This window comes from Mobula birostris, chromosome 26 (assembly GCF_030028105.1).
Source record: "Mobula birostris isolate sMobBir1 chromosome 26, sMobBir1.hap1, whole genome shotgun sequence".
NCBI lineage: Eukaryota > Metazoa > Chordata > Chondrichthyes > Myliobatiformes > Myliobatidae > Mobula > Mobula birostris.
This window is the reverse complement of record NC_092395.1, coordinates 27,166,576-27,309,795: the sequence shown is the minus strand read 5'-3', so window position 1 is coordinate 27,309,795 and position 143,220 is coordinate 27,166,576. Positions and strand designations below refer to the sequence as shown.

The 143,220-nt window shown below is 44.5% G+C and overlaps 2 protein-coding genes across 2 annotated transcripts; one reads left to right on the top strand and one right to left on the bottom strand.

The window, feature by feature from the left end:
• The first annotated feature begins 28,693 nt into the window (after nucleotides 1–28,693).
• Nucleotides 28,694–100,128, top strand: LOC140187990 (uncharacterized). The gene is made up of 14 exons (XM_072243857.1): nucleotides 28,694–29,002; nucleotides 29,646–29,706; nucleotides 33,366–34,836; nucleotides 35,954–36,150; nucleotides 39,216–39,387; nucleotides 44,340–44,390; nucleotides 45,927–46,041; nucleotides 64,220–64,965; nucleotides 73,969–74,130; nucleotides 92,311–92,456; nucleotides 94,940–95,134; nucleotides 97,450–97,621; nucleotides 98,318–98,359; nucleotides 99,495–100,128. Exons 3-14 carry the CDS (start codon nucleotides 33,721–33,723, stop codon nucleotides 99,594–99,596), a joined length of 3,216 nt encoding a protein of 1,071 aa, XP_072099958.1. The 5' UTR covers nucleotides 28,694–29,002; nucleotides 29,646–29,706; nucleotides 33,366–33,720; the 3' UTR covers nucleotides 99,597–100,128.
• Nucleotides 100,129–106,729: 6,601 nt separating this feature from the next.
• tm6sf2b (transmembrane 6 superfamily member 2b) lies at nucleotides 106,730–126,935 on the bottom strand. Its single transcript, XM_072244039.1, has 10 exons — nucleotides 126,735–126,935; nucleotides 116,641–116,744; nucleotides 116,174–116,271; nucleotides 114,523–114,626; nucleotides 113,470–113,552; nucleotides 112,800–112,924; nucleotides 111,579–111,680; nucleotides 109,984–110,076; nucleotides 108,017–108,136; nucleotides 106,730–107,543 (listed from the first exon to the last, which is right to left on the bottom strand). The coding sequence occupies exons 1-10, from the start codon at nucleotides 126,824–126,826 to the stop codon at nucleotides 107,334–107,336; spliced, it is 1,131 nt and encodes a 376-aa protein (XP_072100140.1). The 5' UTR covers nucleotides 126,827–126,935; the 3' UTR covers nucleotides 106,730–107,333.
• Nucleotides 126,936–143,220: the final 16,285 nt, after the last annotated feature.

The window sequence follows — 143,220 nt, the reverse complement described above, 5'->3', positions numbered from 1 at the left end:
GAAATCATCAGACAAAGTCAGCATGGATTTGTGAAAGGAAAATCATGTCTGACGAATCTTACAGAATTTTTTGAGAATGTAACTAGTAGAGTGGATAGGGGAGAACCAGTGGATGTGGTATATTTGGATTTTCAAAAGGCTTTTGACAAGGTTCCACACAGGAGATTAGTGTGCAAACTTAAAGCAGACGGTATTGGGGGTATGGTATTGATGTGGATAGAGAATTGGTTGGCAGACAAGAAGCAAAGAGTGGGAATAAACGGGACCTTTTCAGAATGGCAGGCAGTGACTAGTGGGGTACCGCAAGGCTCAGTGCTGGGACCCCAGTTGTTTACAATATATATTAATGACTTAGACGAGGGAACTAAATGCAGCATCTCCAAGTTTGCGGATGACACGAAGCTGGGTGGCAGTGTTAGCTGTGAGGAGGATGCTAAGAGGATGCAGGGTGACTTGGATAGGTTTGGTGAGTGGGCAAATTCATAGCAGATGCAATTTAATGTGGATAAATGTGAGGTTATCCACTTTAGTGGCAAGAACTGGAAAACAGATTATTATCTGAATGGTGGCCGATTAGGAAAAGGGGAGGTGCAACGAGACCTGGGTGTTATTGTACACCAGTCATTGAAAGTGGGCATGCAGGTACAGCAGGCGGTGAAAAAGGCAAATGGTAGGTTGGCATACATAGCAAGAGGATTCGAGTACAGGAGCAGGGAGGTACTACTGAGGTTGTACAAGGCCTTGGTGAGACCACACCTGGAGTATTGTGTGCAGTTTTGGTCCCCTAATCTGAGGAAAGACATTCTTGCCGTACAGGGAGTACAAAGAAGGTTCACCAGATTGATTCCTGGGATGGCAGGACTTTCATATGAAGAAAGACCGGATCGACTAGGCTTATACTCTCTGGAATTTAGAAGATTGAGGGGGGATCTCATTGAACCATTTAAAATTCTAAAGCGATTGGACAGGCTACTTGCAAGAAGATTGTTCCCGATGTTGGGGAAGTCCAGAACAAGGGGTCACAGTTTAGGGATAAAGGGGAAGCCTTTCAGGACCGAGATGAGGAAAAACTTCTTCACCCAGAGAGTGGTGAATCTGTGGAATTCTCTGCCACAGGAAACAGTTGAGGCCAGTTCATTGGCTATATTTAAGAGGGAGTTAGATATGGCCCTTGTGACTAAAGGGATCAGGGGGTATGGAGAGAAAGCAGGTACAGGGTTCTGAGTTGGATGATCAGCCATGATCATACTGAATGGCGGTGCAGGCTCGAAGGGCCTAATGACCTACTCCTGCACCAATTTTCTATGTTTCTATGTCTGGTCCAGTTGCTAGCGACAGGCTTGGAATGGGTGGCTGGCTGGGGAACAGAAGGAAGAAGCTTTGGTCCTCCACCCTACCCGAGGAAATTTCAGTTCATCCAGCTGGAAGTGGGACAGACTGACAGTTCAAGGAGAGTGATAAGGAACTATAAACAGAAGCATTTGTACCATTTGATTTGGGATGGGAGCATGTCCTTGGAAGGCACTGTCCCACCAATGCTCTTGGGTCCTTAACACATGCGTCAGGCATTCATATCCACCTCTCAATGAGATGGTGTGACTCCACGGGAGCGTGAGTGCTGAGCCCACTGCAAATAGATATCCTTGTCATTTTTCAATGTCAAAGCAATTTAAAACACCTTTAAGATTGAATAATCTTCAAAGGGCAGTATCTCAGCATCATCAACAAAGATCCTCAGTATTCAGGACAGGGGCTCTTCTCAATACTACCATCAAGGAGGAAGTACAGGAGCCTGGGGACCCCTCTTCTCATTACTACTATCAGGCAGTAGGTACAGGAGCTTGAAGATACACACTCAAAGCTTTAGGAACAGCTTCTTCCCCTCCGATATCAGATTCCTGAACCGTCCACGATTCCTGGAACACCACCTCGCTGTTTGGTTCTGTTTTTGCGCTCTTTATTTACTTATTTTTACATTTCTTCCTGTAAGCTTTCATAATTTTTTTTAATGTATTGTATTGTTACTGCTGCAAGAAAACAAAAAGATTTCATGACATGTCAGTGGTAATAAACGTGGCTCTGATTCAACATCCTTCTGACTGCAAGAGCCTGGGGCGGGACGCGGAAATGAAGGGCAAGCTCACAGGAATGAATTCAGCATTTTTCACCGTCTCACAACATTTCCTCTTTCCCATACTGTTACCTTACAGGAAACACAGAGGCTAATTTTGACAAAGCAAGATCTCACAAACAGGACTCTTATCTTCAAGTATGAATATTAATAAATATTGGCCCAAGCCATCAGAGGCGTCTTCTCTACATTTCTTTGACCAGACAGTGATGCAGCCAGTCAGGATGCTCTCAATTGTGTCCCTGTAGAAAGTCCTTAGGATTTGAGGACTCGTGCCAAACTTCTTCAACCATCTGAGGTGAAAGAGGCACTGCTGTGCTTTTTTCACCACACAGCATGTACAGACCATGTGAGACCCTCAGTGATGTGGATGCCAAGAAACTTAGAGCTGTTCACCCTCTCAACCCCAGATTCATTGATGTCAGTAGGGGTTAACCTGTCTCCATTCCTCCTGTAGTCCACAACCAGCTCCTTTGTTTTTGCAACATTGAGGGAGAGGTTGTTTTCTTGACACCACAGTATCGGATAAATTGTTATCTAGCTGTAGAGGGCACCTCCTGTTCTGAGCAGAATCTCCCATGAAGCTTTTCACAGGATTCACGAGATATATGTCAACAAAATTGGGAGAGTACAGACAAGATTTACTAGAATGTTATCTGGGTTTCATCTCCTAAGTTACAGAGAAAGGTTGAACAAGTTGGGTCTTTATTCTTTGGAGCGTAGAGGGTTGAGGGGGGGACTTCATAGAGGTATTTGAAATTGTGAGGGGGATAGATAGAGTTGACATGGATAGGATTTTTCCATTGAGAGTGGGGGAGATTCAAACAAGAGGACATGAGTTGAGAGTTAAAGGACAAAAGTTTAGGGGTAATATGAGAGGGAACTTCTTTACTCAGAGAGTGATAGCTGTGTGGAACGAGCTTCCAGCAGAAGTGGTTGAGGCAGGTTCGATGTTGTCATTTAAAGTTAAATTGGATAGCTATATGGACAGGAAAGGAATGGAGGGTTATGGGCTGAGTGCAGGTCAGTGGGACTAGGTGAGAGTAAGAGTTCGGCACGGACTAGAAGGGCTGAGATGGCCTGTTTCCATGCTGTAATTGTTATATGGTTATATGGTTATATGGCATGGATATAGACAGCTTGGTCTGACCAAAGCCTCCTCCTCTCTTCCTTCATCTAAATCGGAGTTCCACACCCTCACCACTCTTTAGGCAGGGAACTTTCCTCAGAATTCCCTATCGGATTCTTTGTTGACTGTTGTTATCAATGGTTTCTAGTTATGCTCTTCCCCACAAGTGGAAACTTTCCCCCTGCATCTGCTCCATCAAACATGTCACCATTTTTATGACCCCCCCCAGCCCTCTTTTCTCAAGAGATAACAGAGGCCCAGTTCATTTAGCCTTTCCAATATACCCCAATACTGCTGCTAATGTTCTTGTAAATCTCCATGCAATCTCCAGTGGCTCAAGATGCTTTCCATAACAGTGTGATCAGACTTGTACACAGTATTCTCAGTAATTGAGCATAACTTCCCTGATATTCGTTTTCTCCCTGTGGAAATAAACCTCAGTAGTCACTGTCCTACTGTTCTGGTCTGGCTACCTATGGCACAATTTTGTCCTCCAAGATCACTTCTCCCCTTTCTCGGATCTTTTTCCCCAAGAGTTTTTCAAGATTACTGTTTGTTTAATGTTTAATGTCATTTCTGGTACACAAGCGTAAAGGACAATGAAATAATTGTTACCCTGGATCTGATACAGCACGTAAAAATGCACTAAGATAAAGAACCCAATAATAAAAATCCATAGTAAATATAAATATGTAAGTTAGATTATGTTCATTGTTTAATTGTATGTCCATAAAGTGACACAAAGCACAGGAGTGCCTGTACATAAGGTGACTCTGACAGGAAATATTGTAAAGTGAAGGTGATGGAGTGAGTTTGAGAGCTCAGGGTTTGTGTGGAGATGTGTTAATCAAACTTACTGCTTGGGGAAAGTAATTGTTTCTGAGTCTGGTGGACGCTATGCAGCCTCCTCCCTGACGGGAGTGGAACAAACAGTTTGTGAGCAGGGCTTGTTCATGATGTTACTGGCCCTTTTCCGGTATCTCTCTGTATATATGTCCTTGATAGTGGGTAGGCTGTGATTGCTCGGGTGTTTGGTCAACCAGCCATGTGTGAGCGGAGTGTACAACAGTGGGCTCAGCGCACAGCCCTAGGAGGCACCCATGTTGAGGATGATGGGGAGGGAGGAGGTGCCCGGGAAGAGCATCTAGACTACCTGAGGTCTGTTTGTTAGGAAGTCCAACACCCATTTGCACTGTAGTGTTTTCAGACTGACAAATAGGAGTTTGCTCACCAAGTTCTGTCGGACTATAGTGTTGAAATGCCGAACTGAAATCCAATTTCTCTTTCTTGTGTATTTTTCTTTCAAGCAACAAAGACTTTCAAAAGTTACATTGAAGCATTTACCTGAAACAAAAACAGAAACTGCAGGAAACACTCAAGCAGCATCTATGGGAAGGAATACAGTTAACATTTCCACCATAACTCAAGAGTCTTAAGGTTGAGATGAATGAAAAGCAGGCCATTTGGCCCATCACGGCCAGGCCAGCGGGGACCCATCTGTATTAATTCTATCTTCCATCGCTTGTCTTCTAATCCTAGGCAGCTTAAGTGTCTACCCAGGCACTTCCTAAATGCTGTCAGTGACCCTGTTTCCTCCACCCTCTCAGGCAAGTTTTTCAAGAACAGGTGAACCTCCTCTCTCAATCATTTCACCTCTTTGGGTACTGTCAATTTGACCTTATTAGAATTTCACTAATCATTATCAAATTAGTCTGTGATACAGGAAAAAATGCTGCTATGGAATTTATGTGCCAATTTTTATTTTAATTTCAATTTGCATTTCAGAATCAGGTTTCTTATCACCGGCGTGTGATGTGAGATTTGTTAATTTAGCAGCAGTGTACGTTCACTGCTTGGTGTATGTGCAGATTTTGTGACTTTGTGATATGACCCCCTTTGGACCCCTCGTAACCGATATCTCCGCCTGCACCTTCTCCATCGCTATCACATCTTTCCAACGGTATGGGAGCCAGAATTACAAACAGCACTCCGGCTGACGTTTGACCAATCTTTTCTAAAGTCGGAGCATAATCTCAGTGCTCAGTGTCTGGGGTTACGGGCTCCAGCTCCTGTGGTGACGACGAGCCGCAGATGCCCCCTGGCCTCTGAGTGTCCTCGTGTTCCGTAGTATTATCCATCCTCTCTATTCTCCTCACTAACATCCTCTCCTTCCCACTTGTCTGTGCTGAACTTCATTTGCCACTGTTAGGCCCCTTTGTCAAGTTATTGACACCTTACGCCATATTCATCGCTATCGACTATTGCCTCAATTTGATATCACCTGCAAATTTATCTATGACGCATCTTGCTTGCCATTTAGGAAATAGAGTGATTTATCTTTCATGGATCCTCTGTTGAACTGCTGACCCACTCATTGTACCTTTGCGACACTTTGCTCCTCTCTGTGTTACTTACAACACCACCTAATCTAGTGCAGTCCGCTAACTCAGTCGTACGGTTCATTATCCTTTTATCCAAGTCATTTGTAAAAATTATAAAGGGCTGAGACCTCAAGGCGTGCCCCATGCGGTCATTTATGTCACATCCCGGCAAATATCCCACCATCTGCCAACCAGTTCCCTACGTTATTTATTAGCTGAATCACTGAAGTTATTGAGGTTTCTTCCAAGGTGACATGGAGTTCTATATAGGACACTGGTTAATCTGTGTGATTTAATCAGGAGCGGAGAATGAGACTTAGCCATTAAAAACAAATGATCGAGGCTCGCATTCTGAAATGTGAAGCAGGTCAGAGACTAATTTTAACACGGAATTTTTTTTTTCCCAAATTCCCTTTGCCTCAGAGTTCCCTGATCTGTTGCTTCCAGGACCGGGCAGTCAGTACAGTCTGCACACTCCACACCCTGTCACAGTGAATTTCTGGGTCAGCCAAGCCACTGACTTTGACAAGCTTAATTTCTCGCTTCATTATTTCTGCAGAATTCCCATGGTAATAAGACAGTTCTTTTTTGCTGCACTTTGCGATCCTATGGGTGTTAAACTAAACTGTTCCATCTGCACGACTTTCCTTTCCTGGTGAAATGTATTAATTTTGCCCTTGAAACAAAGTCACAGAGAACTCAATGAGGCATCTCAAAATGTTTGGCCCTTACAATGCCTGAGATGCCTGTAACCCACACTGAACTCTACCGCGGTGTCAGTGACCGTGAAGACTGTACCCTGGTATGGGTGAATGTTCATGGGACCCCAGTCAGTGAAGAACACATATTCTAGTGAAAACTCTAGTTAGCATCCATGTATTTGGGACACATACAAGTGAGAGTCAATATTGCTGGGACTGATGCACCAAAGGGAGTGGGAGACTATGGGACCTGAACCCCAGTGGGGTTCTGAAACCATGTACTCCAGAGAGAACGAGCTGGTGAAATTAGATATGAGATTTATTTCAGGCAATCCTCTGTAAGGTATCTCCCGGCTGCAAGAGTTTGATTCTTTACACTTCTGTGGTTATGAGAACACCCCGCTGGACTTTACCTACACTACAGTCAGCCAGTACTGGGAATGTTGCTCCTCCCCCCTAGCCCTATCTCCTCATCCAGGATTGAACCTTCAGGAATTCTGTCAAACCTAACCTTTGGAGCATCACTAATTAGTGGATTTACTTTCACCGGCCTGGCAGTTCCTCGGGCTCCAGAGAATACGATATTTCTGGCACATGGTCCCTGCTACGGAGATTGCTGAGCGAAGCTCGGTGATGTCCTAATGTTGAACGGATATTCAGGCTAGCTGGGCATTAGTGAATTAGATGGTTATATGATCCCATGAAACAGATCACAGAGAGCTGGGACATTCTACCACCGTCCCCTAGCACTGTCCTCAGCCTGGCTGAATACATCAGCTATCACCTGAGCTTCTACTTTGGCCCCAAGGTTTTAACCATTCGGTGTGGTCTGTTTCAATGCCCCATGACGCCTCATGCTCATCTCTCTCTGGGTCACCTTGGCTCTATTTCCTTCTGATATTTATTCCTATTACGCTCAGACAGGCTCCACTTTTATTTCTTTTTCTTTTCTTGTTTCTCTCTCCCCCCCTCTCATTCTCTCTCTCACTATTCTCTACCCTTTCTGCCTGCCCTCTCTACCTTCTCAGCTCCCCTCCCCGTTCTCCTTTTCTTTATGGTGTTCTTTACCTTTGTCCTCTTCTTTCTCTTTCTACCTTTCTTTGTTTCTTTTTTCTTTTTCTCTATCTCTTTTTCTCTTTTTTGTTCCTCTCTCCACCTCCTCCTCTTTTTTCTCAGCTTCTTTGTCTCTGTCTCTTTACCTCCCTTTTTTCTCACCCTCTTTTTCTCTCTATTCCTCTCTCTCTCCTTTTTTTCTCTATCCTATTTCTCTCTCTCTCTCTCTCTCTATCTCTACCTTTCCCTCCCTCCCTCCCTCTCTTTTTCTTTCTATCTTATTATTTCAACTCTCTGACATTTTCTGGATTCAGTTCAGAAATGATTGCTTCAGTTTTATGGGCAATTTGCTAAAAGTGGATTGTGAAATAAGGCGTAACGTTGCTTAATTAGCAGATTAACATTGCAGTGTTGTGGTACAGAGTGGGCAGTGGAATACGAACTGGAGAAGCGTCAGAACATCACTACTGAGTGACATCATCTCCCTAACAGTTCAGCAAGATGTGGTAGCTCCAAAGGGTGAAAGGAATCAGCCTGCAGAGAACAAAACCAACGGAACAAACACACAATAAGACAATACAAGATTAACTGGAGAGCTAGGGTAACTCCTTACAGCAAGAGTGAAGGGCAGATTTGATGGGTATATGGGAATAATTAAAAAGAAATGGGGCTGATATGAATAGCTGTTTAATACTTGGAGTGGACTTAATAGACATGAGACCTGTTGCTGTACTGTATGACTCTGTGACTCTACAATTCTATGCCTTTTGTGTCAGAGCATCATAGTGTCATAGTATCAGTGTTGGTGTCATAGTGTCATAGTGCCATGGCATCATAGTGTCAGTGCCATGGCGTCATGGTGTCATAATGTCATCTTGTCATAGTGTCAGTGTCATAGTGTCATAGCATTATAGTGTCATGGCATCAGTGTCATGGTGTCATAGTGTCATGGCGTCATAACATCATAGTGTCATAGTGTTAGTGTCATGGTGTCATAATGTTAGTGTTATGGTATCATAGTCTCATGGTGTCATAATGTCATGGTGTCAATGTGTCAGTGTGATAATGTCTTAGTGTCATAGTGTGATAACGTCATAGTGTCATGGTGTCATGGTGTCATAGTGTCATCGTATCATCGTGACATTGGCATCATAGTGTGGTAGTGTGGTGGTGTCATGGTGTCAATGTGTCATGGTATCATAGTGTGATAATGTCATAGTGTCATAATGCCATGGTGTCAAAGTGTCATAGTGTCATGGTCATAGTGTCAGGGCATCATGGTATCATGGTATCAATGTGTCATGGTATCATAGTGTGATAATGTCATAGTTTCATAGTGTCACAGTGTCAATGTGTCATAGTGTGATAATGTCTTAGTGGCATAGTGTGATAATGTCATAGTGTTATAGTGCGATAATGTCATAGTGACATGGTGTCATAGCATCATGGTGTCACAGTGTCATGATGTCATAGCATCAAGGTGTTAAACTGACACAGTGTCAGCGTCATTGTGCCATGTCCTAGTGTCATAGTGCTAGTGTCATGGTGTTATAGTGTCATAGTGTAGTGGTGTAGTGGCATCATGGTGTTAATGTGTCATGGTATCATAGTGTGATGATGTCATAGTGTGATAATGTCATAGTGTGATAACATCATAGTGTCATAATGTCATAGTGTCATTATGTCAATGTGTCATAGTGTGATAACATCATAGTGTGATAATATAGTGTCGTGGTGTCATAGCTCATGGCATTATGGTTTCATGGTGTCATAGTGTCAATGTGTCATGGTGTCCTAGTGCACTGGTACCATAGTGTAATGGTGTCATAGCATTAGTGTCATAGTGGAATGGTGTCCTAGTGTCATGGTGTCATAGTGTCCTAGTTTCACGGTGTCATTGTGTCATAATGTCATAGTGTCATAGTGTCATAGCATCAGTGTCATAGTGTCATAGCATCAGTGTCATAGTGTCATGATGTCCTAGCATTATGGTGTCATAGTGTCCTAGTGTCATGGTGTCCTAGTGCATTGGTGTCGTAGTGTCATGGCATCCGTGTCATAATGTTATAGTGTCATTCAGAGTTCTAAAAACTTGGGGGGACTGTGACTCTATAACTCAGTGTAATACAGTTGGGTAGGTGGCAGGTAGGAGATACATCTCTATCAAAGGAGGTGTAAGGCGCTCCTTCCCTCCAATAGCCTGCAGGGAACCCTTGGGCAAGGTGTAGAACCTGCTTAGACCTCCAGATCAGGGTCACGTGAAGCCATGGGAGCAGGTGGTGGACAGTTGTATGATGTGCACCAGCTGCTCACAAGTTCTGGTTAGACAATCTCTGAAGGTTATTGATAATGGCTGGGGTCACCCATCTTGTAAAGACACTACTCAGAAAAAGTCAATGGTAAAACACTTCTGTGGAAAAAATTGCCCAGAACACTCATGGTCATGGGACCATGATCTTCTACATCATATGACATGGCACGTAATGATGATGATGAATAGAGTTGGGCATGAGCTGGTGAAGTTAGACAGGAAGAATAAGCTATCACATATAACACATTGTGGCAGAACGACAATATGGGGTAAAGGTGAATCTGGATGTACATAAACCTCTGAAGGCCGCAGAGGTGCTGTGAGATCAATTAGTATCTGGGATTCTGGTCTTTGTAAACAGAAAGATAAAGTACAAAAACGGGATGATATGTTGAACCTCTTTGTGGCTGCGTAGGGAGTATTGCACCCAATCCCAACATCCTCACTTTAAGAAGGTGTGAGGAGACAAGATTCAAAGTGATGGGCAGAAAACACAGGGAATGAGACGGAAAATCTTTTCACACAGTGTTGATGATCTGGAATTCAGTGTCTGTCAGGCTGTTAGAAACACATGCTGGTAAAAGCACACTTGGAATGGTGTGGTCAGTTCTCATAGAACCATGGAGACCTGCAATGTAGATGAGGGGCACCTGGCCCATCATATCCATTCCAATACTTGCTTTCACATTACAAGAAGGATATGGGGCTCCGGAAAAAGATAGAAAGATACAAAAGCACACAGCCCAGGCATGGGTCTTTTCCCGAGGGCTGTCCTGATAGATGATTTTAAGGATATGAAAGGGTTTAATAGTGGTGAAACGGAAATATTTCTACTTAGAAGAAAACAAAAGTAACTAGTCAAAAATCAATCAGAATGGGAACTAAGGCAAAATATTTTTTATTACGTATGGATCAGTCAGAACATGCAATTTATTCCCATGGGAGTGTTGAGAAGATTGGGGAAACTAGTTAACCACACAAGGGAGAAAGGAATAGAAGGATTAAAGTAAGACTAGGGCATTGATTGTGGACTTCAGGAAGGGGAAATCGGGAGAACACACACCAGCGCTCACTAAGAGGTCAGTGATGGGACAGGTGAGCAGCTTTAAGTTCCTGGATGCCAACATCTCAAAGGATCGATCCTGAGCTCTTCACATCGATGCAGTCACCAGTGGCTCTACTTCATTTGGAGCCTGAGAAGATACGGTGTGTCATCAAAGATCCTTGCAAATGTCTATAGCTGTACAGTGGAGAGCATTCTGACTGGTTGTATCACAGCCTGGTGTGAAGCCCGCAATCACAGGAATCTGCAGACTGTCATAGACTCAGCCACCTCCATCGTAGACACAACTCTCCCACTATCAAGGACATCTTCAAGAGCCAATGCCTCAAGAGGATGGCATCCATCACTGAGGACCCTCACTATCCTGCTCATACCCTCTTCTTATTGTTGTCATCGGGGAGAAGGCGTAGGAGCCTGAAAACCCACATGCAATGACTGAGAATAAAGCTCCTCTGTCTCCTCCGTCAGATTTCTGAATGGTTCATTAACCCATAAATTTACCTCATTATTCCTCTTTTTATGCACTATTTCTTTAGTAATTTATAGTAATTTTAAGGCCTTGCACTGTACTGCTGCCACAAAACAACATTTCATGTCATATAGGACAGTGATAACCAATCTGATTCTTATTCTGAGACACGTAGCACATAGCTACGGTCTGGACAGTGGGATGAATGGCCTGGTCCTGAGGTATAATTCTGTGTAATATACAAAATCAAAATGCATACAATAAGGCAACCCAATAAAGTAAGGCATGATAACAGACTGGAGCAAAATCTCCTCAAACATCCCCGTGGGAGTGATTTCCACATTCTCACAAGTTCACAGAGAGAATAATTTCACCTTTATTTCCAATCAGAGTTTTTTTTGTGACTAATTACATTTGTGGCTTATTACTGGGCGAATGAACCAGCGACCTGGACAAGCGTTTTGAAGGCAAGAGTTCAAATCTTACCATGGCTACAGAGGAATTTAAATTCACTTAACTAAATAAAAATATCTGATGAAAAAAATGGGTAATATCAACAATGAAGAACACAAAATCATAACTGCCATGAAAAGCCCATCTGATTCATCTAAGTTGTTCAGAAAAGGAAATCTGACATCCTTTCCCAGTCTGGTCTACAGTATATATGCAGCAGTGTGTACTATCTACAAGGTGCACTGCAACAACACACCAAAGTTCCTACGGCAGCACCTTCTAGACCCATGCCCACTACCATCTAGAAGGACGAGGACAGCAGATACCTGGGAACACCACCACTTGGAACTCCCTCTCCAAGTCACTCACCATCCTGACTCAGAAACTTATCGCCGTTCCTTCATTGTTGCTGGGTCAAAAATCATGGAATTTCCTCCCTAACAGCACTGTGGGTGTACCTACATCTCAGGGACTGCAGCAGTTCAAGAAGGCAGCTCATCTCCACCTTCTCAAGGGCAAGTAGGGATGGACAATAAATGCTGGCTTAGCTGGCGATGCCCACATCCTGTAAATGAATAAATAAAAAAAATATGTGACCCCAGGCCAATCAATGTAGTTGACTCAACATAAATGGCACACAGAGTTCAAGGTCAATTAGGCATCAGTAATAAATGGTGGCATCCTGTGTAGGTGGTGTCGCAGAGAGACATTCCTATAATCCTATTTAATTACATCTTTGACCTGATTAGCCATGCTTCAAGAGTAGAATTCACCTAAGATCTGTGCTGTAGTGACAGCAGCATTGACAAAGGGTAGTGGAGCCTGCAGAATGAACAGGAACTTTACTGAGTGACTGCACAGAGAGCAAGACAGAAAACCAGTGACAGGTGAGCACACTTACTGAGATAAGTGACACAGGGAGAATTAGTTGGCCACCCCTACCTCTGTTCATCTCCTGCTATAGCACTTGCTCATGTCCCAGAGCACCACAGCACAGAAACAGTCCCACAGGCCCATCTTGTCCATAGTAATCTGATCTTCCGCCTCATGCCATCTCACTGCACCTGGACCATATCCCTCCAAACCTCTCCCATCCATGTCCCTATCCAAACTTCTCTTAAATGTTACAATTGAACCCGCGTCTACCATGCTCATTCCACACACGCACCACAATCTGAGTGAAGCCGTTTTCCGTCACATTCCCCTTAAATATCTCACTTTTCACCCTAAACCAGCCGTCCATGGACCCTTTGCTTAATGGTATTGGTCCATGGCATAAAGGAGATTCGGAACTCCTGCCCTAAACCTATGACTTCTCGTTATCCTCTCTCTTTTTTCCAAGAAGCAGCTTACATGCATTCACTCTATCTATATCCCTCATAACATTGTATATTTCTATAAGATCTCCCCTCATTCTCCTGCACTCCAGGGGATAAAGCCCTAATCTACTTAATCTTTCCGTATAAGATGACTTCTGCATCAACACTTCCACCCCACTCTGAGTAACCTGCTAGAATCTCTGATTGGGAATATACATCAGTCTCTGCAATCTGTATCCTGACGCATGATCACATTTGCCTTTCATCTGAGCTCACTGCATCTGCTCCAACAATGCGTCAGTTTTATAGTTTTGACTTGTTTCCTTCTCCTTTCATGGAATCACCCCTTTCTATCTCTCTGCTCTTCCACTGCCCTTCAAGGTGTCTCCTACCACTCTAGAGTTCCAGACCATCATTAATCAAAACCTGACACTAAACAGCATTCAGGTCAGGCAGCATCTGCGGAGGGAGAAACAGAATTAAAATTTCAAGTCGATCAACTGTCATCAGAACTGAGAAGACACAGATAAACTGTTTTAAAATGCAGTGGATGGGTGGAGAGAAGACGTCAGATAAGGTGGAGTCTAAGAGAGCTAGCTGTGGAGGTGTGTGGTGAAGAGGTTCAGAAAATGTAAAATGAAAATTATAATCTGAAATTACCAGAGGCATGTGAAGAGAATGCCAGAAATCTGAAGCAAATGTGTCATACTACAGGTTATCTGAAATTATAGGAGACAATGTTGAGTTTGGAAGGCTGTAACAAACCCAGGGGAAAGGTGAGGTGCTGCTGCTCAGGCTTATGTTCAATTTAAATGGAACTGTGTTGAGAACAGAGTGCCAGAGAGGACATTGCAGGAATTCAGACAACTTCTTCATAACCATCATATTCAAGGTTAATTTCCCCTCAAATCCCCAAGCTTTCTTTGATCGCAACATTTATCGAGGTATGCCCCCAGAGCAGTGCCTTCACCAGTAACTGTTGTAACTTCAGCTGCCTGGGACTGAAGCTCTGAATCCTCACGCTAACCTCGAAGTTCAAAGTTCAAAGTAAATTTATTATCAAAGTACATATTTGCCACCATACACAACCCTGAGATTCATTTTTTGTGGACATCCTCAATAAATCCATAATTGAATAATAACCACAATATAATCGATGTAAGTCCACGCCAACTTGGGTGTTCAACCAGTGTGCAAGAGACAACAAGCGGTGCAAACACAAAAGGAAAAAAACAATAATAATAAATTAATAAGCAATGAGTATCAAGAAGATGAACTAAAGAGTCCTTGAAAATGAGTCCATAGCTTGTGGGAACATTTCAATGATAGGGCAAGTGAAGTTGAGTAAATTTATTCCCTTTGGTTCCAGAGCCTGATGGTTGAGGGATAATAACTGTTCCTGAATCTGGTGGTGTGAGCCCAGAGGCTCCTGCATCTTCTTCTTGATGGCAGCAGCGAGAATAGAGCATGTCCTGGGTGGTAGAGGCCTGTGATGATGGATGCTGCTTTCCTGCAAAAACGCTCCATGTAGATGTGCTCAATGGTGGAGAAGACTTTGCCTGTGATGGACTGGGCTGTATCCACTACTTTTTGTGGGATTTTCCATTCAAGGGCATTGGTGTTTCCATACCAGGCTGTGATGCAGCCAGTCAATATATTCTACATTACGTATCTATAGAAGTTTGTCAAAGTTTTAGAAGTTATGCTGAATCTACACAAACTCCTAAGGAAGCAGAGCTACTGCAGTGCTTTCTTCGTAACCGCACTCCATGATGGCTAGGACGGGTCCTCAGAAATAATATCACTGGCCAACTTAAAGTTGGTCACCCCTCCATCTCTGATCCTCTGATGAGGACTGGCTCATGCACTTCTGGTTTCCTCCTCCTGAAGTCAACGAGCAACTCCGTTACCTTGCTGACATTGAGTGAGAGTTTGTTGTTGTGGCACCACTCAGCCAGATTTTCAATCTCCCTCCTGTATGCTGATTCGTCGCCACCTTTGTTTCGGCCTATGGCAGCGCTGTCGTCTGCAAACTTCAAACGTTAGCCACACAGCCATAAGTGCAAAGCAAGTAGAGCAGGGGACCAAGCACACAGCCTTGTGGTGTACCCCTCTCTTTTTTTAAGATATTCCTTAAAACCTTTAAGCAAGTTTTTCAGCCATGCCCTCCTCATGTCTTATTTTCCAGCTTGGCATCAAATGTTTGTTTGGTTGCAGTGCCTTGGGATATTTCAATACATTAGAGGTGCTATATAAATGGAATTTCTTGCTATTGTTAATTGCTGGAGTTCACAGAGTGTCTGTGACAGCTGGTAATTAGTTACATGCCGAGCTCTGATTCATTCTTCTGCACAGTTACATTTTTATATATAATTAAAAGGGCTGAAGAGCAAAGGATAACTAATTGCCCAAACCCCAGGGCTAATTGTTGCTGTCGGATCGAGACATCTGGTCCTGTCATCACTTTGTACTTTGAGAGCACTAGTTCCTGCTCCTCTAATCAATGTTCTATCTTTGTCAGAGTCAGGTCAGTCACCACTGACATACGATCCAACTGGAGGCAAAGTTCTGCCCTTCATCAAAACTAGTCAACAAACAGCAAGAAAAGCATGACCAAGCGCGCTCTCCCCCTCCTAAAAGTCTAAAGTAAATCAGAAAGCCTGTCAGAAGGTGGGTAGCTGAGACAACTATGGTGAACATGTTGTAATGAAGGCCGGCAATGTTAGAGAGTGCTGTACTGAGAGCTTTACACTGAGGCTGGACTGTATGCTATAGTGAGCGCCTTCCACTGAGCGCACAAAGTATGAGAGCGAGGAAAATTATGAAGCATTATTCTGCACCATCATCCAATAAGGTCATGATTAACCTTTTACCGCAGTGCCAATTTTCTAACCATGTCACCTGATTCTCTGAAAATCTAACTATCTATTAATCTCTGACTTGAATACACTCAGCAACCAAGCCTTTACAATCCGCTTGTGTGGAGAAAGATTCACCACCACTGGGTGAAGAAATTTCTCTCCTGAATAGGCAACTCCTTACTTTGTGCTTGTGACCAATATGCCATTACCTATCTCATTTAATTTTATTGTATATATATTTCTTATTGTAATTTATATTTTAATGCATTGCACTGTGCTTCTGCTCTGAATCAGCTAATTCCACAACATACAGTATCTCACTGATATTGAAACCTGGTTCTGATCCAGAGACCCATTAATTCTGCAGCTGCCAGCCTGTACTCCCACCCCCCACTCCACCCAACTTCCTATTCTGGTTTCTGCCCCTTTCTTTTACAATCCTAACGAAGCATCTCAGCCTGGAATGTCAGACATTCATTCCCCTCCATAGCTGCTGTCTGACTTGCTGCGTTCCTCCAGCATTTTGTGCATGGATCTCTGTGCTTACCCTGTCAAACCTTGTAGGAACTTTGGTTAGTTCAGTGAGATTCCCCCTCATCTTCTAAACACAAAAGAATGTTGGTCCAGTCTGCTTTAGCACTCCTCCTAGGAATCCCTATCCCAGGAGTTAATTTTGTGAACCTCGGTTACACTCTCTCCATATATTTCCTTAGGTAGAGAGAATAAACATGTAAATGGCCAGCATTCCAGATGTGGCCTCAGCAGGACCTATAGAACTGGAACAACAGGTCTCCACTCTTGTACTCAAATCCTCTTGCAAAAGACAAAATCCCTTTTGCCTTCCTAATTACTTGTTGTACCTGCATTCTACCTTTCACCGTGCATAGGGACACACAGGTCCCACTGAACACCAGTGCATTTTAATCTCTCATTATATAAATATCAACTGTCCTGCTGTTTGTTCTACCATTGTGGATGACCTCACATTAGTCTGTATTATATTAATCTACCAAGTCCGTGATATCTATATCCATTTGCCTTATCTAAACACCCCTGAAGCCCCCGATAGCCCAAAAAGTCACATAGCTTTGTGTTATCCTTAAACATAGATACATAGCACTTGATTCCCTTATCCAACTCATTGCTGTTGCTTTATGGACACCAATACCAGAAAAACCTTGATAACATTGTCCTCCACCTTTGCCTCATGTTGCTGAAATGTTCATTCAAAACATGCCTTCATTAATCCCACAATTTGACACTCTTTACTCTGCACGTTAAGGAGGTTTGGCTCATCACTGAACACTCCAACAAACTCCTAAAGATTTTCTGTTCAAGGAATCCAAACTGGTTGCATCACGGTCTGCTACAACAATTTGAAGCCACAGGGATGTGAGAAGGTACAGAGAGTAGTGGACTCTCCCTAATAGATCACAATACATCATGGGCACGTCCCACGCGAGCAGCGGTAATATCTACAGAGGGCACTGCCTCAAAAAGGTAACATCTCTCAGCATCCTTACACAACCGGGAGTAACAGAAGTCTGAAATCCAACACCAGCTACTTCCCTTCACGCACTTGGTTCTTGAACCAATATTTATCATGTTTGGGGCTGGGCCGACTATTTTGATTGTTGAATCAAAAAGAGCAAAATATATTTCTCAAGGTTATCAGCAAATTAATCATCCTGATTACACTTTTGAAGGAATTGCAGGGTGAACATTTGCCTTCCTCAGAAGAAGAAACATGAAATGATTCAGAAAGAGTGGAGCAAATGCACGGAAGTACAAAATGGAAACACAGGGTTTTACTCCTGGAGGAAGACCATTCTGCCCTTCAAGCTTATACAAGTTACTAGTGGAAATCTCATATTTTGCATTGCTGCATACTCCTGAAAGTTATTTTCCTCCCCCAATTTCATCTTGAAAACCTAGATTGACAGATTCCACCATCAATGCAGATAGCTCCTGATCAAGACCACCTCTGCATGAAAATCTTTGATCGGGGATAAAAGAGGAAACATGTACCTGGAATCAGAGGAGATCAGGAAGGTCCTTAATGAATACTTTGCTCCAACAGTCACTGGTAAGAGGGACTTTGACGAACAGCATAGACCAGACTAATATGGACGTTAAGAAAGAGGACACGCTGGAACTTTTGTAAAAACATTGTGATAGTTAAGTCTCCGGGGCTGGATGGGCTATACTCAAGATTACTACAGGAAGTGAGGGAAGAGATGATAGCACCTCTGGCCACAGGAGTAGTACCGGAGGATTGAAGGGTGGCAAATATCATTCCTTTGTTCAAGAAAGCTAATAGAGATGACTCTGGGAATTGCAGGGCAGTGAGTCTTACATCAGTGGTAGCCAAAATATTGGGGAAAAATTCTTAGAGACAGGATTTGTGAGCATTTTGAGAAACATGGTCTGTTGAGGGATAGTCAGCCTAGCTTTGTGAGGGCAGGTCATGCCTCATGAGCCTGATCAAATTCTTCAGCAAGTGGCAAGGCAAATTGATTAAACTAGAGCTGTGGATGTGGTGTAAATGGATTGTAGTAAGGCATTTGATAAGGTTCCCCATGGTAGGCTCATTCAGAAAATCAGGTGGCATGGGATCCAGGGAAAATTAACTTTGTGGATTTGGAATTGGCTTGAGTATATGTTGCCTGGAGCTCCCTGACTGGTAATATTCCAGGGGGATCTGTCTGGGACGGGGACCCCTGCTCTTTATGATTTTTATAAATGTCTTGGATGAATATGTGGGAGGGTGGGTTAGTATGTTTGGAGATAACATGAAGGCTAGTAGTGTTGTGGATAACGTACAAGGTTATCATTGGCTACAATTGGGCAATGATAGAGCTAATTGGTAGAGCTGAGCTCCTCCCGTCCATGTATCTATCTAAATTTCTCTTAAGTGTTGAAATTAATCTTGCTTCCAGCACTTGCACTGCTAGCTCATTCAACACTCTCACCACTCTGAGTGAAGAAGTCCTCCCTCATGTTCTCCTTAAACATTTCATCTTTCACCCTTAATCCATAACCTCTAGTTGTAGTCTCACCCAACCTCAGTGGAAAAAGCCTGCTTGCATTTACTCTATCTATACCCCTCATAATTTTGTATACCTTCATCAAATTTCCCCTCAATCTTCTACATTAGACCATAAGACCATAAGATATAGAAGCAGAATTAGGCCACTTGGCCCATCGAGTCTGCTCTGCCATTTCATCATGACTGATCCATTTTCCTCTCAGTCCCAATCTCCTGCCTCTTCCCCATATCCCTTCATGCCCTGACCATTCAAGAATCTATCAAACTCTGACTTAAATATATATAAAGATTTGGCCTCCATAGCTGCCTGTGGCAAAGAATCCCACATTCACCACTCTCTGGTTAAAGAAATTCCTCTCATTTCCATGCTAAAAGGATTCCCCTCTATTCTGAGGCTGGATCCTCTGGTCTTAGACTCTCCCACCACAGGAAACATCCTTTCCACATCTACTCTATCAGGGCCTTTCACCATTCGATAGGTTTCAATGAAGTCACCCCTCATCCTTCTGAAGTCCAGCGAATACAGGCCCAGAGCCATCAAACACCCTTCATATGACAACTGATTCAATCTTGGAATCATTTTTGTGAACCTCCTTCGAACCCCTCTCCAGTTTCAGCACATTCTTTCAAAGAAGAGGGGCCCAAAACTGCTCACAATACCCCAAGAGAGGGCTCACCAGTACTTTATAAAGTCTCAAAATTACATCCTTGCTTTTATATTCTGCTCCTCTCAAAATGAATGCCAACATCACATTTACCTTCCTCACCTCAGACTCAACCTGCAGATTAACCTACAGGGAATCCTGCACAAGGACTCCCAAGTTCTCTTTGCAACTCGGTTATTTCTATTTTCTCTCCATTTAGAAAATAGTCAACCTTTCATTTCTTCTGCCAAAGTGCATGACCATACACTTCCCAACACTGACACTTCTTTGCCCATTCTCCTAATGTCTAAGTCCTTCTGTATCCTCTCTACCTCCTCAGAACTACCTGCCCCTCATCTATCTTCATGTTGACTGAAAATATTGCAACAAAGCCATCAATTCCATCATCCAAATCATTGATATATAACTTGAAACGAATCGGTCCCAACACAGATCCCTGTGGAACAGCACGCACTGGTGGCCAACCAGAATAGGCTCCCTTTATCCCCACTCTTTGCCTCCTGCCATCAGCCTCTGCTTTATCCATGCTAGAATCTTTCCTGTAATAGCATGGGCTTGTAGCTTGTTAAGCAGCCTCATGTGTGGCACCTTGTCAAAGGCCTTCTGAAAATCCAAGTACACAACATCAGCTGATTCCCCTTTGTCTATCCTTTTTTTAATCTTAATTTTTATCTAATTAAGGAAACTTTCTTGAACACATTTGACAAAACTCTCTCTCATCCAGCGCTTTTACAGTATGGGAGTCCCAGTCAATGCGTGAAAAGTTAAAATCATCAACTATAGTGGCCATACATTTTAATTCCACATCCCATTCCCATTCTGATATGTCTATCCACGGCCTCCTCTACTGTAAAGATGAAGCCACACTCAGGTTGGAGGAACAACACCTAATATTCCATCTGGGTAGCCTCCAACCTCATGGCATGAACATTGACTTCTCTAACTTCCACTAATGCCCCACCTGACCCTCGTACCCCATCCGTTATTTATTTTTATACACACATTCTTTCTCTCACTCTCCTTTTTCTCCCTCTGTCCCTCTGACTATACCCCTTGCCCATCCTCTGGGTTCCCCCCACCTTGTCTTTCTCCCTGGACCTCCTGTCCCATGATCCTCTCGTATTCCCTTTGCCAATCACCTGTCCAGCTCTTGGCTCCATCCCTCCCCCTCCTGTCTTCTCCTATCATTTTGGATCTCCCCCTCCCCCTCCCACTTTCAAATCCCTTACTAACTCTTCCTTCAGTTAGTCCTGATGAAGGGTCTCAGCCTGAAACGTTGACTGTACCTCTTCCTAGAGATGCTGCCTGGCCTGCTGCGTTCACCAGCAACTTTGATGTGTGTTGCTTGAACTATAACAACCTTATGTTTCTTGCAACAGTCTGCGAACTCTACAAATTTGCTCCACGAAATCCCACGGACTCTTTGGTGTTCTATAGTATAATCCCATTAACGTGGTCATACCTTTCTTATCTCTCAGTTCTACTCATAAAACCTCACTAGATGAGCCCTCCAATCTGTCCTGACTGATCACTGCTGGGACACTTTCCCTGGCTAGTAATGCCATCCCTCTCCCTTTAATCAATCCCACTCTGTCACATCTAAATCAAAAGAACCCCAGAATATTGAACTGCCAGTCCTACCTCTCCTGCAACCAAGTCTCACTAATGGCTACAATATTCCTTGCATTGAAATATATGGAGATCAGAACATTAGTCTCACCGTGCTTGATCTTTCAAAGTCTGACTTTGTATGTAGGCTTAACAACATTTTTCTCCACAACCTCTCCATTACCTGTTCTGGCACTCTGGCTCCCATCCCTCCCCCCACCCCGTCCCCCGACCTGGGGAGCACTAGCAAACCTTCCCACTAGGATATTAGTCCCCCTCCAGTTCAGCTGCAAACTATCCCTTCTGTACAGGACCCACTTTCCTTGGAAGAGAGCCTAATGATCCAAAAACCTGAAGCCCTCCCTTCTGGACTAACTTCTTGGTCACTTGTTAAACTGTATGGTCCTCCTCAGCAGCACGTAGGAATCCTGAGATCACAACCCTAGAGGTCCTGTCCTTTAACTTAGCTCCTAACTCCCTGAATTTACTTGACAGGACCTCATCACCCCTCCTACCCATGTCATTGGTACCAAAGTCAACCACGACCTCTGGCTGCTCACTCTCCCACTTAGGAATGCTATAGATTCGATCAAAGATGTCCCTGACTCTGGCACCCAGGAGGCAACAAACCATCCAGAAATCTCATTCACATCCACAGAACCTTTCTTCTGTTCCCCTTACCATTGAGTCCCCTATCACTACCTCTTCTCCCGACTTCCCTTCTAAGCCACAGAGCCAGACTCAGTCTTAGAGACCTGACAGCTGTGACTTTCTTCAGCTAGGTCTTACCCGCGCCGCCCCTCCCCAAACAATGTCCAAGGCTGTATTCATATTGCTAAGGGGAACAGCCACAGGGGTAACCTGCACAGGCTGCCTTTTCCTTTCCCGCTCCTCATTGTTACCCAGTTACCTATGTCCTGCACCTTGGGTGTAACTACGTCGCTAAGTGTCCAGCCTGTCAACCCCTCAGCCTCCCAAATGATCCAGAGTTCATCCAGTTCCAGCTTCAGCTCCTCAACACCATCTGTTAGAAGCTTCTACTGGATGCACTTCTTGCAGGTGTAGTCATCAGGGACACTGGAGGTTTCCCTGCCTTCCCACATTCCCCAAGAGGAGCATTCCAGTATTCTGTCTGGCATCCACACTGCTCTAGATCTGCAATAAGAAAGAAAGAAATAATAAATAATGAAAAAAATCTATCAACAGCCTGTGCCTCTCCTCAGTGAGCCAAAGACTCAACTCCCACTCTAGCACTGGCTCACTCACTCAATGGCCGCTCTGCTTAAACCTAAATTCTTTTTATTGGTCCTTACAAAGTGCCTAATCAAGTGCAATTCAATGTCACCTCGGGAACTGTGGCACACAAAATGTGCTGACTGCCCCCACTTGCTTCTTTTAAACTCTCTCTCCTCTGCGTAACCTGCTGTCTCTTCTTTGTCTTCTACTTCTCTGCCTCTTACTTCTTCCTCCCTCCCTTGCTAAATGATTGTTTCTTCTCCTTTCATTCTCTGTGCTTTCCAATCTATCTCCATATCTTATGAGCAATTTCCTTTCTCCATCACTCTGGCCTACTATCTCATCTCTCATCTCTCCAATTTCTCTTTCTCGTGATTAGCATTGCATCTCTGCATTCTCCTTCAGGCCAGCAAGCTGACACCCCGGCACATTCAATCATTCCGACATTTCTCAAGGTGACTCTTCGAGCTTGTACCAAAAGATAAAAATACCAAGAAAGCCAGCTCTTCCTCCTTTTCTATGATAGAGTAGTCACCAATCGTTGGTTCACACTGCCCCCTGCTGATCTTGGCTCCACAAGAATAAACCAACACTGAAAGAGCAGAACAGGTAGGAGGAGCAGTACAGAAGGATTGCCACACGGTGGGGAAGACTGCACTAATGGAGCACTGCATTGTTACCAGGGTCGTGTCGAGGGAGTGTTACACTGTGGGAGGTCCTGAGCTGCACTTAATGGGGGAGCACTGGATCAAATTTTCCATTGTGTAGGGAGTGCCCAAAAAAGGCACTGCAAGACCCCGCTTTCCATTTTTGTGATAATACTATTAAGGTAATTTTTCTTTTGGAAATGTTGAGTGAGGTATGTATATTAATCAGGGTACTATTTAATAAGTGTCCTGTTCTCCAAATTGTTGCATTGGGGTCTTAGATTGACCACAGGCACTACCAAGGGATCAATTTTTTTTTGTTAAAAGGCAGAACTGAGAGACAGCTTCACCAGTGGAGAGGCTGTACAGAGGGAGCTCTGCTCTTACCTGCTTTGTAAGGTAAAAGATTTCATGGTCACTGTTTTGGAGAAGAACAAGACAGTTCTCCCAACTGACCTGGAAGCAATATTAACCCCTTCAGCCAAACCTGAAATTACAGATAATGACCCGTATCCACTAATCTATTCATTTTATTTCTGTATTATCACAGACATTCCCTTCGAGGAAACTGGAGGAAGTGTTACCACATTAATAAGCAGCAGGCATTGCTTTAGCTGTAAAATGTATAGGGTATCTTAATGATGTAACTGTTAAAGACATTATACCCCCAAGCCTGTCAGAGTTAATGCTGGCCTGACCCTCCCAGATTTAAAATTAACAACTGGCCCATCATGGAATGTTATTTCTGGAAGAGAACTCCAAACTTCCTCTGAGCATCAACAACAAAGGATTGCATTTCTGTAGAGCCCTTCCTAGATTATTTCAGAATGTTTCACAGCCAGCAAAGTTGCTTTGAATTGCCGCAGTGTAGGAAAGGCCCCAAAAGGCACAGCAAGATCCCACCTTTCATATTTTGATAATACCGTTATGGGAATTTTTGTTTTGCAAATGTTGAGTGAGGGCACTCTTTAATAAGTGTTCTGTTCTCCAAATTACTGCTTTGGGATCTTAGATCTTCACCTATTACACCTAGAGTAAATGTCAAGTCCAAAATGTAACACCATCAATGGTGCAGCACTCCCTAAGTATCAGCATCAGCAAGCCCTGCACCCACTTAATACTGCCCCTCCAACAGGGCAACGCTATCTCAGAAATGGCCCTCCAACAATTCAGCATTCTTCAGTGTTGCCTAGTGACACAAAGCAGTTCCCCCTCAGTCCTGCCCCTCTCACAGAGCAGTTCCCTCTCAGTCCTGCCCCTCTCACAGAGCAGTTCCCTCTCAGTCCTGCCCCTCTCACAGAGCAGTTCCCTCTCAGTCCTGCCCCTCTCACAGAGCAGTTCCCTCTCAGTCCTGCCCCTCTCACAGAGCAGTTCCCTCTCAGTCCTGCCCCTCTCACAGAGCAGTTCTCCCTCAGTCCTGCCCCTCTCACAGAGCAGTTCTCTCTCAGTCCTGCTCCTCTCACAGAGCAGTTCCCTCTCAGTCCTGCCCCTCTCACAGAGCAGTTCCCTCTCAGTCCTGCCCCTCTCACAGAGCAGTTCTCCCTCAGTCCTGCTCCTCTCACAGAGCAGTTCCTCCTCAGTCCTGCCCCTCTCACAGAGCAGTTCCCTCTCAGTACTGCCCCTCTCACAGAGCAGTTCTCTCTCAGTACTGCCCCTCTCACAGAGCAGTTCCTCCTCAGTCCTGCCCCTCTCACAGAGCAGTTCTCCCTCAGTCCTGCCCCTCTCACAGAGCAGTTCCCTCTCAGTCCTGCCCCTCTCACAGAGCAGTTCCTCCTCAGTCCTGCCCCTCTCACAGAGCAGTTCCCTCTCAGTACTGCCCCTCTCACAGAGCAGTTCCCTCTCAGTACTGCCCCTCTCACAGAGCAGTTCCCTCTCAGTCCTGCCCCTCTCACAGAGCAGTTCCTCCTCAGTCCTGCCCCTCTCACAGAGCAGTTCTCCCTCAGTCCTGCCCCTCTCACAGAGCAGTTCCTCCTCAGTCCTGCCCCTCTCACAGAGCAGTTCCTCCTCAGTCCTGCCCCTCTCACAGAGCAGTTCCCCCTCAGTCCTGCCCCTCTCACAGAGCAGTTCCCTCTCAGTCCTGCCCCTCTCACAGAGCAGTTCCCTCTCAGTCCTGCCCCTCTCACAGAGCAGTTCCCTCTCAGTACTGCCCCTCTCACAGAGCAGTTCCTCCTCAGTCCTGCCCCTCTCACAGAGCAGTTCTCCCTCAGTCCTGCCCCTCTCACAGAGCAGTTCCCTCTCAGTCCTGCCCCTCTCACAGAGCAGTTCCTCCTCAGTCCTGCCCCTCTCACAGAGCAGTTCTCCCTCAGTACTGCCCCTCTCACAGAGCAGTTCCTCCTCAGTCCTGCCCCTCTCACAGAGCAGTTCCCTCTCAGTCCTGCCCCTCTCACAGAGCAGTTCCCTCTCAGTCCTGCCCCTCTCACAGAGCAGTTCCCTCTCAGTCCTGCCCCTCTCACAGAGCAGTTCCCTCTCAGTCCTGCCCCTCTCACAGAGCAGTTCCCTCTCAGTCCTGCCCCTCTCACAGAGCAGTTCCCTCTCAGTACTGCCCCTCTCACAGAGCAGTTCCTCCTCAGTCCTGCCCCTCTCACAGAGCAGTTCCCTCTCAGTCCTGCCCCTCTCACAGAGCAGTTCCCTCTCAGTACTGCCCCTCTCACAGAGCAGTTCCTCCTCAGTCCTGCCCCTCTCACAGAGCAGTTCTCCCTCAGTCCTGCCCCTCTCACAGAGCAGTTCCCTCTCAGTCCTGCCCCTCTCACAGAGCAGTTCCCCCTCAGTCCTGCCCCTCTCACAGAGCAGTTCCCCCTCAGTACTGCCCCTCTCACAGAGCAGTTCCTCCTCAGTCCTGCCCCTCTCACAGAGCAGTTCCCTCTCAGTCCTGCCCCTCTCACAGAGCAGTTCCCTCTCAGTACTGCCCCTCTCACAGAGCAGTTCCCTCTCAGTCCTGCCCCTCTCACAGAGCAGTTCCTCCTCAGTCCTGCCCCTCTCACAGAGCAGTTCCCTCTCAGTACTGCCCCTCTCACAGAGCAGTTCTCCCTCAGTCCTGCCCCTCTCACAGAGCAGTTCCTCCTCAGTCCTGCCCCTCTCACAGAGCAGTTCCCTCTCAGTCCTGCCCCTCTCACAGAGCAGTTCCCTCTCAGTCCTGCCCCTCTCACAGAGCAGTTCCCTCTCAGTCCTGCCCCTCTCACAGAGCAGTTCTCCCTCAGTCCTGCCCCTCTCACAGAGCAGTTCCCTCTCAGTCCTGCCCCTCTCACAGAGCAGTTCCCTCTCAGTCCTGCCCCTCTCACAGAGCAGTTCTCCCTCAGTCCTGCCCCTCTCACAGAGCAGTTCCCTCTCAGTCCTGCCCCTCTCACAGAGCAGTTCTCCCTCAGTCCTGTCCCTCTCACAGAGCAGTTCCCTCTCAGTCCTGCCCCTCTCACAGAGCAGTTCTCTCTCAGTCCTGCCCCTCTCACAGAGCAGTTCCTCCTCAGTCCTGCCCCTCTCACAGAGCAGTTCTCCCTCAGTCCTGCCCCTCTCACAGAGCAGTTCCCTCTCAGTCCTGCCCCTCTCACAGAGCAGTTCTCCCTCAGTCCTGCCCCTCTCACAGAGCAGTTCCTCCTCAGTCCTGCCCCTCTCACAGAGCAGTTCCCTCTCAGTACTGCCCCTCTCACAGAGCAGTTCTCCCTCAGTCCTGCCCCTCTCACAGAGCAGTTCCCTCTCAGTACTGCCCCTCTCACAGAGCAGTTCTCTCTCAGTATTGCCCCTCTCACAGAGCAGTTCTCTCTCAGTCCTGCCCCTCTCACAGAGCAGTTCTCTCTCAGTATTGCCCCTCTCACGGTGCGGTGTGTTACCCATTCACAATACCCTGCTGTCAGTACTGCCTCTCTGATAATACAGCTCTGGGAACATTAGGTTAGATAGAGTCAAATTGGCACTCGAACTCTTCACTCTTTGATTCAGAGGCAACAATTTTATTCCTGATGCACATATCGGCACCGGCGCCACACAACATATAGACAACTGACTTCATATAGCATCAAAGTCACTTAAAGGACAAGACAGCAGGTGAAATACGCACAAAATGCTGGGAGAACACTGCTGGTCTGGTAGCACCTATGCAGAGGGTTAAATAGTTGACGTTTTGGGCTGAGACCCTTCTTCAGGACTCTCAGCCTGAAACGTCAGCTCTTTATTCTTTTCCATAGATGCTGCCTCCGCTGTGGATTTCCAGTATCTAAAGAATCTCCTGTGTTTATGAGACAGCAAGTGAATTATTGCAACAAAAAATATGAAATGACAGGTTCTTCAGATCCATTTAAAAGTAATTCCCAGAGTGTGTTAACATGCAGTCTGTTCCTTCACAAGAATAAAATCAGAAAACTAATAAAGAAAGCCTATTTGTTACCAGTTTTAATTCTTTTTCACACATCTCACTGTAGGAAATCTGATTTATCAGCATATATGTGTGGGTGTGCAGCATTCTAAAGGTTTCTTCAAAACACTGGAATTGGAAAGGGGGGCAGGGGGGTCTGTTTAATGTCACACCTGAAAGGCAGAAGCGTCAGCGGTGATAAAGCTTCAGTACCATCCCTCCAATAATGCAGTCCTCCCTCAAGACCATCCCTCCAATAATGCAGTCCTCCCTCAACAGTTTCCTCCAATAATGCAGTCCTCCCTCAACAGTTTCCTCCAATAAATGTGGTCCTCTCTCAACACAATTCCCCCAATAAATGCAGTCCTCTCTCAACAGTTTCCTCCAAAAATGCAGTCCTCTGTCAACACTAGTTAAGTTAGCTAAAAAGTTAAAGTCTGTCACAAGCCTTGTGGTCCATCAGGCCAGTGCTTATGCTGGTTTCCGTGGCGTGAAGCGACTGAGAGAACGAGAACACCCCCCCCCCCCAGTTAGGACGCCAGTCTGTTGCAAGATTAACCCCCAGCATTTTTGCCGGTACCCATTCTCAGCTGGGTGGACTGGAGCATTGTGTGGTTAAGTGCCTTGCTCAAGGACACAACACGCTGCCTCGGCCGAGGCTCGAACCCACTGCTTTCAGATCACTAGTCCAACACCCTAACCACTTGGCCACGCACCTCACCTCTCAACACTATTCCCTCCAATAATGCATTTCTCTCTCAACAGTTTCCTCCAAGAATGCTGTCCTTACTTGACACCATCCATTTCACATTCTGACATTCCCTCAGTTCTGTCTAATAATACAGTCCTCTCTCTAAACCCTTCCTCTGACAAATGCCCCCTTTATGCTCTCCGAAAATGAATTTCACTCCCAGTGCCCTCAGTTTGGCTGTGCGGTGCACCCTCGGGACCATTCCTCCCCCAAAATACTCTTTATCCATACCAGCTATAGTAAATTGGAACATGCCATTTTCTTCATTTATTTTACTAATCCAATCAATGCAGTTCAAAGCTCTTGGACCGGAATTTGAAGTCACAATCTTTTGTGTGGGAGCCGTTGAAAATCACTCACTTTTCCCTGCTTTCATGATAAATATCCTGTATTCATAACAATCAAATACTGTGGTGGAACGAAACTCTGGAATTCCCTCCCTCCACCTGTCTCTCTGCCTCTCTCATAAAACTCGTGACCAAGCTTGGAGTCGCCACACTTAATGTTTCCTTACGGGATCAGATTTAGTTTGCTAATATTCCCATCTACATCCTTGGACGGCGAGGGGCCCATATAAATGCAATAAATTGAGGTTAATAACTATTTTTCCTCCAAATCTGATCAGAAATCAGTTCTCTCTTTGACACTCTGTCCTGGTTAATATCTAACCCAGTGTGCTGGTGTTTCAATAAGCGGGCGTCACACTTGTGTCAGAGTTTCGCTCAGCCATTGTCTGGTGTTCGAGTCCAATCCGAAAGAACACGATCTAATCCGAGACCAGCGGACGAAAGGCAGGTTCGTATCTAGAACGGGATCGGAAGTACATTAGGCAGGTGGGTAACCAGTCGCGGGGACACTACCGAGAAGAGTTATTAAACTGAGTTTATCTGGTCTACTTTATCTCTGCGTGCGTTAATGGTTCTCATTAGAAGTCGATTTGACGAGAAGTGGACTCGGATCCGCCCGTTCTGGGGAAACAGCCTGCCCGTGATGTTTGGTGAGGGGGGTGGGGCTCCAACACCAACGAGCCTCTGGCTGAGGGGAGGGGAGGAGGCTTCTGACCCTGAGGGAGAAGTTTCCGAATCCTACAAGGGGTTAAATCGTGGAACCTGCTTGCTGTTCCCTGTGCCCAGGAACTTTTATTATTGTACATATTGGTGTCAGATCCAACTGTCCAAGGTTAATCTGACCGCTTTGGGATAAAACCTCCTGGACGAGGCGTGGAAATTCTTTTTTAATGTATTTGCTTCATCCAGTATGTGTTGACAATACAGTAATGGGTAGCTGGAAGTGTAAGAGTGTGCTGGAAGCGCCAGGAAATTACCCAGCCCCAATTTAGAAAATGGTGGGCTTCCTTTGGGCACAGTGCTGCTGAGGTTGTGAGTTCAAGCCCAGGTCAGCATCCCTGATGGTATTGTGTGAATTGTTGACTTCCAGATGAAACAACACTGAGAATTGTTTTTACTTATTTTTCAGGATGTGGGTGTTGTTGGCGAGATTGTCACCTATTGCCCCATAGCTAATTGCCCTTGAGAAGGTGAGCCTTTTTGAACCACTATAATACACGTATGATGATTATGAGACAGAGCTCTGGATTGCTGATCTGGAGACAATCTCGGATCCCACCATGGCATTGGGGAGTTGAAATCCAAGTGATTCAATAAATATGGACTAAGCCTAACCACGAAACTATCAGAATGATGTAAGAAACTCACTTGTTTCAATAATATCCTCAATCTATTGGCTTTATCCCGTCTGCACTATGTGTGACTCCAGACCTATTAATGTGCTTGATTCTTGACTGCTTCTTCAAGGGCAATTGTGCATGATGGAATCTTCAGCATGTTCATTGCTCCTGTTGTAGGGCTGAGTGCTAGAATCTAGAGAATATTGATGGGAATCTGAGGAGAATTAGGGCATTAGGAATAACATGGCAGTAGAGCAAGTGATGGTCAGTGCAAGCTGGACAGGCTGAAAAGCCTGTTTCTGTACTATGGCTAAATGACAAAATCTTTTACAATGCTGTTGGCTAGAACATTCTAGGACTTGGACCCCAGTGCTGGTGAAAGAATGGTGATAAATTTCTACATCACTAAGTCTACTCTGTCAGGTAGATCTAAACAAGTTCTTGGTCTAAAGAGGAAACGAGGGAAGTTCCCTGGTCTTTGCCTCTCTGCTGCTATTACTAAAAGCAGATTTTAGTTCTTTGCTCGGTGTTGGGAATTGTCTGCCCTACTTCCTCCTCCATGACAAGGACAGCCCTCCAAAACCACTGCTGTTTGAGACATTGTGAGAAGATACTATTTATGAAATTCTGCTCACTTGTGCAGAAGAACATAAGGACATAAGAAATAGGAGGAAGATTAGGCTAGCTGGGCCATCAGATCTGCTTGGACATTCAATGAGATCATGGCTGATATGACCATGGATTCAGCTCCACCTACCTGCCTTTTTCCTATAACCCTTAACTCTCCTGCTATGCAAAAGTATGTCTTAAATATATTTAATGAGGTAGCCTTTTGTGCTTCCCTGGCAGAGAATTCCACAGATTCACTATTCTCTGGGGAACAACTATTTCTCCTCATCTCCATCCTAAATCTGTTCCCCCAAATCTTGAAGCTATGTCCCCTAGTTCTAATCTCACGACCAGTAAAAGCAACTTTCCTGCCTCTATTATATCATAATTCTATAAGATCCCCTCTCATTCTTCTGAATTCCAATAAGTATGGTCCCAGGCAACTCAATCTCTCATAGGCGAAACCCCTCAATTTCAGAATCAACTTGATGAACCCCTTCTGCACTGCCTCCAAAGCCAGTATACTGAATCTACCCTCAAGTAGACCAGAACGGCATGCAGTTCTCCAGGCGCAGCCTCACCAGTACACTGTACAGTTCAAAGTTCAAAGTATGTATACGTTATACAACCTGAAAATTCCTCTTCTTACTGGTAGCCACAAAACAACTAATCCATAAGAACCCATATAAAAAAGACCGTGAAACACCCAATGTGCAGTGAGAGAAAAACACAAGTCATGCAAACAATAAAAGTAAGCAATTAGTATTCAGAACAAAAGTGAGACCGTAGACACAAAGCATAACCTCCCTGCTTTTACTGTAAGTCCAGTCTTTCCGGCAGTAAAGGCTAATGTTCCATTTGCCTTCTTGATAATGTGGAAATACTGTAAAATAACAATGAAATCTCACATTTTAAATATTTTCCCTGAAGACCGACCTAGAAATACATTGTTTGGGGATCTCCCAGTGGAAAATAATCCCACAGTAAATCTATATACAGTAAATGCATAACTTTTAAATTAATTGTAGCTTCAAAACCGGCTGCTTGCATACCGTTTATCAATTAATGCATTCAATTCCAACTTCAACCTGGGCAAAACTAAGCAGGAAACAGCTATGTTCACTCCAAGTATTGACAGTCCATATCTAAATGTAATACGAACAATCTTTAGAAATGAATGTACAAATAAACAAAGTTCCAGGCTGCTAAGTTTTATAAGTAGACAATTATCCAATAATCCACAAGAAGCCTGCATTGGTCAATTTGAAGGTCACAGTAGAATAAAGAACTATTCCAACAGATATCTTCTCAAGGATTTATGTCTTATCCAGGATTTAGTCACAAGCATGTTCCATTCCCATCCTATGTCACTTACAGCAAACTCCAGAAACAAATACAACTTAAACATCCCCACCAGCTCTTGTTCCCCTCTGCTTGTGAATACATAACAGCGAGCTTCACTCAGTCTGGGCTGATTTCTGGCATGGTGGCAATCACCGACCAACAAACTGAGCATATGTTACTTTTCCAAACTTTTTCCCCTTTTCCAATGTGCCACCATTGCCAGCAACATCTGCTGCTGCCAGATCTGAGTTCTACCTTCAACATCATCTATACTAAAATCCATAATGTGTTGATTCTAATTGGCTGCATCACCATCTAAAATGGGTGGGTGGGTGGGTGGGTGGGTGGGTGGGTGGGGTGCTACTGCACAGGATCGAAATAAGCTGCAGAGAGTTGTAAACTTCTCTCCATTGGGGCACTAGCTTCCTTAGTATCCAGGACATCTTCAAGGAGTGATGCCTCAAAAAGGTGGCATCCATCATTAGGGATCCCCACCAGCCAGGGCATTCCCCCTTCTCGGAGCTACAGAAGCCTGAAGGCACACACACACTCAACGATTCAGGAACAGCTTCTTCCCCTCTGCCATCCGATTTCTGAATGGACATTGAACCCATGAACACTACCTCACTACGTTTTATTTCGACTTTTGCACTACTTATTTCATGTAACTATTGTGTGTATGTATATTGTACTGTAATTCACATTATCTCTGTTATTACGTATTGCATTGTACTGCTGCCACAAGGATAACAAATTTCATGACATGTGCCAATTCTGATTCTATGAAACTTCTCAGAATACTCTACTACTTTGAAAGTACTTAATAAGTTCAAATTGTTGTTAAATAGAACAAGTCCTTCTTAAGCAACAACCATGGTGTAAACTAGATGCAGTGAGGTTGACCTGAAGCCAGGATCAGTGTCTCTGTGCCAGCAATAAACTACACTCTTAATATTAAATTTCTGTGTGTGGGAGTCCTTCACTGTCATATTGACCCATATCCCTCAACTCCTTTTCTATCCAAGTACACTTCTAAATGCCTTTTAAGTATTATAACTTTATGTGTCTCCAACATCTTACAGATAGTCACCAACCATTGCGTGAATAACCTGCCCCTCGGATCATTAAATTTCTCCCTTTTCACCTTAAGCCTGCGCCCTCTGATTCAAGATTCCCCAGCCCTGGGAAAAGTATACCTGCCTTCAGAAAGTGCTTCAAAGTGTATATGCCGGCATGTATATCTAATTGTGTGTGTGAACGTTGTCCTGACTATCTGAGGTCTTTCTTTAAGGAAGTCCAGCACAGTGGGGTAGAAGTTTGTTCAGTAAAGTCTGTGGGACAACAGTGCTGAATGCCAAACTGAAACCTAGAAACAGCATTCTTACATACCTAAGTGCCCTTGTTTTCTAGGTGTGTGTGTATATATGTACCTGCCCGTGTGTGTGTGTGTGTGTGTGTGTGTGTGTGTGTGTGTGTGTCCAGTGAGAATAACAAGTAAGAGAACCACAGGAGAAAAAAGCCCGAAGAGATTTAAGTTTGGCTTGTATTCTGTTTAGGACTGGCTCTGCACTCACTGCTCTGTCCAAGGAAGTGAAGTCACTGAGGGCACCAGGCCAATCCATGGAATGTTAAAACTACCCTCGGCTTTGAAGTAGGAAGGAACAGAAGTTCAATTCACACACTGGTAAAGCTCAGGAGGAGGTCCTCAGGCTCACTGAGTCTGCTGCAGCTCTTTGGAAGATTCAGTCCACTACCCGGCTTTAGCCCTAAAATATCTTTCGCCTTCAAATATCTATTCCGTTAGTTTTTGAAACCTGAGATGGTGAATTAAAGCTGTAAAACGATCAGTACTTTTGCACTGTCCTTTTGCATCTTCTGGCAAAGCTCAGTGTTAAGGCAGATAGAAAGAGGATGTCGTCAGATCAGAGAACAGTATCGGCCGATTATGACTGGGGTTGGCCAGCAACCAGTGCTGAACGTGTCGAGCGTCCTGGCCTGCAGAGGCAGATGCTGCCCACGCACTTAATGTCAAACGCAGGTGCCAGCACCAGCGAGGAAGAAGACTCTTACAGCTCAGTGGCCGTACCACCACCACTCCCCCTGCAGCCACCGGTGGGCTTGCCGGATGAGGAGCATCCTGGCATGATGCCTGACATCAAACCGAAGAGAAGGTTCATCCCCGACTCTTGGAAAAACTTCTGGAGGGGCCGCAGAGGGCGGGACAAGTTGCTGCTTGACCTCAGTTCCTCGTGGGGAGTAGAAGAGTGCTCGCCGCCGGTGTCACCCTTCCTAAATCGCCGCAAGGACACTTCTGAGGGAAGGCCCAGGGGTGCGGCTGAAGATGATGATTGCGGGACGTCCAAAACTGAACCAGAGTCCATGCCGGCGTTTTCAGAGAAGGAGCCCGAGACGGCCCAGAGCTACATGGAGAGGATGCACATTTACCAGCTGAAACACGCCTACATGAAGTCATGGCCGGGGTTGCTGAGGGTACTGGGAGTAATGGAGCTACTGTTCGGAGCAATGGTATTTGCTTGTATATGTGCATACGTACAGAAAGACAGCCAGTGGTACAACTTCATTGGCGGGTCTTACCCAGCCTACGGACTTGGGAACAATTATTACTATACTGGACCCAAAACACCTTTTGTTCTGGTCATGGTCGCTTTGGCCTGGTTTGTGACAATAGGCCTCCTGGTCTTGGGACTGTCCCTGTATTATAGAACTATTCTTCTTGACTCGGGCTGGTGGCCCCTGACAGAGTTCACCATGAACACTTGCCTCTTCTTTCTGTTCATGGCAGCCGGCATTGTCTACGTCAATGGGTTAGGCCTGGGAGGCTTGTGCTACACCATGTTGGCCAACAACCCTCTGTACTACCAGCTGTGCCGAGTGGAGAGTGGACAGATTGCTGCCACGGCCTTCCTGTTTGTCGACATGCTCCTGTACCTGGTCAGCGCGGGCGTGTGTCTCAAGGTGTGGCGTCACGAGCTGAACAGAAAACAACGGGAGGCTTTGGCCAGTAAGGTAGGCTGTGCCCCATCAGTGACCAAGACAAATTAATCGCACAAACTCTTTCCTTCTGACCGTTCAGGAAAGGTATTTTACCTCAGTCTAAAACCATGACTCATCTCTTCACAATGTACAAGAAAGTTTCAACACAACCCTTCTCAAAGGCCCAAATAACATCCGCTGTGACTCTGACTCAATTATCCATTCTTTTCACCCGTTCTCCTTAATCTGAATAGTCCTCACTATGGTGACCATGACTTCATCTTCTATTGCTTCCCCACTCTTAGCCAGTTCTTTTCTTCTGGATTTAGTCATTATCAGAAGATCCACTGCCGTGGCTTCTCTTCCTGCTCCCTCATCATTCACTCAGGGATTCCTCCTTGGTCTCTCCTATTTCTCATCCCCCCCAAATACCCCCGTGTTCACCGACAATCCACAGCTCTATTTGACACCTTCCCTTGTTTTGGAGGTCACGTAGACATTCAGGAGCAGGAATTTCTTCCTATTCAGCATAGGTTCATTCAAACCATTGTCCTCTGTTCCCATCACAAACTGCACCCCCCTTTTCACTAATCAATAGAAGCCGTTTGAAACTAAATCTACCTGCTCACAAACTTGGTCTTATGTTTGATCCTGGGATAAGTTTCTGATACCATCCCCATCCTCAAAGTGCTGCCTCTCTCCACCACTGCTTTGTCTCACCTGCTGCAGTAATTCCCGTTAAAGTCCTGTCTTCCATCTACCCTAAGCTTAAACTCATGGGAGACCATGTCTAAACTTGTCTGAGTCCCACTCACCCACTGCTCCAGGCTCCCTAACTCAGACTGGTTCCTGGTCCGTCAGTGTCGTCATTTAAAAATTTTCAACCTTGTTTTCAAATTGTACATCTTGTGTAGATTTGTAGAGATTGACTCCTGATCACTATCCTTGTGTGGTTCCAGAAGAAGAATCTGTTTAAGTTGAGGTCCCTTGAACCCTGAGTATAGGGTGGAGGTGGGCAGAATGTGATGAGGTGGGGGCAGAACGTGATGCGGTGTGAGCAGTGCTCCGTCTCCCCGCTCAAGTGAAAAGATCAAATTTATTGGCTGTGCCCGAGTTTTCTGCTGACGTGTCATTGTGTTGCTTTCTGTAGCGTGGAACAGTCACGGTGACCACACAGAGGCGCCCGTTCTTATTCAAGCGCATGTCATTCCGGACAAAAGCATCACGCCCTCCAGATGAAGAGGTTACTAAGAACATCCCATCAAGGTCCGCTGGTGCACACACCCTCAACAAGTCTATTCCAGCTGGATATATTCCGAAGCCCCTCATCATTCCTGATTATGTAACGTAAGGAAGATAGCCCTGTTGGTAAACACAAAACGATTGTTAATATAAAAGAGTTAATGTTTCTGGCCAGTGCACAGGAGACACAGTGGCATGACTACAATCCCGTAGTTTCCATGATGCAGATTCAATCCTGACCTCCTTTGCTCTGTATGGAGATGGTATGGTCCTCATTAATTAAATGGATTTTCTCTGATTTCCTCCTATAGTCCAGGAAACATACAGGTGATAAGTTGCCCCTAGTGTAGATACAATCTGGGTGGAGTTAATGGGGAGAATATGTCACAGAGAAAGTTAGTATTAGTGGGGAAATGAACATCATTTTTAACATAATAGAAAATGGAAGAACTGACATTGGAACAGATCCGTTTGGTTTATGGTGTCTACACCGACCACTGTGCCAGTCTAAATTAATCCCATCTGTCCGTACAAGGTCCATGTCCCTCTGATCCCTTCCCGTTCGTGCCACTGTCTAAATGTTGCTACGTATCCACTTGCACCACTAAAAGTGATTAGTGTGTGACAGCGTAGACTCAACGAGCTGTTTGCCCTCCTTTTTCCAATTTTTTTTTAGATTATGAGGACACGCAGTCCTCTTTTATTGTCATTTAATAATGCATGCATTAAGAAATGATACAATTTGTTCCTCCAATATATCACAGAAACACAAGACAAACCAAGACTAAAAAAAACTGACAAAAACCACATAATTATAACATATATTTACAACAGTGCAAAACAAAGCTGTAATTTGATAAAGAACAGACCATGGGCACAGTAAAAAAAAATCTCAAAGTCTCTCGAAAGTCCCAACATCTCATGCAGACGGTAGAAGGGAGAAACTCTTCCTGCCATGAACCTCCAGCGCCGCAAACTTGCCGATGCAGCACCCTGGAAGCACCCGACCACAGTCCGACTCCGAGTCCGTCCGAAAACTTCGAGCCTCCAACCAGCCCTCCAACTCCGAGCACCGAGCACCATCTCTGCCGAGCACTTCGACCCCGGCCCCAGCAACAGGCAATAGGCAAAGCTGAGGATCTGGGGCCTTCCCCTCCGGAGATTCTCGTTCGCACAATAGCAACGGCAGCGAAGCAGGCATTTCAGAAGTTTCTCCAGATGTTCCTCCATGCTGCTCACGTCTGCCTCCATCAAATCAGGATTGTGCACGGTACCTACTTACAAATACCGATATCAATTCGGAGCAGCTGCGTTGCGCTGCCATCTTCTCCTCCCCTCCTATTTTAGGGATTCTTGGAAATATAGTCCCACTTGGTGGTCATTCCTGTGAAGCAGGTTGTGATAGTTTTAGAGGCTTAGGGGAGGTTGCAGTAGAGCTTCACCAGGATGTTGCCTGGTGCGGAGAGTATTAACTCTAAGGAAAGACTGAATACATTTTGATTGTTTTCTCCGGTGCATCGGAAGTTGAGGGGTATATAATTATCAGAGGCATTGGTAGGGTCGATGGTCAGTCTTTTTCCCAAAAATGGAAATGTCACGTGCTCAAAGACATAGCTTTAAGTTGAAAAGGGAAAAGTTTAAAGAGACAAGTTTATTTACGCCGATAATGGTAGATACCTGGTACGTGCTGCCTTGAGAAGGTGGCAGAAGCAGGTATGTGGCAACATATAAGAAGATTTAGACAGTGACACGAACAGGAAGGGATCAGGCACACACATGGACTTCGTACAGGCAAATGGGATTAATCTAGACTGGCACAGTGGTCGGTGTAGACACCATAAACCAAAAGGATCTGTTCCTGTGTCAGTTCTTCCATATTCTATATTTATGTTCTATTAGGTTAAAATGACGTATGGATATGGGTTGAGTTGACATGACTCATGTCTCTTCTAATCAGTCAGTGCACGGAACTCAATTGAACCTCTGGTATTCAAGATTATTTATTGCCATTCTTCAGCAGACGTGTATAAAGGGGAGCAAAATGATTGTTACTCCGGATCCAAAGCAGCATAAAAACACAGAATAAGCATAAAGAACACAATAAAAAAATCACAATAAGTATAAATATAGAAGCAATGCTCTAATCACAATGTACAAGTATCTATTATATAGACTGATTGTATGTACATAAAATGACACTAGTTGATGAGTAAGTGGTGTTGTGGGTGGTGCAGTGAGTTAATGGGTTGAGGTATCGATCAGTCTAATGGTTTGGGTGAAGTAACTGTCTTTGAGTTAGTGATCCTGGTGTGGATGTTAAGTTTCCTCTTCCCTGATGGGAGTGGGGCGAGCAGTCCATGAGCGGAGTGGGTGGGATCCTCCATGATATTGCTGGCACCTTTCTGTGGATAGATCATTGAAGGTATGTCTGCTGGTGCCACCCATCAAGGTCCGATGGTGCACACACCCTCAACAAGTCTAGTTCAGCTGGATTTATTCCGAAGCCTCTCTTCATTCCTGATTATGTAACGTAAGGAAGATAGCCTTGTTGGTAAACACAAAACGATTAGATTAGATTAGATTTAGATTTAGATTATTTATATAAAAGATATATGGCCAACGCATGGGAGACACAGTGGCATGAGTACAATCCCGTAGTTTCCATGATGCAGGTTCGATCCTGACCTTCTCTGCTCTGTATGGAGACTGTATGGTCCTCATTAACTAACTGAATTTTCTCTGATTTCCTCCTATAGTCCAGGAAAGATGCAGGTTGTAAGTTGCCCCTAGTGTAGATACAATTTGGGCAGAGTTAATGGGGAGAATATGTTACAGAGAAAATTAGTGGGGAAATGAACATCATTTTTAACATAATAGAACATGGAAGAACTGACACAGGAACAGATCCATTTGGTTTATGGTGTCAACACCGGCCATTGTGCCAGTCTAGATTAATCCCATCTGTCCGTACAAGGTCCATGACCCTGTGATCCCTTCCTGGTTGTCTAAATGCTACTACGTGTCTGCTTCCACCACTAAGAGTGATTAGTGTGTGACAGCATAGACTCAATACGCATGCACCCATAAAGGGCCAGAGAGGTTTTGCACAAAGTTCAGATTTGTCTCCATGCTAATTACAACGCATTGCAAACTTGTCTTCACTTTTGCAGGAAGTACCCGAAGATTGAGGCTGCGGAGGAGAGAGAGCGCTACAAGGGAGTGTTCAACGACCAGTATGCAGAGTATAGGGAGCTACACAGTGAGATCCACGCAGCCAACAGGAAGTTTGCAGAGCTGAGGACCCTGATAGAGAAACTGCCACGTTACACAGAGACATCAGAGGTCAGTGGAAATTAGATGTGTACTGCCTCCAGAATAGGTTTACAACCCACTAGGGCTGCCTGGGGTTTCTGAGAGTCAAACATTAATCGTTGGGACACTGCTGTGAGTAAAGACATAGAGAGTTGTAGCACTTATAAGCTACTCAGTCTTTCAGGACTATTCTACCAATGAACACGACCATCCACATTAGTACCTTGTTCCCACCTTCTCCCCAGATCCCTTGATCTGTTTAACATCAAGAAATATTGCTACCTCCTGGGATATATTTAATGGCTTGTCCTCCTTTGTTGTCTGGGTGGAGAATTCCACAGGTTCACCATCCCCTGAGTGAAGTAATTTCTCCTGATCTAGGTCCATTATCCTGAGGTTTGTTAGCCCTGGTTCTGGACACCTCGGCCTTTGGAAATATCGGCCTTGTTTCCAGTCGGTCTACTCCTGTTACAAAGACTAGAGGTTCCGACACTCAAATGTTCATTTATTATCAAAGTATACAACTCTGAGAGTCTTCTTCTCCAAATAGCCATGAAACTGAGAGAAAAAAAATATAACAGCTGCACGATCATCAACCACAAAGCACCCTCTTCCACCCCCCCAACGAAACGCAACAGATCCCCTTACCCCACACAAAATAAAATGAGAAAGAACTGGCGTAAACAGGAAATGTGAAATCATCTCTAAACTCCAAAGGATACAGGCCTGTCGGCTTGGCCATTCCAGGGAGCAGTGTGGTAAGCCTTCACCGCACTCTCTCCATGGTAAGAACATTTTCCACCAGATAAGTGCCAAGCACATCACACAAACCAATCTTCCGTCCGTGGACTCACTTTACACCGCATGTTGTCAAAGCAGTGCTGCCAGGATAATCAAGGACACGACCCACCCGGCCAACACACTTTTCGTTCCTCTTCCCTCCGGGAGAAGGCTCAGGAGCTTGAAGACTCATATGGCCAGATTTGGGAACAGCTTCTTTCCAACTGTGATAAGCCTGCTGAACGGATCCTGACCCGGACCTGGGCCGTAACCTCCAAATATCCAGACCTGCATCTCAGTTTTTTTGCACTACCTTAATTTCCAGTTTTCTATTTTCTATTTATGATTTTTATTATTTACTATCGAATTGTAATCCAGGGAGTGGGAAGTGCAGAATCAAATATCGCTGTGATGATTGTACGTTCTAGTATCAATTGTTTGGCGACGATAAAGTAAAGGCTCTGTCCAGCTACAGCAGTGCTTGGCCCTCTTGCACCGAAGGTCAACATGCCACTTACTTCCCAACTGCTTACTGTTCCTGGACACTTGCTCTCAGCGATGATGTACAAGAGCACCCAGGTCCCATTAATCTTCCTCCTTTCACAAGCATCGCAGATAACAAACCACTTTCTCCTTTTAAAACCAAAGTTGATCACCTCTCATTGATCCATATTACCCAGCATCTGACTCGCACTTGCCCACTCACCCAACTTGTCTAATTCACGTTGTAGATCCCTTGCGTCCTCTTCACAACTCACATTGCGTCCCTTTCCCCAAATCTGGGCCATCAACAAACTTGGAAGCATTATACTTGGTTCCCGCATTCAAATCATTGATCTATATTGAATAGTTGGGGCCGCAGCACCGATCACTAGGCCCACTAGACTATGCTCCCCCTGGAAGAAAGCTTCTTTACTCCTACCCTCTGTTTTGTCTGTCAACCCATTCTCAATCGGCAGAGATTGGATAATATGGGCCTTATTTGCCTATGGTCATTTAAACATACAGTGAAACGTGTTGGTTGTGTTGAGAACGTGCTGGAGGCAACCTACAGATATCGTCAAGCTTCTGGTGCCAGCGTAGCGTGCCCACAACCTACTAACACTAACTCTTAAGTCTTTGGAATGTGGGAGGAAACCGGAGCACCCGGTGGAAACTACATGGATATGGGGAGAAGGTACAGACAATGGCAGGAATTGGACCCCAATCTTACAGTTGTAAAGTGTTGCACTAACCGCTATGCTACCATAAGAAAGCATCAGTTATTTTTTAAATGAAACACGTCTGTTCCATTTTCATAAAGACTACTGGGGCTGGGAGGTCATCTGATGAAATCTCCAGGAATATATTTTGACCAGGGTTGGTAAATCAGAGCCTGCTGCAATTACAGGACATCTCCTCTGATCCCCTTGTGTATGAGGCCCCTCCTCAACAGCCTGGGAACACAGCAAGGGTCAGGGTGCCTCGGCAGCTAAAGTGTCCACCTCCCTCCCTGTCAGCCTCTGGAGAGGAACATCAAATTGAGCGAGGAGGGAGTGCTGGGAGAAGGTGGAGGAGAGAAAGGCGAGGTGTGGGGTGCGGAGAGAGGGAGGGGGGATGGAGCATGGAGGTCGAGAGGAGAGGGACGAGGAGTGGAAGAGGAAGGGAATGGGGATGAGAGATTGAGAAAAAGATGGATGGGGAGAGGAGAATAATGAGGAAGGTAAAGTCAGTGTGGGATGAGCAGAGGAAGAGGATTGAGGAGGGATGTGGATTGTTGTAAAAACAGCTCTTCTGGTTCACTAAATGAATCATCCTCCCCCATTCCGGTCCATGTGTGACTCCAGAACCATTGATAGGGTTAATTGTCTCCTCAATTCAGGTCTGGAGCAGGATATGCTGTGGGTAAACATTCTCCAGCACCAACTGTTGACAGCAAATATTTAACAGCTCCTGGCTTTTGTTTTCTTGAGCCTGAGTTGCTGATAAGGAGCTGATAGTCTGAGGAATGTTCCTCTCATTTTAAAATCTCCATAACTCATTGCAAGTTTAAGAAAACACAAAGCACCCCAGGGCCAGCTGCACTGGGTACACAACCTGATGTCTAAGGTACAGTTGCCGTCAGTGGCAGCAGTTCTTTGGCACCTTTGTTTAAAGATCCTGGGGACATTACCATCCACCATCAGCTCTGTTCCTGGCCCATCACAGCATCCACGCCTCTTTCAGAAAGGCCAACTTGGTTGACCAGAGAACCATAGAGTCTCAGAAATTTACAGTACAGTAGGAAACCATTTGGCCCTTTGCGTCCATGACAGCCAAGAAGAGCTATCCAGCCCAACCCCAGCTATTGGTCCATTACCTTGTAGAGCTTCAGGTGCTTATCTAATTAGATTTACATATGCTCAGAATCTGCCCCCCCCCCTCCAGATTCCCCACCAATCCTGGGCTCTGGCTGAAAAATTTTTCTTCAGCTCCTTTTTAATGCTTCTGCTAATGAACTAATGACTTTATGGGTGGCAGTGGAGCATTGGACCTGGTCATCACTGGCAGTTACAGGAGACGCCATTGGACCCATAACTGGTCATCACCGGCAGTTAAGGGAGACGCCATTGGACCCATAACTGGTCATCAGCGGCAGTTACGGGAGACGCCATTGGACCAGTACAAGGCCGTCACTGGCAGTTACGGGAGACGCCATTGGGCCAGTACAAGGCCGTCACTGGCGATTACGGGAGACGCCTGCGGGGGATACGCAGTAAAGAGTAGGAGGGACGCTGCAGTGAACACAGAAACCCAAAGTGCAGATCCAGGTGGAGCCACCGCAGGTGCAGATCTTGGTAGTAATAGCAAATGTTCCACAAAGAACTTTGAAGGTGGAGGTGGAGAAGGGTTCCACGTGAACAACAGTTAAACATAGGACAGTCAGCCATAACAATATGGCCTCTGATTGTGAACCTCTCCAGTAAAGTATCCACTCTGTCCAGCCTTCTAGTAATTGTGGATTTTAAATTGTACCTAAGCTTCATCTGTTCTAAAGACATACCCAGTCTTCCACATAACTAAACTTCTCCAATCCTATAACACTTGCCAAACACAAGACCTGCACCACACTGAAGGAGAGCAGCAAAAGCTTTGCACCAATCAAGCAAAATAACACCGAGTGTGCTGTTCCCTCAGCTGTTGCTGGGACAGACCTCCAGAACTCGCTACCCAAGAACCTCAGGAAGCTGGCTCACCTCCACCTCCTCACATGAATGGGACTCATCTATTTATCGCAGGCACATTGAAACATACAGAGAAATGTGGCGTTTGATTTAACAACCAGCACAAGTGTCGCCACACGTTCCAGTGCCAACGCTGCATGCCCACAGTGTTCAGCAGAGCAACAGCAGCGAAACAACAACAGCAAAGCAAGCCCCTTTCCTCCCTCCCATCAACACTCTCTCTCTCTCTCCCTCCCTCCCTCTCTCTCTCTCACTCTCACACACACACACACACACACACACACACACACACACACACACTCACTCACTCACCCACCCCAGGACAACCCTTGCCTCCAGCATCCATTGGACTTGCAGATGTTGGCCTCCAACTTTCCCACGACTTGCAGACTGACTGCTTCGACCCCCAGGCCTCGACTTCCAGACTTTTGATCTTCAGTATCAACCACAGGATTCACTGATGACGGGACTCCAAACTCCGGACTTGCTGATGATGGGTCCCTGAATTCCAGGCTTCTGTGGGAGGAAAGATGAACCTTGGTCTTGGTAGCAATGCTCACATTGCCATTAGTGTTTTTTTCTAAAATCCTGGTGTATGCTTTGTTTTCTCATTCCAGGAACTCTGAATAAGTTGCCTTTCCACAATCCATAACCCATAACCCATTGTAGCCATTCCCAGTAATTCCCTGGTGGAGATCAGCTGATACAGCACAAACCAAAATTCACCCATTGCGGCTTTATGGAAACTAAGCCCCAATCATTAGGGTTCCTGCTTTGGACCATGAAGAGATGGTTTTGTGTGCATCTATGTGAGAGAGAGAGTTGGGGTAAAATGCAAATAAATACTCTTTTCAAGCCAATCCAACAGGATGAGGGAACTTGGGACGTGGAGATAAACATGATGGTTAAATACGTGTGAGATAGCTGAACTCTACTCAGAAACTGACTCACCACACTCATCTCACTGTGACTTCCACTCTTGCCCTCTTTTCTTCGCAGGAGCACAAACGGATCATGAAGATCATAGAAGGTTATAAGGAGAAAAAAAACGTAAGTAATCCTCATTGCAGCGGGAGCACTGAATGTTTGGGAAAGAAAAATAAATTGGAACAGGAAGAGGCTACTCAGCCCGCCCCCCCCAATCCAATTCCATCATTAAAACAGACCGTGGCTAATCTGTACTAATTGTAGAAAATTCTCAAAAGAATCAAGTGACGAGGAGGAAAGGGGTGCAAATAAAGATGTATGCCTGTGTGGTTATCTGCAATGATGGAAGATGTCAATAATTGATAAACCGGGAACGGGAGGTTGGAAATAAAATGTTGCTGATGCAACTCCCCCCTCTCCCCACTCAACGAGTTCTTCACAAGGCCGATCAACCAGCTTAAACACCCAAGAAATTTGCCTCAAACTACATTGGAAAAGGTTAGTTTCTTTGATGCTTAATGAGGAATAAATATTGTCCAGAATGTCCCGGAGACCCCCACAACCCCGGCTCTTCCTTGAAACAATGCCTGGAGGTGTTTTATATCCAGCACAAAACAATATTTTATCAGAAAGGTAACACCTCCGACTGTACAGCACCACTCAGTAGTGCACTGAGTGTGTTAGCGGAGATTAGTTTCATTTCACTCATTCCTGGACTGGAATTTAAGAGTACAGGAGTTGGGGTGTAATGTTGACGTTATATAAGACATTGGTGAGGCTTATTTTGGAGTAATTTTGTGAAGTTTTGGTCACCTACTTACAGGAAAAATATCAATAAGATTGAAAGAGTGCAGAGAAAGTTTACAAGAATGTTGTCTGGGCGTGAGGACCTGAGTTGTAAGGAAAGGTTAGGACCTTGTTCACTGGAGTGTAGGAGAATGAGAGGAGATTTGATAGAGGTATACAAAATTGGAAGGAGTAAAGATATGGCTGGTGCAAACAGGCTTTGTCCACTGAGGTTAGGTGGAACTAAAACTAGAGATCATAGTTTAAGGGTGAAAGGAGAAATATTTAAGGGGAATTTTCGAGGGAACTTCTTCACTCAGAGGGTGGTGAGAGTGTGGAACGAGCTGCCAGCAGAAATAGTGGATGCAGGTTCAATTTCGATGTTTAAGGGAAGTTTGGCTAGGTACGTGATGGGAGGGTATGGAGGGCTGTGATCCAGGTGCAGGTTGATGGGACTAGGCAGAATAATAGTTTAGCATGGGCTAGATGGGCTGAAGGGCCTGTTTCTGTGCTGTAGTTTTCTATGACTCTATGCCTGTGAGGATTACTGACAAACTAACCACTTATTACCCAGTGCCCAGAAGATGGTGAGCCACTTTCTAGATTAGTTACAGTCAATGCCTTCACAGCTCATTTGCAATGGAATGAGCCATCTTAGTGGACAGCTAGGAGTCAGCTCATGGTTCTAGAGTCACATATAGGAGAGGACAAGTATGGTTTCTGGCGTGGGACTTGAATCCACAACCTCCTGAAATACTGTGCCCTGCTGACTCCTTTTCAGAGGAGTTACTTGGTCAAACAATGGTCCTTGAGAAGTGTTTCCTAACGGGAGAATTGTGCTGTCATCTGACTGCAGCTCTTTTTATTCTGCAGGACCCAGCGTTTGTGGAGAAGAAACAACGATGCACCTACCTGAAAAGCAAGCTCTCGTATATCAAGCAGCGGATCCAAGAATATGATCTAAAATGTGATTCCTCTGGGAGTTGCTGAAAAACTGTTTGTTAATATTTCATATGCTGTATGAAAACGTTCACATTTTCTTGCCAGAAGCCACGTGGTCCATCGGTTGTGTGCCAGTACTCAGAGTAATCATTCCCCCACTTATTTCCCAGTAACTTATTCCGTCTCACACACGCTGCTTCTCCTAGCACTCAGCACATACACTCCAAACACAAGGCTTTTAGAAAAGAGAGGATATCAGATCACTGGTGGAAAACTAGTCAGGTGTGATCACTTACTCTTCTGTCTAACGGAATGCTACATTGCAATAAAAAATCTGTGGCAATCCGTTCACTGGAAGAGGAGGAGATCACACCAGATTTAGACCACTATTTGGTTCTCAATCAGCATCATTAAACAGAGATTACCCAGTTATTACAACATCACTGTCTGTGGGAGTGTTCTATGTGTTAGATGACTGCTCTGTTTCCTGTATTACCACATACTTCAGTATTTCATTAGGTGTGAAGAATCTCGAAGTGTCCTTGCTTTGTGAAAGGAGCTATAGAAGTATAAGCACAAGAGATTCTGCAGGTGCTGGAAACCCTGAGCAACACACACAAAATGCCAGAGGAACTCATCAAGTCATCTCGGCTTCTACAAAAGGGAATAAGCAGGCAATGATTTGGGCCGAGACCCTTCATCATGAAAATATAAGACTCTCTTTTGGTTTTGTTTGTTTGCATAGTGTGTCTGGAAAATAAAAGTACTTTTGCAACCAAACAGTGTAGAGGGAGCTTTACTCTCTGACCTGGATAATTTTCTGGGACATGCTTTGTCATTTGTGACCCAGGTCTGAATTCTGAATGCTGCTGCAGAGTGTCTTTAGCCAAAGGGTGGTGAACCTGGAACTCATTGTGGAGGCCAGGTCTTTGGGTATATTTAAAGCAGATGTTGATAGGTTCTTGATTAATAAAGGCATCAAAGATTACAGGGAGAAGGCAGGATAATGGGGTTGAGAGGGTTAATAAATCAGACAAGCTCCAATGTTGGAGCAGACTCAAAGGGCTGAATGGCCTAATTCTTGTTAAAGTTAGCAGGTCCTTGAAGGTACTCCTTGGGAGGAGAGGATATCAGGGGTGCCCCATGTATATCCATCTCTGTAGAACCATTACTGTGCCCTCTCTGAAGGTTTCTGGGTCAAGCTCTACGTGGGCTGGCAGCTCACCCTGATGACAGGACCCATTTGACCAACAGAAGATGTGCAAGTCCAAGTGGTCATTTTGGCTGCATCTTCCACATTGGGACAATCAGTCCAAACTCCCAGTAGGATAGTGGATCCCTGCCAAAGAAGATGAGACCGTTCACATGGAGCATCATGGACCTCTCCTCTCTGGAAAACCTGAGGAAGCTTGGTTGTTAAACTGGCAGGAGCTGGATGCAAAAGTCTCTATTGAAGCGGATAGGATTGCAGTCCTTCACCAACACCAGCTGGTAGCCTTGATGCTGTGGTACCAGTTGGTCACTTTGGTCCCATCCTGTGCTTTTGCTGACCAAATCCAGAAGGAGCTGCGGATCTCTGTCCAGCACGAGGTGACACTAGGCCTCTGCAGGTGAGGAGGGTGGCCTGTTATTGATTTAACTCTCCTGCAACAGACCTCCTGCTGGAGTGGAGCTTATCTAGAGGATTAATGGGAAACAGATGCTGGAAATCCAGTGCAACACACACAAAGTACAGGAGAAACTCATCAGGTCAGGCAGCATATATGGAGCAGAATAAGCATTCAACCTGTTGGGCCAGAACCCTTCATCAGGACTGGAAGGAAAGGGGGACGAAGCCAGAATAAAAAAGAGGGGGAGTTGAAAGAGTCCAAGCTGGCAGGTGATAAGTGAAGCCATGAATGGGGGATGGTAGATGGGTGGGGGAGGTAAATGAAGTAAGAAGCTTGGCGGTGATAGGAGGAGGAGGAAAAGGTAAAGGGCTGAAGAAGAAGGTATCTGATAGGAGAGGAGGGTGGACCATGGCAGAAAGGGAAGAAGGAGGGGCACCGGGAGGGGGTGATAGGCAGGTAAGAGGGAATCCAGAATAAGGACTATTTTCCATATCTCCAGAGTCACTTCTGTGAAAAAGACAGGGTTGATGATGAAATTAACCCTCTCCTTTACCATGACAGCACAGAGTATGGGTATGAATGTTTGAGGAGGAACTCAGCATGGTTGATCGTGGTCTGCGTGGAGCAGTGATCCCTACCCTCCTGTAAGCTTCAGACAGGCACTTTACAGCACTGCAGAGATACAATCAACCGATGCTGTCTCTGCAAAACCCTCCAAACCACAGAAACGTTCAAAGTAAATTCATTATCAAAATATGTATATGTCGCCATATGCTACCCAGAGATTCATTTTCTTGCAGGCATTCTCAGTAGAACAAAGAAATACAACAGAATCAATGAAAAACTATGTACAAAGACTGAAAAACAACCAGCATGCAAAAGAAGACAAATTATGCAAATAGACAAAAAATCAAATGATAATAATGATAAATAAATTATGCTGAGAACATGAGTTGTAGAGTGCTTGGGACTGGTTGCATCACGACCTGGCATGGAAACATCACTGGCCAAGAACAGAAAAGCCTGCAGAAATTTGTGGATACAGCCCAGCCCATCACAGGAAACACCTTCCCCACCATTGAGCATGTCTTCAAGGAGCACTGCCACAAGAAAGCAGCATCTCTCATCAAGAGCTTCCATCATCTAGGCCATGCTCTCCTCTCACTGCTACCATTGGGAAGGAGGTACAGGAGCCTTAGACCCCTCCGGTTCAGGAATGGTTATTACCTTTCAACCATCAGGCTCGTGAATCAGCATGGATAACTTCACTTACCTCAACACTGAACTGATGCCACAACCTATGGATAAATAGATCTCACCTTGTTCATGGCCCAAATATCAGACTCCCAAAACACAGTCAAGACCGTGAGCTCCATGACAAACATTGACTTCAAGAGACAATTTAAAATTGGACAGGAGATTAGACCACACTTGGAGTACCGTGTTCAGTTCTGGTCGCTCATTATAAGAAGGCTGTGGAAGCTTTCGAGAGGGTGCAGAGCAGATTTATCAGGATGCTCACAACAGGAATTCTGCAGATGCTGGAAATTCAAGCAACACACATCAAAGTTGCTGGTGAACGCAGCAGGCCAGGCAGCATCTGTAGGAAGAGGTGCAGTCGACGGTCTCAGCCTGAAACGTCGACTGCACCTCTTCCTACAGATGCTGCTTGGCCTGCTGCATTCACCAGCAACTTTGATGTGTGTTGTTATCAGGATGCTGCCTGGATTAGAAAACGTGTCTTATGAGGAAAGGTTGAGTGAGCTAGAGGATGAAGAGCAAAGGAGGATGAGAGCTGATTTGATAGAGATGTATAAGATGATAAGAGTCATCAGTGGAATGGACAGCCAGCGACATTTTCCCAGGGTGAAAAATTCCAGAATGAGAGAGCATAAACTGAAGGTGATTGGAGGGAAATATGGAGGTGGGGGTGGAATGTCAGAGAGAGATTTGTTTTACACAGAGAGTCCCTGGAACGCACTGCCGGTGGTGGTGGTAAAGATTAATATATTAGGCACTTAAAAGACTCTTAGATAGGAACATGGATGAAAGGGAAATGGAAATCTATGCAGAAGGGCAGCATTTGTTTCATCTTGGAATAGGTTTAAATGCTGGCACAACATCATGGGCTAAAGGGCTTGTACTGTGCTTGTTCTCTATGTTCTGTGTAAGCATGCCAACACACATCACAGGATTAAAACCAAACAGTTTTCACCACTGCCACTAACATTTCCCTCCATCGAACACCACCCAGGTGAGGGTGATGAGGCTGCCCTGGAGAATTTCAGTCATATTCTGTGTCCCTGCAAAGATCTGGGGAATAGAAGGGAGTCCTCCCTCACCCCATTTGCTTCTCACTTCCCAACTGGAGCATCTTGACAGTGAGGATGCAGGCGTGAGCCATCTGAACTCACATTGTTTCCAGCCTAGGAGTTCCTCGTTGATTCCACAGCCCATGCAACCTGCTTTTTCTCTCAGTGAAAGCCCCAGTAAAAAGAGCAAAACTCCAGCGATCAGAACAACAAGGAGGTGGTTGCAGGAGACAGACGAGATGCTACAGGATTGCTTCAAGTCAGTGGACTGGACCATGTTCAAGGACTCATCCGTAGATCTGAATGCAGACACCACGGTTGTCACAGATTTTATTACAACAGTTGTAGATGAGCGTGTCCCTACAAAATCATTCAGTCCTCCCCAACGAGAAGCCCTGGATGAAACATGAGATGCACAATCTACCAAGGGCCAGATCAGAGGCATTCAAGGCTGGTGACAAGAGATCCAGGTACGATCTCCGAAAAGCCATCTCACAAGCGAAGTGGTGATTCCGGATTCAACTGGAATCAACGAAGGATGCTTGACAGTTGTGGCAGGGTTTGAATACTATCACCCTTTATAACGTTAAATCAAATGACAGGCAGCAACAGGGCTTCGCTTCCCACTGAGCTCAATGCCTTGTATGCTCACTTTGACTGTCAAACATGGAGGAACCATCATGAATTCCAGCAGCCAAGTACTAAAAACCTGTGCTGATCAGCTGACTGGAGTATTCGCTGAGATTTTTAACTCCTGATTTGGTTGTCTGAGGTACCCACCTGCTTCAAGCAGGCTTCCCGTATACCGGTGCCTAAGAAGAAGGTGGTAATCTGCCTCAATGACTTTTGTCCATTCGTACTTACATCCACAGTGATGAAGTGTTTTGAGAGGTTGGTGATGAAACATATCAACTCCTGCCTGAGAAGCGATTTGGATCCACTCCACGTTGTCTACCAGAGCAACAGATCCCCAGCAGATGCCATCTCATTGGCTCTTCACCCAACCCTGGAAAACTTGGACGGTAAAAATAATACAATACAGCTCAGCATTCAACACTATCATCTCCTCAAAACTAATCAATAAGCTTTAAGACGTTGGCCTCAATACCTCCTTGTGCAATTGGATCCTAGATTTCTTCACTTGCAGACCCTAGTCAGTTTGGACTGGAAACAACATCTCCTCCATGATCTCCGTTAGCACAGGTGCACCACAGGGCTGTGTGCTTTAACCCCCTGCTCGACCCACTTTACACAGCTCCAATGCCATTTTCAAATTTGCTGATGACATCACTGTGCATCAGAGGTGGTGAAGAATTTGCATATAAGAGGGAGAATGTAAATATGGCCAAGTCGTGCCACAGCAACAACCTCTCACTTAATGTCAGCAAGACCAAGGAGCTGATTATCGAGTTCAGGAGAAGGAAACCAGAGATCCATGAGCCAGTCCTCTTCAGAGGATCAGAGGTAGAGAGGGTTAAAAACTTTAAATTCCTCGCTGCTGTTATTTCGGAGGACCTGTCCTTGTAAGTGCAACTATGAAGAAAGCACAGCAGCACATCGACTTCCTTAGGCGTTTGCGAAGATTTGGCATCTAAAACTTTGACAAACTTCTATAGGTATGTGTTGGAGAGTATATTGACTGGCTGCATCACAGCCTGGTATGGAAACGCCAACGCCCTAGAATGAGAAATCCTACATAAAGTAGTGGATACAGCCTAGTCCATCACAGGTAAAGCCTTTCCCACCACTAAGCACATCTACATGGAGCGTTGTTGCAGGAAAGCAGCATTAATCATCAGGGAGCCTCCCCACCCAGGTCATGCACTCCTCTCACAGCTAACACCAGAAAGAAGGCACAGGAGCCTCAGGACTCACACACCAGATTCAGGAACAGTTATTACCCCTCAGTCATCAGGTTCTTGAACCAAAGGGGATAACCACTCAACTTCACTTGCCCCATCATTGAAATGTTCCCACAACCAATGGACTTACTTTCAAAGACTCTTCATTTCATGTTCTCGATATTTATAGTTTATTTATTTATTTATTTATTTCCTTTTCCTTTTTTTGTACTTGTAGAGTTTGTTGTCTTCTGCACACTGGTTACGTATGTTTCACCATATACAGCCTTGAATTTCTTTTCTTGCAGGCATTTACAAGAAAATAAAAAAACACAATAGAATTTAATTTTTTTTTAAACTGTACATAAACAAAGACTGACAGATAACCATTGTGGAAAGAAGACAAAATGTGAAACACATCTTATGGAAATGTTTGTTTGATGACGAACTTCGATAAAAAATAAATTACAAAAAAAAAAGAAATAAAAATAATACTGAAAATATGAGTTGTCGAGTCCTTAGAAGTGAATCTGTAGGTGGTAGAATGCAGAGTTGGGGTGAGTGAAATTATCCACACTGGATTAGAAGCCTGATGGTTGGTTAATAACTGCTCCAGAACCTGGTGGTGTAGGACCTGAGACTCCTGTGACTCTTGCCGGTGGTAGTAGCAAGAAGAGAGCCTGGCCTGGATGGTGGGGGGGGGGGGGGGGGGTTCATTGATGATGGATGAGGGGGAGACTATTTAGGTCTGTAATGAGGAAACTTTCTTCTCACAGAGGATGGTGAACTTTTGGAAGTCTCTAACCCAGAGAACTGTGGAGACTAGGTCATTGAGTTTGTTGAAAACGGAGGTTTAACACACTCAGGGAATCAGTGCAGGAAAATGGAGCTGAGGTAGGTCAGTCGTGACCTTGATGAGGGGTGTAGCTGGCTCAAAGAGTCCACCTGCTTTATCTCCTGTCTTGTAACTAAATTTTCAAACTGTCCCACTTGTTAATTTGAACTGACAGTAATTCAAAGGCAAAAGCATTACACTGCCACCCACACCTGTTGCTCAGGGCCTGAGTATGCTGTAGTTGACATTAAACCAGTGGATTAGGTCACAATCAAAACAACTGTGTGTAATCTGCACTTGCTTTCAATGCGACCTCATCCACTGGTTTAAGGTCAACTCCAGGCACGTTCAGGCCCTGAGCGGTAGAAGGATTACTCATGTGTAAGGTTTCGACCAAGCACACGAATGCTGAGTCCAGCTTTGGTGACTCTGCACAGAGTTTGTTGAAGTGGCCCTTGAAAAGACTCCAAGAAAATCAACATGATAGAAAAGAGCTCCGTTTCAGAATAGGCTGAGAGCTGAGTATTTCTACATGAAAGAGTCAAGGGATGGAGAAAGAGAGAGGGGTGAGAGACAAAGAAAGAGTTTGTAAGAAAGACTAGCTTCCTCATAGTGCCATTCCCAACTCTCCTGTGAAAGGGCTGGGCAGCCAATCGCATATCAATGGTGTGGCTACTGTTGTAATGTAAATCAGATCACACAGCAAGATCCCACAAACGGCAATGACCAAATACAGTAAAATTCCAATAACCCAGTGATTTTGGGACTTTGGAGGTGCCAAGTGGGCAGATTTGCTGGACCATTGAATATTATTCCAATAATAACCCAACACACCTTTCGTTCACTTTTGTTTTAAGAGGTTACACAGCAATATAACCAATTTTCCATTGAACCTGGTGTGATTAAACACAGTTGGAGAAACAGAACACAAATGAGTTTAAAGTGAGTGCAATAAATAGGGTCCCAGTGTGTTTAATAAAACATGAGAGATGGGGTTTGAGCAAGTCTAAAGGGAACACACGAAACAGCAGCCAGTGTATTTAAAGAAACATAGCAAACAAGGTCCCAGTGACTTAAGGGACATGCAGGAAATGGGAAAAGGTGAAGCTGGTGCCAAACAATCGTGACTTCTGAGTTACAAGATAGCAGATTATCAGGGTTTTAATGCTTTTTTAAAATCTTTTTTTTTGCCACATTAATATTGACCCAAGAAAACAAGACCATGTCATGGGAACTTTAATACATACTTCACAGCAGAGAGATGATTTAGCATCTTATCTGAAAGACGGCAGGCAGCTCTCACAGCACAGCGCTCCTTCATTCAGTATTGTGCTAGAACATCAGTACAGGCTCTTGTGCTCAGCTCTCCGGGGTAAGAACTGAACTCACAACCTTTTGACTCAGAGATTACTGTGCAGTACTCTGAGGTGTTACTTCACCTTCAGGATCTTTGATTGACAACTTTGAAATAACTAGAGAAAATATTTAAATGAGTATTTATGAAGGATTAGAGAAATCACACCATTTAATCTTCCTCCTCACCTGGTTTCACCGATCACCTTCCATCTTGTACTCCTTCCCCTTCCCCACCCACATCTTCTTATTCTGACTTCTTCCCCCTTCCTTTCCAGTCCTGATAAAGGGTTTTGGCTCTTTATTCCTTTCCATAGATGCTGCCCAATCTGCTGAGTTCCTCCAGCATTTTGGATGTGTTAGGGAAATTATCACAAACTAGATAAGGAGATACGCAAACACGAGGAAATCTGCAGATGCTGGAAATTCAAGCAACACACATCAAAGTTGCTGGTGGAACGCAGCAGGCCAGGCAGCATCTCTAGGAAGAGTTACAGTCGACGTTTCAGGCTGAGACTCTTCGTCAGGATGACCCTTCACCAGCAACTTTGATGTGTGTTGCTTAGATAAGTGGGTCTGTGTTTTTTTCACGATTCCCTGGAGATTTTCTGTGTTTGTGGATTTAGAAATTCACTTTGTCTAATTCAGTTGCTTGATGTTCTCTAGTTCTTGGATGCCCTATCCAATTTCAGTCCTGGGGGAGTACCGAGGTTGTAAGGGGGTAGCACAGGGTCAAGGGTGTTCTCATCAAAGGCAGAGTCTCAATGGTGTTCGTCAAAGATCTCCTTCCAGTGCTCGGTCCCTGTCTGACCTCTCTCCCAGCCCCCTCTGTAGAAAGTACTTGGACAGTAAATGGTCTTAGCAGCACTAAATAATCCATTCATCTCACTGTTAGGTCACAAGTTTCTTGTTGGTCCGTAGCTTTCAGGCATCTGTATGTTGTTCCTTTCCTTCAGTTGTGGGTTCTAAGAAAGGAACCAAGTCCAGTTGTGGCAATGACAGTGAAAGCTCCCACTCTGCCCATTGATTCATTTGCATCAATGTCAAAGCGATCATTGGTTGCCTCTCCTTCAATTCCTTTGAGCTGAGCACTTTCTTGAGAGGCATTTAAGAGTCAACCTCATTGCCGGGTTAGGTGTCACCTATGGACCAGGCTGGGTAAGGAGAGCAGGTTTTCATCTCAAAGGCATTACTGAACCATATGCACTCCCAGTAACTGGCTGAACCTAGAGAACTAAAGGCACCCTAGAGTAAGTGAAAGGATAAAAGGGTGGATAGATGTGTGCTTTTTTAAAAGTTCAGGTCTAAACTGAATTCAAATTCCACAACTTCCAAGGTGGAGTATGAACTCACATAAAATGCTGGAGGACTCAGTGGGCCAGACAGCATCTGTGGAAGAGAGTAAATAGTCAACATTTCTAGTTCCTCCAGCATTTTGTGTGTGTTGCTCAGATTTCCAGCATCTGCAGATTTTCTCTTGTTTGTGTATGAACTCACTTCTCTGGGTCATTAGTTGAAGCCTTTGGATCGGCAATACCCCAAAATCCACCCCGTCCTAGTGGCTGAACAGCTGCTTCAGTATCACAATGCCAGCTCCTCTATCAAGAGGGACAATGGACATCATCTCCAGCAAGTGAACAAGCCAAGAAAAAAGTAGGAACATGGCCTTTTCTGACATCTCAAGGGTCTTCACATCCATCAGTAGAAGCAGGATTGTGGAAGATGCTTCTCAACTGTGGCTGTCCTCTGAAGTTCACCAGCTTCTCTTGGTGTTCCATGTGAGCCATCATCCTCCTCAAAGGCACTACCTCAGTGCAAACTGGAATCAACCAAAGCTGTGCCTCGGCACCAGTCCTCACTGGATAACTGCTTCCCAGCTCCAACACCGCAGTGGAACTAAATCATACCATGAGCGGAAAACAGTTTCAGGTCCAAGCCTGCGCCAAACTCAGCCATCGGTTTACAGTGCCCGGGTGGCACCATCATTCTGCACACGGGCACCGAGCTCTCCTGAGATGGATAAGAAGCAAAACTTACATGAAAAATTTGGGAGGCAAAGATCCTCCAACAGCCCATCCTCTTGGTGCACACTATCCCTCCTCCTGACAATTCGGATCCAAGAGAAGACCCTGGTTAACATGGATCAATTACCCAGGGAGCCGCCTCTCATTGATAATAGAATGTACCACACCCTTCAAAAATATGGCACCAAGTTCATGGTCACCAAGCACCAGCGGCCCCTCCCCCACCCTCCTGTATCCTTTGGAGACAGGGACAACTCAGAATGAAAAAACCACTACCAATGCTGCCTCAGCAAAGAATTTATTTCATTTTATTTAAAAATGCCGTACGATAACAGGTCCTTCTGACTCAACGTGTCCGCGGCACCCAATTACACCCATGTGACTACTAGCCCATAATCTTTGGAATGTGGGAGGAGGAAGAATTGTAATCCACCTACTGTCTTTTATTGGCTTTCCTCCATTATGTCCTGTTTAAGTTTAGAGAAAACAAGAAGTCGGACATTTGATACATCCTTTAAATTTGAGCAAATCTGGTGACCTTTTATTCAATATTTTCATTTGATTTGATTTATTACTCTTCCAATTATTTTTTTCGAAGTTTTAGATTTGATCAGAAAGTCTTTCCTTTTTTTTTGGTCATATCCTCAGAATGGACTGCCCAGTCCTTTTTTTTTTCCTTTTCTCATATGGTGTAGTGGGTTTTTTTTCTTCTTCATTTAAAAATTTAAAGTTTTTTTTCTCTCTCCATGAATTGATAAGAGGAGAATTAGCTGTCTTCTTTTTTATTATATACTACATATTAGCTTAATACTATGTGTGATTTTGATAATGTCTATTTCACTTTCTGTTTGTATTGTTATTAATATATATATTTGAGATATGAGACCCGTGGTGGGTCTCATCAGCAAGAATGATGAGTCAGCATACAGAGAGGAGGTGCAGCGGCTAACGGACTGGTACAGAGCCAACAACCTGTCTCTGAATGTAAACAAAACAAAAGAGAAGGTTGTTGACTTCAGGTGGACACGGAGCGACCACTCTCTGCTGAACATCGATGACTCCTCCATAGAGATCGTTAAGAGCACCAAATTTCTTGGTGTTCACCTGGCGGAAAATATCACCTGGTCCCTCAACACCAGCTCCATAGCAAAGAAAGCCCAGCAGCGTCTCTACTTTCTGTGAAGGCTGAGAAAAGTCCATCTCCCACTCCCCCATCCTCACCACATTCTACAGAGGTTGTATTGAGACCATCTTGAGCAGCTGCATCACTGCCTGGTTCGAAAATTGCACCATCTCGGATTGCAAGACCCTGCAGCAGATAGTGAGGTCAGCTGAGAAGATCATCAGGGTCTCTCTTCCCGCCATTAGAGACATTTACACCACACGCTGCATCCATAAAGCAAACAGCATTATGAAGGATCCCACGCATCCCTCATACAAACTCTTCTCCCTCCTGCCATCTGGCAAAAGGCACCAAAGAATTCAGGATCTCACGACCAGACTATGTGACAGTTTCTTCCCCCAAGCCATCAGACTCCTCAATACCCAGAGCCTGGACTGACACCAACCTACTATACCCTCTACTGTCCCAATTGTCTTGTTTATTATTTATTATTATTTATTGTAGTGCCTGCACTGTTTTGTGCACTTTATGCAGTCCTGGATAGGACTGTAGACTAGTGTAGTTTTTGTGTTTTTTCTTACGTAGTTCAGTGTAGTTTTTGTATTGTTTCATGTAGCACCATGGTCCCGGAAAACGATGTCTCATTTTTACTATGTTCTGTACCAGCAGTTATGGTTGAAATGACAATAAAAAGTGACTTGACTTGACTTGACTTGAGATAATTCTCCTCTTGTTTGTATATATGCTCTTTTTAAATCAATAAAAAGATGGAAAGCAGGAAGGACTGACTGTGGGAGGAAATTGGAGCACCCAAAGGAAACCCATGTGGTCATGGGGAGAACATACGAACCATTTAGAATCAGCGGTAGATTTGACCCCAGGTCACTGTCACTGTAATAGTGTCACACTAACCCACTAACGAACCGCTCCAAAATGCCACCTCATTTACTAATCCACTGGCACTCTTCTCCAGCTTCTAGGCTCTGATCATGGTGGGTGTGTGACATATCTGACACCAGACACACTGCTCAGCGTTCCAAAGTGGCGAGAAATTTCCAAGATGGCAGCGAAAGCTCTTCTTGGAAAGTCACGATGTCCTCTTTGATTCAAGGAAGTCGCTAGCCCGGGAGGGTGAGGCATCCAGGAAAGCAATGAGCACTTGAAATCCCTCTGGGCACATGTGGAGGCGAAGCTCAACTTGTGGATTAGCACTGGAACAATCCACTACCAGCTCCAACTGCCCTTCTACTGCACCACCACCATACCCCAAGGAGCCTCCTCAACCACCAGCGGGCAAAGATCTCACCCCAGAATCACACCACGATTCCTGCACAGGTCTCTTCAGTCACTCAGACTGGAAGCACGTCATCCTCAATACTGAGGAAGAAGAATATTTAAAAGAAAAACAGAAAGCACTAGAAACACTCCACAGGTCAGGCTAAATTGTGGAGAGGGAAATGGGGTCAACATTGCTAGTGGATGGCCTTCTGATGAGAAGTCACTGGCCTGGAAGTTGCATCTGCAGTCGGTATATATTAAGCACCTACTGAATATTGAAGGACCTTAGACAGAGTGAAAGTGCAGGGGATAGTGGGAGAGTCTAAAATGAGAGGGCACAGCCTCAGAATAGAAAGGCAACCGCTGGAACAGATAGAGGAGGAATTTCTTTAGCCAGAGGGTGGTGAATCTGTGGCATTCATTGCCACAGGCCGCTGTGGAGGCCAAGTCATTGTATGTATGTAAAGTGGGGCGGAGGGGTAATAGGTATTTAATTAGTAAGGCATCAAAGATTATGGGAAGAAGGCAGAAGAATGGGGTCGAGAGAGATGATAAAACAGCCACGATGGAATGGTAGAGTGGACTTGGGCCAAATGGCCTAATTCTGCTCCTATGTCTTATGGAATGTTAATTGTCTGTCCACAGCTGCTCCCTAACCTGCTGAGTATCTCAGCATTTCCTTTTAAATTTCGGATTTCCTACTTCGACCGTCCTTTCTGAGGCAGCCCTGAAACGTGTTTGCCCTCCTCTGTTTGCAAATGTGTTTGTAGTAGAAAGCCACTCTTTGATCCAACTGTTTCTTTTTATTAGCACTTTGACTCATATCAGTAATCAAACATGCATTGTTAACTCAGTTTCTGCGGCATAAAAACTACAAATCAGTGAGGGCTGATCATTGAGGGAATGTTTCGCAAGTTTCGGTTAGGAGAGGTGAATTTTCAACTAGTTTCGGTAGGTTTTTTGCCATTTCCTGTTCTGCCCAATAGCGCTGAGGGGTTTTAATTTAATCACTTCCACCGATTTCACAGCGAAAGGCGCTGTTACAAGTAAGAGCAGTCGGAGTTAATGAAGCTGAACTTTCGCCCTTTCTTTGAGTGCAGTTTGTTTATCACAGATGAATGATTAAACCGCCTCGCTGCCATTTTTCCCTCTCAGTAACTGGCTGAAACCGTACGGCTGAAGCCAACGTAGAGGGAGAGCGTGGACAAATGGGTGGTTAGATTAACTCTCGGGATCCTGAGACACCGAGTGGCAGTGGAAATCTTTCTGGATTCAGAGAGAGAGAGAGGAGGGACAGAGAGAAAACAGTACAGAGATAGGTTTTAGAATAAATCGCGTAAAGCGAGAACTCCAGACACCACACCCGGTGAGCGGATTGAGGATTTAAAGGTAAGGCACTCGTTAGGTCTCCGTTTTGCAACTCTCTCATTCCACAGACGATCTCATACACTTCAAAAAGATGTTTTTATATTACTACTTTCGGAAGTTGTGTGTTGATTAAATTCAACTTTGAGAACAAAAAACGTGCAAGGTAATTGCAAGTGGAATTGAACTGAAGGTGAATAATCCGGTGAAGCTTGTGGGAGGAAGTCTGCGGTCTGCAGAGAGCAAAAGGGTGTACGGAGTAAGGAACCCTACACCTTGGTAAAACATTACGTGTTTCTCAGTCTAATCACCCTGAATAAAAGCTCTTTAATTTGTGCAACGCGTCTAAATGTGTGTTGAGCTGGGGGAAGGTGTAAATCGCAGGAGAAATTGTTAAGGATTGATTTTTGGGAAAATATGTTTTGTTTAGTTCAGGTTTGAAGCACGTGATTTGTTATTTAAATAGTTTCCCCCACCCCGGCGACACATGCTGTCGTAAAGGACAATGCGAGAGAATATGGGAATGTGTCCTCTATAGTTCCGAAATTTAACACTAGCTTTCGTGTATCTCTGCTTAAACTGTCCTAATTGATCAAATCCCCGGAGCGTTAATATCATGCATAATTGTTAATTCTATTTGCATTTCTTCAGACGTTGAAGCAGCGCGTGCCTGTATGCAATAAAACCGGACAGCATTTACCTGTTTAGAACATTAACGCACAGTACAGGCCACTCGGCCCGTAACGTTATGCTGACCTTTTAACCTACTCCATGATCAATCTAACCCTTCTTTCCTACATAAATAACCTCTATTTTTTTTTCTATCATCCACATGCCTATCTAAGAGTTTCTTAAATGCCGCTAATATATTAGCCTTGAGCACTACCCTGGCAGGGCGTTCCACATACATACCACTCTGTTTTGTTTTTAAAAAGAAAAAAAAAACATATCCTACCTCTGACGCTCCCCCCCCCCCCATACTTTCCTCTAGTCATTTTAAAATTGTCCCTGGTATTAATCATTTCTTCCCTGGGGAAAAAGTCTCTGACAATCCACTATCTATGCCTCTAATCATCTTGTAGATTCCATCAAGTCACCTCACATTCACCTATGCGCCAAAGAGAAAACCGCTATCTGCTAAACCTGTCTTCATAAGACATGGTCGTTAGTCCAGACAGCGTTCTAGTCAATTTCCTGCGCCCTCTCTAAATTTTCCACATCCTTTTCTATACTGAACACAATGTTCCAAGTGTGGTCTAACCAGGACTTGGAACTATAACTCTTGAACTCAATCCCAAACTAGTGAAGGCCACCGCACCATATGCCTGCTTAACAACCCTATCAACTTCCGCAACAACTTTTGAGAGATCTATGGACGTGGACCGCGAGATCCCTCGGTTCCTCCACACTGCTGCAAATTAACCATTAACCCTGTACTTTGCTTTCAAATTCAACCATTTAAGATGAATCACTTCACACTTTTCTGGGTTGAATTCCATCTGCCGCATCTCAGCCCGGCTCCTCATCCTGTCAATATCCCAACAACCCTCACGCAACCCACAACTGCATCAATCTTGGTGTTACCTGCAAAATTTCTAACCCGCCCTTCCACTTTCTCATCGAAGTGGCTTATATAATAACATCTAGATCAAAACTATCACCTTTCATCTTTAATGTTACCATAGGTGGGTCTCTCACCCTCAATATCCTGGGGATAAGCATTACTATTCACTAGAAACTCTACTGGATAGCTTAGAGACTTATGCACCAAGTAACATACCTCTTGACTTCCAAAATTCTTGGCATCATCTACAAGCCGCAGATCAGGAGAAGGATGAAATTATATCCACTTCTCTAGACGAAAGCAACACTTAACGACACTGGAAAAGCGTATCCCCATTTCGGACAAAGCAGCCAATGTGACTGGCACCTTTTCAACCTCCCGAAATGCTCCTCTGAACATGGTTGAAATATGTGCCATCTACAAAATACAATTTTTCAAAACCACGATTGACCTTGGCAATTTTTTTTCTACAGAAGTGGTTTGCCATTGCCTTCTGGAGATTGTTTTTGTAAGACACGTGACCCTAGCCGTCATCAGTGCTCTCCAGAGACTGTTTGCCTGGTGTCAGAGGTCAAATAACCTGGACTTGTGATGTGCACCAGCTGCTCCTACGAACATCCACCACCTGCTCCCATGGCTTCATTGGAGAGGGGGTGGTTATGCAAGTGCTACACCTTGTCCAAGGGTGACCTGCAGGCTAGCAGAGGGAAGGAGCACCTTGCACTTCCTTTGGTAGAGACGTATCGCCACCCATGCTTAATGACGTCCTTCCAATAGCAGGGTGATCAGAGTTGTATGCAGTACTCCTGATGTGGCCTTACCAGCGTCTTGCATAGCTGAAACGCGATGTCCCAGCTCCTCTACTCAGTGCCAACCCAATAAAGGCAAGCACGCCCAATGCCGTCTTCACCTCTCTGTCTACCCATGTCATTACTTTCAAGGAACTATATATCTGCACTCCCTAAGTATCTCTGTCTTACAACACTTTCCAGGGTCTTGCCTTTCACTACACTGGATCGGTTGAGGGACCCAACATCGTAACGTTAGGTCTAGGAGACTGATCACCTTTGACGTACACTCTTTCTCCAACTCCCCCCCGCCCCCACAAGCAGTCATCACATGGTACTGAAACAACTGATGCTATGTTCGCAGTATCTGTGTTCCCAGGGTACGCCATTTTACAAGATCACTGTTTCATTAGTAATTTTCCCTACGCAAACAGGCTGCCCAAACACTGACACGAGGAATTCTGCAGATGCTGGAATTTCAAGCAACACACATCAAAGTTGCTGGTGAACGTATTAGGCCAGGCAGCATCTCTAGGAAGAGGTACAGTCGACGTTTCCGGTCCTGATGAAGGGTCTCGGCCCGAAATGTCGACTGTACCTTTTCCTAGAGATGCTGCCTGGCCTGCTGCATTCACCAGCAACTTTTATGTGTGTTGCCCAAACAATTACTTAATTTGGGTGCTGCCGTAAGAAATTGGGTTGTGTTGTTCTGAACCTGCCGTGCCAGGTTTCAGCAGCCCTGTTAACTTTGTTACTGTGTGACTTGAAAACCTTTGAGCAGCCTGACTTGTTCTGGTTCATTTATTGACGAGCTTTCCATCATGCCCTCCTTTCTTAGTTCCCACCCCAGCGTTCCTTCCAAATTAATTAATAACCTTTGACTAACACATCCATTTTAACACCAATCTCCCAAGCCTGCCTCTAAATCCATCTAACGGTTGCCCTGATTACCTTTCCCGCCCCTCTTCTGTAACCCCTGGCCTCTCTTCCCCCAGGGCCAGACACCTGGTTTTCTCCTTGCACTTCACTCGGGTGTGGTATACAGATGAAAGCCCTGTCCTCCTTCAAGACCATCTCAGTAGCTCCAGACACAGCACTGTGCAAAAGTCTTGGGTAGGACTCGGAGCTATTGAGCTGGTCTTACAGGAGGACAGGGCTTTCGTTCATGTATGTAGCGCCTAAGACTTTCGCACAGTAGTGCATTTGTCAATGAAGAGTGGAGATTGAGTTTATAAATCTGGCGGGGGCAAAGGATGTTGGGAATGATGAGGGTGGGACTCCATGGGGAGAGGGTGGAGTAGTTGGCAGACAAGAGGTGCCAAGACTGTGGACGCAGATGCACCCAGCTCTGAGACAGCAGGGAAGGTCATTTGATTCCAAGCAAGACATTGCAGAATGTTTCTCCCTCCCTTCTCCCTTCCCCTTTTCCCAACCATGGTTCCCCTCTCCCTGCCCCCTTCCCACTCTCAGTCCACTATAGAGACCCATATCAGAATCAGGTTTATCATCACTCACATCTGTCATGAAATTAGTTCTCTGTATTGTGGCAGCAGTACAGTGCAATACATAAAAATACAGTACTATGTAGAAGTCTTGGGCACCCTAGCCATATACATGTGTCTCAGATGTTTGCACAGTACTATATATGGAGCCTTGGATCACGTGAAATTTTTAAGCATCGTGACCAGACTGGTTATTAACACACCTCACCACAAACAGTTAAAACGTGCACTGCGGCCAGCAAAGAATGACTCGTACTCAGTTCTGATTTACTCTTAACCCTGCTTCAAAGCCCCTAAGTGCTACATGCCTGGTCTTGCATGAGGCCACGTTCCAGTGCCATCTCGAAGCCTGAGGTCTCACCTTTGTGATAGTGATCGGAACCGTGTTCGCGCGCATGCCCCAGTCGGACATGTAAACACTCCCACCCAGCATCTAAAACGCAAGAGTAAACTGAAGCAGAGAGAGTCTGAATTCAAAGTGCGTTTGGCTGAGTGGTGTCAGCCTGGGTTGATTATTAGGTGTTCATCAGATATGTAGAGTTCTGAGCACAGTGCTCCATTTCAGTAAGGCTAGCATTGGCTGTTCCGCGATCACTGTCACGATGTGATTTTTTTTTTCCTCCTCCTAGGTCGTTTTGCCAGCACCATGTACGAGAGTCGACCCCTTGGCAGCCCCCCTGCTTACAGCCCCACCCAGTACAGCCATCCAGTGGCCTACAGACCCTCGATGGGCAGCTTTGAATTTGACGTGCATTCGCCCCCACCGGGCTCTTACTACTTTGAGGATAATCCGCAGTACTTTTACAAGTGGAGCTCCCCGCCTGGCATCGTCCGCATTTTAGAAGGGATTGTTATCATCTTGTGCCTGGCTATTTTTGCCTGCGTGGCGTCTACATTGCAGTGGCAGTACGGTTATGGCTATGGTGGAGGATTTGGAATAGGTGGAGGATTTGGAATAGGTGGTGGCTTCTACCCTGGGTTAGGAGGAGGTAGCTATTATCCTGGGATGGGGGGTGGCTATGGTTATGGTGGAGGTGTCACTGACCCCAGGGCAGCCAGTGGCTTCATGATCGCAATGGCGGCGATCTCGTTTATCATTGTCCTGGCCTTCTTCATTACCAGTGTCAGCAAGTCCCAGAACTCCAGGAGTCGGAAGTTTTACCTGTTGGTGCTGGTGTTCAGCGCTATCCTGGGTGGGATGGAGCTGATCGCCAGTATCGTTTACATCATGGGCGTGAACCCCACGGCTGGCGGTGGTGGGTCTATGTACTACAGCCAGATCAGAGTGATATGCAGCCAGTTCTATACAGGAGGAGCAGGGTTGATGATTGGTAACCAGTATCTCTATCACTACTGTGTTGTGGATCCTCAGGAGGTGAGTCACACTTTACTCTTACTGTGTCCTGGCCTTTCTTAGAGCTTTAAATTGTGCATAGAGTAAAATATGAAAATCTTCATGACCTCAAAACATCTTGGTTCACAAATGCACTGCGTTGTAAATATTATAAAGCTTTTTGGTATGGTTCTGCTCTTTGAGTGACTCAAAGGACCATGGCAGCAAGAGGAGACCATTGCATTCCTTACCATTCACCGCTGATTTATATTTGCACTCTGTTTAATCTCTTTGGCTCCTTTCTTGTTTGATATGATCACATAAGAAGGATCTATCAATCACTCTCAAATTCTTCAAGTGAATCCCAGCATCTGCAGTATTTGGACGTGGTGGGGTGGGGGTTGGGAGTGAAAGTGGGAGAGAAATATCTCCTTTCTGCATGATAACGTTCATCCTGACAGCAGTCTTAAACAGCCAGGCTCTGGTTCTGTTGTGAGCTGCTTCACTGGGGGAAATAGCTGGTCTTTCTCTACCACATCAGTCAATTCAGTTGGATCATCCCCTCTGTGTTATTTATGCATCTTCCCTCCTAATTTATTCCTTTCAACCCAAAGTCCTCCAAGACCTGTTTCTCATTTCTTTGGCTTGAGGCCCGGAACTGAACAGTCTGCTCTGGGGATGGGGGGAGCTGTTACTCAAGAATCAATGCTTCAGAATTATAACTCCCTTCTGTTTGCATTCCAGCCACCTTATGATAAGGCAAGTGTACTGCAGTCCTGCAGGTTGTTTTCACTAGTTAGTCCGTGCATAACCAAGACACTCCCTCAGAGCTGTGGGGTGGGTGTAGCAGGACAAAGGTTCAGCAGCGATGAAGGAGCAGTGAAATATTTCCTAGTCGAGCTTGTGTTTTTCTGGGAGGGACACATCAGATGGTCATGTTCCATGTGCCAACCCCCTCTTCATCTAGGCTGCAGAGATCATGAATCTGGGAAATGCTGGCAAAGGTCCAGACAAGCAACTGTGGATTAGCATTATTTGTTACATGTATATCGGAGCATTCAGTGAAATGTGCCATTTGCACCAACGAACAGCACTGTCCAAGGAATGTGCTGGGGCAAATGTCGCCACGCTCCCGGTGCCAACTTAGCATGCCCAGAAGACACCAACCCTAACCATGCATCTTTGGAATGTGAGAGGAAACGTCACCCAAGGAAGCCCATATGGTCAGAGGAAGAACATACAAACTCCTTACAGACTGCGGTGAGAATTCAACCCCCCTCAATGGTCAACACTCACACAATGCTGGAGGAACTCAGCAGGCCAGGCAGCATCTATGGAAAAGAGTACAGTCGACATTTCAGGCAGGACTGGAGGGAAAAAGCTGAGGAGTAGATTTAAAAGCTGGGGGGGGGAGGGGGAGGAGAGGAGAGAGAAACCCTAGGTGAGTGGTGCAGTAAAGCAATAGTGCTAACCGCAAAGGTACTTCAAAGTTCAAAGTACATTTATTATCAAAGTATATGTAAAGTATACAACCTTGAGATTTGTCTGCTTGCAGGCAGCCACAAAACAAGAAACCTGAAAGAACCCATTTTAAAAAAAAGACCAAAATTCAATGGAGATATATATACACACAGACACCTTTTAGGAGTACCTTGTAGATGGTGCACACAATGTGGTGCACTGGTGATACAGGAATGAATGCTTCAGGTGGTGAAAGGATCAGTCCAAGAGATTGATTTGGCCCTGTTGAACTTCAAGTATGTAGCTGAAGTTCCATTCATCCAGATAAGTGGACCACATTCCTGCCCTCTGCTTTTGCTTTTTTTTAAAGTACACCTCTCCTGTGGAAACATAGAATGCTTCTTGAAATCCCAATTGCATAGAAACTATAGAAACTCCTTAATACAGCATTTGATAGTCAATAGCCTCATTTAAATTATACATTTCAGTTAGGTTAGTCAGATATGACCCTCTTTTCAGATTTACCCAAGTATTAAGTCATTTGGTGAATAATGACAGAAATTCCCCAGAAAACTGGGGCCAGGATTTAAAGAACGTCCTCCAATTTTTTAATGACCCAGGGTTTCTTATCGCTACCTGGAGATCAGGAGCAAACCTGGGGATTGACCATAACACCATGAATTTGTAAAAATTCTAGAAGACACCTCTAAACCAAAGAAACACAAAAGTATTGCTGTATTCTTCAAACAATTTTGTGTGATTTAAGATTTCAAAAATCTGATGTGGAGGGGACTAGTGATGGACAATGACAGGCAAACAGGAATAGTCTGATGCAAGAGTCTGTTTGCTTTAAGGCTGGGAAAGATGGTTGACAATATCAGACAGTATAACGACAAGTATTGCAAGTGCTGGAAATTTGAGAAAGATGGAAATACACAACTGGTCAGGCAGCATCTGTGAAGAGGGAAAAAACCAAAACTAGTATTTCAGATTGAGGACTCATTTGGGAGAGAGTCAGCCTGCTGATCCAGCCTTCACTGTTCTACTTGTCAGCGATACACAAGTGATACTTGGATCAGACCAATAGGGCACTGTGGTATGGTGGCTAAATTTGGAGACCTGACCTATTGACCAAGCCTATAGCTCTGTGAAAATATGAATAAATAATTAATGTTTGAAATATAAAGCTGGCCTCAATAGTGGTGACTGTGGAATCTCTAGATAGTAATTAAAAATCTGCTGGTTCATAGAATGAAATCTGCCATGCTTGCCCAGTCTGGATGACAGGTAGCTTCACACACACTATATTGTTGAGTCTTACCACCAACCCTCACCCTGAAATTATCTAGCAAGCATAGATAAATTCAGCAATAAATGTTATCCTTGCCAGTGACACCTACTGCCAATGAATTAAAATCAACTAAGATAAATGTAGAATTAAATTGGCTTCTTATCAACACTCCAATGGAGTTTATGATTGAAGGTTGATGCTGTAATTTCCGTATTCAAATTACAGGAGTACAGACAGGGGTTGTAGGTGGAAAAATTTGAAGACCTTCTCCGGAGATTCTGTCAGCATTTTTTTTTCAAAAATCGATAGATTCATTTATTATCAAAGAATGTATAAATTATACTGTACAACCTTGAGATTTGTTTGCTTATAAGCAGCCGCAAAGCAAGAAACCCAAAAGAACCCACTTAAAGAAAAAAAACGATAAAAGACCCAATGCACACCCAATGCACAAGAGAAAGGAAAAAAATACACAAATTACACAAACGATCGAAGCAAACAACAACATTCCAAACCAAAATTGAGTCCTCAGATCGGCACCCTGGAGCAGGCCCAAAGCCTCTCTTATCAGTTCATCATTTTAGCTGGCACAGAGCACAGCAGCCGGGGCAATTTTCGTAGTCTCAGCACCATGGAGAAAGGAGAAACCTTCGTGGAGAATACGTGAAATTGGCTGTCATCTCACTGGCGTTTAAATTGGAGGAAAAGGGGGTTTGATGGAATTTTGGTCAGGCTTCACAACTTTCTTGGGAATTTATTGTGGAAATGAATGAAGCAACTCACAGAAACTAATTGTTCAGATTCATCTAACTGTTGTTGGATCTGGTGATATTGATCTGTAGGTTCTTCAGAAGTCAAGAATGAGGCATAAAACTTGGTGGTTATGACCATTTTATAAATTTTACAAGTGTTCTGGTTTATAACTCCAGAAATTAATCGTAAGAAAAACCCAGGAGCCCGGGCTACGGCTGTACTCACTTTCTTTCCTTTAGCGAGGTGCGCATGTATGACATGGTGCCATAATAATGTATGCCATTTGCATACTTTTTACATCTAACCAGTAATGAATTATGTAAACAAAGAATGCTTAATATATTTACAATATTACTCAAAGATTACTGAAATATTAATTACACAACAAAAAGAGCAAAGAAAAGGAACACACATCAAAGTTGCTGGTGAACGCAGCAGGCCAGGCAGCATCTCTAGAAAGAGGTACAGTCGACGTTTCGGGCTGAGACATCGACCGTACCTCTTCCTAGAGATGCTTCCTGGCCTGCTGCGTTCACCAGCAACTTTGATGTGTGTTGCTTGAATTTCCAGCATCTGCAGAATTCCTCGTGTTTGCGATAGGAAAGGAATCATGGTTGTCTTGTGTTCAGCCTAGAGAGAGCACAGTCTATGGTTAAGATGTGACCTATGACATAGCCAGATTCAAATGGCTTGACACCTGTTGCTGAAAGGCTAAGAAGATTCTAGGAAATAGAGAACCAGCTATGCAATTACTGAAAATTCATTGAACAATTGCCTGTATATAGGTGATTATATAAGAATTATAAGCAAACAAAGGAGGTTGAAACTACAAGATAAACTATTTTACGCCCTAGTCCAACACTGTCCGGTCATATAAATAATTTTAGGTTGAAGATTAGGTGTCCTGTAAAAGATGACTTACTTTCAGTCTCCCAAAGCCTTTCCAGCATCTACAAGGCACAGGTCAGGAGTATGACAGAATACCCAGGCTCACAAAGATAAATGCAGATTCAAAGCTCTCACGAAGCCAAGACAAAGCGACCTACTTGTTTGGCATCCTACCCGCTACCATAAAAGATAATTCCTGTGGGGCGCATGTATGCAATGTCTGTCATCTGCTGTTGCTAGTCTGGGTCAATGTGAGGCACCTCCCAAATCCAGGACCTTCACTGCCCGGGTGGTCAAGAGTAGCAAGCACACAAAATGGCTTCTGGTAGTTGCTCAAGTAGGCAGCTCACCCTCTGTAGTTGAATTGGGATTGGGCAATGAATACTTTACCAGAAAGGCCTTCATTCTGTGAAAGAAATAAAAGATGGTTCATTAAAAAGCCACACCTTGTAGTTTCTTCATAAAGGCACACCATAACGCTGGGTACTGTTCTGGATGGAATCAAGGGATATAGTAACCCGTGTGAGAGACAGCACAAGAGGCCAAATGGTTCATTCCTCTTCCCATTTCTTGTGGGAACATCTATGCTGAGGAGTCAGAAGTATTGCAAAGAGAAAATGCAGGAAAGTGTCAGCTCTGTGGGTTGAGTCTCCCCCCTCTTTCCTCCCCTCTTTCCTCCCCTCTTTCCTCCCCTCTTTCCTCCCCTCTTTCCTCCCCTCTTTCCTCCCCTCTTTCCTCCCCTCTTTCCTCCCCTCTTTCCTCCCCTCTTTCCTCCCCTCTTTCCCCCCCTCTTTCCCCCCCTCTTTCCCCCCCTCTTTCCCCCCCTCTTTCCCCCCCTCTTTCCCCCCCTCTTTCCCCCCTCTTCCCCCCCTCTCCCCCCCCTCTCCCCCCCTTCCCCCCTCCCTCTCCCCCCCTTCCCCCCTCCCCCCCTTCCCCCCCTCTTCCCCCCCTCTTCCCCCCCTCTTCCCCCCCTCTTCCCCCCCCCTTCCCCCCCCCTTCCCCCTTCCCCCCCTTCCCCCCTCCCCCCTCCCCCCCCTCTTTCCCCCCCTCTTCCCCCCCCTCCATTTATGCTTTCTATCCAAGGGGCTTCCTCACTTTGGGCCTCCCTCTCTTCTGAATATATGTCCTGTTTACTATGTGGAAAATGTATTCCATATAGTAAACAGACTTATTCTCAGTTAATTAACTGTTTTTCAAAAGAAGTCATTTAAGAGTCACTTTGAAGAGGGTTGGCAGAATGGAAGATATATTGGGTAACATCTCACTCGAGTTCAGAAAGTCATGGATTTGAGTTTGGCTCTGAACGTTGAGCACGTGTTTCAGGCCGACCCTCCCAGTGCAACACTAAGGATGAGCTACAGTATCAGAGGTGCCATCTTTCAGATGAGAGATTCAACTCAAATCCCACGTACACTTTCACTCAAAGAAGCATTCCACAGTCTCCAGACGAGTGCGCGAGCCAAAATATGATGACAATTTAAAAGGTAATTTGATAATTGCTCAGCGCCCCATGTCCTGACTCTCACCAAGTCCTATTCAGACATTAGCCTAGTTCTGGCCAATCTATCCATACATTGCCCTGTTAAACAATATCTCAAATCTGAAAATCTTATCTTTGTTTATGTGTTCTCCTCCTTTGTTTTTCCTGAGACCTCCTCCCATGCTAATCTTTTCATCGCTGTACCTTCACCTCGCATGTAAAATGTCCTTTAAACTCTCTCTCTCACCCCATTCAGTTAGATACTAATTTAAAACCCACTCACTCTGTCAACCCGCTTTGTCAATCTGCCCTACTATCTCCTCCTGCACCCTGTCTTGTGATTATTTTTGTATAATTCTCCATTAAAGACGTGGTGATGATTTCCTGTTTTTATCTCATCCCTATCTACTGTGCAGATTGGCTGCTATACTTTCTGCATTGCAACAACTACTGCTCTGAATTTTCTGCAACTTGGTTTCAGACATCCTGGAGATTTTGACGATGTAACATAAATTCCAGTTCTACACAAGCCTTTTGTGCAATCATGTGACCGGCCGCATTGCGTGACTGAACTGAGGGCAGAGAGTTCTTTTTATTTTGTTAGCTTTGCACTGGAAATCCTGCTGTTAATGTTGCATATAAATATTACTTTGCCTGGGAGCATTCTCTGTTGTCGGCTGTAACTGGAGGTATACAAGCCATCAAGTGTGCAGATTTAAATGGTGTTTATAGACGTGAACCTGGAGTTTGAGTTGTATGTCACAAACTCTCCTGGGGCAACTCAGAAATGATCTGGAATTAACCTTTTGGGGATGGCTGGGAGCAAAGCCCTGGGAAATAAAAACTAGTGCTTTTGGAACATTTCTCTCAGCTAACTTTGTATCGGAAGTGTTGGTGAATATGAGGCTGCTCAAGTCGAAGGTGGCAGGGCACTTGGAGGTGGGAGATCACTCAGTGTTACCTACCCTATGCTGGATGGACCCAGCTGTGACTAAATGCAGAGCTTTATTGCATATCAGTTCGATGTACAATGCTAGGGAGGTGTTGTCCTAACTTTGTGGATGAAGTCAAGAGATCCTAACCTTTTGAACTCTGGGATCATGCCTTGTAATCCACCTCAGGCAGATCTTCTCCAAACAGAAAAGTCACCAAAGCAATCATCATCCTGGGGGAAAAAAAATCAGAGATGGGTCACTTTGAGTATCCCAGGGCCACCAAAGACCTGGGAATTTTAGGCTCTTAGCTTAAAGAAAACAAAAAAAATTGTTGAAAATAAATCAGAAACACAGCGATGATGATCTTAGACAAAAGGTCCTTAGTTCATCCGTAGTTTGATGGGCAACATGTTCACCTCTGTCAAAACGTTTGTGGGTCCATGTCTCATTGGGAATTCAGCAGAGTCAGAGAGGTCAAATTTTGCCCTGTTCATCAAGCCAGGGGTCTGACTTGATTTCTAAGGTGGCCCGAAAAATTCCGCAGAGTTGTTCTTCAAAGCAGATGAGAGTTCCTCAGTGTCCTGGGGTCGATAGGTATCCTTCAATTAATTTCGCCTAAATAGCCAATCTTGCCATTTAAACATTGTTGTTTGTGGGAGCTTGCTTTACATGTTCACTGGGTCGGCACGGTAGTATAGCTGTTAGTGTAACGCTGCTACAGTGCTAGAGACCCAGGTTCAATTCCGCAGCTGTCTGGAAGGAGTTTGTACATTTTCGAAACCGATTATGTTTCCTCTGGGTGTCCTGGTTTCCTCCCACATTCCTAAGATGTGTGGTTTAGAAGGTTAACTGGTCAAATGGGTGAAATTGGGTGGCATATGCCTGTTGAGCTATTTGGTCCTGTTATGGTGCTGTATCTCAGAACAAAATCATATTGGATCACGTGTTCCCTCGAGCTCAATATTGGCTGTGAAGGACCGAGAGAAGTCCTAAAGTTGTGAAATGTGCTAAAAATGTAGGATATGGGTCCTTGTCCATTAGCTCCCAGTCCAGAGTGTGCTTAGACTTGGAGAGAAAAAGAAAACTAAAATGTCAGGTCAATCTTATTCCAGTAATCCACAATCTTCAAATCCCTCCGTAGATTCACCCTTCTCTACTTCTGTGATCTCCCATAGCCCTTAAAAGTGTTGTGTCTTTGGTATTCTCCAATTCTGGCCTCTTCAATATCTTTGAATCCCATCGCTTTGCTGTTGACATTCACCTGGGATTCTTTCCCTAAACCTCTTCACTTCTACCTCTGTTGCCTTTAGGGTGCTCCTCGAACAACTGGGCCAGCCTGTTGGTCCTTAGTCCTAGTGTTTTTTCATGTAACTCAGCACCAAGTTTGCTTGACAGTGCCCCCCACCCCTCCCGAAGATCCTTGGGATGTTTTTAGCATTCAGGGGCACATATTGATGTCACTGATTCCTCCTTCCTTAGCATTGGATAGGGGCGGTGGTTGTGAGACAGTGTGATTGACAGAGACAGAGAGATGGAAAATAAGCAAGAACAACAAAAGCAGGCTGAGAGGAGCAGAGTGAGAAAGAAAAAGAGACAAAACAAGGTGGAGAGTGCAGAACAGAGCAGAGGAATGATAGTGACAAACACGTGTACTGACTGAGAAAGTGAAGCTCACCTATGTAGGCTGAGCACTGCTACTGTGCGATCGAGAATCTCCAGAGGGAAGGCCCAAAAATCCCTGGCTTTGCCTGCTGCTGGCGACCGAGGCTGAGGTCGAAGCGTTCGGCAGAGATGGCGCTCGGTACTCGGTGTCGGAGGGCTGATCAGAGTTTGAAGTTTTCGGACGACTCAGAGTCGGACTGTGGTCAGGCATGGCAAGGAGAGTTTTCTTCCTTCTCATGTCTGCGTGAGATGTGGGACCTTCAAGAGACTTTTAACTTTTTACTGTGCCATGGCCTGTTCTTCATCAAGTTATGGTATTGTTGCACTGTTGTAACTATACGTAATAATTATGTGGTTTTTGTTAGTTTTTCAGTCTTGGTCTGTCCTGTGTTTCTGTGATATCACACTGGAGGAATATTGTATCATTTCTTAATGCATGAATTACTAAATGACAATAAAAGAAGACTGTGTGTCCTCATACTCTTTAAAAAAAAAAAAAAAATAATGAATGCCTGGTGATTTCTGATAATCCAGCAACAAGCTGATGCTAATCCCACTTCTGTCTGTTTCCATAGGCCGTGGCCATTGTCTGCGGGTTTCTGGTGGCGCTGACGTTTTGTATCATTGCATTCTTCGCTCAAAGAGTGCGGCACAAAATATGGAAGTATGGGAAGCCCAATATCATCTGGGATAAGAACTTTGCTGAAGTAGGGATGGGGCCGAACGTGGAAGAGTGGGTAAGTGGACGTGTTGGGTGTCACTGATTCAATCACCGGTCAGTGAATCAGAGAATGTTGGCTGAACTGTCAGGGTGGAGCATCTAACTGTGCGAGAAGGTCAGTGGAATTTGACCAGGACAATCTGATGCACTGTCTTTAACCCAGTCACAACAGAGAAGAGGGTGGATAAACAATGAGGTCGAATAGGTCTCGTGCTTTGGGAGACACTGGGCACTGAGGGAACGTCCTCAATTAACCGGGGTGAATATTTTGACTTGTTTCCCCTTGAGATTGCACGTTATTTACACCCAACCTTGTCTTACACTATAAATTACAGGGATATGACTGAGTTTGCTAGCCAGCTGAATTTAGGCAGTGAGACGAGTCTGTGATGGGAGGCTATATCCATGGACTACAGCTGGAGTTTCAATGGGGGGGAAAGTGTATATGAGGGAGGAGAGGCTTTTCTTAAGCTGTGCTTCCTGTTGCTTTCTTAGTGTGATCTAGGCAGTCTTTCCAAACAGTGCACGGCAGGACTGGGTAGGAGTTATTTTTCATTCAGGATCCTCACTGCCAAGAGGAAAAGGGAATTTTCATCCTGTTTGTATGATTATTTCATAACCAAGGTGTCGGGAGAGGTGGATTGGCAGTGTGTAACAGGAACATACAGTGGCCATATAAATTTCTGCTGTTTGATTTGTCACTTGTACAAAGTGAAACAGTCAGGCAGACTTACTGTCATTTAGATAAAGGCTCAGTTATCTGATCTCTGTCCATAACTGTTACTGTGTTTTCTCTCACTTACAAGGCTGGAAATAAAAGGCATCTCTTCCCCAGAAACACATTTGTGGTGTTTTCACAAAGCAATCACTGACAGTGAGGGACTGATCTTTCCATAAGACATGGGAGCAGAATTAGGCCATTTGGCCCATCGAGTCCTCTCTGGCACCTGCTGAGATTGGTTTCTCAGATCTTCATAAAGTTACTTCCTAAAATACTACTTCACAGCCCCAGGCAACCTTCTGATTCCTCACTGTGAAGGTACTCTTGAGATACTGGGTGGATTATTCAACCACCAATCATGAACAATTTTGTGTTCCTTTACCATCCTTAACATGGTTTTTATATAAAAAAAAATCCCCTAAAACAACTTCACAGGATTAGGATTCCGCAAATACAGACACAGAGCCACATTAGGAAGCAGGTAATCAAAGCTTCATCAAAAAGTATACATTTTAAGAAATCTCTTATTAGAGATGCTTCTCCATGTCCAAGCAAGAGGATTTGGTAGGTTAAATTGTCCTGAGTGTTGGTGAATTTTAGAACCTGGGGATTCTGGTTTACGATGGCACCGGTGATGTGCAGTGATGACTTGCTGTCAGCAAACACGACTATTGACTACTTAATTACACACACTTCTCCTCAAAACTATCACTGCCGTCAGTAGTCCGTAGCTTTCCTGTTGGAGTCGAGCTTTTGAACCGCCTGTACGACCCAGCACTTTCACAGTGTGACTGGAGTCTCGAAGGTCGCAGGACAATTGCGGAGTGGCATGTAGGGGCTGAATTGAAATAGTAAGGCCTGGGACCGGGAGCCAGCAGTGAGCCAGCATGCCTTGCTGCTGGAGCGGACTTGGAGGCGGTTTGAAGCAGCAGGACCAGGGCACTGCAGGCCTTGGAGCGAAGAGCAAGCCGAGGCTTGACCGACTTAGGTGCCGGGTTGAATTGAGGCAGTAAGGCCCCAAGTCTGAGAGCAAGGAATGACCCGGCATTTGACTGATTTAAGCACCGGACCAGATTGAAAAGGTGAGGGCATTGAGGGTGAAGGCCAGTGTTCAGCTCACTGCTTCGTGAGGTTTACTCGTCTCTGCACTGAACTGAGGCTGTGGCCTGCAGCTGACAGCATCCTGGATTGGCTGTGACTGGATTCATGGCTGTGAACTCAGTTTTGTGAACTTCAATCTGAGTGTTATTTGTCTGTATTGTTTGCACAATTTGCCTTTTGTTCTGCAGGTTGGGTGTATGACAAGCTTTTTTATGGCTTCTATTGTGTTGGTTTGTTTTGTGGCTGTGTGTAAGTAAACAAATCTCAAGGTTGTATATAGAATACACACTTTGATAATAAATGTACTTTGAACTTTGAGTTCAAAAGCCACATGAGCATCATCTTCTTGAAGACAGTGGATGTCAAAGATTTTATCTGGGTTTCGGTCGTGGAGATCTTCACCACCGCCTGCTCTGCATACTTGCAGATATTTTCCTGAACATTGGTGCAAGGAAGTTGGGAAAACTCTGCTGCTTTATGTCGGCAGGACAATGAGCAACTACGGTGTGGAGGAGCTGGTAGTCAGCTGTCCTAGTGTCACTCAGGCGATGTATTTAATAATGAGAAATGAGAAGTAATCCCTAGGGGCTTGTACGAGCAACCCCTGGTCGTACTGTGGTTGCATCACAACACTCAGTTATGTCATTGGGCTTCCGTTTATGTTGGGTAGGCCAGGAATGTACAATCAGTGGCCACTTGACCTCCTGTACCTACTGAGTGTCTGTTCATAGTCTTCTGCTGCTGGAGTCCGTCCACTTCGGGGCTTGACGTGCCATGTGTTCAGAGATGCTCTCTTGCACACCACTGTTGTAACACTTGGTTATTTGAGTTACTGTCACCTTCCTGTCAGCTTGAACCAGTCTGGCCATCCTCCTCTGATCTCTCTTGTTAACAAGGCATTTTCACCCACAGAACTGGCGCTCACTGGATGTTTTTTGTTTTACGCACTGTTCTCTGTAAACTCTGGAGACTGTTGTGTGTGAAAATCCCAGCAGATCAGCAGTTTCTGAGGTACTCAAACCACCCCATCTAGCACCAAAAACTAATTCCACGGTCAAAATCATTTAGATCACATTTCTTCCCCATTCTGTTGTTTGGTCTAAACAAAACTGAACCTCTTGGCCATGCCTGCATGCTTTTATGCACTGAGTTGCTGCCACATGATTGGCCATTTAGATAATTGCATTAATGAACAGGTGTACAGGTATATCTAATAAATGGCTACAGAGTGTATATTGTGTGAATGGTAATGTTAAGTGTAGTATGATATTGAGAAAACATGGGGTACTGATGAACTTCTTGTCTGGCCCATGCCAGTTTCCCATTGGCATAATTTCACCCAGGTTGCCAATGCCATCCACTTCAAATATAGTTTTATTTATTTTCATGATTAGCATTAAAATGGTCTAATCTAGTTTCCAGGCATGGGCATCCTGGAGTATACAGTATAACACTGCCCTGAGTGACGTCAACAAACCAACATAAGACCATAAGATATAGGAGCAGAAGTAGGCCATTCGGCCCATTGAGTCTGCTCCACCATTCAATCATGGGCTGATCCAATTCTTGCAGTCATCCCCATACCCTTTGATGCCCTGGCTAATCAAGAACCTATCTATCTCTGCCTTAAATACTGTACACCCAATGCCTTGGCCTCCACAACTGCTCGTGGCAACAAATTCTACAGATTTACCACCCTCTGATGAAAGTAATTTCTCTGCATCTCAGTTCTAAAAGGACGTCCTTCAATCCTGAAGTCATATCCTCTTGTCCTAGAATCCCCTACCATGGGAAATAACCTTGCCGTATCTAATCTGTTCAGGTCTTTTAACGTTCTGAATGTTTCTATGAGATTACCCCCCCCCCCCCCACCTCATTCTCCTGAACTCCAGGGAATACAGCCCAAGAGCTGCCAGACATTCCTCATACGGTAACCCTTTCATTCCTGGAATCATTCTCGTTAATCTTCTCTGAACCTTCTCCAATGTCAGTATATCCTTTCTAAAATAAGGAGCCCAAAACTGTACACAATACTCCAAGTGTGGTCTCACGAGTGCCTTATAGGGTCTCAACATCACATCCCTGCTCTTATATTCTGTTCTATTCCATATCCTATACCTCTAGAAATGAATGCCAACATGTTGAATGTGAAACCCTGACTGCCTTTATGAACTATCAGGACAAGTTGTCAAGCCCATCCTTGTGCCCTTGTCTCCTTAACCTGGCACATTCTTCCATCACTCCTGGACAATCAACAGCAAATTTGACTCGTCCAATCTCCAGGCCAGAGACAGAAGGGACTCCTTCATGAGCAGCTTGTTAACCTCTATGAGATATCAAGCAGTGTCCGTGTTATTGGTGCTTGTTCTTGCCACCCAGTTTTATCAGCTTCCAGTGGAATGCTCGATGATTGCTCCATTGTGCCACCAAGCTCTGTTTGCTTTTTGATAAAATTGCTTTCGGTTGAATTACTGATTAACTTGGTTGTTGTTGCTGTATTGGTTTCGCTTGCTCACTCATGGTCCTGCCTCAGTGCCACTGCTAAAATCAGTCCAGCCACCAACCCATACAGTGTGAGTACCTACAGGCGAAATCAAAATACCTCCACCATCAAATTTCTGAATGGGCAGTGAAACTACCCATGAACATGGCCAAACTACTTTTGCTCTCTTATTTAATTTATATTTTAAAATATATTTCTTATTGCCATTTATAGCTTTTTATGTATTGCCCTGTAACACTGCCACAAGACAACAAATTTTATGACACATGTCAGTGATGTTAAACCTAGTTCTGATTCAATGATTCACTTTGTTTAAAAGTGCAATAGGGAAAAGAAAATAAGGAAAGACTTGCAACTATAAATTTCTTGTCGGAAGGTCCAAAGTGCTTGGGAGTCATTAAAATAATAAACTATAGTAATCATTTTTGTTACAAATGTAGCAATCGATTTATGGACGTCAAGGTTCTCACAAACTGCACTGTTCATGATCAGGTAATCGATTTGATCGTGGGATAAATGTTAGTTTGATCACCAGGAGAACTCCCTTTCGAAGTAGCCCATGGAAACTGAGGGAGCGGTCAAAATCTTTGTTTAAGTTCTCAAATGAATTTGACCTCTTTCCGTGTGGCATCTCTCCAACACTGCAGGAAACATTGGCTTGACTACTGATTCACAGTTTGCAGTGCCTGGCTGCCCAGTGGTTGCTTCTGTTAGGAAAGGGTCACGTGTAGGTGAAGGAGCATTAACGACGTTGGATTATTGGGAAAGGCAGAAATGAGGTGATGGTGACTGGGTGAAAGTAGGCATTTGTTTGAAAACCCATTGATTGCTGGTTGCAGGGAAGGTGAGGGGTTCTACAGCTTTAAGAGTTACCAGCACAACAACTTGCTTTTAGTATTAGTAGCACTGTCAGTTAAATATAAGACCATAATCCGTCAGAGCAGAACCAGGCCATTCAGCCCATTGAGTCTGTTCTGCCATTCCACCATGGCTGATTCATCATTCCTCTCAGCACCATTCTTCTGCCTCCTCCCTGCAACTAATTGCTAATGTAGTTGGTTCAGCACACCATTGTGAGTCAAAGGGCCTGTCCTCTGTATTGCACTGTTTTATGTTCCAACTTTTGATGCTCTTGCTAATCAAGAACCTATCAACCTCCGCCTTAGATATACCCAATGACTTGTTCACCACAGCTGTCCGCAGCAATGAATTTCACAGAATCTCCACCCCCTGGCTAAAGAAAGTCCTCCTCGTCTCTGTCCTAAAGGGACGTTCTTCTACTCTGAGACTGTGTGCTCCGGTCCTAAACGTCCGAGGCACTTCACGGGTCCCCACATGGTCAAATAATGTTTTACGCAAGTTATACAGGAAATGTTAAGATAGGTGACCCAAAGCTTAGTCAAAAAAAATTAATAAGTGTTATAAAGAAAAAGAGGAAAACAAGGTATTCTGTACTTTGATCCAGGCACCTGAACCCAGGCCTGCCTGTGGTGAGGTAATGGTGCAGTATGGGAGATGTACAGGATGCCTGAGGTTTGTAGGACTAGATATACGTTTGTATTACAGATATCAGAAGGGAGGAGGGGTTTGAAAACAGGCATGAGTCAGAGATAGGCCAATAAACTTTTGATTTCAATATGTAAATCTGTGTAGGGCGCCATTCCTGGCACAGATACCAGAGCAATGTGTGATTAAGTGCCTTGCTCAAGGACACAAACACACTGCCACAGCTGAGGCTCGAACTAGCGACCTTCAGATCACTAGACGAACGCCTTAACCAGTTGGCCACGTGCCCAACCTTATAAGGGTCACCTTTCAACCTCCTGCACTCCAGGGAAAAAGACCCAGCCTACCCAGTCTCTCCTTGTAGCTCAAGACCTCAGTCCCTGTAACATCTTTCTGAATCTTTTCTGCTCCCTCCCCAGTTTAACAATATGTCTCCTGCGCCCAGGAGACCAGAGCTCCATGCAGTACCAGGAGAGTAGTGAACAGCTTGCATTGCTGTGGCAAAGTTCTACAGGGAGTTCGTGTTGTTTCTGCATCCCCAGGAAGCAGTTTGTTTTAATACTTTCTGTTGGTGATGTTCAAAGAGAGCCTTATCATCTAATTGCTGCCTGAAGCTAATTAGTTGAAGATCCGGTCAACAGTGCAGGGGCAGCATCTGTAGCTGGAGGAGGTTGGTTGGTATATCTAAGAGAGATGAAGCTATTAGCTTTATTTGTCACATGTATGTCAGACAGTACACTGTAATAGCTTGCTTTATTTTTTTTGGCATGGTTCTGCCTCTGTCTGGGGTGCCTCGTTAGTTTGGATGTCATATTTCAGTTTTTTCTGCTTCAGGAAGACTTGGCACCTTTCGCAGCTCAATTGGCTCCTACAGAGCAGTGCAAATGGTTTAAACTGCTTGTGCATTAACACTCTATCATTCTAACTCATTCTTTCCCTGGGATGCAAAGCCCTAAGACCAGGGGTTCCCAAGCTGGGGTCCACAGATTCCTTGGTTAATGGTAGGGGTCCGTAGCATTAAAAAAAAGGTTGGGACCCTCTGATTTTTATCAGGCCTTGAGTTTTTCCCTCACCCATATGCATGTTTACAATTTGCTTTGGGATGTCTAGTACTTTGGGATTATAAGTGTGGCTCAGTGTATTCTCACCTCTTCAGGCAGAATGTTGAGTAAGGGGTTCTCGCTCGGTTGAGCAGCTCCCACTCAGAAACCTGAGGCCTGTAATCCAGTGTGAAATTCCAGGTGGCATTACTGAGCCGCTAAGGCACTGTTGGAGATGGTGAACACTTGGTGAGAGATGAAAGCCAAAGACCCCTCAGCTGGGCATAAGAGGTCATATGGCAGCCATTTTGAAGAAGAGCCTATTATTTCTCCCCGTGTTGCCCCGGCCGATAGTTATTCCTCAACTAACATTTAGACAAAGTATCTGGTCATTATGATCGTGCAGTCTGTTGGACCCTACCACGTGTAAAATAGTGTAAAATACTAACTCTTCATTAAAAAATGTCATTGTTACTATTGGATGTCCTGAACTCTTGCAGGAGAGACGTGAATTCTCTAGAGATCCCTTCCTTCTTAATTTAAACCACTTGCTCCTGTACTCCTCTGTAGTTGCTTATATCTGTGCAATCCATCACTTGGCGTTGAATACCACACGCAAAACAGTGTGGATTCACTTTGGAAAGCTCTTTTCTCTATTTCTGTCCTTTTGCTATTCACCCCTGAGGGTATTTAATCGCTAACCCTCCCACCTTTGGTTGAAGTTTCTTGATAACAACAACATACATTTATCGAGCACAGTTGATGTAACAGGATGTCCTAAGATACTTTATACTTGGAATTGTTATTTGACACATGCAGAGTTGGAACATGATGCATGATACTGTTTGTTGCTGGTATGAGGCCTCTATATTAAGATCTTCTTATGAAATGTTGGGATGCGTGAGCAAAATCATGGTCAAATGCTCAGGTTTTTAAGTAGCTACTGAGTGTGGGCTGAGAGACAGTGTGGATCAGCATTGATTGGAATGAGAAGTGAGCATTAGATGCATAAAATGAATAGTGGGTTGGAAGATTCGAGTCTAATGACGAAGGCATTGATGAGAACTTCACCTGCGTATGGGCTGTAAGTGGGTGGAGTTGGCTGTCCAATGGATAAGTTCCCCACATAAACTGTTGATATCCCAGTGCTAAAGAACTTCAGCTGGACACTGACAGCTTAACGGTTAAGAGTCTGAAGTGGGATCTTGGACAGTCCTTTCACACAGAGAATTAGAAATCTCTGAGCGTTCTCAAGTCCAGTCACTGGGGACACGTGGCAAGGACAGACGATTTTGTTTTGTAATGTTACAGAAGGATTCAGAATTCAGACTGAAGCTGAATAGATCTATTTGAATAGAGGGGGTTCACAGTGACACAGGAGGTGGAGCTGTTGTCTCAACAGTTTTAGTGGCTTGCGTTCAATCCCGACTTCTGAGGCTGACTGTATGGAGTTTGGACATTCTCTCTGTGATCATAAATACTTCCCCGTCGAAAAATGCTCCTGTTTCCTCACGTATCCCAAAGACATGGTTTGGCAGTTCAATTGGTCACTGTAAGTTACCTCTAGTCCAAGGCAAACCTGAAGGGAGTTTCTGTGTGTGTGAGGGAGAATGTTGTAGGGCAGCCCGTGGGGGAACGGTAAGCTTGCTTTGAGAGACAGTACAATGGGCTAAAATGGGTCATATGTGAATGATTGAGAGTCCATTCAGTCTTCTCCTGTCCCTTCCCTTCAGGGAAATTTTCATTCATGGAGTTAATTGCTTGCAGAGACTATGCTAACAGAGACTTACAACTGATTGGAAGATAAAAAGGAAAGTGTGGTATGCAGGAAGGAAAGGGGGATATGGGGAAGATGGAGGTAGGGAAAGTGAGGTGGAGGAATATGGGAAGAAGGTGGGGTGACACTCCAGCCATGTTGTTTGGGGAAATCGGGGTGAGGGCAGTATGGCGGATAGGTGAGAAGTCGTAGAGTCGAGTGAAGTCAAGTCACTTTTTATTGTCATTTTGACCATATCTGCTGGTACAGTACACAGTAAAAACAAGACAACGTTTTTCAGGACCATGGTGCTAAATGAACAATACAAAAACTACACTGAACTACGTAAAAAACAACACAAAATCTACACTAGACTACAGACCTACCCAGGACTGCATAAAGTGCACAAAACAGTGCAGGCATTACAATAAATAATAAACAAGACAATAGGCACCAGTAGAGGGCAGTAAGTTGGTGTCAAGCCAGGCTCTGGGTATTGAGGAGTCTGATGGCTTGGGGGAAGAAACTGTTACATAGTCTGGTCGTGAGAGCCTGAATGCTTCAGTGCCTTTTGCCAGATGGCAGGAGGGAGAAGAGTTTGTATAAGGGGTGCATGGGGTCCTTCATAATGCTGTTTGCTCTACGGATGCAGCGTGTGGTGTAAACGTCTGTAATGGCGGGAAGAGAGACCCCAATGATCTTCTCAGCTGACCTCACTATCCGCTGCAGGGTCTTGCGATCTGAGACGGTGCAATTTCCGAACCAGGCAGTGATGCAGCTGCTCAGGATGCTCTCAATACAACCCCTGTAGAATGTGGTGAGGATGGGGGGGGGGGGGGGCGGGAAGATGGACTTTTCTCAGTCTTCACAGAAAGTAGAGATGCTGCTGGGGTTTCTTTGCTATGGAGCTGGTGTTGAGGGACCAGGTGAGATCCTCCGCCAGGTGAGCATCAAGAAACTTGGTGCTTTTAACAATCTCTACAGAGGAGTCGTCGATGTTCAGCAGAGAGTGGTCGCTCCGTGTCCTCCTGAAGTCAACAACCATCTCTGTTTTGTTCACATTCAGAGACAGGTTGTTGTCTCTGCACCAGTCCGTTAGCCGCTGCACCTCCTCTCTGTATGCTGACTCATCATTCTTGCTGATGAGACCCACCACGGTCGTGTCATCGGCGATCTTGATGATGTGGTTCGAGCTGTGTGTTGCAGCACAGTCATGGGTCAGCAGAGTGAACAGCAGTGGACTGAGCACACAGCCCTGGGGGGCCCCCGTGCTCAGAGTGATGGTGTTGGAGATGCTGCTTCCAATCCAGACTGACTGAGGTCTCCCAGTCAGGAAGTCTAGGATCCAGTTGCAGAGGGAGGTGTTCAGGCCCAGCAGTTTCAGCTTTCCAGTAGGTGCTGAGGAATGATTGTGTTGAATGCTGAACTGAAATCTATGAACAGCATTTGAACGTACGTGTCTTTTTTGTCCATGTGGGTTGGGGCCAGGTGGAGGGTGATGGCAATGGCGTCATCTGTTGAACAGTTGGGACGGTATGTGAACTGCAGGGGGTCCAGTGAGGGGGGCAGCAGGGTCTTGATGTGCCTCATGACGAGCCTCTCAAAACACTTCATGATGATGGATGTGAGTGCAATGGGACAGTAGTCGTTGAGGCAGGACACTGAAGACTTCTTCGGCACAGGGACGATGGTGACAGCCTTGAAGCACATAGGAACGATGGCACTGCTCAGGGAGATGTTGAAGATGTCACTGAGAACATCTGCCAGCTGGTCTGCACATCCTCTGACCACTCTGCCAGGAATATTGTCTGGTCCATCAGCCTTCCGTGGGTTGACCCTGCACAGGGTTCTCCTCACATCGGCCACAGTAAGACACAGCACCTGGTCATTTGGAGGAGGGGTGGTCTTCCTCACCGCCACGTCTTCTTCTGCCTCAAAATGAGCGTAGAAGTTATTCAACGCATCTGGGAGGGAGGCATCACCAGCACAGGCAGGTGGTGGTGTCTTGTAATTGGAGATGTTCTGAAGGCCCTTCCACATGTGCCGTGTGTCGCCGCTGTTCTGGAAGTGACTGCGGATTCGCTGGGCGTGTGCACGCTTTGCCTCTCTGATGGCCCGGGACAGTTTGACCCTCGCTGTTGTTGGGGCTGCCTTGTTGCCTGCTTACTCAGATTCAGGCATTTGCACAAACAGAGCTTTAAAACAGAAGAAAGTTAAATTCTTGGAGACACAAAAGATAGTAGATGCGAGAGTCAAAATGCCGGATGCAAAAGATTGGTTGATGTTTTGTAGAGACTGCATCAGGATCCTTGACACGCACGTGGTGAAAAGTTACCCAAGTAGATAGGACCGTCATGTTGAGGTCACATTCCAGTGTGAACTTATTAAATGGTTAGCCAGGCTTGAGGGGCAGAGTGGCCTACTCCTAATTTGTATACTTACACTAACTAATCCTTCACAGAACAAACCCCGTCCATGCCAATGAATAATAGCTTAATTTATTGTGGAATGAAAACTTCCCCCATGGTTGACCTAGTTAATGTATCTGTGGGGATAGAGCCAGTTTCATTCTCTATTAAACCAGCTAGTCTCATTGAGTTGCTGGGAATGTGCAAGAAGGGAATTGGCCATGTTCCCTGTTGCTGAGCGCCCTCCACTGAAGCTTGGCTGAAAGTGCAGATTGAGCTTGGCATTGATTCACCATGCAGTCAAATACAGTAGTCTGTTGTCATAGGCACTTTGGGCAGGAATTCATGCACAGGAATTAGCTTCGGTTGACTTACTGTTGTTGGTCTGTAATTGGAAGCAGATCCTGGTAGGATTCTGGAGCCAAGGGGAGAAAATGTTAATGACAAAGAGAACTTATTAAGCTTCAAAGTTAAAATTCCCAATCCTGTTTTCAAATCCTACCCTTGCCGCCAACTCCAGCCATCCCATTCCCCTCCTTGTCCTTGCAATTTCCTCCACTGCTACGTTTGGGTGGTACGGTACAATAGAGGTTAGTGCCTCCTGTAAGACTGGGGTTCGATTCCCATCACAGTCTGTAAGGACATTGTGCATTCCCCTGGGACCATGTGGGTTTCTCTGGGTGCCCCACATTCCAACGATGTATGGGTCATGTTTAGTGAGCTGGTGCCAGAAGCACGGAACCATTTGAGGGCTGCCTGGCACAGTCCTCGCTGATTTGATTTGACACAAACGACACACCTTACTGTATGTTTCAATGTACATGTGACAAATAAAGGTAGACTTTAAATTTTACCCCTCAGCCGCATAAACCCTTTTTTGGGCTTCCAGCCAGGTACAAGTATCAATTTTAACTGACATTTTGATGACAGACTCTGCCATCTTCATCAGGGAAGATGCCTAGACATGCCTAGACAGTGGTATATAAACTACTATCATCTGTCCGTCCCTCCTGATTGGTTAGTCCTCAGCCAATCAGGTTCCTGCTGTCTCACCTTGTTTACAATCAAATTCCAGTTTCTACTTAGAATGAGACTTCATCTTTGTTAAAGTTCTTTTTCTATTGATTTATTTCAGTGCCTGCCTTCACTAGATGGTCCCAAAATCCTTCAGCCTCTTTGCATTTCAGTCCGATCCTCCTGATCAACGTCTGTTTCAAACGCTCCTCTACTGGCAGACATAACTGAAGCTATTGGAGTCTTAAACCTGGAATTCCCTCCCATTTTCTTTCCATCCCCACTGCTCTAAGTCAGAAAGCTGTGGGTGTAAGTTATAGTTCATAGTGTTGCATGCAATTTGTAGCCTGACTCCCTACTGAAGTCTGAAGGAGAGCTGACAAATCATAGCCTAATCCTACTCTCCCATTATTTGCAGCACCCTCTGGTATCCCTCACAATTCCCTGACACCTCACATCCTTTAATATCCCACACAATATAACCTCACTCTCCCTGCTGTAATATTCCATCTTGTCATATTCTGCCTTTCCCTCCTTCCCCATATCCTTTAACATCTCACCCAGTCTAATCCCACTCTTGTTCGTGCCATGAGCTCTTCAATGTAGACGGCTGTTAAATTTGCTAGGGTGCCGGGGTGGAGGTGAGACGTAAGGCACTCCTTCCCTCCGCTAGCCTGCAGGTCACCCTTGGGCAAGGTGTAGCACCCGATTAGCCCCCACTCCCCCACCCCTGATTTTTGGGGTCACATGAAGCCACGGGAGCAGGTGATGAATCCTTGCTGAGGAACTAACTAGGGAAAACATTATTTTGGATTCCATTTTGTGCCATGAGTAAGAGTAATTGACAGCTTGATTATAAAGGAGTCTTGGGGAAGAGTGACCATTAAAAAACAAACTTTACGTTGAGTTTGGAACATAGAAATTTGAACAATATAGCACTGGAGTAGGATCTTTTAATATATTTTCTATTCCCTGCCTGTTCATGTGTCCGTAAATGTTGCTGTTGTATTTACTTCTACTCTAACCCCCAGCAACTCATTCTAAGCACCTAACACCTTTTAATATCAAAAAAAGCCTTGCTTTGCAAATCTCCTTTAAATTCCCCCCCCCTCCCCTCACCATAAATGTATGTCTCTGATATTTGACATTTTCACCCTGGGAACATCAATTAATCTGTCTATCTACACCTATCTATGCATGTCATAATTTTACATAGTTCCATCAGGTCATCCTTCAATCTCTGACACTCGGGAAGGAGTGATGTAGTTCTTAAAAGTAAACCAAGGAAGTAAAGAAGATATGAGGGAAGAGTTGGTTGATTGAGAGGATGCATGGCACCAGTCAGCAGTGATTAGTATTTAAAATAGATAATGCAGAAGCTTGTTGTGGCACAAAAACACAAAAGTAAAAATGATTCATCTCCGCATGACAAGAGAAATTTAAAAAAATATTAAATCTAAGAAGGGGTTTACTAGCTTGCCAGAAACAGTTGTAGGCACGGCAATTGGAAACATCTTTGAACTCAGCAAAGAAGGACCAAGAAATTCATGAAGAATGATGACAGATACTGGTGAGGAATACACAAACGCTCCTGCAGTCTGTGTTGAAGATTGAATAAAGATAAAGACTAGTGAAGGTGAAAGATGCACAGATATGGGAGAATTTATAGTGAGGAACAGGCAAGTGGTAAAATAGATGAAGGATGAGTTTTTATCTGCTTTAACAAGATTGATGAACTCAGGTCAAAAAAATGGTACCAGAGAAGATATTGAGTTCAAAACCTGATAAATCCCGATATCCCAAGGTTTGAAGGAGGTGGCTTTAGAGATGGCAGATGTTCCTGTGGGTCAAGGAGCAGCAAATATGACCCCACTCTTTAAGAAATTAGGAAGAGAGAAAACTTAAAATGAAGCTATTGAACATGTAACAAAAGAACCACACTACTGAATCCTATCATACTTCTAAAAACTGCTAGAATTGAGTAGAGACTTGGTGAATTGTTGTTTGTTCTATTTATTTATTTAGAGATACAATGCAGAACAGACCCCTCTGGCCTAATGAGCCATACTGCCAGGCAACCTTCTATTTAGCCCTAGTCTAATCATAGTACAATTTACAACGGCCAGTTAACCCTCTAACAGGTACAGCTTTGGTCTTTGGGAGGAAACCGGAGCATGTGGAGGAAACCCATGCAGTCGCAGGAAGAAATGACAAAATCCTTACAGGTGGCATCAGAATTGAACTCCCAATTCTTGACGCTCCGAGTTATAATAGTGTCGCACTGTAGTAGCGTAGATGAAATTACCAGAGAGACAGAGTTACTGGTAGATACAAAGCAACTTCTTTATTTGACACAACATGGTACAGCAGGCATCATATGGACGGAGATGCTTTCGGTAGAAAGGTCTGCTAGCCCAATGTGGGCTCGATATTTATATGCTAAACGCAAAGGCAATCACTACTTAAAAAGTTATAGACAATGCATAAACAATGCTTCCTTTTGAAGCTACATACAAACATCACACCTTCTGACTTCATCCTTTCCTTCTGATGCCAGCATGTCTGGGTTGGTATCCACAGCCTTTAGGAATGCAAGTTAAATCCAGAATACATTTATTTGGCATTTTACGTGCTAACGTAGAGGACAATTAATATTATAAAGTATAGATAATACTATCTTTGAAACTACCTGTAAACGTCACACTTCCATCCGCAGCATCTGGCTGGTATCCCGATATTCACAGCTTTTAGGAAATGCATTATTGTGAACTCAATTCACAGTACTTTGTCAAATAGAAGATTGGTGGCCAGAATCATTTAAGTGTAAATGAATCATCTACCCATAAACTCACTCCAACAGCGCGGGCCTCTATGCTACCGTAATGCCCCCTGAGAGAGACAGGGTAGCATAGCGATTAGGGTAACACTTTACAGCGCCAACAATCAGAGTGCGATTCCTGCCCCTATATGCAAGGAGCTTGTACATTCTCCTTGTGACCATGTAGGCTTCCTCCCACACTGCAAACACAGCAGGGTTTGTAGGCTGTGGGCACGCTATGCTGCTACCAGAAGCATCGTGACCCTTGCAGCACATCTTTGAAATACAGGTGTCCCCCGCTTTTTGAATGTTTGCTTTACGAAACCTCACTGTTACGAAAGACCTACGTTAGTACCCTGTTTTCACTTTCAGAAGGTGTTTTCACTGTTACGAAAAAAATCTGCACGTGGGGAAAATCAGCGCGCGCCCTGAGCAGCCGCCCTCCCCCAGATTCGGAACTGCGTTTTCGGCGGCATTGCTTAGACACGTGCCTGTGAGCAGCCGTTTGCAAGATGAGTTCTAAGGTGTCGGAAAAGCCTAAAAGAGCTCGTAAGGGTGTTACACTTAGCGTAAAACTAGACATAATTGAGCGTTTCGATCGTGCTGAACAAAGTAAGGACTAAGTGAGTTTGGCTTGTGGAAGTTGACGAAGATGATGTTGAAGAGGTTTTGGCATCCCATGACCAAGATCTGATAGATGAAGAGCTGATGCAATTGGAAGAGGAAAGGATAAAAATCAAAACCAAATGCAGTAGCGAACGGACCGAAAGTGAAGTCGTCCAGGAACTGAACGTGAAGCAACTGCGTGAGATTTTCGCTGCAATGATAAAGTACGACTTTAATTTTGAAAAGGTATGTAGGTTTACGGGATATTTGCAGGATGGTTTGAGTCCTTACGAAGAACTGTATGATAGAAAAATGCGCGAGGCTCAGCAGTGAAGCAAGCCTTCCGCATCAGCCGCAACAGACGACGAACCTCGACTTTCGACATCGAGGCAGGCAGTCATAGGAGAAGATGAACTGCCTGCCCTAATGGAAACAGATGACAAGATAACACCCCAGTGTCCCACCACCCCGCAATTCGCGGAGAATGCAGCGGTAGCTGGGAGGCACACAGCACATCTTTAAGAAAAAAGCCGAAATAAACAAGCTAATTAATTAGATGCCGCCCAACATGTAATTGTCGGCCCAGATCAGAGACGACGCAATCGGAAATCGGTACTGATCTGGGCTGACAATTACGTGCCGGGCGTCACCTAATTAATTAGCATGTTTATTTCGGCTTTTTTCTTAAAGATGTGCTGTGTACCTCCCGGCTACTGCTGTACCCCTGTGTGCCTTGCGGCAATGTATCTGTCGGTGGCCTGGAGGGTGGGGGCCACTGCACCAGCCCAACCTGCGACGACTCAGTCTAACACACCACCATCGGTGTGTTCTGCGCTGTCTTCCAGATTCCTGTAAGTGATACTACACTGGATGTACATTATTTCTACTTTATATCGGCTGTGTATTTTTACGTGTTATTTGGTATGATTTGGCAGCTTCATAGCTTAAAGGTTAATGGAGAGCGCTTGTGCAGTGTTTTTGCCAACAGCACTTGCGTGAGATTTTCGCTACGGAGAACAGTGCAGTAATGATTGTGGAAATGTAATTCTACTTTATATAGGCTGTGTATTTATCGTATCATTCCTGCTTTTACTATATGTTACTGTTATTTTAGGTTTTATGTGTTATTTGGCATGATTTAGTAGGTTATTTTTGGGTCTGTGGATGCTCACAAATTTTTCCCATATAAATAAATGGTAATTGCTTCTTCGCTTTACGACATTTTGGCTTACAAACTGTTTCATAGGAACGCTCTACCTTTGGATGGCAGGGGAAACCTGTATGTTGGTGGTTGATGGATGAAGGAAAAATTGTTTGATTAATCTGATGGAGTGTTTTTCTTTTGAGGTTGTGTCTGGTTAAAATAGATAAGAAAGATCTAGTATGTATGATGTTTCAGAAGGCTTTTGATGAGGTCCCACACAGGAGACTGGTTGAGAAGGTCAGGTTGGGAGGTTAATGTACTAACGTGGATTAAGAATTAGTTATTGGATCGAAAGCAGACAGTGGGAATGAGCAGATCTTTCCCAGGTTCGCATGCTGAGGTGCCACACGGGAACCAAATATCATATTTCCAACTTTGCTAACAATATGAACGAAGGTAGAGTTTTGCGCAGGGGGGATATAAAGTGATTTCAAGATGATATGGATCAGCAGAGTGAGTGGTTAAGAACATGGCAGGATATGGTTAAGAACATGGCAGGATGTAGGTATAATGGGGAAACCTATGGAGATATCTCCTATGGTGCACATGATTGAAAAGTGGAGTATTTGTCAAACGATGAGAGATTGAGTAGTGGTGATGTTCAAAGGTACCTAGATGTCCTTGTACACAAATCACTGAAGGCAACATTTAGTTGCGACAAGCATTTAGGATGACAAATGATAAGCAAATCTTACTGCAATTGTACAGGGTTTTGGTGATATCATTGCTGAAATTAAATGTACAGGAATACACTTGACCCAGAAAATATACAGTAAATATTCACTGGACTGGGTTCAGGGAGGGCAGGTTTGCTGTATGAGGAGAGGTTGAATAAATTGGCATCATCTTCTCTAGATTTTAGAAGAATGAGAGACAATCTCATCAAAACTTAGAAGTTACTTAAAGAACATAAGCAGGTGAGAAGCAGGAAATACTTTTCTCATGGTTGCCAAATTTAGAACTAGGGTCACAGTTTCAGAAAAATTGAGTAAAGAAATTTCTCTTCATCTGGCATACAGAGGGTGGTGATTCTTTGCAACTCTCAACCCTGGAAGTCTGTGAAGGCTCAAACAGGGATCAAAACAGATCAGTTCTGGACATTGGGGGAGTCAAGTAGGGATAGTGTTGGGAAATGAAGTTTGAGGCAAAGTATTAGCTGTAGTTTTTTATAATGCAAGAACAGGCCTTTTCCGACCTCTTATTTTCCCTTTTCTGAAGCTATCTCCCACCAGTCAAACCCAATTTCCTCTCAATCCCCACATGCAATTTATATGACGCTCCAATCATTCCTAATTTCTGCACCTTTTAATGTCCTGTCTAATATAATCTCATTTGCCCCTTTATAATCTTGCACCCAGTCCAAACCGGTCAGACTGCCGCTTTTGTCTTTGTGTACAGTATTTCCCAACCTCTTCAGAGTTCACCCCAGCCATGCGGCACCAGACCAGCCCCTAAGGTAAACAGATGATGTTGTGATGAGGCAAGGTGCTGACCCCTTTACATTTTCTGATCGTTTCAGGTGAAGACGGTTCCAGCGGAAATTAATGATGATAATGAGACACTTCAGTTCTCTGATAAACCAGCCAATGGAATCAATGTAATGAGTGCCACAGATTATAACTCACAACCAACCACGTACACCTTGGAGAGACAAAGTGATAGTCCGTAAGTGTGATTACACCATGGGGACTGTTTTACAGGCTGATGAGTAGTGGGAAGCATATCAAGAACTTGCATGGAAATGCTGGAGATATGATTAAGGTACAAAGTATTGATGATAGGAAGCTTCAACTGTTCAAATCCAGACTGGGATAGTGATGAGTAATGAGATGGAGGGGGAGGAGATTCTGAGCAGTACATACAAAATGCTGGAGCAACTCAGAAGGTCAGGTAGCATCTACGAAAATGAATGAACCGCCGACATTTCGGGCCGAGACCCTTCATCGAGGCAGAAGAGGAAGGGGGAAGATGCTAGAATAAGAAGGCAGGGGAAGGGGAAGGAGTACAAGCAAGATAGGTGAAGCCAGGTGGGTGGGGGAAGAAGGATGAAGTAAGAAGCTGGGGAGGTGATAGGTGGAAAAGGTAAAGGGCTGGAGAAGGAGGAGTGTGATAGAAGAAAGTGGTGGACCATGGGAGAAAGTGAAGGAGGAGGGGCACCAGGGGGAGGTGTTGGGCAAGTGAGGAGAGGAGGTAAGGGGGGTGCCAGAGTTGGGAAAGAAAGGGAAGGGAGAGGCGGAAAAAATTACTGGAATTTGGAGAAATCAATTTTCATGTTGTCAGGTTGGAGGCTGTCTAGATAGAATATAAGAAGCTACTGCTCCAAGCTGAGAGAAGCTATGGACCAACATGTCAGGATGGGAATGGGGATTGGAATTGAAATGGTCGGCCACAGGGAAATTCTGTATTTTGCGGATGAAGAAAAGGTGCTTAACAAAGCAGTCCCCCAGTCTACCTTTGGGTCTCACCAATGTAGAGGAGGCCCAATCAAGAGCATGAGATATGGTAGATAACCCCAAAAGATTCACAGATGAAGTGTTGCCACACATGGAAGGACTATTTGGGCCCAGAATGGAGGTGAGGAAGGAGAGATAGGTGCCAAGAGAGAGATTGGTAGGGAGGGATTGTGAGATCATCACATCGTGAGGAATGGACAAGGTAATCACGAGGGGAGCCTTCCCAGCAGGCAGCAGAGAGTGGGTGGAGGTGGTAAAGATGTGTTAGATGGTAGGATCCCATTGAAGATGGCAAATATTGCAAAGAATGATGTGTTGGATGTAGGGCTCATGGGGTGGTAGGTGAGGACAAGAGGAATTTTATCCCTATTATGGCTTCTAGAAGATGGGGTGAGTGCGGATGTCCAGGGAATGGAGGAGATGTGGGTGAGGGCAGCATCAGTGGTGAAGGAAGGGACACCTCATTCTTTGAAGAATGAGGATGTCTCTGATGTCCTGGAAAGGAAAGCCTCAACTTGGGAACAGGTGCGGTGGAGACAATGAGACCGTGAAAAGGGAATGACACTTTTACAGGAGATGGGGTCGGACGTGAGTCAAATGGAGCAAGTATTAATGGGGAGACCTCAGAAGAATAGTAATCATAATATCTGCAAGAAATTACGGGCCCTTCCAAGAAAAATTGCCCATGACAGGGTCTTCTTCTTATCGTGTCCATGGGCAGTCTATACACGGCCCAGCCAGAACTGGACAAAGTTCTGTGCCTTGTTGTTGAACTCGGCAAGATCTGCAACAGTACAAGGTTCTTCTAGCGATGGGCATTGCAGGAGATGTTGCATAGTTTGTGGCTCAGTTCCACATTCACAAGTTATCGGGCTGGTTGTATATCCCCACTTGCTTAGTGACACCTTTGAACGACCTACACCAGTCCTAAGTCTGTTAAGGCACTTCCAGAGAGGGTGATGGAGGCAGGTATTTTCATAGCATTTGCATAAGTATCTGGACCTGAATCACCAATGTAGAAGGCAAAGGGCAACTGCTAATAATTGGGATTAGTACAGACAGTGCTTGGTGGGCCAAAGGACCTGTGTTGTTTTACTCAACTCATAGAGAAAGCCAAATTTCAGAAGGTAAATAGAGGTCACAGCATGGTACTTGGAAAAGGGAGATCTTTATAACGGAAATGTTGCAACCCCAGTAAATGCTCATTGCCACGAGGGAGATAGGGTGGGGAAATTAAACCAAGAACTCCCAGAATAACTATAGAATAGAGATTGAAATAAAGCTGAAAACAAAGAGCCAATGATGCTGGATCGGAAGGAACAGTGATATCCATAAGAAATGTAGGGACATGCTAGATTCAGTTACAACCCACTGGCATAATGCTAACCCATTAAATGGACACAAGAAGTTACTTCTGATCAAGTTATCTTGAGGCTATCCTAAACAGTGTGTATTCAACTTTGTGAATGCATTCTTGGTGCAAGCATATAATTGGTACCTCAATTTCATTGACAGTGTATAAGGATTTGTGAGTTCTTGTAGTGACAATCTAATGGGGTTAATTAGAATCTTCAGTGGTAGTCAACCCTGAAGAAGGAGGGAAAAAAAAGGATGTATCTGGAGTAGATTCAGTCAGATTCTTTATCCTGGGTTTCTGAAGATGGTGTGATTGGTCTCTGTGTGTTCTGTTGCCAGGAACTGGCCTGCCTCTTGCCCCTCGAGGAACTTCAACTCTACTCCATCGGAAGACATGTTGAGGAAGCCTCCAGCTGGTCGGAGGAAGGGGAAGAGAAGACGACGCAGATCGGAAATGGAGGAGTCTCAGTATGAGACAGATTACACAACAGGAGCAGAATCTGGTGAAGACATGGATGAAGACGAATGGGAGAGGTGAGCAGTACAGAGGAAGGTGGACTTACCCTTCCACCCTTAAAAACAAGCTTGCGGCCCTTTGGTAGACCTTCCCTACTGCTCGTTCATCATGCTTGCCCTCAATCCCAGCCATGGGTGAGCAAAGATTAGAGTCAAAGTGTTTGAGCCCACTCAGGGATTTGAACCCATAATCAAGGCTGACTTTCCTGGAGAGCAGTGTGTTCAGAGGGGGTACGTTTCGAGGAGAAGTGAGGAGAGCTGAAATTGAGCCAGTTGATGTCTCGTTGACAGAGATGGAAAGATCCAGAGCAGGCAGAAAACTAGAGCTGTGTGTCCAAGGAGAGGAGGGGGGTTTGGACACAGGGCAACACTTCACCTCCAGACCGGTGTGGTTGTCTACTGTATCCGGTTCTTCCAATACCATCTCCTCTACTTTGGTAAAACCAGACGTAAATTGGGGTTCGCTTTGTCGAGCACCTCTGCTCCACCTGGCAAGAGCAGAATTTCCTAGTGGTCGTTCATTTTCAATCCTATCTCCATTCCCATTCTGACATGCCAGTTCCAGGCCTCCCCTTTTGCCGCGGTGAGGCCAGTTGGGCTGGAGGAACACCTCATATTCCAGCTGGGTAGCCTTCTACCTGATGACATGAACATCAATTTCTCCTTCCAATAAAGATTTCCATCACTCTTCCCTCTTCTAATCCCCATTCTGGCCTCTTACCTCTTCTCCACACCTGCCTGTCACCTCCACCCAGTGCCCCACCTCCTTCCCTTTCTTCCACGGTCCACTCTTCTCTCCTATCAAATTCCTTCTGCTCCAGCCTTTCACCTGTCCCACCCACCTGGTTTCACCTATCATCTTCTAGCTAGTCCTCCTTCCCTACCTCCCAACCTTTTTATTCCGGCGTCGTCCCCCTCCCTTTCCAGTCCTGAAGGAGGATCTCATCCTGAAACATCAACTGTTTATTCATTTCCAAAGATGCTGCCGGGCCTGTTGAGTTCCTCTAGCATTCTGTGTGTGTTTCTCTGGAGGTCTGATAGGGTAGGTGCTGAATGTAGAGGTTACAACCAGTCTCCAGTTAGGGAGCTGCTGATTTAGTATTGAGATGAAGAGATACTTGTTTACTCGGAGGGTTGTGAGGTTTAGAAATCTCCCTCACAGGGTTGTGGGCTCACAGATGCTAGGTGTAGATGTGAACACTACCTCACTATCTTATTGTTCTTTTCCATTATTTATTTTAATAACTTGATTTGTAACTTTTGTGTTGCACTGTACTGCTGTTGCAATACAACAAGTTTCATGACGTGTCAGTCATGATGAAGATGACTGTGACTGAGAGCAATAAAATTCAGATTGCTGAGGAAATGCAGGAGTTCAACAACCTGAGTTAAGGCCAGTGTTCAACCATAACAAGCTTAAGGGGCCGAATGGGCTACTGGGGCTGAGACTAGAAACATAGAAAAATCTACAGCACAATACAGGCCCTTCGGCCCACGATGCTGTGCTGAACATGTCCTTACTTTAGAAGTAAGTGGAAGCTTAATGTTAATGGGCACTTCATGCTTGCTGTGGACTCAGTGAGCAAAAGTGCCCGTGTCCTTGCCTTTTGGCTCTGTGATCCAATATCTTGTATTGAATCCGAATCGGGTTTATTTATAACCGACGTACTGTATGGCGTGAAGTTTGTTATTTTGAGGCAGCAGGACGGTGCAAAACATAAAGATTATCATCTTTTTCACAATGCAAAAGAGGAATAATGTGGTAGTGTCCACAGGCTCGTGGACTGTTCGGAAATCTGAAGGCAGAAAAGAAGAAGCTGCTTCTAAAATGTGAGGTTAAACAGGGGACCGATACAGCGTCTCTGCAGCAAGGCAGCTCTGACACACAGTGTAATCACAAAGGAAACCATTCATAAAGGAAGGGCTGAGTGAGGAGAGGGGGAATTGAGAACTGGAGAGATTGAGGGAAAGGGGAAGCTAAGGGAGGTACGGTTAGGGGAAAGGTAACAAGAGGAGGGGTTATTGAGGCAGAGTATATCTATCCCTGTTTGTGAGCATGCACTGTGCTAATTCTGGTAGAGAGCCTGGTCTCGGACTACCTTGGACATCCTCGCCATTGGACCGAGACCTCACTCTGTCAACCTGGTGCACCATGAGACTCCCTCAGTGAAAGAATTCTTGCAAAGGCATCCTCCACTCCTCAGTCAGCTACCCCCGATCCCTTGGAATCGGGTACAAACACAAACCTTTAATAAGATTCAGCCTTGACCCTCCAGGGAGCATGAGATGAAGAACGAGTCGTGCACTAACCCTGCCCTTCCTTATCTTATCAGCTTGTACCCGCCCATCACCTCTAACCCCATACGGCAGGAATACAAGCACGAATTCGAAGCTGACCATCAGGAATATAAACAACTTTGTGCCGAAATGAACGAAGTCAACAACCAGATTAATTACCTGAATAAACGACTAGATGTCTTGACCGAAGATGACCCCAACTACCAGGTATGGAAGCACCTCATGTCCTCCCCAATGTCATCAGACCATAAGAAACAGCTCCACCATTCAGTAGGATCGTCTCCCGTTTTTGTTTTGATCCAGGGCCATTTTCCTTTACTAACTCCACATCCCTTGTTTGCCTCAACTTGAGCTATTGCGTGCACACCCCCTGCCTCAGCTTGGCAGTGGGGTAATGGAGCTACAGTATAAATGCTGGCCACAAACTGAGGCACCTACAAATCCAGATCCAGGCCCCAAGGAACTCAAAACAAATCCTGTTTTTACTTCGTCTTCTGTCCTTATTCTGGTTTTCAGTGGGACACTGGGTTTGTGATGGAGGTAGCTGGGTGCTTATTTGGTGAGATAATTGCGAGCCTGTTTGTATCAAAAGCCTGATATATTTTAAATGGATGGGGCTTCCTCCATTTAACCCAGCTCCCGTTACCCAACGTATGACATTGTGTCCTATATTACAGCACCAAGCACCCTTTGGAGGTCAGTGTAATGGTGTATTCTGCACTTGCCTTAATGAGTGTAGCTCAGGAACATTCAGGACAGTGCAGCCCACCTAATCACACCCAGCCATAACCAACCTTTCACTCCCTCGGCCAGTGACACAGAATGGTACATTTCATTGTATGTTTTGATGTACGTGTGACAAATCAAGCTAATCTTCATCTGTTGTGTTTTATTTTGTTTCAGGGAGTTGCCGAGGAATACAACAGGTTAAAGGATTTTAAACAGGTGAGTGAGTTACTGTAATCAGTGTACAATCAACAGATTAATCTGCAGCCATGTCAGATCCTGTTGTGATCCCAGTAAAGACTCCTCTCTCATATATAGCTCAGTCTGCTGTTTCTGTGCTTTATGCATTACAGAACCCTGGGGGCAATGGCTGGTTTGCACTTAAAAGATTCTGTATGACACATTCGGTAGCATTCTACAGTAAGTCAGTACTCTAGACTTGCAGACTAAAGTCCTGGCTGACAAACCAGTGCTGTACTGAGGGAGTGTAGCACTGAGGTGAGATATTAAATCTCTCTCATTATTCACAGGAGTGAAGTTCTGAGAAAAAACATGTATCTATCAACAAACAGCAGAAAAACAAAATCTTTTAACTCTTTAATGTGACAAGATTGCTCCCTCCCTCCCTCCCTCCCTCCCTCCCTCCCTCCCTCCCTCCCTCCCTCCCTCCCTCCCTTCCTCCCTTCCTCCCTTCCTCCCTTCCTCCCTTCCTCCCTTCCTCCCTTCCTCCCTTCCTCCCTTCCTCCCTTCCTCCCTTCCTCGACTACAAATCCAGAAATCTAATTGTGCTGTCTCTTCTGGAAATATTTGACTGGACAATAAAGGAGTTTTACCCTGTGTGTAACTGGGGAAAAAGACCTCTCTCTCTCTGTCCAGCCAAATGCCCTGCAAATGAGTGATGGGACTGTGGAAGGGGAGCTTTACTCTCTGTCCCATCCATACTTTACCTGCCCTGAGTGTGTCTGGTGTTGGAATTTTGTGCCAGAACGAAAGGTGCTTTGTTCTCCAGTTTTGACATCCTTCTCTTGACAAAGAAAATAGCAAAGGCAGAACAAAACTGTATTAGTTAGTTAAGCCCACCTCCCCCACTGCCAACAGCAGCTCGCCAGAGTCTTCTGTTCTGAGCAAGTCTTCCAGGCTTAGCCCATCTTCTAGATCCTTCCTCTCCCGGGAATGGGCTCTTTGGAGCTTCTGTTGGTGTTTTTGTAGCTCTGGGGTTTTACAGACTGTGGTTGTTAGCCCTCCATGCCCAATCCTCCTCCTCTCACAGCCAAGCTTGAGACCGTCCGGGGGGAGTTAGCAAAACTGCGTGCTGGGCGAATGTTGTAACCTCTGTGGCTCGTGTTGCTTTCAGACCTCCGACTACCAGAGTAAGCGGCAGAGGAGCAAGCAACTGAAGAGCAAGCTGTCCCACATCAAGCAGATGGTCAACGATTATGACCGTCAGCGAGAGTAAGGCCGAGCGTGGATACCGATCCTTCCTCCCCTCCCCCACCCAGCCGAACACGAAAACTGAGAATAAACTGCGGTCATTATTGAACATTCCAAACTCCAGTTGGAAGCTCCCCCATGGACTGGAATGCCAGTATCATAATCTGGATCACAGTGAGTTTGAATACTGCCAAGCCCTCAGCTCCAGTATTAGTCTGGAGAAGATCCCCTGTGACTTCTGTTCCTATGTTACTTCACTGGATATTTTGTTCTAAATACGTGTGGACAAGCATTTATGTCTGATGTTCAATATATAGTTAATTAGTTAACCAATGGTTGATATCTGGGGAAAGGAGCCAATCCATGGCATCAAACAATGAGAGAAGTTAATTCACGTCATGTGGTCTGTGGAAGGAATCTGAATGGGACGTAGAATGTATCCACAACCATGTGAATGACTGTAGTCAGTCAGGATGTTACAGTAAATGAAAATTTAAAAAGTAAAACAACTGCAGATACCGGAAGCCTAAAATAAAGTTATTTTAGGTTGATGATAATCCATGACCAAAAGGATTTTTTTTTATCTTAACTTTGTTCCCAGGTCCAGGAAGAAAACTGCATTTAGAAACCACTTTATGATATAATTTGAAATATTCTAAGGAGCCCTATCAAACTAAACTTGAAGCTGAGCCATGGGAGAATGGTGACCAAAAGGTCCAAGAAGTCGGGTTTGTGGAATACCATGAAGGGCGAGGGGAGGGGAGAAAGAGAAATGGGGAAGTTAAGGGAGAGAATTCCAGAGATCAGGACATCAGCAGCCAAAGCCATTGCCAGTGATGGAGGGATGGAAATCAAAGATGCAAAGAGGCCATTTGGAGGATCCTAGGGAATTGTAGAACTGGAGAACATTGCAGAGATGGAGAGATGTGGGGGACATGAGGATATCTGAAATTTCAAGAGTTGCCTGGCAGGTCTCTGAGATCAATGGGTGATGGACGAACAAGAGCATGTGAGAAGGGCTATGGGGCAGAAGGTTTTGGATGAACTCGTTTGTGGAGAGTAGTTCAAGGGAATGCGACCAGGAAAAGAATGCAAAAATTGAATCTGAAGAGGAAATCTTTTCAACGGCCCTTGGCTGAAGCAGCTACTGTAATTTTCTGGAGGTGATTGAACAAGTGAAGGTTTAGAAGGTTGACTTGCAAATGGTAGAATGCCGAGGTTATAAGTGGTGCAGTTTAGAGTTGGTGTCCAGGGAGAGGGGTGGAAGGAGTGGAGAATACAAGATACTAGGGACCACAGATAATGGAATCTGGATAAATAATCTGCTGGAGGAACTCTGTGTACCTGTGGGAAGAAAGCAATTGTTGGTATTTCAGGTTAAAACCTTGCATCAGGACAGAGTGGAGAGCGGTGATAGCCAGTATAAAGCGAAGGAGAATGGTGAGACAAGGGTCTGACGTGATTGGTGTACTGAGGCGGGGTGAAAGATGACAGGCAGGTAATGGCAGGTAAGGGAGGTGAGAAGGAGAGTGTGACAGGTGAATGATAAATGGAAGTAGAGAAACAGATACAATGGAGTAATGGGGGGGCGGGGTGTGAATGAGGTTCGTACTGGACTCTAATGTCCCCAATTTTCTCTTTTTTTTGTGTGTGCCATACTCTGGCAGAGCCTCGGCGACCACGTTTTCAAGTGGTTGTCTTGGAGGAAAGATCCTGTGAGTGGTCCCCCACGTCCTTCTCACAGCGCAGTGTTTTTTTTATGAGGCCGAGTTGTGAGCTCGACACTCAACCTGGCACGGATGGAAAGCGTGCCCGGGTGCGGCCCGACTGGATTCGAACTCGGGAACCTTCGCTCCGGAGTCCGGCGCTGATGTCACTGCGCCACCATTTTCTCTAAATGGAATTATTGAATACCGGAAAAGTGACCCAAACGTGGGGCAGTGCCAACCAGCAGTCCATGTTCCAGTGGTGAGTGGACGGAATCTGGGGTCTAAAGAAATCAGTCACAAGGTCAGAACTTTGGGCTAGTGGAGAGGGAAACCCGTGATCAGTCCAGGTGCCTGGCGACTTGTAATGTTCCAGTCCTCTCGCCCCGAGTCTATCCAAATGGAACAGCTTCGTCAAACTTGCCAGTGATACAGGACTATTTTTATCGAATTTTTTTTTAATTGCATCTCTAGTTTTGTTTGCGCTTCATGATTATTTACACTTTAGCAGCACTGAAATCTGCAAATTCAGAAGTAATTATGTGTTTAAATAAGTCAACAGTATCAAGTAATTTACTCTGAACATTGCCATCTTTACTTCAACTAGAGGGCCTTGTTTACATTTATGGGTTATTCGCTGATTTGTCTTGCATGGAATCAGAGGGTCTGGGCAATTGGAAAGGGCGGTTCTCACTGTTAGGTACGTGTTAATTCAGAGAACTAAGGTTTTTAAGTTTTGACAGTTTCTATACAAAATTAATGGCAAATAGGAGTGAAATAATATATGTTCATTTAAACTCCCAAAATACTGGGCTGGATTTTGGGGGTCAGTAGCAAGCAGTTTGTTTTTTGTTTGTCTGCACACATTTTCTATGGGATTTTCCATTCTAATTGAGTACATATTTAATTATTTAAATACAGGGCTGTCTGTGGGCAGCTTGGGATTTGTGTGCACGGTCAGACTAGACTATCATTGGTGAATACTGCAGCGTCTAAACCACACATCTCAGTTAAATCAAAGCCATGAAAGTAAAACAGAGGGAAAGGAGGGAGAAAAGAAAAAGAAAAAAAATTGAATATCCAATAATCAAAATTTGATAACATTATTTGGAGAGTCGGAGTTTGTTAGGCAATTACTAAAATGTTATACTGATACAAACTTGTCTACAAAGAAAAGAACGAGCTCCATTTGTTTCTGTGGAGATTTATGGATCAGGACTATAATTTCACTCCTCGTGTTATGTTTGAATGCCAAGTTTCTCAGCAAAATCTCTGGAAGAGCCTGCTACCTTCAGTGAGTATATTTTTGGTGTATTTTTTGTGTAACTGTGCAAATATTAGTTACTGTCCAGGTTAAAAATGGCAAGCATAAATATCCTTGTGATAAGTCATACTGTAAATCAGACTCTGTGGAGATGTTGAACCATTTTAATGCTTTTTCTAATATTTCTCTGGTGTAATTCCATCACCTCAGACTGTATAAATTAATCAAATTCCATTGGTTTGTTGTGAAAATAATCATTTTATTACAGATTTTGTATAGCAGTAACACCCAATTATTGTAAAAATAATGCTTTAACCTGTTTCAATATGAATTTTTTTTAAAAACTCTTTGTATTTTTGAATGGTTCGTATCTCAAATATTTAATATCGTTTAGTAACCAGCAGTGATGGAGTCTTATTATGCAGGAAAGCTAGGTTCTTGTCCATTGGCGAGTTTACCTGTAAATTAACCAGACCATATCGTAGACTGACAGTCTTGGGAGGAGTCCATTCCGTCTATTGTGTCTGTGGCAGCACTTTGAAAGAACTCCGATCTCATACATTGTCCTGTGAAGTTCTTTCTTCATGTAAATATCCATTTTGTATTTCTCTGGTGTAATTTCATCTCTCTGCTTTATTTCAATCTCTTATTTATAGTTCTGCTGGGAGCTGTTGGTATTTTTTCCCCTACCCTTTCTCTCTCTCATGGAGTTGTGTTGAATTACTTTCCACAGCCCTTTCAGGCAGTACCTTCCAGATAACACAGACATAGAAAAATCTCTGCTTCGTCCCCTCCAGGTCTGATGCCAGTTTCTTTAAATCCATGCCCTCCTTTGCACTGGAAACATGTCTCTTCATATTTACTCAAACTTTTCTCCTCATTTCAACCTCCCTTGGTTAAATTTTCTTTTACCCTTCCATGCTGTAGAGTGAAAAGAGCTTCTGCAGTCTCTATGTGATTAGCTTCTCATTCCTGCAACCATTACAGTAAATCCCCATTGAATCCTCTCCTAGACTTAAAATCTCATTGTTGGCCCCATAAATCAGGGGTGGCCAACGTTTTACATTCCATGCATCAATTTTTTCACTCATGAGTTCGGATGCGCCATACAACTCTCGTACCCCCATTCAATTCTTGTAAGAAATATGTTAATATAGAACTCATGCGTGGAAAAATCGCATCTGAACTCGTGTGTGAAAAAATTGACGCATGGAATGTAAAAAGTTGGCCACCCCTGCAAATGGGCTGAAGATGGGGCCTGATGATTGTTTTATAAACCTGGGGTTAAGTCTAGAACTTGTTCATAGTTGGGACCAATTTGCCATCATTTTCCACTAATGGGAGGTACAGTGCTGTGATGCATGCTGGTAGGTGATAACAGGATTCCTTCCCTGTATTCTATAATCTAAGGGCTGATTATACAAGACAGGCTGACTAGGCTGATTTATTTTCCCTCAATCCCATTATATAGAAACATAGAAAACCTACAGCACAATACAGGCCCTTTGGCCCACAAAGCTGTGCTGAACATGTCCTTACCTTACAAATTACCTAGGGTTATCCATAACCCCCTATTTTTCTGAGCTCCATGTACCCATCCAGGAGTCTCTTAAAAGACCCTATCATATCTGCCTCCACCACCGTCGCTGGCAGCCCATTCCATGCACTCACCACTCTCTGCATTTAAAAAAAACTTACCCCTGACATCTTCTCTGTACTTACTTCCAAGCACCTTAAAACTGTGCCCTCTCGTGCTAGCCATTTCAGCACTGGGGGAAAAAGCCTCGGACTATCTACACGATCAATGCCTCTCATTATCTTGTACACCTCTATCAGGTCACCTCTCATCCTCTGTTGCTCCAAGGAAAAAAGGCTGAGTTCACTCAACCTATTCTCATAAGGCATGCTCACCAAACCAGGCAACATCCTTTAAATCTCCTCTTCTATGGTTTCCACGTCCTTCCTGTAGTGAGGTGACCAGAACTGAGCACTCTGCCTTTTCTCCAGAACCATCAACGCCCTTTCTAATCAATAACCCATCAATCTCTGCTTTAAATATAGCCAATGACTTGGCCGCCACAGCATCACCACCCTCCGGCTAAAGAAATTCCTTCTCATCTCTATTCTAAAAGGACACCCTCCTATAGTGAGGTTGTACCCCTGGTCCGAGACTCTCTACCATCACTCAGCACTGAAACCAGGTATCAATCAAGTGCCTTGGGTAGGATGTGACTAGCTTTATCATCAGATGAGCAGCTTAATGTAGTCTGCCTGCGTGGATTTGGAACTGATGAAACTGAGTAAGTATTTTTGTACAAAATGAAATTAACTTTGTTTCTATTTTACAAAATATTAAGCCAGAGTAGGCAAGGTAAAAATTAAGAGATCGTATAAAAAAAAACATTTTACAAACATATATACAATAAAGTTGATTACTAGAGCAAACCTTGAATTAGAGAATTGTTTATAGCACAAAGGAGGCAACTTGGTCTATTAACCCCATACAGTTTGGAAGAATAATCCAGTTGGTGTAGCTTCTGTTACCCTGACATTTACTTTATCTTGAACAACTTATCCAATTCCTAGAACAATTCAACTGTCTGGCTTAAATGAAACCCACCACACAGACTCTTAACTGCTTTTGGTTCTGGGGCAATTGGGAGGGAGTGGGAGGCAACAATACATGTTTGTGCCAGTAAACGAGTAAACTAAGAAGAACTTCTGACTCTAGGACAGGGGTTCCCAACCTTTTTTAATGCCATGGACCCCTACCATTAACCAAAAGGTCCGTGGATGCCAGGTTGGGAACTCCCTACTCTAGGTGACAGAAAGGGGGAGCTACCCTGAGCCATGTGTGCCATTGCATTTGACATTATCGTGTCCAAGATATCCTGAAGTGGGAGGGTGAGGAGCCAGAGGAAAAGACTGGTAAAGACAAATGTAGGTCCCCTGCAGACAGAAACAGGTGAATTGATTATGGGGAGCAAGGACATGGCAGACCAATTGAATAATTACTTTGGTTCTGTCTTCACTAAGGAGGACATAAATAATCTTCCAGAAATAGTAGGGGACAGAGGGTCCAGTGAGATGGAGGAACTGAGCGAAATACATGTTAGTAGGGAAGTGGTGTTAGGTGAATTGAAGGGATTGAAGGCAGATAAATCCCCAGGGCCAGATGGTCTGCATCCCAGGGTGCTTAAGGAAGTAGCCCAAGAAATAGTGGATGCATTAGTGATAATTTTTCAAACCTCGTTAGATTCTGGACTAGTTCCTGAGGATTGGAGGGTGGCTAATGTAACTCCACTTTTTAAAAAAGGAGGGAGAGAGAAACCGGGGAATTATAGACCGGTTAGCCTAACGTCAGTGGTGGGGAAACTGCTGGAGTCAGTTATAAAGGATGTGATAACAGCACATTTGGAAAGCGGTGAAATGATCGGACAAAGTCAGCATGGATTTGTGAAAGGAAAATCATGTCTGACGAATCTCATAGAATTTTTTGAGGATGTAACTAGTAGAGTGGATAGGGGAGAACCAGTGGATGTGGTATATTTGGATTTTCAGAAGGCTTTTGACAAGGTCCCACACAGAAGATTAGTGTGCAAACTTAAAGCACACGGTATTGCGGGTAAGGTATTGGTGTGGGTGGAGAGTTGGTTAGCAGACAGGAAGCAAAGAGTGGGAATAAACGGGACCTTTTCAGAATGGCAGGCGGTGACTAGTGGGGTACCGCAAGGCTCAGTGCTGGGACCCCAGTTGTTTACAATATATATCAATGACTTGGATGAGGGAATTAAATGCAGCATCTCCAAGTTTGCGGATGACACGAAGCTGGGTGGCAGTGTTAGCTGTGAGGAGGATGCTAAGAGGATGCAGGGTGACTTGGATAGGTTGGGTGAGTGGGCAAATTCATGGCAGATGCAATTTAATGTGGATAAATGTGAAGTTATCCACTTTGGTGGCAAAAATAGGAAAACAGATTATTATCTGAATGGTGGCCGATTAGGAAAAGGGGAGGTGCAACGAGACCTGGGTGTCATTATACACCAGTCATTGAAAGTGGGCATGCAGGTACAGCAGGCGGTGAAAAAGGCGAATGGTATGCTGGCATTTATAGCGAGAGGATTCGAGTACAGGAGCAGGGAGGTACTACTGCAGTTGTACAAGGCCTTGGTGAGACCACACCTGGAGTATTGTGTGCAGTTTTGGTCCCCTAATCTGAGGAAAGACATCCTTGCCATAGAGGGAGTACAAAGAAGGTTCACCAGATTGATTCCTGGGATGACAGGACTTTCATATGAAGAAAGACTGGATGAACTGGGCTTGTACTCGTTGGAATTTAGAAGATTGAGGGGGGGATCTGATTGAAACGTATAAGATCCTAAAGGGATTGGACAGGCTAGATGCAGGAAGATTGTTCCCGATGTTGGGGAAGTCCAGAACGAGGGGCCACAGTTTAAGGATAGAGGGGAAGCCTTTTAGGACCGAGATTAGGAAAAACTTCTTCACACAGAGAGTGGTGAATCTGTGGAATTCTCTGCCACAGGAAACAGTTGAGGCCAGTTCATTGGCTATATTTAAGAGGGAGTTAGATATGGCCCTTGTGGCTACGGGGGTCAGGGGGTATGGAGGGAAGGCTGGGGCGGGGTTCTGAGTTGGATGATCAGCCATGATCATAATAAATGGCGGTGCAGGCTCGAAGGGCCGAATGGCCTACTCCTGCACCTATTTTCTATGTTTCTATGTATTATTTTAGTGGCTTCCCCTCAGCCTGCGGTGCAGTTAGGCCAGGTTCTTAATTTACTCTCTTCTCCATCTCCTCGTTACTTCTGGGCACGCCTTTGAGGAAGAAGCTGGAGCAAATAGCGCAGCGAAACGCCAGGAGCTGAGCACCAACAGCGAAGAAGACATTAACGTAGAGGAACGAGGCTACAGCGTTGTCTGGGACCCGGTACGTAAAGGAAGTGTGGGGGTGTAAAGATGATCCAATGTGGGAAAACTGGGCCTGAAAAAGTAAAACCAGAATTATCCACTGTTGAGTTCCATAACCCATTGCCACAAAGCACAGCTGAGATACCAAGGTGATCGATAGGAGTAATTACACCAAATACTATTTCAAGCTATATGAGGGGAGGTTTTGTCAAAGAGAGTTAAGAAGTGGATGGAAGGAACTCTGAAGGCTGGGACCGTGGCAGCAGAAGGTAGCGATAGGCTTCTGAAAAGTCAAGGATGGACAAGGAAGTGGAGTTAGAGAGTCACAGGATCTCAGGTGCTAGAGATAGAGACAGGTACAAGCAGTTGCCAGTAGGGGGGTCTGGTTGGGAATGGCAAACAGGAAGGCACATTGTGCTTAGACCTCCTCCCCTCCTGAAATGTGATTTTTGATGGGAGTCCATGGATGGGACCTGACCCTTGACCCAACTGGTGTTTCAGTTGCAAAGAATCCCAATGCTGCTGCCTTTGGTGCCTGTTACTCACCTGAACAATGGCTCCAGCAAATATCATGGTCAAATCGAGCATCCACGTACAGCCGGGCACTAACAGGCCATACAGGGCCAGGCCAAAGAAGGGCAGGAAGTAGAACATATTAACCAGCATCTAAGAAAGAGAGGTGTTAATGTTAAGTGCCTGCCATGGAAACTCCCAACACCCCTCACCTAAAAAAAAAATTGTGCCTTTGCTGCTACTATGCTGGGTTCAAGTGAAAGTTAGCATGCAGGTGATGAAATGATCAGGAGGCAGTGTTACAGAGGGGGCAGATCTGCCAACACAGTAATCATTTTATATCTTGCAGGGCACTGCTGCCACAAAACAATGAATTTCATGACATGTCAATGAGAATAAATCATGATTCTGAACTCCCTTGTCATTGAGATTTCTAGCACTTGAAGTTTAATGTTGCCATGCATACATCAAAACGGTGAAATCTGTTGTTTCGCATTAAATCAAATCGGAGAGGTTTGTTCTGGGCAGCTGTGAGTATTGCCACACTTCTGGCACCACCGTAGCACGCCCGCAACTCACGAACCCTAACCCGGTCTTCGGAACGTGGGAGGGAACCCACGTGCTCACAAGGACGTGCAGTGGGGGGGGATTGAACTGCTCTTGGTGATGGCTAGCGCTGAACTAGCATTACGCTAACCACTCTATTACTGTCTGTTATTAGCCATTTAAACCAGCAACCTATCCCAAAGCACCTTGTGGGATCATTCTCAAACGCTGACACAGAACAATGAGTGCCTGCAAATGCTTGTGGGGTCAGCAGGAGCAGAGATGACTACTTTGTCTGAGGCCTTACTGAACAGGCATCACAATATTTCCATCAACGTGAGCCACCTCTCACCAGAGCCATGAGGCTGGCAATTACAAACAAAACCAGGGTCCATGGTTGGCAGCGGGGCAGGGCGCCTGGGACGGGGAGCATTTGTCCCACATGGCCGAGGTGAGCAGTGCCCTCATCTGACTGGTGCTCCAGAGCTTGTAGTTCCAGAATGGCCGAGATTGTCACTCATAAGATAATGTAGTCTAACTGCCCCCCACCCCACAGACCTTCAAAAAGGATAGTGCATGGCAAATGGTATCATTAGATAGACATCCTGTCACAGCAGATATGCAGATGAAACATCCCAGAAGGTGCCCAGTTGAATTTCTAGACCACCTGGGAATTCTCATTATTATGTTTCACTTCCACGAAGATGATTTTTTTTTTCAATTTGGTGGGGCTGAAATAAAAAGTGAAACCCCCTCCGATTTCTCAGCTTTGATTTCTGAGGCGGGTGACGGTGTTTGCTCAGAGGGCGAGGAAGGTGAACTCTGGAGCTTGGGGAATTAGCAGCTCAAGGCGAACCCCCCCATGACTGGGTGAAGGTAGGAGGGGTCCATGAGGCCAGAACTAGAGAAGCACATCTCTGAGTGGTGCAAGTCCAGAGGGATTTTTTTTATTATAGAGATACAGTGCAGATTGGGCCATTCCAACCCTTCGAGACTCGCCGCCCAGCAACACCTGACATACTGATTTAACTTTAACCCTAACCCTACCGTGGGATAATTTACAACGTCCAATTAACCTACTAACCTGTATGTCTTTGGAAACCAGAGCACTCGGAGAAAATGACGTATCCCACAGCAGGCACACAGACTCCTTAATTCAACTAAGCTGGAACTGAACTCCGAATTCCCAACGCCTTGAGCTGTAATAGCATCACACTAACCACTACACTGCTGCAGTGGTACAACTGAAGCTGGTGGGGTTTGAACAATTGATTGAGAATTCCAGTCCCAGGCACCGGAAGAGTACATCCTATCTTGGCCTCTATCATCTACATGGTCCCAGCTTTGGGACGATCGTACACCTTTGATCCCCTCGCACAGCCTGGGGGTAAAATAATCCAAGTCAGCAGTGGCCGACGTTCCATTCAGCGTTTTCCCCAGCAACTGGATCTTACCTGGATTTTGGGATACATCACTGGATCCAATAGATAAGGCTCCTGTTCGTATTTGTAGGTGTCACAGATTTCAAAGGGACAGTCGAGGGTGACCTGAATCAAGGAACTACATGTCATAAGGAGCACACAAGTTCAGCGAACTTCCCGGACGTGAATCTACCCCACTGAGCGAGGGCAGGGAAACGTAGAAAAATAATTAAATCTGAATTTTTGCCCTTCATTGACTGCTAAGGAAGGTAATATTATACAGGATTTAGATTCAAAGTACTTTTATTATTGAAGAATGTATAAATTATACAACCTACACCATGAGATTTGTTTGCTTATAAGCAGTCACAAAGTGAGAAACATGAAAGATCAATTAAAAAAAAAAATAAAAGGCCAACACTCGTGCAAGAGGAAGAAAAAAAAAGTTAAATCATGCAAACAATTGGAGCGAGCAACAGAATTCCGAACCAGATTGAGTCCTCAGATCCGAAGCCCAAAGTCTTGCTTAGCCGTTTACTATATTAGTGGGCATGGTGCACAGCAGCCAGGGCAGTCTTCATAGCCTCAGCGCCACAGAGAGAGGAGTAACCATCACGGACAGCGAGCTGAATTGGCTCTCAGCTCAGATCTCAACACCCTGTCCTTTCAGTCTGGCTGGGCCAGTGTTTAAATTGACCAAACAACAGCGGAAGGCTCCGCTGCCCGGGAGAGAGGAGTGAGCATCACAGAGAGCGAGCGAAATCGGCTCTCGCCTCCAATCTGGGCTGGCGTTTAAGTTGTCTAAACAGCGAAGACTTGTGTTGTCAACCCCATCAGCTTCCTACTGGAAGTCTGACCCACTCTATGATGATCAGCTAGCTGAATTAACCAATGAATGATCGAGAGAGAGGAATTCAATACTGCTCATGGATAGCATTCCAATAATCTGGCGCCTCTTCCATGGAGGTGGTCAGGCCCAAGGTGGCCATTGTGGAATTATCAGAGATCAAAGGGGAAATGGACTCGTACTGGTGCAGAATGAGAAAACTATTCTCACCGTACTGACTTGTTGCAGATTCTTGTGACAAATTAATGCCTTAAATTCTACACTTAGTTGGTGATTGAGGGCTGTGGGTTGGCCAGAACTTCCCTGGCTCTTTCCCAATAAGGCCAGAGGCCCCCAACATCCATCTGAGTTGCAGGGTGACTTTTTGTCTGAAACAGTCGATAGTGTAGACCTGCTTTAGAACTCCCTCCTTCCACCACCGACAGCTCCCTCCCCAGTGACTCAACATTGTGACACACTCTTAAACTGTCCCCCCACCTTCCACAAAAAATGTGACTCGCCGTCTGATCTGCTAACCCTCCTTGACAGTGCAGTACATCCTCAGAGGGGCATGCATGCCAGGACTGTTGAAGGAGAGCGCAGAGTCACAGCTAACACCCAAGTTAAAGTGTTCTTCACAATTTCCACGGGGGTTCCCTCTATTGCAACTGCTGGACACCCAGCTCCAATACTAGGGCCCTGAGAAGGGTTGGTGTGGGAGTAAGGGTTGTTTAGAAGGGTTGAAACAAACTGCGTCAAGTCAGTCAAAGCACATCTGTTCACAAACATAGTCAAAACTTACAAAGCCCCTGAGCAGTGTGTAAAAGATGGCAAACAACAGGTAAAGCACAAGACACAAGTCCAGAGGCCGTCGATACAACCACTTCCTCTGCTCCGTGGCAACCTGAGGAAATGACAACAGCACAGCCAAAATAAATAACCAGTTCAGATTAGCAACCAATAGATAATCCATCACATGTTTAATCACGATCAATAGCAACTCATCAGGTGATAATTGGCAATTAATAATGAGAAAATAGTTAATATTCTTGTTAATGAACTAACATAATTAAACAGTAACACTGACAGAATTAATAATTATGGAATTAACACGTGGGAATTCTCATGCTGAGAGTAGCCACACTCTAGCCATTCTGTCAGTCACACACTTCTCAGTTTTTTTAGTGGAAGTTGGTGTGTGTGTTTATAATGCAGTGTGGTCTGTGCTGACCAGATACCACGGACTTCGCAGAGCAAGGACGTGATGTGGTGGCAAAGGGGGCCAAGACAAATGGAGACCAGCCTCTTCAGCATGTGTATTAATGCCCCTCTGCAGAGCTTTTAAACTCAGGCCAAAGGGGTCCTTACCCCACTGCCTCATTCCTCACTGCATACCCAGTCACTAACTTGAGCCAGACTACACTCCAGTCCCATCCGGACAGGCAGCTGGCCCACTTTCCCAATCCCTAGTCCACATTTCAGATCCCTTACTTCACCTACACGCCTAGTCCATGTTCCAGACACTCACACATTCCCAAACTATAAAGAAAAAGATTTTTGATACAGAAAAAATAAGGCTTAGAAGAAAAGATTTAGGTACAAGTTAAAGTTCTCTCCACCCCATCCTATGCAACAATTCTAGGGCAGGGTCAGCATCGGTTTGAGATGTTTGCAGGGAGTACGGAACTATATCAAATCCATGCTACTTTGCTCTGGGAGTTTTGGCAAAACGAAATAGAGAGAGCATGGCTTTATATTAAATCTGTCATCCGTCACTAGGACTCTACTGAGGAAGATATATTTGGTCACCACTGTCTCATCACTCCCAGAAATAGGCCAGTAGCTATCTGATCCAATGCTGAGCTCCCTCTGCACTGTTCCATCAGGCACTCCCAGTGCAAGGTTAGCTATGGAAATAAAGCTTCCTCCACACAGTAACTGTAGCTTCATGGAAACCTCCCTGTTCTCGAGAGAACCAGTGCTGTGATTTCTCCAGATCCTTTTTGATCCACGTTTTCCTCACCTGATCAGCCGTTGCCTGTGACAAAGGTCTGGGGCTCCGCAAAATTTTCTTTCCAGCCCAAAATGGCATCAGCACATATGGTACGTTCAGCAAGAAGGCAGGACGAATATCATTTCCGAATTTACCTTCCGGATTGGAGACAAAACACATTACAGGCACAGCTTTCAGATAAGCGGCAAATATATTTGTATTATGCAAGTCTCTGCTCGTTGTATAGTTAACGAAATGCTGAATTCCACAAGAGTTCCCATCTACATCCTGAATTAAACCTATCAGGTCAGGCAGAGCACAGGACAAAGAAAAAGTAAAACTCCCGCTACCAAGCGTTCCCAATCTCTGGTCCACAGACTCCTGCTTAATGGTATTGGTCCATGGTATTAAGGGTTGGGAACTCCTGCCCTACGCCATCGCTTCAAGCACCGCCAGGACAGGGGTATAATGGAAAAACAGGAATAAGCCAAATTACACTCAAGTCTAGTGCACCATTCCACGGGATCACAGCTGATCTGGTTGTTAGACGCTCTCCAGTCACACCAAGTATCTCAAGGTAACAACGCACTCGCCCAGACTGAAGGCTTTCCCTTTGTGATTTACTGCCATTATTTGGTTACTTTTCCTTCTACGTGGCAGCTCCCAGGCAGAGTGGGAATGAGAGCCGAGTGATACTCACCCACAGAAGTTCCAAGTAAAAGGGTGACCAGACTCATCGCCAGGGAGCCCAGCCAGTACAGGCCCATAGTCCGGTAATTCCTCCTGTGGGGAAACCACAGGGCTTTGTTATCACGCGTACTTTCTATCTCCATCATGCACTGCTTCAGGTCCCATGCAAGCTCGGTTCCGCTAACCTTTTCATCCCCAGTATCACCGTGGTGAAGCTAGCTCCATCGGCAAGGACATCTTCAAAAGGCAGTGCCTCAAGAAAGGTGGCATCCATCATTAAGGACCCTTTCCACCTGGGTCCTGTTCTTTTCTTTTTACTACCCTCGGGGGGAGGTACAGGTGCCTGAAGACTCTCTATATTTTAGGAACAGTTTCTTCCCCTTTGCCATCAGATTTCTGAAAGGTCCTCAAACCCAAATACACTACCTCACTACTTCTCTTTTGCACTATTTATTGTAACGTAGTAATTTTTGGTGTTGGCACGTGGCCAAGTGGTTAAGGCATTTGTCTAGTGGTCTGAAGGTCGCTAGTTTGAGCCTTGGCTGAGGCAGTGTATGTGTCCTTGAGCAAGGCACTTAACCACACATTGCTCTGCGACGACACCGGTGCCAAGCTGTATGGGCCCTAGTGCTCTTCCCTTGAACAACATCGGTGGCATGGAGAGGGGAGACTTGCAGTATGGGCAACTGCTGGTCTTCCATACAACCTTGCCCAGGCCTGCGCCCTGGAAGCTTTCCAAGGTGCAAATCCATGGTCTCACAAGACTAACAGATGCCTACAAGTAATTTTTATGTCTTGCACTGTACTGCTGCCACAAAACAACTAATTTCACGACATACAGTTTGTCTACTACTACTACTACTACGTCAACTCAGGCCTAGGGGGCCGGCGTCGGGCACGATGACGAATTCGCCACTCCTCCCTCTTTCTCTCTGTTTGTCGGTATGATAAACCAGATTCTAATGGCCCGCACCCTTCCAAGGCCAGCCTCCCCTTCACGAGACAGCACCCACCTTCTCTATCAATAGCGGGCATCGAGGTGTGTTACTATTTGGTGTCTTACCCAAGTGTAATTGCGGCTATCATGGTCTGGTAGAGCACATAATGGACGGTGCCATCCCAGTAGCAGATGAGGGTTCCGTAGGCACTGCGGAAGTAAGGCTCCCCCTGTGACGGGAGAACAGAAACAGCACCTTGGTTCACCACTGGCCAGAGCAGCCCTGCTCCGAACCGTCCCCTGTGTTCCACTCCGCAGCAACTACCCTGCCAGCCTATACAGGTAGGAAAAGACATGACGCTTCATCAAGCTTCCCCCACACTGTGACGGGCAGAGCATCAGGTACAGATGCCAACACACCACACCATCCAGCCACCTACGCAATCAGCGGGGAGGCAAAGCAAAACCCTGACAATAAGGGAGATGGCTTTCTACATACCCCTCGACCCACAGTTTGAAAACCAGTCCAGAGCCACATTCCCAGTGAAGGCTCAAACCTTCTATGGATGTGATGTCAGTGACACATTCCAGAGTCTCCCTGTGCTCCAGAAATGGGAAGAATCCTTAAACCTCCAGGTGATCCTACTCTTAGTGAGATTAAGCTCATGTTGCCCTCTCGTTCCTCAGGCTGCAAGCTCACTGGGACCCAGGGCACACAGGAGGCAGCACACTGCATGGGTCATCCAGACAACAGGTAGCATGCTCGTGGTTCATAGCAATCCTGAGCACGATGACCTTCGTGCCATCCTTGCTGAGTTTCCAAAACAGCAACAGAAATGCCTCCAAACATCCTGCACCCCCCATTATTGGCCAAACATCTCTGACCTATTCAGAAGGGACCGGATTCTCTGCTGCCTAACTCCCATTGCCCACTACGTCAAGATGCACTGGGTGGTGTGTGTGTGCATCCTAGTCTCTTGACACTGGGCAACTGAATACAATCAATAGAAAATGAAGGGGCTCATTTCTACAGCCCTTCCCAACCTCAAGGCATTCAAAGCTGTTTCCTATTGTAAAGAACATGCCAATTGTTGGCCATAACCTCCCAGAAAACAGCGATGACCAGACAACATTTCAGTGTTTGTGGTTGGAGGAAATTATTGATAATTCCCATTACTTGTTCATGCACCTCAGGAGTAGCAGACACCAACAGAATCAACAAACTCATTCGTAAGGCCAGTGATGTTGTGGGGATGGAACTGAACTCTCTGACGGTGGTGTCTGAAAAGAGGATGCTGTCTAAGTTGCATGCCATCTTGCTCAATGTCTCCCATCCACTACATAATGTACTGGTTGGGCACAGGAGTACATTCAGCCAGAGACTTATTCCTCCAAGATGCAGCACAAAGCGTCACAGGAAGTCATTCCTGCCTGTGGCCATCAAACTTTACAACTCCTCCCTTGGTGGGTCAGACACCCTGAGCCGATAGGCTGGTCCTGGACTTATTTCATAATTTACTGACATAATTTACATACTACTATCTAACTATTTATGGTTCTATTACTATTTATTATTTATGGTGCAACTGCAACAAAAACCAATTTCCCCCAGCATCAATAAAGTATGACTATGACTATAGGAGGCAGTCAGGCATTGCTTTAATCTCCTCTGAAAGGCCCTGAAGGCTAAAGTGAGAGACAGGCAGGAATGCTAGAGCATTGGAATGAAGCCAGCAGGAGATTAACTTAATGTGATGGAAATTCCAATTGAACTCACCTCTTTCAAGTAAAATGCCATGAATCCTTTGATGTAACCATCTACCTCCAGGGAGATAAGCAAATCGATGACACTTGTGAATGAGAACACTGCAAAAACTGCAACAATATTCAAGAGTTACTCAATAACCCACCATCATTTACCTGCTTGTCACACCCCCACCTGCAATCTCACCTCCTATCTAGGGTCACATTATTTCCAGGACAATATGAAGCTGACACGCATAATTTTGACTGATTCACCAGCTAGGATTTACTACTTTTCAATGCTTCCAACTCTGAAGCCAAAGGGTCCATAAATAATGGAGACTTGCTGATTCAGTCTGATGCAGTTCATGTAGATTCAGTTCTATCCAGCCGTGGACATAAATAGCTGATGATTCAATTTTGGGATGCAAGTGTCAATGAAGGCTCCTGCTACTCTGTTCTGAAGCTGCAGGTCTAGAGCTCTCCAAGAGGTTCCCTTACCATAAAACAGGGGGTCATTAGGGCGATTTCCTCGAACCAGAAGGTACAGTAAGAGCAGCAGACCCAGGAGAACGCCAGCACCAGCAGCAAAGACCACTATCGGGCTTTAAAAGAGAAAGGGAATTGTCAGTCAGTCTAGAGTGCTTTAGGGTTAGTGTCTATCCTGGGTCATAATCAAGGAAATGACATGATGCCAGTTGTCCAATTTCCACAAATTAACCGGGGTGGGGAGGGGGTGGTTCCATGATGGCTATCAAAACACATAAAAGTTGCTGGTGAACGCAGCAGGCCAGGCAGCATCACTAGGAAAGGTACAGTCAACGTTTAGGGCTGAGACCCTTCATCCGGACGAAGGGTCTCGGCCTGAAACATCGACTGTACCTCTTCCTACAGATGCTGCCTGGCCTGCTGCGTTCACCAGCAACTTTTATGTGTGTTGCTTGAAATTCCAACACCTGCAGATTCCTCATGTTTCCATGATGGCTATGCTTTGCAGATCAAGATTCTCAGTTAAATAGCTGACAGATTTGGTATGGTGTCTCCCTAGTGAGTCAGAATGTGGAAACAGGCAATTTAGACCAGTAAGTCCTTACCAACTGTTAAGCGCCCATTTACACAAATCTTCTTCTTCTTCCTCCACATTCCCTTCAACCCCTAGGTTCCAACACTCAGCTCAACATTAGGGGCAATTTTACGATAGCCAATTAAATCCCAGCCTGCATGTGATTCAGATGCAGGAAGAAGCACATGCCGTCACAGGGAGGATCTGCAAACTCCACGAAGGAAGCATTGGAGATTATTAGTGAATGTGGGTAGCTGGAGCTGGGAGGCAGTAGCTCTACTAGCTGCACCTCTCTGAGGCTCCACGTTCCTTGTCAAGCCAGTGCACACACCATCCCTCCACAGGATTAAATGTTTCATCTATAGGCTGGGAAGACTTTACAGTTTATGTCGAATACCTTTTCACTACATCTTATAACAAAGAACAAAGACTGGATCTATCATAAAAGCATTTATTTTACTTGTTGCAAGGAAAGGCATCACCACACAAGAGCTGGAGGTAGCTTCAACAAAACAAACAGTGTAGTCATTCCATTATACACTAATGTTATCTACCCATGCCAGTTCAGGGGACAGGGTGCATTCTGTTAGTCTGCTTAATTAGTGCATTCGGCATTCTTCCAGTAACCGAATCACTTGTCTTTCTGCAGTTTTTCATATACTCAAGGTCCGTCCGCATAATGTCGCGCAAACACTACTGGCAAAGCACTCTGGTACAATACAGGTTCCATTTTGTTACTACAGGTACATTTCCACATTTACTAGGCTCAGCCTGTGCCCAAGCAGTGATTTGGTAGAGAAGTGGTTAGCATAATGCTTTACAGCACCATCTGTAAGATCAGGGTAGAATTCCCTCCACCTCCGGGTGCTCCAGTTTCCTCCTACATTCCAAAGATGTCCAAGTTAGGGTCAGTAATTTATGGGCATGTTACATTGGTGCTGGAATCACGGCGACACTTTTGAAAACAGGGTGGGCAGCTGTAAATAAAAGTACCCGAGAGGTCTGATCATTGGCATAGCAGCAATGAGCATTTCTACAGGAAGTCCCTGATGATGGATGATGCAGGAAAACAGCAAGGCTCCGTGTAGATGTACTCAATGGATGGGAGCGTGTTATGTTTTCAACTCCAAAATGTTAAACTAATTCAAAGGAAACAAGGAGAAGGGGATAAGTCGTGTAAGTTTATTTATCACTGAGTGAGGCATGCATGTATCATGTAGTGGCATGTGCATTGCATACATCATCGGTCTTTTTACATATATCCGAAGAAACCCTAACTAAAAATATTTATTTAAATGAAGAATCCTTAACTAAAAATATTTACAATATTACTCAAATATTACATATACAGAGGGCTTTACCTGTGATGGACTGGGCCATATCCATTACTTTTTGTTGGATTTTCCATTCAAAGGCATTGGTGTTCCCATACCAGGCCATGATACATTCATAAACAACAGGAATTCTGCAGATGCTAGAAATTCAAGCAACACACATCAAAGTTGCTGGTGAACGCAGCAGGTCAGGCAGCATCTCTAGGAAGAGGTGCAGTCGACGTTTCAGGCCGAGACCCTTCGTTCACCAGCAACTTTGATGTGTGTTGCATGATACATTCATGACAGAGTTGGACATAACACCTTATGCAAATGGTAAAACTTCTTCTTCAAACCTCAAGATGTCGCTGCATAGCTTAACTATGTACAACACCGTAAAATGCCAATGTCAGTCTTGTGACTGTGTACTGAATGTGTCAGCACTATCCAGCTAGATTCCATGATTACGCGCACCAGGGTAAACCCAGCTGCAGACAAACTAATACCACTGTCAGTAGTGTTTGCTGATAGCCATCAGAGTTAAGGACAGGTCCTGCTTCCCAGTTACCACCAATACAACAAACAAAGACAATCTAAAACCTATTCATTGTTCAGGTCCCTAGTACCTCAAGATAAGCTGCTGAATTTACAAAAAAAAACAGATTCCAGAGTCTAAAGCCAACACACTTCTTAGGGGAAAATACTTGCAACTCTCAAACTAGACCGGTCAAAGTCTCTTTTTTCTGCGCCAACAATGCAAATGTTAATTACAGGTTAATCTGTGTACCAGTGCCAGAAGGTGGTAGATGAAAATGTCATACTGCAGGTTAGCAAAGCTCTAAAAGTGGATTCTAAACTATTGGTGATTAAGACACTTAAGCATTTCAGCAGTTCTACTGAATGGCTACAGATTTTGGACACTGAGTAAACTGATTTGCTACAACACAGCTCAGCACACTGGGCCATTATTTCCCCAGCAACAAATACACTAGCCTACAGACACCCATGGAGCTGTCCAGAGCAACCGTCACCAAATGTGATTGCTGAGAATGAGCGCAGTGAGGTTCACCGTAGTTTCTTATCGATTACACTTGGTGTTCAGGATACTTTGAACTGTTTGGAGTATTTGGCTGTGTCTGTGCATGAAGTATGTGGTACAAATTAATGGTCTAGAAATGTAAAGCAAAAGTGACCTGTTTGTGTTGTGTATTTAATATTTCGGTACTATTGTAAATATGGTTTGATTAAGCATTCTTTGTTGTTTACATAATTCATTACAGGTTATGTGTAAAAGTATATGAATGGCAAATGTCGTTACACCACCTTGATATAAGTGCATGCTTCCCTGAAGTGAAAAAATGAAATACACACGTTGTATCTGGCTCCACGCTTATCTTTCGATTAGTTCTATGTTTTAGAATTACAAAACATAAGAGTGGCGACGAGTAAATTTTAAATGAAACCAAGATGCCAACCTGTCTGTTGAAGTGCAGCAAGACATTTGAGTTAAAAAAAACTACAGGAAAACATCATTTTTTTAAAAAAAAGCACAGCATAGTTAAGAGTCCCGATGAAGGGTCTCACACCAAAACGTTGACTGTTTACATTTTTCCATAGATACTGCCTAGCTTGCTGAGTTCTTCCAACATTTTGTGTGTTGCCTTGGAGGGACATCTTTCGGCCTGAATGGGACAATTTAAAATTTGCTATGCTGTGGATGTCTGTATATAGTAGTTGTATTATACAGTATACTGTGTATATAGTTGAGATGCATTCTATATTGAGTTAAAGTTTGTAGCTAAGCAGTGACAAATTTTGTGTGTTTAATATTTCAGTAATATTCTAAATATATTGTTTAATTAAACATGTCATAAATACACACCTCACTAAAGTAAAAAAAAATGAAGCATACACATTATCCCCAGCTCCATGTTTTTCTTTTGATTACATTTATACTTCGGAGTTACAAAACAACAGTTTGGAATGGCATATTTAACTGCACAAGACCTTTATTGAAACTTTACCAGATTTTATGTGGAATACCTGGAGATATCCTGTAGAAGACCAAATTGGACATTCTCTTGCACATGTGCACAAATTCTGTATTTCAGTATTGGATAAACACAATAACCATTAACTTAAAGTAATTCTAAACTTTGTTCTGTCCAGGAAAACAACAAAAAATTTGAAACTATGAAATGCTGGCTTAGGTGGTCACCGTACCTCTAATCTTCCTAACAACGAAGCAGCTGATTTTATTCATATGAAGTATACTGGTCTGAATGTTCATTATTATATAGGCATCCGTTAGTCTCATGAGACCACGATTTGCGCCTTGGAAGGTTTTCAGGGCACAGACCTGGGCAGGGTTGTATGGAAGACTGGCAGTTGCCCATGCTGCAAGTCTCCCCTCTCCACGGCACTGATGTTGTCCACGGGAAGGGCATTAGGACCCATACAGCTTGGCACCGGTATCGTCGCAGAGCAATGTGTGGTTAAGTGCCTTGCTCAAGGACACACACACTGCCTCAGCCAAGGCTCAAACTAGCGACCTTCAGATCACTAGACAAACGCCTTAACCACTTGGCCACGTGCCAACACAATGTTCATACAGTGTGCATTTTTTCAGTTATTATGGGCAGAGCAACTGGAAAGAGGAAGAGTAGTATTCAGCTGATGTCCTAAATGCAAGTGAAAATGATTATGTGTTACAGTCACGTAAACAGAAAGATCACCTTGTGCACATAATATAAACAAGAAACTATTGGTATGGAGCACCAAGACAAGGATAAAAGCACGTTAACACACATCTTCCCTATATCTGGAAATAGGTTTCTATTTTGTTCCCCCACACACCATTTGGGCATCCCAAATCATGCAAGCAGTCTGAAGAGGAAAAAGCCAATAAAATGGGTTACATTCCTTGGATATGAGAACCATGACATTATTATGGTATTAAAGGAAGCTGTGGGCACGTGGCCAAGTGGTTAAGGCATTGGACTAGCTACCTGAAGGTCGTGAGTTTGAGCCCCAGCCAAGGGAACATGTTGTGTCCTTGAGCAAGGCACTTAATCACACATGGCTCTGCAACGACACTGGTGCCAAGCTGTATGGGTCCTAATGCCCTTCCCTTGGACAATATTGGTGTCGTGGAGAAGAGAGACTTGCAGCATGGGCAACTGCTGGTCTTCCATACAACCTTGCCCAGGCCTGCGCCCTGGAGAGTGAAGACTTTCCAGGCGCAGATCCATGGTCTTTCAAGACTAACGGATGCCTTTAATTTAATTTTAAAGGAAGCTATAGGCCCATTAAATTTATGCCTTCATCTAGATCAGGGATTCCTAATCTGGGATCCACAGACCCCTTGCTTAATGGTTTTTGTCAATGGCATAAAAAAAGGTCGAGATCAATCCCCACTGCCATCATGCTTCCCTTTCACCAAACCCATGAAGATATTCTCCCTCAATTTTTTGGTGAAGGGAGCAAGTGATTCAATTCCCAACACTACTTTAGGAAATGAATTCCATAGTTCCACAACAGATAGGGTTAAGAGGAGACCAAACAGAGAGGACAAGAGGGCACAGCCTCAGGATAGAGGGGCGCCCTTTCAAAACAGAGATGCAGAGAAATTTCTTTAGCCAGAGGGTTGTGAATTTGTGGAATTTGTTGCCACATGCAGCTGTGGAGGCCAGGTTGTTGGGTGTATTTAAGGCAGAGATTGACAGGTTCTTGATTGGACACGGTATCAAAGGTTACGGAAGAAGGTCGGGAACTGGGGTTGAGGAGGAGAGAAAAAGGATCGGAGCAGACTTGATGGACTAGATGGCCTAATTCTGCTCCTATGTCTTATAGTCTTATAATGATGAAGGTGTTTGACAAGGAAAACAGAAAATTCATCCACATATGATTTAGCCTCTTTAGAGGAGTGGTTAGATGTCAAAAAATGGAAGAAATAAACAGGTTAAAGATTTTTTTATTTCATGCTGATAGACTACTAGGATGGAAGTTCCACAGGGATCAGTAACAAGCCTAAGCTACTTCCGATCTATATTAATGACTTCAAAGTTCAAATGGAAACTCATTCTCAAAGTACGAGGGGTGATTGATAAGTTTGTGGCTTAAGGTAGAAGAGGGTCAATTTTAGAAAACCTAGTACACTTATTTTTCAACATAGTCCCCTCCTACATTTACACACTTAGCTCAGCGGTCGTGGAGCATACGGATTTTGGAGCTCCAGGCCTACGGTAGAAGGAGATGAGTTATGCAGCTCTTGTTACATGCAAAGACAAACTACGTAAAAAAATACAGAGAACATGAGTTGTAAAGGGACCTTGAAAGTGAGCCTGTAGGATGTAGAATCAGTTCAGAGTTGTGGTCAATGAAGTTATCCTCACCGGCTTAGGAGCCTGTTGGTTGTATGGTAATAACTATCCCTGAACTAGATAGTGTGGGATCTAAGGTTTCCATACTTCCTGCCTGATGGTCGTAGCGAGTAGAGAGCTTAGCTTCGATAGTGGGGGTCTTCAATAATGAATGCGGTTTATGGATGCTATCCATGTAAGTGTACTCAGTGGTGGGGAGGGCTATGCCTATGACGGATTGAGCTGTCTCCACCACTTTCTGTAGCCTTTTCTTTTCCTGGGCATTGGTGTTTCCACACCAGACCTTGATGCAACCTGTCCACTGTGCATCTACACAAGTTTGTCAGAATATTTGGTGGCATACCAAATCTATGCAAACTTCTAAGAAAGCAGAGATGCTGCCGGGCCTTTTTTTCCATGATGACTCTTAGGTACTGGTCCTAGATCAGATTTCTTGATATGTTAATGCCAAGGAATTTAAAGCTACTGACCATCTCCACCAACGATCCCCTAAAGAGGACTGGCTCAAGGATCTCTGGCTTCCTCCTCCTGTAGTTGATAATCAGCTCTTTGGTTTTGCTGATGCTGAGTGAGAGGTTGTTGCTGTGACTCCGGTCAACTAGATTTTCAGTCTCCCTACTACTGCATAATGCCAATTTGCCACCACCTTTGATTCAGCCGACAACAGTGATGTTGTCAGCAATCTTAAATATGGCATTGGAACTGCACCAATAAATATAAAGACAACATAAATAAAGCAAGGCAGTTGAATGTGAATTGAGGGGAGGCAACGTGATGGACACTAAATAAATGAACAAAACGTTTCATTTGGAGTATGATGTGGGAGAAATGCACAAAGTCATTCACACCAGAAGGAAGACTAGAAAAAAATTAGGTAACACAAATGTTAATGAATGTTAATGTTCAAGTGACTTTGGTTACTTATATATAACATCCACAAACAGCAAACAATCCCGATGGAATCCTAATGAAGGGACTTGGCCTGAAACGTCAACTGCTTATTCATCTCCATAGATGCTGTCTGACCTTCTGAGTTCCTCCAGCTTTGTATGTGGGTGTGTCATTTGGAAGGTGGACACATCAATGGCATTTGCTGAAAGGGGATGAGGATATGAGAATAACACAGTCATGCTGTGAACGTGCAGGGTTACGATGAGAGCACACTTGGAGTCCATACCTGGAGGCCGTGCAACGAAGGCTCACCAAATTACTGGGATAAACAGATTATCCCGGGAAGGAGAGGTGGTAAGGATCTTAACTATTTGGATTATTACAAGACAATCTCACTGAAATATTAGATTCTGAAAGAGATTGGCATGGTAGACGATGAGAAGTCTCCAGAGCCTAGAACTAGTGAGGCATCATTTCAGCCTGGGGATTCAGCCATTTAAGTCAAAAGGGAAGAGAAATTTACTGAGGATGTGAATCTTTGGAATTCTTCACTCCAAACACTGTGTGCCGCTCTGCCAGTCACCGAGTCTGTTCAACCTGAGATTCATAGCATCAAGATGATCCAGGGTAATAGGAACCAAGAGGAAGATGAAAGTGATGTGGTGGACCAGCCATGCTCTTCATGAAAAATAGAACAGGCTCAAGGATCTGTATCCTTCCTGTTCTCCTCTCCACTCCACACTCATACTACTCTTAACTACGATCATCAGTCTCTAATAAATCCAATAAAGAATTCAGGGTGAATTCTTTAGAGAGAGGCAAGAACCTTGAAGTCACTCCTAACTGAGACAACCAACAAAGATGCCTTCAAAGAAACACCAGACAAATGGAAGGATATTGTGATGGGGGGGAGGGGGGTGAGGTGAGAAGAGGCCTAGTGCACAATATAAACACTGTGATGGACTCAATGTGCTACCAATTTTTAAATTTCAACCATAATTGAACTTGTCATAGCACTCAGAAAAAGGGTAAAATATAGGCACCCAAGAGTCATCCACTTGTATCCTTTCAAAGATTTTGCGCAACATTCATAATTATGGCTTCTGACAAAAAGTGTTAAAGAAAAGAAAAAAAATCACAGCTCATTTGCCTCTGAGGTTAACAATCTCCCAGATACCAGCCTCACTTGATTTTGCAGTCAGTATCCAAAATCTGACCAATCTGCGCTCAACAAGGAAAACCACAAGTCAGAGCAGAATGATCAAACTAAACACAGATAACCAGAGTGCAAAGATTGAGAGCACATCAGAGAGCAGAGAGCAAAGAGCAAAAGAGGGCGTAAACATCAAGGGTGACACTGCAGAACGTGGTGCTAAATCAATCCAGTCATCTGAGAGAATTGAGGAAGATTTCTATGAGGCACGTGGATGGTGGAGAAATGGACAGCTACATAGGAGGGAGTGGCTACATTGATCTTACTGTATGTTAAAAGGTCAGCACCACATCACGGGCTGAAGGGCCTTACTATGCTATGATGGATTTAAACGTTCCCACCACTTCCTGGGGAAAGACGTTCCTTGTGAATTCTGTCTTGGATTTATTGGTCATAGAGCAGTACAACACTGAAGCCGGCTTTTTGGCCAATCCAGTCTGTGCCGAACTATTAATGTGCCTAGTCCAATTGACCTGCACCACAGCCTTCCACACCCCTCTCTTCCACGCACCTATCCAAAGTTCTCTTAAACATTGAAATCGAACCCACATCCACAACTTTTGCAGGCAGATTGTTCCACACTGTCACCACCCTCTGACTGAAGAGGTTCCCCTTTACATTTCCCTTAAAATTTCACCTTTCATCCTTACCCCATGGCCTCTAGTTCTAGTCTTTCCCAACCTGGGGGGGGGGGGAACTGTTTATATTTATCCTATCTACACCCCTCATAATTGTGTATGTCTCTATCAAATCTCCCCTCATTCTCCTCCACTCTAGGGAATAGAAGCCCTAACTTGTTTAATCTTTCACTGTAACTCAAGTCTTGAAAAAATCCTTGTAAATTATCTCCGTACTCTTTCAATTTTACTGACATATTTCCTGTATGTAGGTAACTAAAACTGCACACAATACTCCAAATCAGACCTCACCAATGTCTTATACAACCTCAAGAGAATATCCCAACGTCTGTACTCAATACTTTGACTCATGAAGGTCGATGTGCCAAAAGCTCTCTTTACCACCCTAAATACCTGCGACGCCACGTTCAAGGAATTTGGAACTGTATACCCAGATTCCTCTGTCCTACTACACTTCTCACAGTGCCAGTCCTCCCAAAGTGCAACACCTCACTCTTGTCTTCATTAAATGACATCTGCAATTTTTCAGCCCATGTTTACCAGCTGGTCCAGATCCCGCTGCAAGCCCTGATAGGATAACAGGATAAAACTTAACCCCCTGTTTCTGGTTTCTATGAGAATGTAAAAGTTAGGAGCGGGATACCGTTCTCCCATTCAGAGACCATGACGTTGGACGTCATCTCATTGTTCCCTCAGTTCCCGTAACCCTGAACTCTCTCGGAACTCGGGTCTGCTCTCTCACGGGGTGACTCCAGTACCCTACAATCTTCTCATTGAGGTCACACTCCGCCCCTTTGTACCCTAGAACTTTGCTTGCTGACAATAAATGGCTTTTACTGACCAGTCTAACATTGTTCCGTCTCCACTCTCTTACCAGGGGCCGACTCTCACTGAGCTTCGGGCCCCTCCTTTCCCCATGGTGCTGACTTTCAACAGTTAACTTCCCTCCTTCCCCGAGGTTTCTGCCAAGGAAAACTTGCTCATCTCTCTGTAAGGCAAGAGTTGTACTAATTCAATCACTTCCACAGATACTGACTCACCCCCACTTTCCACCTCGCAAGCCTTCTGCACACAATCACTCATTGGACGGCTCACCTTTCCATGGCCGACAGGCTGTTGAGCAGGTGAGCGACGGGGATAGCGCTGAGCGACAGGAGAAATGCTGTAAATCCCGCACCAGGATGCATGGTTGTTGATCCCGAAGTTCAGTGCCGAGCCAGGTGTCCGCAGTGTCTCTGACAAAGATTCAGACTGAGACGAGACAAAGTCCACAGAATAATGTCCTGATCTGAAGCCGCCCGGAACACCGGCACAAAGCAACCCCCGGAAGGTTTAAGGGCGTCTAACAACATAACCTGTCGATCCCAGCGATTTTCTCCGCCTTCCAGAGGCTTAAGGAGCCAATGAAAAACTTCGGAAATGTTGTCATGGCTCTCAGATAGTAAATGTAGTTATCTGGGCTCACAAAAAGAATTGCGACAATGATCACATTTATCTACACTGAAGAATAAACCTTGGCCCCAGAGAGAATTCTGGCGTTCCACTTTGAACCGTATTATGGAACTACTTCACCTGAGAGCGTAATTGCGACCTCGGTTAAGCAGCTCATTTGAATGTCGGCACCTCCAACAGTCCAGCCCTGAATCATATCGCACTCCCTCAGTATCTCTGCTCCAACAATGCGGATCTCCCTCAGGGCCGACCCTCGGAGACTGGTGTACCTCCTCGGGCTTTTCCCAATTCATTCCTGCCCCTCGCTTTTATTGCCCATTCCTATTTGTTGTTTCAGTTCAAGACGCAGATTGAATGGTGGGTCAGAATTCAGATACAAGTGGAGTAAATCAGGCAGGAATGGCAATTTTCTTAAGCTGCAAGACAATGGGGGAGGTGGTTTCTTGCAAAAATCTACCGTTTCTGGTAAAATTTTCCCAATGACCATTTTAATTCCAAATTATTAACATAATTCAAATTTCACCAGGACCAAGGTTGATTTAAACCCAGGGCTGGATTAACCTAGTAGCAAAAGTAGCATATGCTACGGGGCCTGCATTTTGGAGGGCCTCACCCGCACTAAATGCTTGCAAGCTGCAGTCTGGTGAAATCGGCATCTCACCGACATATTCTCACGACTGTTGGAGTGAGTTTTGGGTAGACGATTCACTTACTCTTAAATAAATTACTTCAGCCATCAGTCTTCTGCTCTTTGACAAAGTACTGTGGATTGAGTTCATAACAATGCATTTCCTAAAAGCTGTGAACCCAGTTTCATTTGTAACAATGCATCTCTGGCACCTCTGAAACAAGAATGCTAAATTTACAGGTAGTTGCGAAGACACCATATCTATGCTTTTTGAATATGAATTGTCCTCTATGTTAGCATGTAACATACCAAATAATGTATTATGGATTTTAACTTGCATTCCTAAAGGCCATGAATGCCAGCTTAGGCATACTAGCGCCGGTAGAATGAATTTAATCAAAAGATGTGAAAACTTCAAAGAATTGTCTATACTTGTAACTACGAACTGTCCTTTTGTGTTTAGCAAATAAATTTCGAGCCTCAATCACAAGGCGGTTAGACCTGTTCTGCCAGGGGTTGCTGCCTGCTGTATCTTGTTTTGTCGAATAAAGAAACTGCCTTGTAATGCAACACTCTGTGATTTCATCCACACCAAAACAACAACAATCTGGCAACACTGTTGTTTTCATGTCGGGAGAGCTGCATGCTGCATGGTACAGTATGTGTGTGCAGGCGTGTGTTGGCTCCTTGCTGTGTCGTGGTATAAATGCTCATGCAAACCAAGGAAGGGGACATAAATCATACCTATCTAAAACAACATGTGAGGAATTCATCAATCTGATTGAATCCAGCATACTGGATCACATTATCGGTGAAGTGAAAAAATACAAGTATTATTCTGTTTCATTGGATTCTTCTCCAGATACATCTAATGTGGACCAGCTGACTTTGACTGTGTGCTATGTTTTGCTGTCTGGACCAGTTGAAAGATTTGTGAAGTTTTTGGATATGGAAGGTCATAGTGCTGAACAGCTCGCTCGAAGTTTACTTGACATTTTAAAGGAAAATCACGTTGATATAAAAGACTGCCATGGTCAAAGTTATGACAATGCCAGCAACATGAGTGGCAAATATAGTGGCTTACAAGCACAAATTAAAGAGCTGAACGAGTTTGCGGATTACATTTCATGTTTTGCACATTCACTAAATTTGGTTGGAAAATGTGCTGCTGAATGTTGTCAAGAAGCATTAATTTTCTTTCAATTTGCAGAAAGCCTGTACACATTTTTTTCTGCTTCTACTTATCGGTGGGATCTCCTTTCTGCTGCATTATCCGATGGTGGCGCTCATTTGCCTATTGTGAAAAGAATGTCAGATACCAGGTGGTCAGCTCGTGCAGATGCAACAAAAGCACTTTTACACAGCTTTTCTGCAATAAAACAAGCCTTGGATGACATTTCAAATAACAATGATCAGAAGGCAGAGTGTCGACAACAGGCTCTTGGACTACTTTCAACCATGATGAAGTTGGAAACAGGAATAATGGTCACATTGTGGGATCACGTATTACAGTGTTTTCAAATGACCAGTGCTTCTTTGCAATCTTCTGGCCAAGACTTAAACACAGCTTGTGCACCCTATGAATCCTTGCATGGATATATTCAAGCTATGCGGTCTACTTTTCAGACATCGAGCAAAAAGCCAAGGATCTGACTAAGTGTGAAGATTATCAACAGCAAACTCAAAGAAAACACAAGCAAAATCGCGTGTATGATGATTTCAGTGGTTCCAGTGCTCTTGATCCACTTGTTGAATTTCAAGCGCCTTGTCAGAAGTTTAAAAGCCAAACATTTCTTGCCATTATTGACAGCTTGCTTTCTGCCCTGTCAAAAAGGCAGAAAGATTATCTAAAGGTGTTCTCGGATTCCTTCATCAGTTACAGTCGTTTACACCTGAAGAGATCGTAAAGAGGTCATCAAATCTTATTAAATCATTTCCGGAAGATCTGGAAGAAAGTCTTGATGAAGAATTTGTGCAGTTTACTGAACTGTTGAAAACTGATCTTGCTTCTCATATTGGCGCCAAACAAGACCTTGTAGAGTTACAGTTGTACCGTTTGATAACTGACAGTTCTTTGGAGTCGTGTTTTCCAAATGTAGAAAATGCTTTGCGCATCTATTTGTCACTCATGGTTACCAACCGCAGTGGAGAACACTCATTTTCAAAACTGAAAAGGATTGAACATGAAGTAAGGAGCACCATGGGTCAAAACAGATTGAACAATCTCACTCTAATGAGCATTGAACATGAACTTCTGCGTGAAATAGACATTTCCAGTATCATCAACAAATTTTCTCATGCTAAATCTAGAAAATCTATCTTTTAAATTGTAGTTTTGTTACTTTTCACATTTGAAATTGATACCTACATGTAAGAATTATTGAAGTGCCAGACATTTGTCGTATTATCTGGCTGTATAGCAAATGAAAAAATTGATTACTATGCAAGTAAATAATTTATGTTTTAATACTTATGTGCATTTTTAAAATTTAGGGCCCCTTTATAACATATGTTACAGGCCCCGCACTAGCTTAATCCGGCCCTGTTTAAACCATGCCTGAATTATTACCTAACCTACGCATTAGTAGTGAAGAACCCAGTCTAAATCACCGCTATTCCTCCATCTGAGTTTCACGCATGGAAACGTGGGTTGGTTTGGGTAACATTACTGAGTAACAACAGGTGAGATTGAGAAGGGGGGGGAGCTTGGATGAATTTTTTGGAAAATGGGAAGTTTTTGCTATTGATTCTCTGGCTATAACTGGACAAATAAGAACTAATTAAGGTGTGAGTGATTCCATCAGTTACGGTGCCTGGTTGGACAACGACAAGGTAGCCAACTGTGTCAAAGCCTGACAAACAGGTTGGAATAGATGACCTTTTCAACAATCACATGAGATGTTGCAAGTGATTTTGGTGAGAACATAAGATGAGCCAATAAGGGAGAGAGAAGCAGGGCCAGTCCTCTTACAGACATAAAAAAATAAGATAGGCAAATTCTTTGCGACTGTCCAAATCTCTGTATACGCGGGACCCCAAATAAAACTCGCACTCCCTGCCTCTTGAGGAACAAGCTCTGCCATTGGGTAAGAAGTACTTTGTGTAGCAGAAGCGGAATCCTGATTGGAATTCTGGGAAAGATTCCCATGACGGAGACGCCACAATACTTTCAAGACTGACGAGGAAAGGGCGGTAGGAGCTGAGTGTAGTTTGCAAGGCCGGGAAGTTCAAGGGTATTGTTTTATGAAGGGGGCTGATGGCAGGGTGGATGGGGAGGGGAGGGATAGCAGTGCTAACAATAGAGAAACATCAATAATACTTGAAAAGTTGGCGTGGCAAGGTTGAATAGAACTGAGGATGTAGGAGGTGATTGTGACAATATGGGGAAGACAGTTAAGAAACTATATAAGGATGTAAGTTTATAGTTACAGCTGAGGTAAACATTAAATATTTGCTTTGATGCCTATATATTAGGGTGGAAACTAGCAGACACTCCAGGGAGAGTGGTCCCAATTAGAGTCAAATCAGAATAGAAACTGGAAGCCATTTGACCTTTTATGATCACTGACTCATTCATCAAGATCAAGACCGACCTTCAACCTCATTATCATTTTCCAGCACTATCCCCATACCCTCTGATTTAGTCAGTATCCAAAAATCAATCAATCTGTTTAGTGATCTCTATTTAATCTATTGAATTTCATTTGCAAGTTCCTTGTGTTTGTTGAAAGCAACACTAGAGGAGAAGGAACCACTCGAAGACAACTAACTATTTGCAGTAGAGAAGGTTCCAGTGTTCTCTTTGTATTCACATTGATCTGGAATAATGCTAGATGCAATTGGGAATTGGTGGTGTTTTATATGGTCAAGTGATACCATGGTCCCAAAACCTTTCGGTCTGCACCCACTGAATTTAAGACCTGGATGAACAGGACTGCTGGCTTTAACAAGGATTAGGAAGTCAACTCTAGCTCCATAGCTATTGGAGGTACAGAATCTCAGTAATTCAGAGCCCTCTGAGAAAACAAATGATTCCTCATCTACATCTTGAAGCGATGACCCGTTATTTGGAATCTATGTCCTCTGGCCCTATTTGGATACAAGGGGAAACTGCTTCAGCATCTACTCTAATGCCCACCAATTTCTTATGCATTTCTCTGATTCTTCAAAGCTCCAAGAGGTACAGGCTCAACTACTCTTCATATGTCAACTCTTTCATCCCAGGAATCAACCTAGTGAACCTTCTCTACAGGCCTCCAATGTAAGTATTTGTATGAAGAACAAAATCTTTATGCAGCACCCTAGATGTGTTCTCACCATTGCCTTGTAAAGCCGAAACAAACCTTCCCAACTTCCATACCCTTTGCAATAAAGGTGAATGTTCCATTAGCCTTCCTGATTATTTGTTATAACTGCATGCCAATCCTTTGTGTTTAAACTGGGACCTAGATCACAGTACAAGTGCTTCGGCGCACAATGTGCTGACATATTAATCTACTTCAAGATTAATCTAACTATTCTCTCCAATGTAGCCCATAACATTCTATTTTTCATTCAATCATGTTCCTTTCCTAAGAGTCTCTTAAGTGTCTAGTGTATCTTCGTCTACCACCACCCCTGCAGTGCACCCATGACTCTGTAAAAACAAAAAAATTACCTCTGATATCTCCACAAAACTTTATTCCAATAACCTTAAAAGGATGTTCTCTAGTACTACCCATTGCCCTCCTGGGATAAAGGCACTGGCTGTACGCCATATGTCTCATATTATCTTGTGCATAGTCTCTTTGTAACATTTTGTAGTCTCACTCCATTTAAATGATGTTTTCATTCATTCTTTCAAAACAGATTATTTTATCTTTCTCAAATTATAAACTACTTTCCAAGTCTTGCCTACTCATTGCATTCATATCCCTTTGCAGGCTGTGTCCTTTTCACAGCTTGCTAACTCACTTAATTTTGAATCATAAGCAAATTTGGCTATAACACATCTGAGCCTTTCATCTGAATCACTAATAGTTGAGCCTCTAGCACTGATTCCAGTAGCACCCTTTGTTTTGATTGCTAATCCAAAATATAAGCCTTTTATCCTCAATCTCTGTTTACAATTAGTTAGCAAATCACCTGCATGCCCATACATTACCTCAACCCAATGCAGGCTTACTTTGTGTAGTCACATCTATTTGACATCTCTGGAATGCCTTCTGGAATTCTAGGTACACTATATCTACAATTTCCCCTTTATTAATCCTCATTGAAATTTACTCAAAGAGCATAGAACAGTACAGCACAGGAACAGACCCTTTAGCCCACAATGTTGCATTGAACCATTAAAATAGTAATCAAATCCCAACTAAACTAATCTCCTGCCTTCACAATGACCATATCCTTCCATTTTCATTGTATCCATGTGGCTATCCAAACGTTTCTTACAATCCCCAATGTATCTGCCTCTACCAGTATCCCAGCAATCTACCACGCTCTGTGGAAAAAAACTTGCCCCTCACATTCCCTTTGAAATTACCTCCACTCAGTTTAAATGCACACGCTTTGGAATTAGACATTTCAACCCTGGGAAAATGATACTGTCTGCCTACTCTCTCTATGCCTCTCAATCTTGCAAATCAGAATCAGGGTTAATATCACTGGCATATGTTGTTTTGCAGCATCAGTACACTGCAACACATAATAAAAACTAAATTACAATATGAAATATTTTAAAAAATAAATTAAGTAGTACAAAAAGAGGATTTAAAAAAAGAAAAATAATATTGACCTGGTGTACATGGGTTCACTGTCCATTCAGAAGTATGATGGCAGAGGGAAAGAAGCTGTTTCTAAAACATTGAGTGTGTGTCTTCAGGCTCCTGTACCTGAGAAGAGGGCATGTCCCGTATCACGGGGATCCTTAATGATGGATGTTGCCTTTTGAAGATGTCCTCAATGCCAGGGAGGCTGGTGGCCATGATGGAGTTGGTTGAACTTGCATCTTTAAGCAGCTTTTTCCCATCCTGTGCAGTGGCCCCTCCATACAAGATGGTGAGGCAACCAGTTAGAATGCTCTCCAATGTACATCTGCAGACATTTGCTGTCATACCAATTCTCCTCAAACTCCAAATGAAATATAGCCACTGTTGTACCTTCTTTGTAGTTGCATCAATATGTTGGGCTTAGGAGAGAGCATCAGAGATGTTGACACCCAGGAACTTAAAACTGCTCACCCTTTCCACTGCTGATCCCTCGATGAGGACTGGTGTGTGTTCCCTCGTCTTCCCCTTCCTGAAGCCTACAATCGGTTCCTTGCTCTTACTGACGTTGCGTGCAAGGTTGTTGTTGTGACACCACTCGACCAGCTGATCTATCTCAGTCCTATATGCCTCCTCATCACCGTCTGAAATGCTGCCAACAATAGTTGTCATCAGCAAATTTATAGATGGCATTTGAGCTGTGCCTAGCCATACAGTCGCGCGTGTAGAGATGGTAGAACATCCATCAGGGATGGTAAGCACACATCCCTGAGGTGTGGCAGTTGCTTGTCAGCGAGGAGGTGTTATTTCCAATCTGCACTGACTGTGGTCTCTCAATAAGTCAAAGATCCAGTTGCAGAGGGAGGAACGGAGAAACACAGATTTTGGAGCTTGTTGATTAGAACTAAGTGTATGATGGAGCTTAACGTTGAGTTGTAACGGACAAAAAGCAGCCTGACATAGGTGCTGCTGTTGTCCCGGTGGTCCAAGGTCAAGTGGAAAGCCACTGAAATTGCATCCACTGTAGACCCATTGTGGCCACAGAGGGTCCAGGTCCTTGCTTTGGCAGGAGTTGATTCTGGCCATGACCAACCTCTTACAGCACTTCATTACAGTAGATGTGAGTGCAACTGGATGGTAGTTGTTGACACAGCTCACCCTGCTCTTCTTAGGCACTGGTGTGATTATCTGTCAATGGGAGTTTTCCGTCATTATCCTGGTAGCGGTGTACAACCCTCTGAAGCAGTTGGGAGCCTCTGACTCACTGCAGGGAGATTGAAGATATCCTGAACACTCCCACTAGTTGGTTGGGGTAGGTCTTCAGTGCCCTTCCAGTTACACCATCAGGGCCTGATGCCTTCTGAGGGTTGTCATGTGTGAAGCCAAGCAGAGCTGCAGAACGGATGATGTGAGAGATAACGAGAGACAACGGAGAGCCATTCAAAATGCTAATAAGAGAGAAGAGAGAGATAACGAAAGAGAGAGACACATAATTCAGATGTTGGTGTCTGCCACAGACAGTTTGCTTTGAAACTGAACTGTTCATTAAAAATCCTGCTGAGACAATAGGAAGTGTGAAGTTTGATGGACAGGTGATACCCCATCAGGGGGATAAAAATAGCGGGTTTGCTAAGGCACAACACACAAGCCACGAGACCTTGGAAAGAGCATTGTGCCCCACAAGTTGGTGGGAGTTTGGAGGACCGATTTGCAGGAATCGGCCAGAGGCTCACAGGGTGTAAAGGTACGACCAGTGGGGACCTGTTGTATGTCCACCCTTGCCTGGGTGCTGGGTTCACCACGGAAGAACAGTCGCATCCAGAACGGAGGGGTCACAGTCGGTGACCACAACGGGATCAGAAGGCATCGAAAGGTTTGCCTGAAACCTCAACTGTATCTCTCACTCTCTCTCTCTCCAATAGTACAACAACAGTGATTACTTCGAACTACACTAGACTGAACTGAACTCTGCTTCACTCCAAGACTGATCATTTTACCCCTAGACTGTGATAGAGCTTGGTTGATTCCTATTACCCTATTTCTGTGTATATGTGTATACTATCATCGCTAACCCGTTACATCTAGCAGTCAAGCATTGTCAGTTTTATTTATATCCTTGCGGTTAGTGTACTGTATTACTTATTTTTGTTAATAAAACTTTAGTAGTTTCTAGTAACCACAGACTCCAATGAGCGTTCCATTTCTTCTGGTTTGACAACCCAGTTACAGGGTACGTAACAGGGTTCATTCTCTCGAAAGTTCTGTTGCTGGTCTCCAAGACACAGGATCACTTATGATTCGCACAGGTACAGTATGGTTTTATTCTCCCTTTCAAACCATGCATAAAAGGCATTAAGCTCATCTGTGAGTGAAGCATCACAGCCACTCGTGGTGTTAGGTTTCACCCTGTAGGAAGTAATGGCCTGCAAACCCTGCCAGAGCTGAGGTGGAAATAACTTCAGTCAGACTTGTTTTTCCATTCTCAAAATAGCCTTCCATAGCATGTACCTGGACTTCTTATATAGTTCTGGATCACTAGTTTTTAATGCCACTGATCTAGCCATCAGCAGATTACGAATCTTCTAGTCTATCCACAGCTTTTGGTTTGGATATGTCTGGTATGTTCTCGAAGGCACACACTCACCCACACAGATCTTGATGAAGTCAATGACAACTGTGGTGTAATCATTCAAATTCAAAGATGAATCCCTGAATATTGTTCAGTCCACTGGCTCAAAACAGTCCTGTAAGCGCACCTCCACCTCCCTTAACAATATCTTCTTGGTCCTCAACCCTGGTGCTGTGGTCTTTAGTCTCTGCCTACATGCTGGGAGGAGAAGTACAGCCAGATGATTAGACTTTCCAAAGTGTGAGCATGAGATGGCATGGTAGGTGTTCTAGATGGAGGTTTAACAGTGGTCAAGTGTATTGGCTCCTCTGGTTCCACAGGGGACATGTTGGTGGTGGTTGCTCAAACTTCTTCAAACTGGCCTGGTTGAAATACCCCAAAGTGATAGGGAAAGGATCAGGCTGTGCTATTTCGTGACTGTTGATCACAGTGCTCAGCTCCTCCAACATTTGCCTGAAGCTGGCCAGAGGTGCAAAGCATACCACTACCAGGATAATGATGGAAGACTTCCATCAGCAGATAAAACTGACAATGCTTGACTGCTAGATGTTCCAGATCGAGTGAGCAGGAATGAGACAGAATTGCCACCATCAGATCTCCCTCAGACTCTGCCGCTCCAGAGAAAACAACACAAGTTTGTCCAACCTCTCCTTTATAGTACCCGCCCTCTAATCCAGGCAGCATCCTGGTAAACATCTTCTGCATCCTCTCCAAAGCCTCGACATCCTTCCTATAATGGGGAGACCAGAAATGGATGCAATACTCCAGATATGGCCTAACCAGAGTTTTATAAAGCTTCAACATAACAACTTGACTATTGAACTCAATGCCTTGATGAATAAAGGCAAGCATGCCTTCTTACCCACCCTATCAACCTGGGTAGCCACTTCCAGGGAGTTATGAACTTGGAGCTCAAGATCCCTCTGTCATCAACATTGTTAAGAGTCTTACCCTAACAACATACTGTCTCCTTATATTTGACATATGAAGGTGCAACACTTCACACTTGTCTGGATTAAACTCCATTTCCCATTTCTCCACCCATATTTGCAACTGGTTAATATCCCACTATATTCTTTGCCAGTTTTCTATACTATTCTCACCACTACCAATCTTCATATCATCTGCAAACTTACTAACCCATCATTTTCATTTTCATCCAGGTCATTTATATACATCTCAAACAGCTGAGGTCCCAGTACAGATCCCTGCAGAATACCACTAAACACCAACCTCCAGCTAGAACAAGTCCCTTTGTCGACTACCCTCTGTCTTTTATGGGCAAGTCAATTCTGAATCCAAACGGCCAATTCACCATGGATCCCATGAATCTTAACCTTCTGGATGAACTTCCCAGAAAGGACCTCATCAAATGTCTTACTAAAATCTATGTAGACAACATCCACAGCTCTAACTTCATCAATCTCTCTCGTCACCTCATCAAAAAACTCAATCAAGTTAGTAACACACGACTTGCCCTGCACAAAGCCATGCTGGCACTCTCTAACTAGGCCATAGTTTTCCAAATGCTCATAAATCCTATCCTTAACAGTTCTCTCCAATGACTTCTCTACCACTGACGTGAGACCTGCCAGATATAGCTTCCAGGATTATCCCTGGTTCCTTTGAATAATGAAACAACATTAGCTACTTGCCAGTCCTCTGGGACCTTGCCTGTGACTAGAGAGAATACAAAGATATTGGTCAAGATCCCAACAATCTCTTCTCTTGCCCCTCTCAATAACCTGACCTATCCCATTAGGTCCTAGAGACTGATCCACTTTACTGCTCTTCAAGAGACAACACTACTTCCTCTTTCGCTCGAAATGCCCCAGTAAAGATGCACTCAGCCTGATGGTTTGAGATGTGTCCATTTAAATGCAAAGAGTATCATAAACAAAGTGGATGAACTTAGAGTGTGGAACAATACACGGAACTGTGACATTGTGGCCATTACAGAGATTTGGATGTCTCAGGAGCAGGAATGGCTGCTGAGTGTGCCAGGCTTTAGATGTTTCAAAAAGAACAGAGGGAGGCAGAAGAGGTGGGGGTGTGGCATTGCTAATCAGGATAGTGTCATGGCTGCAGAAAAGGAGGAGGTCATGGAGGGATGGTCTACTAAGTCAGTGTAGGTGGACGTCAGAAACTGGAAAGGGGCAAAATTCTACTGGTGTTTTATAGACACCACCCCCAATAGTAACAGGGATATTGAGAAGCAGATAGGGAGGCAGATTCTGGGACGGTGTAATAGTAATAAGGTTGTTGTGATGGGAGATTTTAACTTCCTTAATATTGATTGGCATATCCTTAGCGCAAGGGGTTTAGATGTGGTGGAGTTCAGGAAGGTTTCCTGGTGCAATATGTAGATAAGCCAACTAGAGGAGAGGTTGTACTTGATCTGGTATTGGGAAATGAACCTGGTCAGGTGTCTGATCTCTCAGTGGGACAGCATTTTGGAGGTAGTAACCACAACTCTATCTCCTTCACCACAGCGCTGGAGAGGGATAGGAGCATACAATTTGGGAAAGCATTTAATTGGGGTAGGGAGAAATATGATGTTATTAGGCAAGAACTTGGGAGCAGATGTTCTTAGGAAAATGTATGGCTGAAACGTGGCAAATATTCAGGGAACATTTGCATAGATTTCTGCATAGGCATGTTCCATTGAGGCAGGGGAAGGAGGTAGGGTTAAAGAACCATGGTGTACAAAGTATGTAGAAAATCTAGTTAAGAAGAAAAGTTTATGAAAGGTTCAAGAAACTAGGTACTGTTAAAGCTCTAGAAAATTACAAGGTTGCTAGGAAGGACTTTAAGAATGGAATTAGGAGAGCCAGAAGGGAAGGGACCATGACAAGCCCTTGGTGAGCAGGATTAAGGAAAACCCCAAGGCATTCTACAAGTATGTGAAGAGCAAGAGGATGAGCCGTGTGAGAATAGGACCAATCAGGTGCGATAGTCGAAACGTGTGCATGGAGTCGGAGGAGGTAGCGAAGGTACTTAATGAATACTTTGCTTCAATATTCACCAGAGAAAAAGACCTTGGCAATTGCAGGGATGACTTACAGCGGACTGAAATGCTTGAGCATATAGACATTAAGAAAGAGGATGTGCTGGAGCTTTTAAAAAGCATTAAGTTCGATAAGTCACTCAGACCGGGTGAGATATACCCCAGGATACCGTTGGAAGCAAGGGAGATTTCTGTGCCTCTTGCAATGATCTTCAAGTCATCAATAAGGACCGGAGAAGTACTGGATGATTGGAGGGTTGCAAATGTTGTTCCCTTGTTCAAGAAAGGGAGTAGCGATAACCCAGGAAATTATAGACCAGTGAGTCTGACTTCATTGTTGTTGGAGAAGATCCTGAGAGCAGAATTTATGAGCATTTGGAGAGACAATCTGATTAGGGATAGTCAGCATAGCTTTCTCAAGGGCCGGTCATGCCTTATCAGCCTGACTGAATTCTTTGAGGATGTAACAAAACACATTGATGAAGGTAGAGCAGTGGATGTAGTGTATATGGATTTCAGTAAGGCTTTTGATAAGGTTCCCCATGCAAGGCATATTTCAGAAAGTAAGGATGCATGGGATCCAAGGAGACCTTGCTTTGTGGATCCAGAATTAGCTTGCCTACAGAAGCCAAAGGGTGGTTGTAGGTGGTCCGTATTCTGCATGGAGATCGGTGACCAGTGATGTTCCACAGGGATCTGTTCTGGGACCCCTCATCTTTGTGATTTTTATAAATGACCTGGAGAAAAGGGTGGGTTAGTAAGTCTGCTGACGACACAAAGGTTAGGGGTGCTGTGGATAGTCTGGAGGGTTATCAGAGGTTACAGTGGGACATCAATAGGATGCAGGACTTGGCTGAGAAGTGGCAGATTGTCTTCAACCCAGATGAGTGTGAAGTGGTTCAGTTTGGTAGGTCTAATTTGAAGACAGAATATAATATAAATGGTAAGACTCTTGGTAGTGTGGAGGATCTGAGAGATGTTGGGGTCCACATCAATAGGACTCTCAACTCTGCTGCACATGTTGACATGGCGTTAAGAAGACATATGGTGTGATGGCATTCATCAGCTGTGGGATTGAGTTCAAGAGCCATGAGTAAATGTTACAACTATATAAGACCTTGGGCAGACCACCTGGGGTACTGTGTTCAGTTCTGGTCACTTCACTACAGGAAGGATGTGGATACCATACAGAGAGTGCAGAGCAGATTTACAAGGATGTTGTCTGGATTGGAGGGCGTACCTTATGAGAATAGGTTGAGTGCTCTTGACCTCATAGCGGTGTATAAGATGTTGAGGGGCATTGATTGTGTGGATAGCCAGAGGCTTTTTCCCAGAGCCAAAATAGCTATCACGAGGGGGCATAGTTTTAAGGTGCTTGGAAATAGGTCCAAAAAATAGGTGATGTCTGGGGTAAGTTTTTCACACAGAGATGGTGGGTGTGTGGAATGCACTGCCAGTGGCAGTGGTTGAAGAGGATACAATAGGGTCTTTTAAGAGCCTCTTAGATAGGCACATGGAGCTTAGAAAAATAGAGGGCTATGCACTAGGGAAATTCTAGGCAGTCTCTAGAGAAGTCGGCATAACATTGTGGGCCAAAGGGCCTGTAATGTGCTGTAAATTTCTATGTTCTATGCACATATCAATGTGTTCAGCACTGATCTCCCTATCCACCATGTCCTTCTCCTTGCTAAATACTGATGTACTCATTAAGAACCTCGCCCACATCCTCCACATCAAAGCAAATGTTGTCCCCTTTATCCTTGAGTGGTTCTATCCACTCCCTAGTTATCCTCTTGCTCTTGATGTATAGAATGCCTTGGGTTTCACTTTAATCCTACTTACCAAGGATTTCTTCTGGCCACTCATGGCTTTCCTAATTCCCTTCTTGAGAACTTTTCTGGCTTCTTTATAATCCTCAAGGGCTCTGCTTGACTCTAGCTTCTTAAGCTTTACATACCTTTCCTTTTTCTTGACTAAATTCATCACCTCTCTCAACATCTAAGATTCTCTTACTTTGACATCTTTGTCCTACCTTCTGACTGGAACATACCTGCCCTGTACTCTATATTGTTGGTCTTTAAACACCTGTCGGATGTAGACTTGCCCAAAAACACCTGTTCCTAATAAACATCTAGTTCTTACCTAAGGCTGTCATAATTTGCTCTGCTCTAATTTAATACTCTTCCACAAGCTCCATGCTTATTCTTATCTACAACTACCTTTAAACTTGGCCACTGTTCTCTAACTCCTCACCGACTGAAAGGTCAGTCTCCTGACCAGGCTCATTATCCTACATCTAGTCCAATACAGCCCTTCCTTTTGTCGTACCATCTACATATTGTATTTAAGAAACCCTCCTGGGTGCAATTGACAAATTCTGACCCATCTAAACTTTTTGTACCCATACTAAGAAGATCCAGTTTATATCAGGGAAGTTGAAGTCCCAAAGATACCGAGCCTTATTGTTTTCACATCTTTCCTTAATCTGAAAAAGGATTTATTGCTTTCCTAGAATATGCCCTGTCCTATCCTGTCCATACTGGGATAACCACCACTGCTGGGCTATAAATGTGCAGGAGCAATGTGTGGTTAAGTGCCTTGCTCAAGGACACAACACGCTGCCACAGCTGAGGCTCAAACTCGTGACCTTCAGATCACTAGTCCAATGCCTTAACTACTTGGCCATGCACCACAATGTTTGGGTTACCTGGAGAAATCAGCGGTAGAAAAACATTGCATTCGCAGTGGCTATCAGATTGACTTTGATGGCACAAAACTACTGTGCCACGCCAATGTCTTTTGGAACAGCTTAGTGATGGAAACCATTGAAATAAAACTGGAGGAAAAGAATTTAAGAAAGACGAAGGTCCCGCTCAAAGTAAGAACTGAAATTTGATTGTAAACAAGGTGGGACAGCGGAAACCTGATTGGATGAGGACTAGCCAATCAGGAGGGAAGGATGATGGGATTATTATACACCACCAACCAGACATGCCTAGGTCTCATCCCAGATGATGATGGAAACTGGCAATGATTGGTTAAAATCGATACCTGTGCCCGGCTGGAAGATCAGGAGGAGTTTATTTGCTTTCCTCAATCTGTTTGCATATGTTCCTCAATTTCTGGCAATTTTGTTTAACACTATTTCCCTTTTATAAAACAAGGTTGACTATGCTTGATCAGCTAACTTCCTAAATGTTCTTCTGTTACCTACTTGGTAATAGATTCTGGGATTTTTTTTAAAACAATGACAGATGTTGGACTTAATAACCTATGATTTTCTGCTTTCTTAAGTAATAATGTAACACTTCTATTTTTCTGGGACCTCTTAAGATTCCATAATACAGGATTTTGGGCCAGTCTTTAACCCCATTAGTTTGCCTGGTACTTTTTCACATTATAGCTTGTCTAAGCGCCTCCCTTCCAATGGTTCATCCATTATTATTGGATGTGTTTAGTTTCCTTTATGAAAATTAATTACTTAGAATCACAGTCATGGCTTTATTTGTCATAATAGGGAGGTGCTATTATTGGTTAAGCCCTGGTTAAGGAACCATTTTATTGTATTTCTACTGCTATGCTATGAAGTATTTTATTATAGAGTATTAAGAATACTCTTTCTTCCCCCCCCCCCTTCATTCCCCAACCCCCTTTCCTTATCTCCTTGCATGCCCATCATATCCTTCTGGTGTTCCTCACCTCCCCCCCCCACACCCTTTCTTCATCCTTCCATGGCCTGTCCTCTCCTACCAGACTCCCCCTTCTTAGCCCTGTATCTCTTCTACCAATCAAATTCCCAGCTCTTTACTTCAGCCCTCTCCCTCCTGGTTTCACCTATCACACTGTGTTTCTCTTTCCCCCCCCACCTTTAAAATTTACTCATCATTTTTTTTCCTCCAGTCCTGCCCAAAACATCGATTGTACTTTTATCCATAGATGTTGCCTAGCCGTCTGTGTTTCCCCAGCTTTTTGTGTGTGTTAATAAGAAGTGCATTGTTTTAGCATGAGCAGGCAGTCTGGACCTACAGTTCTGCTGAATTTAAACGAATGAGGGGCAAATTGAACTGAAATCTACAAAAATTTATAGGATAACTCAGCAAGTCAGACAGCATCCATAG

What these genes read in the sequence shown, in the direction of transcription:
- LOC140187990 (XM_072243857.1), top strand. Translation starts at nt 33,721, where the DNA reads ATGTCGTCAGATCAGAGAACAGTATCGGCCGATTATGACTGGGGTTGG. An exon ending in GGGAGGCTTTGGCCAGTAAG is followed by an intron (nt 34,837 to 35,953) that starts GTAGGCTGTGCC and finishes TGCTTTCTGTAG; the next exon opens with CGTGGAACAGTCACGGTGAC. An exon ending in GATGAAGACGAATGGGAGAG is followed by an intron (nt 95,135 to 97,449) that starts GTGAGCAGTACA and finishes TTATCTTATCAG; the next exon opens with CTTGTACCCGCCCATCACCT.
- tm6sf2b (XM_072244039.1), bottom strand. Translation starts at nt 126,826, where the DNA reads ATGCATCCTGGTGCGGGATTTACAGCATTTCTCCTGTCGCTCAGCGCT. An exon ending in AGCCTGTCGGCCATGGAAAG is followed by an intron (nt 116,745 to 126,734) that starts GTGAGCCGTCCA and finishes TCTCTTTTAAAG; the next exon opens with CCCGATAGTGGTCTTTGCTG. An exon ending in TAATGACCCCCTGTTTTATG is followed by an intron (nt 116,272 to 116,640) that starts GTAAGGGAACCT and finishes ATATTGTTGCAG; the next exon opens with TTTTTGCAGTGTTCTCATTC.